The sequence below is a fragment of the Catharus ustulatus genome, chromosome 3 (genome assembly GCF_009819885.2).
Source record: "Catharus ustulatus isolate bCatUst1 chromosome 3, bCatUst1.pri.v2, whole genome shotgun sequence".
In the NCBI taxonomy this organism is placed as follows: domain Eukaryota; kingdom Metazoa; phylum Chordata; class Aves; order Passeriformes; family Turdidae; genus Catharus; species Catharus ustulatus.
The window spans coordinates 106,898,422-107,042,600 of record NC_046223.1 but is presented as its reverse complement, the minus strand read 5'-3'; the positions used below and the strand labels follow the sequence as shown (position 1 = coordinate 107,042,600).

Sequence of the window (144,179 nt, the reverse complement as noted above, 5' to 3'; positions counted from 1 at the left end):
TTCCCTCCATACTGGTTTTTCTCCGTGTTAAATGTCAGATAAGCTTGAGATGTCTTAGGAAGAAGTGGGAATAACTGGGGGTTTGCTTTGATTTCATGGTCAGCATTCAATACAGTATCTACTGATATTCTTAGAGGTTCTGAAAATGAAGTATGATTTCCTTTCCTCTGCTAGTATATTTTTGGTAGCTACTAAATTAACCTGTTTTTTTTTCTTAAATCTTATGTTTCAATTTTATTCTTTCAATGTGTTTTTCTATCATAAATCTCAAAAGTCCGAAAACCCACCCACCTCAGACAGTTGTCCAGAAGGTGATAAAGCATCACCTTATGTGAGATCACAGTATGTGCTCTCCTGCAACATCAGCTGAAAATAACTATAATCCATGATTATTCCTGGGCCCTGGTCAAAAGTGACTGCTTCAGTTTTGTGGTGTTCACTCAGGAAACATCAAAGAATATGTTATTCCTTTTCCATAAATGTTAAGCTATTTAGGAGAACTTATACTTCAAATGCATCTGCACTTCCTGTAGATATATATAATACCTCTGTCCCTGAATGGGATTTTTCCTGAAGATAATTGTTGACATTAATTTTCTAAAAGAGAATTATTTCTCCTGCATGAAGCAAGGGGAGAGGATGCATGAGTGATCACAGAGACATGTGAAGTAGCAAGTATGTATTTGGCAACAAAAATAATTCAAAATTAAAAAATATTTCTCCTGTGTTGTTTTGAGGGAGGGGTTTAGAGAAACAGATTCAAAGACAGAAAAATAAGGAAATGAGTAATTTATATTTATTTAGGGGGGATGATGAAAGGGATGATGTGCATTACTGTGGTGATCCGGCAGATCTGTTGAGTCATCTGTGTGGTACCGTGTTGAGTCACAGCGCATTGTTAGGTGGCACTGCAATCACAAAAAGACTTTCTGAGCAGAAGTGATTACGTAGGAAAAGCAACTAAACCCCCATTAGAATTCTGTCTGAGACAGAGTAAACTCAGCTTGTTTGCTCACTGTTTGGAGGAGCCTGCAGTGACTGACAGCCCTGGCACTTAGTGCAGCATTTGGGGTGCCTTGGGGCTCCCCTGCTGGGGATAACAGCACTGAAGGGAGCTCAGCTGCTCTGCTCACAGCCTGGAGTGTGTGCTGGGTGAAAGCTGCCCTCCTGGAAATCCCTCCTCTCCACACAGCACAGCACAGCCACAAGCAGCAGCTATGCTCACTTGTAGTAGGGAGTGAACAAAATACAGCAGCAGGACAATTTATGGTACGTGCTGTAACCCAATTTAATGCACATTGTCTACTGAAAAAAACAAGGACAATTTTTCTTTTGTTTATTATTAAATGTGGATTATGTGTTAACTGAGACGGTGGCATGAAGGCCAGGCACTGAATTTGGACTAATTTTCAGTGGGAAAGGAAGCACAGAGGAAAACTGTAGATATACCTGCATCTTTTTATCCAAGGAAGTCAATGATTCCTGCTGCATTAAATTACTCTCCTTTGAGCAAAGATTATGTAGAAGGTTAAGTAGATGTGTAGGTGTTGCCTCAACTTCTTTGACGGTAAATTTGAATTCTGGCAGTAAAATCTAGATAATTTACCTGGTCTAAGGACAAGACTTCCTGTCAATACTAAATTCAAGCCCCTTTGTCTGGATAAAGTAATAAATTATTTCAGTGGAGGCGGCACCTGATTCTTTAATGAAACAGGCCAATAGCATTGGGATTTTCTGTTCTTTGGTTTCAAAATAAATTTGTACAGGCTCTCAGAATAAAATCTTTAAAATCTTAACCATGATTCAGTGAGATCACAAAGCAAAAGGAGTTTTGTCTGAGTTAGAGTTTAGCATATATGTTTCTTCCCTATATTATATTAATTTCCATTTTTTTAATGTTTGGATTCACTGTTACCTTACTGCTGAACAGAATTACCCTAAAGGTTTGGCACATTGAGAAAAAAAGATAATTTGCTTTTTCTGGCTCCTCTACTCACTGAGCTCAGTTGCTATGGCAACCAAAATGTTACCACTTTCTTAACATCAGTTCTTTTGATTTCTGCAGTTTAAATAAAAAACCCAAACATATAAACTGTGTAAAAGAGTCTATAATTTCAAATATTTAGAACAACATTGTTCACTTTCATTAATAGTGACCATGCATAAGAATTTTCTTAATGTCTCCTAAGAGTCAAAGAAGTCTTTCTAGGGCTACTGATAGCTCAGTGAAACAAGTGTTTGTAGCTCACCACTGAACCTACAAGCTCACTTATAAGAGGACACTACAGACATTACAGTTGAAATAAATAATTGCTGTAGTTCTGACATCAGAAGATGCTATGCAGCACATCCCAGTTTGGCAAACAGGGAGTTTTTATTATTATTTTGATTGCACTTGGGAAATACAGGTAATGAGGCATTTTTGTGATAGGGTGACGTGATGCTCATTTTTTTAGATACAGCTTTTCCTGGCTGGGAAACTTTCAATTTGCTTCCAGCTGTTTTTCATACTACTGTAAAAACAAGATTCATTTCCTATTTGAAAAAACTTCCTTTTAGAAATAATAGACTATATAATCTTTCATTGAAAGAGAATAAAACATTTATTTTTTAGGTTAGAAAACAGAGGACTGTGTTGTTGTTGGAGATTTGTGTAAGATCTTGTAGATTTTTGAGGTCCAGGTAAAGTAAAAATTTAGAATGGGCATCATTCTACTCCCCTCTCTTAGTCACATGGAGAGTAAACCAAAGGATGATTCCATACCTGCATTCCCTGAACATGGTCTGGACAAAATTAGGTATTTTGATGTACTGCTGCATTGAACTGCATAGAATCATAAAATAATTTAAGTTGGAGAAGACCTTTAAGGTCATCAAGTCCGAGCATTACCCCAGCAGCACCAAGTCCTCCACTACACAACTTTTAAATACCTCCAGAGATGGTGGAACTCTCATTTCCCTGGGCACCCAGTTCCGATGCTTGATGACCCTTTCCATGAGGAATTTCTTCCCTAATATCCAGTCTAGCTCATGCTGGCAGAACTGGAGCCCATTTGCTTTCACCCTGCCAGCAGGCTGACTCCCACCTCACAGCCTTCTTTCAGGGAGTTGTATTGTGGTGAGGCACCCCTGGACTAAACACCCTGTCCTGGTTTGGAGGACAGGTGTCTGCTAAGAAAGGCAGGGGCCTCTCTTTGAAATGGAGAATGTAAAACTCCTCCCTTCAAATTATTATAATTTTGAAATCAAGGGGCTTTCAGGCAAAGATATGGGAATTAGGAATTAGAGTTCTTTTCTAGGGAAATTAAAATAGAAATACAGTACTACAAAGAAACAAACTCCAAACCCTGACAAAGTCAGAGTACAACCTGACACCCCGTCAGGCAGGATGTTGGCAGCAGTCCCATTCCATGGTGGCTGCATCCTCCTGCAGTGACAGATGTAGCTTAGTTGTAGCAGTGCTCCTGTAGAAGGTGCAGTTTCCCTCTGGAGCTCCAGTGGTGATGTGGAGAAATCCGGTTTTCCTCTGGAGTCCAGTGGAGAAAGGGGCTCCCTTAGTGTCCCAAAACCTCTGTTTTTATCTTGGTAAGAAATGTTGGGCTCTTCCCCCTGGCTGGAGCAACTCCCAATGGGATGCAGTAATTTTATCAGTCCCACAGTGGGACTCAATGGCCATTAGCAGAAAATGACTGGCTGGAGGAAGGATGGGTTGTGAAAAGATAAAGAACAATGCCCCACCTGGTTCCAATGGATACTGATAGAATAGATACTTTTGGTCACATCCTGTATTGCAACCCAAGACACACCCCCAGCTCCCACAGCTGCTCCTTTCACACTTGTGCTCCATTGCCCTTCTCTGGACATGCTCCATCCCCTCAATACTCTTCTTGTCATGAGGAGCCCAAAACTGAGCACAAGATTCAAGGCGCAGCCTCAGCAGTGCCGAGTACAGGGGCACTGTCAGTCCCTGCTCAGCCCTGGTCCTGCTGAACACACTATTCCTGATACAAGGAATGGCTGACACAAGGGAGTTCTCAAACCAATTCCCCGTGAATTTTTACACTTAAAATGAATGGGAAACCGAGGAAGTTATCTGCCCACAGGGGTTGAAATTGCTCTGCTAGAGAAATATCCATGAGATACGGCTTTTAAAAAACAAAAGAGTTTTGTGTTTTGAAATGTGTAGCCCAAAAATGGTGATGATTTGGCAGAACTGCAAAGGTTGCTCCATGTCTTTCAGTTCTCATTCTGAAAGATAAGGAACAATTTCAGGATGAACTTCAGGCCAAGCAGCTCTAGGTGACTTTTTAACTGTATTGCAGTAAATTGGATTCAAGTCTAAAGCTACACTATATGGATCAAGGGCACAGTTGAACACACACAATTATCCATACTGCTTAATTTTCACCCAGTTTCTCAGTTTTGGCCTTTGAATGGTTTCCTCTACTGTGTTTTAATCACAGCAGTCACAAAGAACATAACTACTCCTTTGATGTTACACTCCTCTTCACTCATCTTTCCTGATGTCTTCTTTCTGCCTCCTATACATGGTTTCTCAAGCTGAAGGCTGTGATATTTAGTGAACAGCCTCCCTGCAACCTTTTCATTTTTATGCACCACAGCCACCTCTTTTTCTGCAGACTAGATCAATCTCAGGGAGATTATACTGCTGTCAGGAAGCCCTCAGCTTTTGCCTCACATTGCTCTAGCGTGAGGCTACATATTGAAGACCAGATGAGCTTGTCATTTCATTTCACCCATTCAATATAGCAAAAAAGAATTTTGCTTGAGGAAAAGGTGATTCCAATAGAACCCTATGAAGTTTGTAGGACACAGACCCTCTTCTTTGTGATCTAGTTAAAGACAAAGGTCCTTCTTGAGTACAAGGGACCAAGAATTCATTTAGTGTATAGCCAAAAACAATCTGCAAATGTTATAAAGTCCTGTAGGCAACATTTGGTAAAGCAATGGAAAAAATGGAGAAATACAGATAAGATTTCTGAGTTCTGATCCTCTCTCTCACTCAGACAATGATGTGGCTTAGCCTGTCACAAAGTAATTACTTCTCTTTCATCTAAAACTTTGGAGAAACTTGAAAGCCTTTTATTCATTTTTTTGATTAAAAACTTATCAAATATTTTGATATCAGTGATGTTTTTAAAAATACAAAACTACATAAACTTACCAAATTTTTCTCCCCAGCAAAGATGAATAAACACTTAGTGCCTGGTTTGGAATGGATGATACAAATAATAAATTTCAAAAGAAACTTCAAATTTGAAAAAGTACTTTAAAATAAATCACACATTTACTCAAGAGCTGCATTCTAGATAATAATGTAGGTCTGCTCTTAGTAATGGCTTCATGGTAGTTGGACTTTTCTGTTTTTGTTTTAGTTTGTTTTTTGTTTGTGGGGTTTTTTTTTGTTTCTCTAATATAAATCTTTCACTGCTAAGGGGAAGAAATCTAAGCATTAATAATCTCAGCTATGTATTTAAGGAAAAAAAACCCTAAAAAATAGAGAAAGAGTAATGAGAAGATTTGTTCAAGGATCACTTCCAATGTGATTAAAAGAAAAATCAGGATGTAATCAGAAGGGAAAACAGCACTTAATTTAGAGATATTTATTCTGTAAGGTAAGATTCTTCTATCTTTCACTGTCTCACAGCATTCCTAATGCCTTAATTTTCCCATTTGGCTTTATCATTGTGTTCTTTTCATTTGAAAAGTAGAAGTTAGAAAGAAAAAATTACATTCCTGCAACCTCTCAGAGAATTTTTGGCTGCATCTCCTGAAGTCATGTGTGATCTTTGTTTATGTGAGTGGCTCAATTGCTGTTTTTAATGTGTCCATGTGGATGTGGAAGCATTGCCAAAGTGGATATCTGTTACCAGATCTGACAGTAAATTTTGCATTCTTGGTTACTTCGGGTGACTGCACCTGGATATGAAATAAATCCAGAAATCTGGGGCAAGCCAGGATGGTCAGGGGAGCACAAACACACAGTTAAAATGGTGCTGAAGTCAGAGGATGCCAATGGGGTGGTCAGGAAAGGCTGTGATGGATGATCCCCAAGATATGTAACTGATGGTGCTGTTAGTTAGCTGTTTTGCTGTACTGAGATTAATATGAAGTGTCTTTACATTTCTTACCAGAAGGGGTCCTGGGAAGAGGGAGTGTATATCTACAGTCAGATTTCTGGTACAGAACATTGCCTTTTGTTTTATTTTCTTTTGTGGGGTGGGATTGTTTTTTTTCCTCTTCTTCCTTTTACATTTTCTGTTTCACAGCTTCTGTTAGTCCAGCACTTCCTCCTCTAGAAGAGTTCTTCAGCCTTTTGGATGTTTCTCCTACTTCTGGTTGATTTGTGTAAGGGCAGCATTTTAATAATGGTTGATAGTGAAATTCAATACTAAAGACAAAATGAGGCCGTGGAAATAAGTTAGCCAGATGTCTGACCTCCAGAGCACCTGTCAAGTGAAGGGTTTTGGGGTTTATTTTTCTGTTTTGCTGCATGAGAAAGGTTTTAATTTGTGATGAAAGTGCTGAAAGAAATGGGAAAATTTAATCTTATCTTCTCCAGTGGTAAACATAATTGGGAGTTGGCCCCTGTTATAATAAGGAAATTACCATTTCTGTCACTTTGTCCAGATCTGAGCACGAAATAAGCAATGGAGCAGAGCAGCAAGACCACAGAGGTTCAGGCACAGCCCTGGAAGGCTGGTTTGGCACAGGAAGACAGAATATGGACTGTTCTTTTGCCACAGGACAAAGTGGGCACAGCAGCAAAACCCAAGCCGTGGGCACAAGCACAAAGCAAGAACACATTTAAGTGAAGAATGGGTTGAGTTGCCAGAGGGGTGGATTCTCTTCCCATGCACTTGGTCTTACCTGCTTGCACATCAGTTCTTTGTCCTTGCCTTTCTATTGACTGCATGTGATGAGTTTATTGTTAATTTTATTTTAAAATATCTGCAAAATTATGTGATTTTTAATTTTGTGATCTGCACATTTGTTATCACTTTTGAAATTATCATTAGTTTACTCATGGAAATAACTTCATTTCTCCACAATTTTTTTCCTAAGTGTTTATGAAATAGAAATAAATTAAATACTCCTGTGAGCTAATGAAAGAGGGAAAACGATGCAAAACCAAAGCTGCTGACATTAGGAAATACAGTTTGTCAGGAAATTTTGGGACAGTTTGGTTTCTGTGCCAACCTGTGCTTTTTTCCTGTTTTTATAGATTAGAATTTGATCTAAGAACAGCTGACTGGGCACTGGCTATTTACTTTTTAATTATGCACACCCCTTGGCATGAAAATAGAACTGCTCATTGAATAGCTCACACATGGCTTTTCTCCCTTTTACCCATAAGATATTCACAAAAGCATTTAACCTAGTCCTATTTCTTCCAAATCTGAAGCACTCTGCAAAAGCCTGGTTTCACAATCAGGAATTGCAGAATAATTCTCAATTCCCATCCCTGAGCTAGAATGTCAGAAGTTCTAAACCAGGATTTTCTCTTTAGATTGATGATTACACGAGGCAGGAGGTAGCTGGGGAAATCTGACCAGTCATTGTCTGAATTAAATTACTTACATGTGGACTGAACTCTGTCAGTTAAAAGATTTTTTTTGCTGTAGCTCTTTTTTGTTTTGTTTCGTTTGTGGTTTTGGTATTTTTGTTTGTTTTTGGGTGTGTATTGACATTACAACCCATGATTAGAAAGTTAGTTATAAATGATAGAAAAAAATGTCACAACAAAAGAAATAAAAATCAAGGTAAGAAGGTCTCTGAGTTAAATGTGTTGCATAGGTCTGACTTTTAGAAGACTGGGGGAGCATTCACTGTTCTCCACAGTGCACAGAGGTAACAGTGATGTGAAATTAGAGAACATTCTGTTGAACTTGTATCACATTGGTGACTTATTTGTATGAGAGTTCCCATCCAAATGAACAGGACACATCTGAAATTACCTGTTACCAGTATTTAATAACAGTACTTGAGGTTTGACCTGAGCTTTTTTTTCCTTCCTTCTAAAGCAATCAGCTCTTACCCAGATTTCATTCAGAGCATGATCCTTTGAAAGTAGTGATGCCAAATGCCTTCTCCTGTTCCCCTTTTAAACCATGGCTACAGAGTACATGAGCATTTGTATAAGCTATTACACAAATACAACCAGGACATTTCAATTTAAATGCATATAATACATTTGGTTATATGACAAGAATTGATGGGGTTGCAGCTGTCAATAAAGCCATTAGCTTCAGGGAAATTACTCACTGAAGCAGGATGTGTTTTGGATTCCACAGAGGAAGGGAAGATATGAGCCACTTGTTTTTCACTGAAACAGCCCTCCTGATACCATTCCCTAAGCTGCTCATATTAAGCTTGTGTTTTGAAGCACATCAAAGCTGCAGGGCTTCTTTGAGGAAAGCACATGCTGAGGTTCAACAAACTATACTACACTTAATAATGTGGTTTAAGTTTTGAACTATATACCAGATATATGAAATCATACAAAATCTTTTTATTTTCCTAATGACAGACTGTGCTCCCACAACTATGCAGTGATATTTTTGCCTTTGGTCCAAACATGGTGTTTTTCTTATTTCTTTAACATAATTAGATGCTAGTCAATATAAGAAATATTCGTAGATTTGAGTCTGTTGGTTTTGGAGAGGAGCACAAAATCTCTTGTTTCACTTGGAAACTAAAGAATATTTATATACAGAGGCCCATCCTATTCCCTTCTCAGCTTTGATTAATTTATTTACATATTACCTTGCAGGTTATCCCTGAGTGGGTCTCCAACATGAGGAGCTGTTGCAAATACTAATCCTCTGTTGTGCTCTACCCTGTGCTGATGGATCTGACTTCCACACATGACATTGTGGCCCAAATTCTTCTCCATAAAGGTCTGGGCATAGCACGTGGCTCACCTTGGAGCTCCATGTGGAACAGGATCACTGCTGAGCAGCACTAGCAGGAACCAGACTGAGGGCACTGCTGTCACATTTTGAGTTTTATCAGGTAGCATTTTGGATTTGGTTGTAAAGCTGCACAATCTCATTAAACTTCTTCCTGTGATACAACATGGGACAACAATGCTCCTTCCTTGCCACAGGGGGAAAAGGAAACTGGAACATTAATTAGTGCCTGGGAGTATGTTTGCATCGTGGTCGATGCATAAGCAGCAAACTTTACCATGTCACTACATAAGATCATTACAATATAGTGACAAACCTTCTGTACCTATAAATACTAAAACAATATTTGTTGTAACACAGCTCCTCCTAGGCAGAAGCAGAGAATTTGTATGTTTGGGGATACTTCCAGAAACTTCCAGTATTGTGAAGGGAAAAAGGAGTTCTGTAAAGATGAAATAAAAAATTAATAAAACCACTCCAACTTATTACTGTTGCTGCTATGGAAACTGAACAAAGAACAATAACTACTTGCCAATTTCTTCTGGCTCCTACAGTGAATAAGCCTAAAATACTGACATTTCAAGGACAAAAATTGCTGTCAATAACTAAATATTTTGCTATTCTGGGATTTACCAGCACATTACCTTGAAGGTGTTTAGTTTCTAAATCTTTGTGAAATTCTTTTCTTTTCCTGAAGTACAAGACATTATGTGATGCATGTTGTTATGGAAAGGCAAATAATTTTTAGATGGGGAAATCAATTAAAGGGTCAATCTAGTCCTGAAATTCAGAATGTATTCACTACATGTTATTTATATTTATGAAGGACAATGTTTCTATAAAAAGAAGAAACGTGAAATTTGCAGGTGTGCCAAGCCCTGCACAGCACCTGAGAGCTTATAAGGAATGAAATGTCCTTGTTTAGATGTTTATTGACACTCAGTTATAATATGCTCAGTGCATCTCTATCTCTATAAGAGACTTCTGCTGAGACTCCCTTCTTCTGGCTCACAGGTGGTTTTTCTCTGTACAGGAGAAGCAGCCAAAGCTTTCTGCCCAATAATAACGTAAGGTTTACAATATATTTTTAATATATTCTGCAGTTTGGACTTCATCTGAAAATGAAGGTGCAGTTATTTTAGGGCACAGAATAAGACTTTCAGTATGCTTTCACCATGTTTTCTCACTTCAAAAACAATTACTGAATCCTAAACTTATTGGAATGAAATGGCAGCATTCATTGTTTGGCTTGGCAAAAATTTTTACTTGTTACAATTTAGAATAGCATAGGCAAAAATAACTACAGGAAAGTTTGTATCTGCGGGAGAAAAGTAAGTAATATCTAGACTCTTCTGGCAAGTACAAGGTGAGAGAATTCACTTCTGTTCTCCTTTGCCTAGATTTACAGTTTGTATTCTTGTTGAAAAACATCTCTTCAGTGAGAGATGGACATTCTTTTATTCGAGTTCCTCAAAATATTCTCCATCTTCATCTTTCTCAGTCTGTGTTTAAAGCATATGGTATTGTTCCAGGAAATTCTCTCTGCCAGGTGTTAATTTGAGTATCCTATATGCAACAAAAAGAGATACAATTTAAATATCTTTCAACTATAATTTATCCTATGACATCTCAGTGACAGGAATATTCTTGATGAGGGTTGGAGGGAAAAAGAAAAGTGATGGGACAGAATGGGTGCTGAAGGTCTTTCAAACCTGAACTCCAAGATGGGATCCACCTCGGGGTGATGAGGGAGTTGGCAGATGAGCTTGCAAAGCCTCTCTCCATCATTTACCAGCAGTCCTGGGTCACTGGGGAGGTTCCAGACAACTGGAAGCTGGCCAATGTGACACCCATTCATAAAAAGGGTGGGAAGGAGGATCCTGGTAACTATAGGCCAGTTAGCCTGACCTCAGTACCTGGTGAGGTTATGGAACAGTTTATAGTGAGCAGCATCCCACAGCACTTAGAGGATGGCCAGGGTATCAGACCCAGCCAGCATGGGTTTAGGAGGGGTAGGTCGTGTTTGACCAACTTGATCTCCTTTTATGACCAGGTGACCCGCCTGGTGGATGCAGGAAAGGCTGTGGATGTTGTGTACCTGGACTCCAGCAAGGCCTTTGACACGGTCTCCCACAGCATTCCCTGGAAAAGCTGCAGCCCATGGCTTGAACAGGAGCAGAACTGGCTGGATGGGTTAAGAACTGGCTGAATGGCAGGGCCCAGAGAGTGGTGGTGTATCCAGCTGGTGAACAGTCTGGGGCCAGTCCTGTTTAATATCTTTATTGATGACATGGATGAGAGCATTGAGTCTTTCATCAGTAAATTTGCAGATGACACTAAGCTGGGAGCCTTGTGTCAATCTATTGGAAGGCAGGAGGGCTCTGCAGAGACCTGAAATGGTTGGATGGATGGGCAGAGTAAGGGATGAGGTTTAGTAAGTCCAAGTGCCAAGTCCTGCATTCTGGCCACAATAACCCCCTGCAATGCTATGGGCTGGGGACGGTGTGGCTGGACAGTGCCCAGCAGAAAGGGACCTGGGGATACTGTTTGACAGCTGACTGAACATGAGCCAGCAGTGTGCCCTGGTGGCCAAGAAGGCCAATGGCCCCTGGCCTGGATCAGGAATAGTGTGGCCAGCAGGAGCAGGGAGGTCATTCTGCCCCTCTGCTCAGCACTGGTGAGGCCACACCTTGAGTGCTGTGTCCAGTTCTGGCCCCTCAGGTCAGGGAGGATGTGGAGACGTTTGAGCGTGTCCAGAGGAGGCAACAAGGCTGGGGAGGGGCTGGGAACACAAACCCTGTGAGGAACAGCTGAGGGATCTGGGGCTGTTCAGCCTGGAGAGGAGACTCAGGAGTGACCTTATCACTCTCTACAGCTCCCTGAAAGGTGGCTGTGCTCAGGTGGGGTTGGTTCTTTCTCCAGGCAGCACTGACAGAATAAGAGGACACAGCCTTAAGTTGTACCAAGGGAAATTTAGGTTGGATATTAGGAACAAGTTTTTCACAGAAAGAGTGATAAAGTACTGGAATGGTCTGCCCAGGGAGGTGGTGGAGTCACCATCCCTGGCTGCGTTTAAAAACAGACAGGATGCGGCACTCAGTGCCATGGTTTAGCTGAGGTGTTAGGGCATGGGTTGGACTCTATGATCTTGAAAGTTTCTTCCAATCTAGTGATTCCATGTGTGATTCTGTGTCACCCCTTAATAATGAACTCTAAGAAATTTTACACAGTTTTCCAATACCATTTCTTAAGGATCTTTTCAAGTAGAATGAATGTTAATGGAAATCACGGATAGGGAAGGCCACTAAATGTCAGCAACATTCTCTAGAAAGAGTCAGTGACTTTCCTATAGTATAATTTCTAAATGGTTTTGCAAGTGCACTTCTATGATAATGGGTGTGATAATCTGGAGAAGGAGATGCTATCATTCAGAATACTTGCAGCTATAAATACCAAAACCCTCAAACTTAACACCTAAATTCCCCAAACATTTCCAATTCATTTAGGTTCTTTCCTACAGAAGAGTTTCATAAATTCATTTCAGCCATTTACAAGAGCCACTGGAATTTCTAATATGTCCTTTAATGCAAAGCTATCTTGAATATAATATAATATAATCACAATGCAGCATCACCAGTTGTTACTCTGTGTTTTTGTTGCATACTTCTTTTTAAGACAGACAACTTTAAAACATTTTCTTGTCAAAACTGCATAATTCTGGAAATCCCTTGCTGTTACAGCTTAAAGCAGAAGATTCTGCTTTGAATTAGAAGGAGTTTCCAGTTGTATTTTTCTTCATCATTTCCCCAGTATAGCAGTGAATGCAAATGACATTTCTGCCTGGGGCTTTTCAGTCTGCAATCCACTTATGACACAAACCTGCCTCTCATTTGTCACTCTCTGTCTATAGACAGTAGTCAGTCCTTCAAATGTGGAAATTTAAATTAGCTATAAAATCTTAGAATTATAACATTGCAGAGCTGCTAAAGTAGGTGGGGAAAACAATTAATTTAAAGTACAGAATAATTTTCTTATTGTTTTAATATAACTGCAAAGTATCCATCACGTATAAAGTTGTATTTTAAACAAATTTGTTTGTATAGCTTGTCTTTGTCTTGTATTTGTTAGTTAATTCAATTCAATCATTTTGACAAGATGAAAGTAATAGTGGATTTAGTACACTGAATAAAGATACTTTCTTGTCTTTGCTCCAATAAATAGAGCTACTTTCAAAATTTCTGATAATTTATTTACAAGTTAAATAACAAAGCTAGAAAATTAGGAGTTAGGAAATATTTGCATCTCAGATCACACGAGTTTTGCTATAGCATGAGTGGAGAATAGATAAACTCTGCAATCCTAAATATAGGTCTATTGCATTGTAGCAGCTCACTTCAACACTTACAATATAACAGGTGGATTTTTGGCTGCAGGAAGCTGAAGGGTGAAATGCTTGTTATTTATAGCAAAGCCAAGGTTACACACTGCATTTTTAGATGTTTGCAGAATAAAGACATCAGGAATGTTCATCTGCAGGAAGTTATTTCCCTTACACCAAAATTCCTTTCAAAACATGTCATAGCTTGAAGTGAAGTCACAGCTTACACTGGTAAAGTTGTGTTATTGAAGGAATCATTTTAGGACAGACTTCATGGTCTGTAAAATTGGTTCAAGACTATGTCAACATATTACACAGGTCGGTGTCAGCAATTTTTAATGCATTTGGAATTTGATGCATATCCTACATACACACACAAAAATAGGATTTGTACACTATAATATCCTGGAAGGGTCATTTCTTCTCTCCAAACCAGAAGTAATAACAAATGAAGCAGTAATGACACTTTCAATTAGAAGTGTTCAAAAGTTTAAGTGTCACTCCCATCTGCTGGATGACCCCTCCTTCCCTCTGAAGCAGATATAGTGGCACCATGGAGGAAAAACTTTAACAGAGGTCTTAAAAGGGTCAATAAAAAATCAGGGAGTTTTGCATAAATGTTTTATTTTTATTCTTCTGCAGAGAATGGACAATACACATAATTCTAGGGTTTTTTTCTGACAAAAACATAGTTGGCCATAGTTGCTTCTGTGCTGGTAAACTGAGCAGGGAATAGACCTAAGCCATGTCATTATTCCAGTTCTTAAACCAGTAGGATCCATGGTTGGATCTCACTCCAGCTCACTAATGCTTCCAGACCATGCCTGGATGTGCTGCAAGGTCAGCACCTGCCAGGACCATGAGCAACAGAAAGTTTGGGTTTGAAGTCTCTGTTTTGTGGAAATAAAGAAGACCAGCTGTAAGGATGCAGATTGCATCACGATCACAAATGTGCCTGATCTATTTCATTTGCACAGATGTTGCAAATGAGAGGAGAGGGAAAACCTACTCCTGGAAATGTTTTTGTAGAAGAATAATATTTGCTAGGTGAAAATTATACTTCTGTGAGAAGACTTGCAAATATTTCATTAACAGCAATCACGTTTTGTATTACATTAAACTGAATCACTAGATCAGCTTCTGCTTTCATGCCACATTCCCTCACTGCTGCCTGAAAGAAATCAGGAATATTTGAGCTACTTGCTAGTGGGATCAGAAAAATACATTTGGTCTTCTGTTTGTGTATAAAGCTAAAAAAGAAGAATGGCAGTATGGTTATGTTTGCTGCTAGAAGATTGATTTGTCACATCAAATAGGTAAGAAAAAAGGGGCATCAAGGACAAAAGGACATTGCTGTGTTTAAGTAATTATCTGTTTATCTCTTGTGTTTTGTTTTGCTTGCTTGCTTGGTTTTTATTAGCTCTTCCTAGGTACTAATCTTTCAGCTCTACTTCTTTTTTCCTTTTTATTTTCTCCTACCTGTTGATTTTTCCTTTATCATTTGGAGGGAAGTTGTGAAATTGTTGGTTTCTTATTGGCAAGCATGAAAGCTTGGTATTTTATCATCAGTATTCACTGCACCATTCAGATAAGAATTCACTCTGAATATAACCCTGTGTGAGGAGATTTACTGCAAATTACTGCTCTCTGTGCAGGGTTACAAATGCCAATAAGATGCTGGAGGCTCAGAGATCGTGCTCAGCCAACACGCAAGGGTCAGCTAGATAAGCAAAAGGCAGATTGCTTTCCATCACACTGATAATTTCTATTTCATTTGGCATTTTGTCCCTGCTTAATTATATACTTTATCTAAATCAAGTAGAATCTGACAAACTTTTTCATTAAGATTTTTGCATTTAAATAAAAAATAATTAAAATCATTTCTATGCAAAAGAGTGGAAAATTTTGAGTTTGTATTGAACAGATCATGCTAATGCAAGCAGCCACATGAAAAGATGTTTCTAAATTGTCTTTTCTTTCTCTCAAAGTGGAAATAGTCACAGTGTCAGCACATTTCACTTGCAGATTCCTCACTCAGATCTTGGTGTTTTTCAATAGTATTCATCTCCAAAAAGGATCAAAGTGGTGAATAACCATCCATTTCCTGTCTCTAAGCTCCTAGAGCCTGCAGTTGTATTAGATTTGCTTCCACTGACTCCCCTTTTCCTGAGTACATCAGACCCTGCATATGTCAAACATTGACACAAATTATCATGTGGAGAATAAACACATTTGGGTACTATAGCCCTTTAATCACAGACATTTGCTGTTTTGTGGATGAGATGATTTCCCAGGGCTGTGGTGGAGATGGTGCAGTGGGGAAGAGAAGCCAGTTGGGTGGGCATGGGTACACAAACCCTTTGTTCCTTGTGTGGTCCTGCTGGGAGCCTTGGTGGTGGGCACAGGCTCCTGCTGGGAGGCTTCCATGGGCTCTCCACGAGTCCCCCAGATGGAGAGATGATCCTCAAGCCTGGAGCATGGCTAGGGGACTTCCCTTCCTAGAGCTGTTTTTCAGACACTTGGTTATCCCAATACCCCAACACACTTGAGTGTCCTTTTCTTTAGTACTGGCTAAAGGAAACCTTGCTGATGATCAGATAATTTCAGTTTTGATTTGCTGCTGGTTTCTGGTTTGCTTCACTATTGCTGGCACCCATAATATGCTTGTTCTGGACACTGTAAGTGGGACTTCTTAAACATCTACAAGTTGTTTTGCCAATTTGGCTACTTCCTCTGTCACAGCAAAACTACCCTGCTGCCTGAGACAGGGGGATGATCATGTTCTCAATCTCAACTATTAGACCTCTGGTTTATGAAGAATCTGACTGGAATTCAACATATAAATATATTTTATCCTGTTGTAGGAGATCCAGAAAATCAGTCTGGACTATAATAACCTGTGTTCTTTTAGTCTGCACTTGACCTTCAGATTCTAATGCCTTAAGTAGAGAAATTTGTAACCAAGGAAACATGAATTATTTCCCTTATTATTCAGTAAATTTGACATGAGCTACAGAAAGCATCCATCCATTAGCACTCTAAAACTAGAATGTTGTCCTACTTCCTTTCCTATAATTTCTTTCTGTCTTTGATAAATGACTTATAGCTTCAATGTCAGATATCATGGATATACAGACCATAGTAGAAGAAATAAAAAGAAAAAAGCAATTATGCTGCTTGACATAGATGAAGAAAGATTTATGATTTCTCTTTCCTCTGTAGACAAAATGTTTCTTGCAGGACTACAGTACATTACCAGCAGTTCCCTCTGAAAAGGGTTGTGATGGGAGAGGGTGGTGGTTGTGTCAAAGATCCCAGATTGTTATGATTATCTCTGGTTTTAATTGACAGTTTTGACACCTTTCAGACAGAGCTAATTCTGAGAAAGTGCTGATAAGAATCGTGATAATGTTATGATTAATGCATATAATCAGGACTAGAAAGACCAAAGTTAATACTGTAGGTTGGCTACAGAATTCTCTGCTCTGTTTAAAAATGTTCAAGATTTCCTAAGCTTAGTTAGACCCCAACCAGGCTGAGAATTGGTAAAAATATGAACATGGCTTTTTAGTGAAAGAGAGAAGGTGATTAGAAATAATCAGTTGATGCCAAATTAACTCTTTGGCTTCTGCTGCAGAAATAAAAATAACATCCTGCATGACTTTTAAAGATAATACTGAAATTTTTATTCTTTGGGATTATATTTTCAGTGTTTCTTCTTTCTCTGTCCGCAGCCAGCTGAAGTGTAGCAAATAAACAAACATGCACAAACCAGAAGAGTTTCCCATGTTGTTGTGTATGCAGATTTGTTGCAGGCAGGAGTCATCTTACCTAAAAGCTTGCAGGGAAACCTTTCTATAAAATTTCTTCACAATTTGAGTTGAAAATCAAGTTGTCAAATTGTGAAGGTAAAAACAGCAATGAAATTGTTCAGGACCTTTTACTATAAGTACACAATTTATAATCTGTCATAGAACCAAAACAATTGGTGATTGGGGATAGAGAAGGAAATTTGACTTAGTGTGCATAGAAATTAAGATTAGTTCAAAGCCTTCAGGTGTACCTACATCAGATTGGCAGAATGATATAATTTATGAACTGTTAATTAAATCTCCCTTCTCTATGCCATTATAAATACCTTTCTTTATCCAGACAACCAAGCCATAATTGTCTGATCACTGTATATGGCATACTGATGGAAAACGAGACTCAACTCAAAACTTGGCAAATATGACAATAAAAGACAACCACAGGCAGAATACTTGTGAACTATTCAGAAATAAAATTGAACATACAATCAATAAACAGTCCTTGCATTTTCTGTAATCATGTAATGAAAATTATAAATATACTGAGTGCAACCTCTGCCAGTTTGCCAGTGACACTGACACCAGGCTGTGTGGTGTGATCGACCACCTCTGCAAACCTCTTGAAGTTGAATCAACAAGGCCAAGTGCAAGGTTCTGCACCTGGCTCAGGGCAATCCAAGCACAAGAACAGCCTGGATGGAGAATAGATTGAGAACAACCCTGGGGAAAAGGACTTGGGAGTGTTTGTGGAAAAAAGCCTGGACACATGCACTGGCATCCTAGAAACCCAACCACTTCTTGGGCTGTATTAGAAGATAATGGTTCAGATTAGATAATGGGGGGAAAAAAATCACTGGGAGACGGGTTAGACACTGGAATAAGCTGCCCAGGGAGATGGTGGAGTCCCCATCTCTGGAGTGTTCAAGAGGTGTCTGGATGAGACATTTGGGGACATGGTTTAGGGGTGATTGTGCTGGTGCTGCGTTGATGGTGGGACTAAATTATCTTGACTATCTCTTCCAGCCTCAATGAGTCCACACTGTGACCAGTGGGTCAAGGCTCTCATGAGCCCTCACCTGGAGTACTGTGACCTGCTCTGGAGTTCTCAGCATAACAAGGACATGGATCTGTTGGAGCAAGTCCAGACGAGGTCACAAAGATGCTCAGAAGGCTTGAGCACATCTCCTATGAAAACAGGCTGAGAGAGTTGGGGTTGTTCAGACTGGAGAAAAAAAGGCTTCTGGAAGACCTTGTGGCACCTTTCAGTATCTAAAGGGGCTTCTAAAGAGCTGGAGAGGGACTTTTAAAAAGGACGTGTAGCGATAGGATAAGGGGAAATGGGTTCAAACTGAAAGAGGGCAGGTTTCCATCAGATATAAGGAATAAATTCTTCATTATGGGGTTGATCAGACCAGGCTACACAGAGAAGTTTTGAATTCCTCATCCCTGGCAGTGTTTCAAAACCAAGCTTTGAGCAACCTGGTCTAGTGGAAGGTGTTCCTGCCCATGGCAGGGGATGGAACTATATGGTCTTTACTGTCCCTTTAAAGCAAATCTATTTGGCAGTTTTATGATTCTACATTCAAAGTATTTTATTAAGGTAGAACCACTTATGGTAGTTGCTATAATAATATTAATCCCTTGATTCTATCTGGCTGATAAAGTTATGAAAGGTAGGGTTTTTTGTTTGAGAATAACTTTAAAACTGAAAAAAAAAAGCAAATTATTGTTACTATATTATGATTGATCTAATGACAATTAAATGACAATTAGCTTTGCCCAGCATATAGAAGCTATATCTGTGGCATTCAGGTCTATATACTATAATGTAAGCAATCTCTTTCATAAAATGAGTTGTGCAAGGATGCATTTCTCATCACTTGATCCATAAAAGGAAAATACTTCCATTAAACAGCTTTGAGCTCTAGCAGCTCCAGATAAAAAATTTAGTACTCTTAGAACAAAGTTGGGTTTTTTCTATGCATTCTCATCATCTGGTCCATAACTTTTAGTATACATAACATTATTGGACTCCATTAAAAGAAGCATTAAATTCGGGCAGCAGAATATTTTAACAGTTAACATGCAGAAGAACATTGTAAAAAGTTAGATTTTTGTGCCTCTGTAAATGCTTGCTAAATCTTGATTTTCTTATTTGCTTGAGTAAATAAATTTTAAATGTTCTGAGAGTTCAGACAGCTAGGATGATTCCTTTTTGCTGTCGTATTCTGTATTTGCATAGCACCTCTCCTCTAAAGGGGCTACATGTGGCAGGTAAGTATTGCTTATGTTTCTGCCTTTCCTTTACCCTTCAGCCATATCATCATCTTGGCCTCTATTTCTTGTTGTCTACTATGTTACACTCTAGTCACCATTATGGAAGACCTAATGCTGATGGAAATGCTTTCTACTATTTATCAACAGATAATAAGAATGAAATGGGAAAGGATAATTACTAAATGTCAGAAAAGGGGACAGGTGAAAGAATTCTATAGCTCTGATATTACTGACGTTACATTTTTGTGAAAAAAATAAGAAAACTCAAATTATTTTTCTCCACAATATTCACTGGTTCCAGTGCTATCACAATTTCTTTTTTAATAAAAAACAAGTTAACACCTTAAAGTAATCAGATAATTAATTCTGGGAAAAGTACATGGGATAGAAGGGAGAGCTTTTGTCTATAGTACAAAACTTTTATCACATCTATACAACATTGCCATCCATCACACCAATTTCACTTGATTCTCTGTGCATTTACAGTAAATTCACGAATACAAGCCGCACTGAGTATAAGCCGCATCTCTGGGTGTTGGCAAATATTTCGGTTTTTGTCCATAGATAAGCCGCACATGAATATAAGCCGCTCTGTCGTTCGCAGCGAGGACCCGCGTGCAATTAGTAACAGAACCGCGGGAGGGCAGGGTTTACTGGCTGAGCTAAGGCTGTGCAGGCTCAGCCCGCTAGGGGCTGCTGACGGGGCCAGGTGGCCCAGCCCGGTGCTGCCGCTCGGGGTCGGCCGCCGCTGCCACTGGGCTCGGTCACCCCGGGTCGGCACTGCCCTGCGGTGGCAGGCAGGGACGGAGCTTCCCCCGCTCCTACGGCAGCGGCGGCGGGCGGGGACGGAGCTTTCCCGAGCCCGTGGCGCCGGCGGCGGGCGCGGACAAAGCACCCCGCCCCCCCCCGGGCCGCGGCAATGGCTGCGCACACTTCCCACCCCCCCCCGGGCCGCGGCAATGGCGGCGCGGGGCTCCCACCGGCTCTCGGAGCCGCGGCAATGGCGGCACCCCCCCCCCCCTCCTCCCCTGGGCTGCAGCAGAGGAGGGAAGAAGAGAGCTCTCCCGCCTCTCTCCCCGCCCCCCGTGCTGCCTGCAGGGAGCCAGGGCAACACGGTAACACTGTAACAATTGCGAAATGCCGGCTTTTACTGGCCGGTGCTTGGCTCGGCACTCTGGCTGGCACGTCTGGGGTTGTAAATGTCAGAAAATTATTAATATATTAGCCGCACCCGACTATTAGCCGCACTTCCGGGTTTCCACCAAAATTTTTGTCAAATTGCTGAGGCTTGTATTCGTGAAATTACTGTAATTGGATTTTTTTTTTTTTTACTTCTATCTCTTGCTGTGCTGGTTTGGATGCCCATCAAAACCACTCTATCACTGCCCTCCTCACCTGGGCAGGAGAGACAAAATATAACAAAAGGTCCATGGTTGAGAAAAGGGCAGGGAGAGATCACTCCCCAGTGACTGTCATGGGTAGAACAAACTCACCCTGGGGAAATTAGTTTAACTTACTACCAATCAAAAGCAGAACAGGATAACAAGAATTAAAAAAAATCTTTAAACATCTTTCTCTTACCCCTCCCTTCCTCTCTGGCTCAACTTTATTCGCAGTTCTTTATTCCTCCCCTCCCATGGCTCTGGGAGGAGTGGAATGGGGGTTATGGTCAGTTCATCACCTGTTGTTTCTCTTGTTGCTGCCCTCTCAGGGAGATGAGTCCTTCCTCTGCTGCAGCATGGGGTCCCTCCCACAGCACACAGACTTCCAAGACCTTCCCAACATGAGACCTTCCCATGGGCTGCAGTTCTTTGTGAGCAGTCCCTAGAGTGGAACCTCCCAAGGGATGCAGTCCCTCAGGAGCAGCCTGCTCCAGCGTGGGTCCCCCATGGGGTCACAAGTGCTGCCAGCAAACCTGCTCCAGTGTGGGCTCCTCTCTGCACAGCTCCTGCCAGGAGCCTGTTCCAGGACAGGCTTCCCACGGGGTCACAGCCTCCTGCAGGCACCCCCCAGCTCCCCTGTGTGCTCCTCCCTGGCTGCAGGTGGATCTCTGCTCCCCTGTGTGCTCCTCCCTGGCTGCAGGTGGATCTCTGCTCCCCTCTCTGCTCCTCCCTGGCTGCAGGTGGATCTCTGCTCCCCTCTCTGCTCCTCCCTGGCTGCAGGTGGATCTCTGCTCCCCTGTGTGCTCTTCCCTGGCTGCAGGGGCTCAGCTGCCTCTCCCTGGGCTGCACCAGGGCTGCAGGGGAATCTCTGCTCTGGTACCTGGAACATCTCCTGCCCCTCCTGCACTGACCCTGGTTCTGCAGGGCTGCTGCTGTCATGTGTTCTCATCCCACTCTACTCTTCTCTGCCCACAATTACTTCTGCCCAATAACTTTATTTTTCCTTTGTAAATATTGCAGAGCTGTTGCCTCCATAGCTGATTGGCCTGGCCTTGGCCAGCAGTGGGTCCATCTTGACCTTGGCTCTGTTGGATGTGAGGAAGCTTCTGGCAGCTTCCCAGAGAAGCCCTTCCTATTGGACTCTCTGCTATGAGAACACTGCCACATGAGTCCAGAACACTTGCTCTCTACCCAAACAGAGAGACAACAGACAATTCAGTTGTCTGGACCAAACATTCCTGTCTATCTGAGTTAGCCTGGAGAAGCCTCCAGCTGCTACTGCAGAACGGTGTGAGACTTGCCAAGACATGTGTTGCATTTGTCACCACCATGCAGGTGTTTGGACAGAGTGGGACATCCCAAATCATGTGTTTAGGGGTCTGAATTGAGACCACACATATGCACATTTTCAGACTATAACTCATCCTCTTTGTTTGTATCAGGTAGCTCACAAAGTGCATTAGGAGGAGGTACCTACCCTTTCCCTGCTTTTAGCAGAGAGACGTCAGGGATTTCATTCAGCTGGTTTCTGTGGCTATGCTTGCCACTAAATATGTGCTCATCATAACTGACAAAAATGGAAAAATTTATTCAAGCATAATATTTCATAATATCAACTTCGAAAATTGAACCCAAATTAGAAGCCCCACCACCACCCAATCTTCTCCCCAAAAGTGTCAGTAGATGTTAAGGTTATCCTCCCATTGTGAAACCAGGAAAAAGCCATTGGAGATTAACTAGGAACAATGACATATGGAAAGTCTTTAAAAAGAGGACTGGAATACTTTTTGTGTTGCTATTGTCAGATATGTCAACATAGAAGATAATGAACTTTCGGGGAAGAATCCTCTATTGGGTATTTTTGCAAATGTGCTAATAAACCACACAAAATGGTATCTTCCATGAAAAACTGAAGCTGGCTCTGAAATCCAAATAAATAAATATTTCAAAATTTTAAAAGTTAGACAGAATTTTATTTCTTCCTCCAGTTTAGGCCTTTTTCTTTTAAAATTTGCAATAATATGTTGGCCACTAGTATACAATATCCTTCCATTCTTTCCTGACTGATCTGTTCAGGTTTGTACAAACACACCTCAGGAAGTGTCTGATTTCTCAGGGACCTGTCCTAAGCCCCACCCTGCAGAGCTGGTCAGGTGCCCCATCACTGTGGCTGCATCCACAGAAGCTCCAGAGTTAGGCAAGCATCCAGTACAGTAACTGAAGGTAAATCCTATGATTGTTCTTCTAGATAAAAGATGCAAAAGATTTTTGAAAATTCATTATTATACTGAATCCAAAGCAATTACTCAGACAGCTAATAATCCATTGCCTATTAGTACAACATGTCTTTTTCAAGCATCTGGATGTGGGTGTTAAATCCCAAACAGCTGTTAGTGATTCCCTGCTGTATTGCTGTATTTTTATTATTGTAATCCATGTATCTCATGAATATTAGAAGCATTTTAACACATAGAGTTACCAAGCAACTGCTCAAGATAGCTTTATTATATGCACATGTCTTGCATGCCTCATGAGGCTGCTCTGTGAACAGAATTATCAAAGCACAGGAACAGAAGTCTAAGCTGGAGAGAGAGACCAGCTAAAGGAGACAGCAATTTTAGAGGATTAATTCTATGAAACTCACTCTATTTAATAAACATCAAAGACTCAAGGAGCACAGAGGCTGTTAACTTTCTACAGCTCCAGGCTTCACACTCTGACATGTGAGGCTGTCTGCAAGCTTCTTGCCACAAACAGGATTTTAAAGACTTAAGTCTTGGCCCTAGAATTATACTTGTGTAGAGCATATTCTCAAACATGCAACCTTTGCAAACCTAATAATAAATGAGCAGCTCAGTATGACAGCATGTGGTAGTAGTGCTCCTACAATGCAGTGTCAGTATTCATCATTTTAGTCTAGTTTTTGCACCCTTTAGTTGCACCTCATCATATTTTTAGGCCTTTTGTCCAGTATCAAGAGAGCTCAGACCTCAAATCTTTTATAAAAGCCAGATATTTCATGTAATCACATGATTTCTCAAAGCTGCAATGCTTGGAAGAAAGCAACTACATATTTATTTTATATATTGGTCAGCACACTTTGATTATAGTAAGATTCTAAGAAATTGTCATGCCATGGTGTTTTTAGTAAACTGGAATTTATATACACATTAATGCTTAAACTGTAACAAATATACTATTTAATTAGAGATATAAGGAGAAGATGGTAATAATGTTCCCTTCCAGAAAATTGAGTATTTCTGAGAATGGTGACACCAAACAAGACTAGAGCATAAAAAAGTGAATATATGAGATATGAAGTGTTCATTGAAAGGCTTTTGGGTTTAAGGCTGAGAGCTTTATAATGAAATATTATTTTGTTAAAAGTCTGAAAAATACAAGCTGTTTTTCTTTCCTTCTTTACTTCTAACTCCAAGTGTGCTATGGCATTGTAGAATGAATTTTCTGTTGGTTTTTTTTTTTCTAGCAGTAACACCCACAAGAGGATCTGCAGGAGTTAGCACATCTCCTGCAGAGCTTGTGTTCAGAAAAAATTAAGAAATCTTTCTGGATAGCAGCTGACATGGAATAGAGCTATTTGTCTTTTCCCTGTAACCTTGAGAACTCCAGCTTCCAGGAACACAGCTTACTGCTATGCTAACAGCTTTAAGGTTTACCGACAGGCAGTTCTCTTAGGCTTTGCTGCTTGCTGTGGGAGCAAAATAAATGCATTTACTGGCTACTATGCTTGGAGTCATATCGAAGTTCAGAACAAGCACCAGTGTCTGATCTACAAGTTGGATAAACTATTTCTGTATAAATAAGAGTTTTCATGCAGAAATGCTTTCACATAGCTAATCAAATGGGATGAAAACATGCTGAAAAGCTGTAGCATCCATATTTCTCGTTAAAAGGATGCTCACCTTAAAGAAAGTTAAAAGCTCTACAGGATAACTTGAAAAAAATATTTGTATGTTATTATCAGGGCAAATATGATAGTTTTTCCAAAGTATACTTCTGGGTCAAATTGATTTCAGATTACAGTAATTTCACGATTATAAGCCGAACCATTTTGACTAAAATTTTGGTCTGAACCCGAAGTGTGGCTTATAATCAGGTGCGGCTTATATATGGACAAAGAATGAAAAGTTGCTGTTTTAGTTTGGAGGACAGGTGTCTGCTGAGAAAGGCAGGAGCTTCTCTTTGAAATGGAGGATGTAAACCCCCCTCCCTCCAAATTATTATAGTTTTGAAATCAAGGGGATTTCAGGCAAAGATATGGGAATTGAGAATAACAGTTCTTTTCTAGAGAAATTAAAATAGAAATACAGTACTACAAAGAAACAAACTCCAAACCCTGACAAAGTCAGAGTACAACCTGACACCCTGTCAGGCAGGGTGTTGGCAGCAGTCCCATTAAATGGTGGCTGCATCCTCCTGCAGTGACAGATGTGATTCAGTTGGAGCAGTGCTCCTGTACAAGGTGCAGTTTCCCTCTGGAGGTCCAGTGGTGATGTGGAGAAATCCGGTTTTCCTCTGGAGTCCAGTGGAGAAAGGGGCTCCCTTAGTGTCCCAAAACCTCTGTTTTTATCTTGGTAAGAAATGTTGGGCTCTTCCCCCTGGCTGGAGCAACTTCCAGTGGGATGCAGTAATTTTATCAGTCACACAGTGGGACTCAATGGCCATTAGCAGAAAATGACTCATGGAGGAAGGATGGGTTGTGAAAAGATAAAGAACAATGCCCCACCTGGTTTCAATGGAACATCTCCCATGGAGATAAGGATCACTGCCCCCACCCTCAACAGATGGTGATAGAATAGATACCTTTTATCACACTCTGTATTGTAACATGCGGCTTATAATCAGGTGCGACTTATAATCGTGAAATTACTGTGGAATGTGAATCCACATTCCTGAGCAAGTCTCATACCAGCACTGAAGTAGAGGCTGCCATAAATTGCCACAGGGAAAGGGAGCACTGAAGAAAGGATGGGATGACTTTCTGTCCCACACCTAAAACCACAGTGGGAACCATAGCAATAGTTGAGCATGAGACTACAGCATGTTTCATATGACATAAAGAACATGATAAATCTGGTCAACTCACACTGGGAGATTTCGATTTTTAAGTGGTTTATCACAACATGTGAACCCTAGTTTTATGTTCAAGGACACAAAGAAGATTTGCTTATGGGATAACTTATTTGATCCACTGGCCGCACAATTTCAGATATTAACATCTGCTTTCTTCCACCAATCAGCTCTAAAGTTAAACCTGCAGCTGTGTTTTAGAAAGCATTAACCCCTCAACACTATCTGGAAGACTCACCTTTTTTAGTAAATAGGTCCACTGAGTTTTGAAGATGGACTATCAAAAGACAGCACTACAATGGCACAAAGCATTATAATGGACATGCTGTTTCAGGCATCTTCTCTGGAAATACACTCACCAGCCTTTTCCCACTCATCTGAGGAATTATGCAGGACAATAAAGATAATTTAAACTTTGTTTCTTCAGACTGCTCTATTTTAGCTGCAGAAGGAACATGGCATTGTTGATAGAATATGTGTCTACCTAAACTGCTTTTTTGTGTAATACCTGGAAAAAGAAACCAGCTTTGTATTTCCTTTTGCATAATACATTAACACCCTGTCACCTATAAATACTGAGACTCAACCTCCTGTCAGATTCCATTTGTATTTCTATTCAATATTTTCTTCCCCTCCTTTCAGCACACTCTTTGACACTCTTTGCCTTTTTACTGGCTTCTTGGGAGCTTGTCTGCACATTAAATTAATTTAGAAACTACTTTAGAATATTTCTGGTTTTGGATCTTACTTTTAGGTTGATTTAATATCTAAAGTAATCTAAATAGGTGATAAAATACCCTAATGAAGATTTCTAAATACATTGGTATTCAGGAAAAAACACTGCAGATTACAATAATTTTCTACCTTAATCCAAAATAACATTTTATTTCTGCTCTTGAAATAAAGTCTGTTGCTACTGAGTCTCTCCCTAATGAAGTGAGACTAAGATTGATGTTGAAAACATAGTTAAATGAATAATATAATATAATATAGTTTGTAATTGTAACATAGTTCTACCATAGCAGTCTTTTTAAATTCTACTTTATTTGATATAGTTCCTGGAAGATAGACAGTGAATAACTTTTAACTTCATTAATATTGTCTGTTTAACTGATTATGTTGCATCTATTTGTTTTATTTCTCATCACTTTGAGCCACTAACATGTGGGTCCCTACATCATTCCATTGGCTATGGATGGAATCTGGAGGGTTTGAATAAGGAAAATTTGTCTCTCAATTTCTGACTTCTTTATGCAGGCTGCCTCATTTGGACACCTTCTCAGTCCTGCTGGATTGATCTCATTATTGCGATATTGAATCCGCAACTGCCTCCTCTTCATTCTTGTCCTCTTCCCTCTTCGTGGTGTCTCTAGATGTCTGCACTGCAGAACAAGAAATGTTCTGGGAGGGACACTCAGGACTGAGACGCTTTTCCTACACTCAGCACTGTTATTTTCCCTGCCTGTTTCTGGAAATCTCCAATCATATGTCTCCAAGACAAATCTTAGGGCAATCTTGGAGGGCAGTTTACCTGCTAGGGGGGAATGTCATTAAATCTACTCATTTTCCAAATGCAAGCATCCCTAACTCCCACTCATGCTGAGGCAGCAGGCAGGTTGCATCATACCTGGAGTAAAACTACAAAAATGTTGTTTCTGGACCGTAAGGTCATCAAATGTGGACATGTGGCTCAGTGTTGGGCTATATGGTCACATGCAGTCTGTCACAGAGGGAACTAGATCAGGACTGGGGGTTGTTTTAAATAATGAGATTAATTTACTCATTATTCTTACTCCCTTGCCATCACCACCCCCCGCTCCCCAAAACAAAGAAAAATTTTATTATTATCCACTTCTACCAGTGAAACACTTAGAATTGGCCTTAAAGAGACAGATAATTGCCTCAGTGCAATTATATAAATTGTGGATACTAGTCCTGGAAATCTTAATGTTTCTTTTTGTTTGAAAAGTACATATGTGCTTGTATGAATATATTGCAACTGAGAAAAGCCACTGCTTAGCAAATAAAAACATATTGTCAATGGAAAATTTGTCAAAATCCCAATTTTCTACAGGCTCTTACAATGGCACATTTTTCTAGCAGCTTTTTTATGTCACCAGTGCACTTGCTGAGAGTAGACAGATTCTGGGGGTTTACACAGGTTAAATTACCTTATGACATTGTATGATTGCTTTGGAACACAGCAATATATCTACTGTAGCCAGTGCTTGGGTCCCAGGCACTAGCAACATTATTTAAAGCAAGGAGCTGTCATGAAGATTCTGCACTCACTCTTTGCCCCAATACAATTCAAGAGGATACAGCTGCTTCATGCTTCCAAATATTTTAGCAAAAGGAATCACATTTTTTGTTACACACTTTTTATTCTGCTTCTGCTATTTACATAGTTAGGATACAGACCAAAATAAAGATTTCTTGCATTTAAAATTTAATGAGATCTGAGCTCCCATTGAAGGGAGAGGGTTCAGAAGCTGTAGTTTTATTATCAATAACTTTGGGCATCTGCCCCTGATCTTTCTCTGGGCCTGGGATTATAAAAATTATTTTCTGCATTGATGGAGGAGGAAAAGAAGAAGAGAAACAAATGTCAACACGGTGATGTGTTTAAAGGTCAGAATTAAACATGAAGTTAGAACTGCCATGGGAGAGGAGAGCAGTGCACTAAAAAGGGAATGACCATCCCTGAGGAAGTGTCCTGGCAGTTCTGCACCAGGGTAACAGCCAGGAGTTTTCACTGTTCTTGCCAGCAAGGACACAGCTCCCTCCACAGTGGCATCAGGGACAGTGGAAAGCCAGTCTCTGTCCTCCACATGGACTGCACAGCTCTGACCAGCTGCCAGTGGCTCTGCTCTGTCCCTTAGGCATGGAGATGTCACAGCTCCAGCCTCCTGAAAATCTGCTAGGCAGTTTACAAGCCATTGTCAGATCCCATTGACAACAGACCCCAAGGTTCTTCTTTCTTGTACAAAAACAAAACAAATATCTAATATATCCCTGATTTTACTTTATAATATTAAATATGACTGGAAACAAGTCACTTGTAAATATGGACAACATTTGATTTTATTTTTATTTTAATCAATATCTCAAGGCATATTCCCAGGGATTTTTGTTAATACTGACTTTAGGCAATTAACAGATGTGAATCTTCTGCCAATGTTAATTAAGGTAGTATAGTGAACAATCTGTACTAGAACTAGATCTCTAAAGGATGTGCAAAAATTCTCCTTAAAAATCTGGTGCTTTTCCACAGCAGTTAACAATCCTTTCCACTCATGTTATGATGAAGCCTATAGGAATTTGTGGGAATTTCAAAGCAGTCTGGAACCCAGAGGAAACCATCGAGGAGCTTGCAGAAGACCTGTCAAGAACTAGTCAATGTTCCCTCTCACCCACCCACCAGCTAAAACTAATTATGAACAAATATCAGTGAAATTATAATATTTGTTGCAGGATGATAAATCACAAAAGAAACAAACAAACAAAAAAAACCCAAACCAAACAAAAAAGCTCTGAAATAAACAAATTTTTAAAAAACAACCAAACAAAAAAATCCCCACAACCACCAAAAAAAACCCCCATAAAATCCACCAAAGTAGCTGTTAGTGTCAGCGAAACATAAACAACTGTTGCTTCTTCCTCTCTTTCTTTTTCTCCTTCTTTTTCGTCTTCTTTTACTTCTTCTTCTTCCTCTTCTTCTTCTTCTTCTTCTTTTTCTTTTCTTCTTCTCTTTCTTTTTCTTCCTTAATACATTTCATTTTGTTTGTTCTGAGCACCATCTGCTGGATGTTGCCAGCTTGCACCAATATCCCTCCCTGGAGTGAGAACAGGTTATTCACACACACAAGCTGAGTGAGCAGATCGTGCTCCCAGATACAAAGACACCACCTTTTATACAAATATCCTCCCAATCCTCATAAAACATAGGCAATGACATAAGTTTTATCATTTATTTTTAAACATGAGAAGCGCTCTGTAGGTCATGGATTGCATCAGTTTGGAAGTGCTAAAATAAATCAGTGGTCAGTGGTACAGCTGAGTGCTCCTGGATCAGGCACTAATCTGCTCTTACCTCCAGACAAGCAGAGTGTGCCTGGAGAAAGACAAGCTCTGATCCTAATTATCAGACTCACATTTACTTGGTGCTAGAAGGTGTAAAAAGAGAGGTTTAACCTTCTGCTTTTGTTTTAGGTTTACTACCCTGCCTTGAGACCCAATCTGATGTGTTTGCTCCTTAGAAAATCCCAACTGATTTTCTCCAAAATGTCTGGTGTCATTGACTCTAGGACCTCCCCATTAGAGCCTATTAGACTTGTATAAGGAAAACACAATCTCATCTCATTCTGTAATCCTTAAGACACTTACTTTAGGAGCCTTTCAAACTATGTGCATGTAAGCTGTGACATTAAAGAGTTCACACTGGTTTTATTAGTTGCTGCTTAAATTTTTCACACTAATTTTGCAACCATTAGGAGATTTTAGCAGGCATTCATTCAAATCTTGGGAAAAAATAGCAATATTATAAATTGTTATCTGTGCTGAGTCACTATCACATAATTATTATCTGTGTGAAGCTGATACAGTTATGGAGAGAACTGTACCAAATACTTTTGAGCAGAAAAGTATCCTTGGCTGAGCTATACCTTGAAGAGGTAATGAGATAAATAAGGAACCCTCTCTGCCAGAATTGTCTTTTATTTTTTGCCACAAACCCGCCGATTTCTCCCTGAAATGCAAGGCAAAATGGAGATGTTGCTAAGAGCAAAAGCAAAACTAACTAGTGCAGAGAGGAGCAAAATAGAATCACATTTGAGAGGGATTCTATCCATGTGCCCTAAAATGCAAGCCACTTACTCTATAAAGAACACACATCAAACTGAAACCACTTCAGGACAATTTCCACTTGTTATTCTTCCTTTGGTAGCACAAGATATATAAGTCAAATTGATTAAAACATCTACAGTGTTTACAATTTTAAAAAATCCTTCTACTTTTGATTTATTGTGAATATATGAAGAATATAGGAGTCTAGATAACAGTTTGTGTCTGCAAAGGGTAGATCAAGAACCATCATTGTGAATGCTAAAATACTCCCACCTCATAATTTCCTCAGAGACTTTCTTTTCTGAAATGAAAAAGATTATGAAAAGGTTTGTTTTTTTTTTCCCTTCCTTAGTCCCAGTGTGATTGCTCTAGCATTCCAGAAGATAATATTCAGGAGTTTATTAGCAAAGAAATAGATTGCTGGGGGACAAAAAAAAAAAGTGAGAAATCATTTTATGCCATCATCAAAAGATGAAATCAACAGCACTATTGTTAACAATTTACTCCAGATGGCACAGCACTATTGCCACTGTGATCCAATTGAAGCAGAAACAAAAATATTTAAGATTGATGGAAAGATGGAGGGAGCTGTTGTTGTTCTTATTGCCTGAGAATGTTGTTGCAATGTCTGATAACATTAAAACCCATTACTGAGGTTAAATCAGGGAGTTGCGCCATAACAGAGGCTGAAATGGGTCTTTGGAAGTCAGGTATCCAACTCCCCACTCGCAGTAGAGCTGGTTGCAAAGCTGAATCCAACTTTGAAACCATAAGGTGGTCAGGGCTTTGTCAAGCCAAACTTTGTGTCTAAGGATCAAGATCCCACAGACTCACTGGGAAACCCATTCCAGCGATTTATCACCCTCATTATAGTAATTGGCTTTGTCTTACTTCTTAATTGGGGTTTTAACTGTCTGCAGCTTGTGCCCATTTCCCCCAGCACTGGAGGCTGTGCACCTCTAAGAGGAATCTCACTACACTGTTGGAGAAAAAGCAGTTTGTTTGCTCTTCTGTAAGCTGGACAAACCATCTCTCTACAATCGTCCCCATGTCACATGTGCCAGTCCCCCAATCATCTTGATGGCCCTCTGCCACACCCAGCTCAATTATCAGTGGCTTATTTGTACTGAGAAGCACAAAATTGGATGTAGTACTTTCAAAGCAGTCTTAAAACTGCTACACTGAACAGACAGCAGCAATCACATCCCTCTTCCTGTGCCTGCAGTCTTACTAGTACAGTCCTTGGTGTTCTTAGGCTTCACTGCAACACGTACAAACCAGTTGCATATAAATCAAACACTTCTGGGTATTGTGTTGCCCTAATATAATTGTAATGTTGTTGTGTTGGACTGTAAGTGAATTTCCAGAGAAAATGTGTCATTAACTGCAGTTGTTATTTAATTAATAAACACATAATGTAAGCCATGTTATCTATTTTTAAAGATAATATCTTAATGAAGTTCTGTAAGCTGGAGAATCCCTCCTATGAGCTGTGCAACAAAATACCATGTGGGGAGACACAGCAAATGCAACTGCAGCAGAAGCACACACCCCTTTGCCCTGCTGCAGTCAGTTTTATCCAACACTAATGAAGCTTTGCAGAACTCCTACAGAGCAGATAATTATTACATTATGCAGAGGGGAGGAACTGAAGCATAAATAAGCAACTGAACTAATTTTGAAGTCCGCAGTTATGGCCTAAATGACCTCTTAGTGAGTGGGAGTTTTAGGAATGATTTAATTAGAGGAGAACTGGGTCAAGGCTAAATGCTTTTGAAAATCTCAAGCTACCTTTTCTAACTCAAGGTCGAGCAGAGAACAGAAGTCAAAGTCTCCCCTCCTAATCCTTTAATTTATTTATGCATATCATACCCATAAACAGTGAATCAGATTCCTCCTACCCAGGTTCTAACATTCCCATTGGGAGTATCACAGAGTAAAAAAGGGGGAAAACTGGTTAGTTTAACAGTTTTGGGAAATAAAAGCAGTCAGATAGATAGTGGATGGATGTAATAATATATAGGTTTTTTTAAAACCATTTTTTAAACCATAAATTCAGATATTTAGTGTTTATGCACAATACATTGGTATCTAGAACATCCCAAATAAATTATATCCCATGAACACCATTTTTATCAACCTGTCAAGCTACCTTCTCAAAAACATACTTTCACAGTGTGATAAGATATTTTGCTTACCTTCAAACCCTGAAATGTCTTTTAGAAGATGTAAGGACTTTTTCTTTCTATTTAATGATATGAAATTTTTTTAAAGTGAAATAAAAGATTTCAAAAATGTTCCTGGGTGAACGGGGAGATTTTCTTTTATTGTTTACTTGGACAACATTTCAAGAATAATCTTAAAGACCTTAAAATTAGGGGTGTTTATTGTATCACAACAAAAATTGACACTCTTTAAAATGTCAACTCTATAATGTAATAGAACAGAAAAATCAGGAAATAACTATACAAGTGATGAGTGCCACAAGATGGCACTGCTTCATGCCATCAGCTCGATTCTAAGTGTCCTAAAACTACAAATAGATTAACAGAGATGATAAAATAAAAACAGTAAAAGATACATGTATAGGCTTATAAATATAAAATTAATATTCATAAATGAAAAAAAATTTTAAAATTGGCTAAATAGCAGATTCCACAGAAATAGGGTAGAACTCATTCAGCAATACACATTTGCCTCAATGTTATCCAGAGGTGGAGAGGGCCTGGAAGTACAGAACTCATTAAGATTGTCCAGTAGTAAAGCTTTCATTGTGAGACTTAAGATTCAGGAAATATTTGTCCCCACAGCATTCCTCAACCATCTTCTTTCCTTTGAAATATAAAATTCATCTGCACTGGTTTCTCTGGTCAGAAAAAAGTATTTTGCAGAAGAAAGGGGTTCTGTAGTATGGGCACTTCCACTTTAGTGCAGAGTGTGTGTATTAACATCAGCCTAGGAAGAATTGAACCCAAGCTTCCCAGAACAGCAGTGTGACACAAACCACTGTGTTTTGATCACAGAGAACAGGAATTTGTTTCAAGTTGGGAGAAAGGTGGATCAAAAGAACTTCTTGGGCACACCCAATACATTCAGTTTGGTATTGTTGGTTGAAACTTAAGACACCTGATGCTTATTCAGACCTAAAAAGTTGTGTCTCTTCTATGAGTGGGTTGCTCCATTAAGCTCACGCAGCTTTATTACCCACATTCCTTCATGAATGTCTTACCTGGCAGGTCTTGTCCTAGACCTTCTTTACATTTCTCAGGGAACACTGTGTTCCCAAAGGCCAATGGAAGAAGGCATTCCTTCCCACTGACTTCACTGAGAAAATGTAGGCCATTAAATCTTTGCCTGGTTAGCAGTTTTGAGTTCTATGTAGAAGTCCTGCTGGGGAGCATGTCACCCAATTAATGCACAGCCTGTCTTCATGTCAATACAGGGCAGGGAAACTTTCTCTCTTATGGGAGTATGTAAATTTGAAATATTTTTCAGGTATGTCTTAGAAAAACATGCCTGGGACATTTGACTGAGTTCTGAGTTGAAATTTGTCACAAGTAGAGCTGTGTCTTCAAATAAAGCCAAAGATAAAATTAAAATCTATGCTGAATTTAAAGGGATGTCTGAAATGCTTTCCTTTATGGATTATTTAAATATTACCCATATTTTTTTCTATCTGTGTATTTGGAAAGAAAATATTTAGCTACGGAATGTTCATGGCTGTGTACAACAAAATTACCTCAAGTATGAAACATCAAAATTATGAACATTGATAGAAGCCTTTCTAAAAAATATTAATTTTCCATTCTAAAACATTTCCCAGCCCTTTATTAATTGTAGAATAATTTAGGTTGGAAAAGACCTTAAGGTTGATTTCAACCATCAACCCAGAACTGCCAAGTCCAGCACAGACCATGTCCCTAAGCACCACATCCACATGCCCGCAGGGACGGTGACTCACTTCCCCATCCCAACGTTTGACAACTCTTCTCGTGAATAGATTTTTCCTAATACCCAATCTAAACCTACCCTGGTGCAACCTGAGGCCATTTCCTGTCATTCTGTTGCTAGTTTCTAGGGAAAAGAGATAGACACCCACACTGCTGCCCACCATGGTGGAGTGCACTGGCATAGTCATCCTTGAAAAGCTATCACTTCATTGATCAAAGGTCCTTTCACTCTGCTGTTGGGAAAAAAGATTTTCAGGCATTATTTTAGTAGCCTTCATGGAGAAGGAAAGCAGCAGAAAAAAATGGGGGGAGTAGCATCAGGGATTTGGGATACTTTAATCTATTCAAGGCAGGAAATGTATAATAAGTGTGAATCTTGGCAAAAGGTTTCTCAGCTCAGATCTTTCTGGGTTTGCTGGGAAGGGAGGAGAGACAGGAGGGGGGTAAAACAGACTCAGTGTCTGGAGGATTGGCTCAGGACCCTGAAATATGTGTTTGTAGAGAGTTCCCGTTCTGCAGATAGTCCAGCCTTGTCATGTCTCTAAGCAACAAGATCTATAAAATGCTCTTGCAGTAACAGAGAGTAAATTGCCTCAAACGTGCATAAATTTTAAGCCAGATCGGAATCTTTATTTAGTGATTATTTTCTTGTCACAGTAAGTAGGGCAATACATATTGTCATGGCTTTGCAACCTTCATAAAGCTTATTATTCTTCAATATTCATATAATGTCCAGAAATTATTTCTATTCAGAGTTCTGAGTAATGCTGAAAATTTTGGGCAATGCTCTTTACCTGAAAAATTCATCTCTTGTTATTTTTCAGAGGATAGTGCTGAGAATATAGAAATCTCTGGATTATGGAATATTCATTTGTGTTATACCTTTATGTAAAAACACACATTTTTTCCAGTGCTTGTGATCTAAATGACTTGAAACATTTACATGAATAGTAATAAATGCAGACTCAAAATCTAGAAATAAATTGAGATGAATTATGAAAAAAAATCATAATTCCATAATGTATTGCCACATGCAAATATGAAGTATGTTACCTCTATTCCATGTATATTTATATATTTACATAATTATAATTATTTTTTATAAAAAATGTCACAAATTAGATTTAAACCTTTCTGGTAATTCACATCATTCATTAAAAACCGTACAAGAAATGAAATAATATTTTAAAATGGAAAAACCAATGTTTTGAAGTTTAGGAATAAACCAGTATTTATGGGACTTGAAAATTGCACTTTTCTTTCTTTTTTATGCCTGCATTAAGGCAACATTTCAATATGACCGAATAGGTCTACTATAATTAATTGAATTTTACAGCACAGAAACAGCATTCTATACAACAGAATAAAATGAAGATAATAAAAGCTCAAATGCCATATTAAAAGGCATTAATTTGGCCATCATGATAAATTTGGTGCTATTGAAGATGTGGGAGTTTTATTTATTCATTAAATATGCCAGGGTAGGTGTATAACAACAGCATTCTGACTGGGAACATTTGAGGTTAATGTGTGATCAATACAATTTGCTATATAACTCTATGTAGATACAAATTAGCTCGGTTGGACAGGAACCTGGAGAGGGCTCAGTGTCTGCACCTCCCTTGATAAAGTCTCTTTCATTGATAGCATCCTCTGGACTGGGTAGTCTTGTCAGACAATAACAAACACCAGGCACACGTACAGACTCCTGCAGGTAGAAACATAAGCATAGGAACTGAATTCCATCCTGGATGCATTCCTGGCAGACCATTAGAGAGCTGATGTGATTGTCCATGCCTTGACTTCCAGGATTGTTAGATATGTGTTAATGTTGACTTGGCACCTACCTGCCACTGCAGAATGACCCGGATCACCTTTGTATTTGACATTTCTCTTCAAGGCTTCCAAATATGCAAGGCACCCCAAAAAGAAGTGGGTATTTAGGTGTGAGCAAGTGAACAGAGAATATTTGAGTTTTGGTATCGCTTTACAGCACAAAAATGGCTCAGCAACCAACCAACATTTATAATTTTCCTGGCACCAAGTAGCTTTAGCATCTTTTTTTCCCTCCTTTCCTTTGTGGAATGTCTTACATAGTCTGGTCTCTGTTTTCTGATAGTTTAAATGGCATTCATCTGTCTTATTTTAAACATTTTTATATGATCTGATCTCGTAGAATAATTTTCTAGTCAAGGAGGCTATGACACATTTTTAGACTACAATTAAACGTGTCCTAAAGTACGTGGTGAAAATAGGTCAGCTGAATCACATACCCATTTCTCCTGATTGTTTATACAGCATGGCTAACTCAGGTGTGCACATCTAAAGTCAGGTCAGATGAATCATGCAATGTGGTATCCCTCAAGGACAGACTTGGAGGGAGGAGCTGCATTCCTTCCAAAGTGACTTGTTACCACAGTGTTGTCAGAAGTCAGAAAGATTAATTCTACTTGCATATTTGTATGATGTATTGTTGCCATTTTGCATGTTATTGTTTGTGAGTCTCAACAAGAGAAAAGTTTCACCGTGGGAAAATAGGTATATCATCATCAATATTCAACTGAGCATTTTAAAATTATTTGGTTAAAAAAGAAGCAGATAATCATGCTTTCACAGCATTAGTCTCAAACATATGGCACAAAATTTGTTGGCTCTATGTCTTTCTGTCATTCTGAGCACAGGAGAACAGCAAGCATTTTATGCAGCACAAGGGGGACCAGATAGACAATGACTTACTACGCCTAGCAGTGCAAGGTCCCTGCCTCACATAAATTAATCATTAAAAGAGACTTGAATTTACACAGCTGGTTTATACCAGAATAATTATTATTATCATGTGATTATTTTGTTCTGGTGCTAGGAGTCCTAGACCTAAATTTACTCTGTCCTCTAAACAAAGATTGAGAGTTGAATGAGGCCTTGCTGGGATGAATATTTTAGCAGGTGCTTTGTTCAGCATAGAATAATCCTCTTCACTTTTGATCCAATTCATCAAATCTGCCTCTAGGCAAATACAGTTCCTAGTGAAACTGGATTGTACACAGATCAGTGAAATTATGGAGGTTAGAAATAACTGGCAGAATCTAAAAGTTCAGCAAACAGGAGCAGAAGAAAGAGTAGAAAGCAGGGATAAAGGGGATGAGGGAGCTTCGCTGTCAAACTGGCTTTAAGGTCAAGAAAACATCACGTTTGCTGCCAGGCAATGAATTACTGCATATGGCCATGACATGTGCATATGCAAGTTGCTAAAGCTCAAGGGGCTGAACGACCACGAAAGGACAGGAAAGGTGAAAATACCTTCCTGATGAAATTGAGGTCCAAGAAATCCTAAAAGAAGGAAAAGACATGGAGGACTAAACCTGAACATCCTTCAGTGGCAGTCCTGAGGAACTGCCCGAGTTCAGATTTGTGCCAGCTCTTTGGCAGCATGGAGATGTAATACTGAAGGAGGTACACACATATCCTCAGCCAGAGGACTGTGGGGCATCTATAAGTTAGCCAGAAGAAGGATGAGAGAAATCCTTATAATCTAAATATTACATAAATGCTACACTAATTAGTATTTACACGAAAACTGTGTTTTCCAAGCCTTTATGGCAGTATTGTTTACCTTTGCTCACCTGCCTTGTTAATAAGAACTCTGCTGACTTTAGCAACTCCCAGCTGGATGACCTGGCTCCACATCCCCAAAGCCTGGATCCTGCAAGAATTGAACACCACAGTAATGGATTAAAGTTATGTTTAACACCTTGCTATTTCATGTGAATGGAAAACTGAGAGACCCAGAAAGAAAATGCTTCATAGACAGGAAAAAGATAGCAAAAAATAACCTGTGGTTTGCAGTAGTTGGGGAGATGTGAGTCTTCATTACAAGCAATGTTATGTGCCTTAGGAACTCTTTTTGGCTCTACTTTTAAAGCACATTAATGAATATTGTAACATGGCACTTTTTGTTGCACTTCCATGCATTCTATATTATCTATAACTATTGTGTCTCTGGGAAAGTTACGAATATTTAAGTTATTTCACTGTCTTGAATTTCACATCCTAGCTTTTTCACAAAACTAAAAAAAGAACAAAGAGAAAGAAGCTTTAGACATGTATTCAAATGAAAGATAGTATCTATAAAAAAGATCATCTTGAAATAAGCCAGTAGACCTCCCAGGAATGTTCTATTACAAATATTGTCACAGTTGGAATGAATACCTCCTGCAGCCTAAGCCTACTACCATAACTGGTCTGACTCTGTTACAAGGCATCCCAACAGGAAAAAAAAAAAAAAAGAAAAGGAAAAGAAAATGAAAAAATAAAACCCAAGCAACATTTTAACGACGTGCGATGACTCTTAAGGGCTGTCCTCATTGACTGACACAAACATCTAATGTTCTTACTGTCACTTTCTACAATCAGCACTTTAGCATGTGCAGTAATTTTTTTATATTTTTTTTAAGGAGATCCTATTTCACTAGATCTTTTGTCAGGGTTTTTTAGGACTGGCTGCACAGAAGCTGCCAAGACCTGTATTTGCCAGTTCTTTGAACAGTTAAGCCTTCTCTCAAGTGACCTCTCTGGTCACAGTTGGGCCACCAGCCCCACACTTTGTTCCTTTTCTTTTAGCATGCTTATAAAACAAGAGTAACTGCAAGTGTGTATCTATAAAGAAGAAAAGCTATACAAGGTTTGATCAAGAACCAGCCTGTACCTTTACAACTGCCTACAAACATTTGACTTGTGACAGACCTCACATTACATTCGAATATCTGCAGTGCCACATATGGATCTCTGAGGCAAACAGTGATGAAATGCTCCTGCAGGCATTTGCAGGTCTGACAGAAATACTGGCCTCTAATGAAGATTCAGAACAGACACGTACAAAAGCCAGCCACTGGATTTTTAAGTACAGTAATTTCACGATTATAAGCCGCACCATTTTGACTAAAATTTTGGTCCGAACCCAAAGTGTGGCTTATAATCAGGTGCGGCTTATATATGGACAAAGAATGAAAAGTTGCTGTTTTAGTTTGGAGGACAGGTGCCTGCTGAGAAAGGCAGGAACTTCTCTTTGAAATGGAGAATGTAAACCCTCTCTCTCCAAATTATTATAATTTGGAAATTAAGGGGCTTTCAGGCAAAAATATGGAAATTAGGAATAACAGTTCTTTTCTAGGGAAATCAAAATAGAAATACAGTACTACAAAGAAACAAACTCCAAACCCTGACAAAGTCAGAGTACAACCTGACACCCCGTCAGGCAGGGTGTTGGTAGCAGTCCCATTAAATGGTGGCTGCATCCTCCTGCAGTGACAGATGTGATTCAGTTGGAGCAGTGCTCCTGTACAAGGTGCAGTTTCCTTCCAGAGGTCCAGTGGTGATGTGGAGAAATCCGGTTTTCCTCTGGAGTCCAGTGGAGAAAGGGGCTCCCTTAGTGTCCCAAAACCTCTGTTTTTATCTTGGTAAGAAATGTTGGGCTCTTTCCCCTGGCTGGAGCAACTCCCAATGGGATGCAGTAATTTTATCAGTCCCACAGTGGGACTCAATGGCCATTAGCAGAAAATGACTCCCTGGAGGAAGGATGGGGTGTGAAAAGATAAAGAACAATGCCCTGCCTGGTTTCAATGGATGGCCCATTAGCAGAATATCTGCCGTTGAGATAAGGATCACTGTCCCCACCCTCAACAGATGGTGATAGAATAGATAGATTTTATCACACTCTGTATTGTAACGTGCAGCTTACAATCAGGTGCGGCTTATATATGGACAAAAAACCAAAAAGTTGCTGAAACCCACAAGTGCGGCTTATACTCAGTGCGGCTTATAATCGTGAAATTACTGTAACTGTTACGAAATATTATTACTACTTTCTGACATAACAAGTGGGAAGACAGAAGTTTGGAACCTTGCTTTTCTCAGAAAACTTTTTGCTTCAGCCTTGCATTTAATTCCATAAAAATTCATGTTTCTTGCAGAAATATAAAATATTTCTAATGAATAATGATAACAGGACTGTATTTTGCTGGCCTTGGCCACGTGGCATCGTGGTAGGGGCTGTGACTGCCCTGTTCCCCCATCCTGGGCTCGGCACTGGGGAGCGGGGCTGGCAGAGCAAGGGCACCCTCAGTGCTCCCCAAACCACTCCCTGTCCTGCACCCTGCTGCTCTGTGACCCCTCCCGAGGTGCTTTCTGCAGAAAATTAATGGAAGAAGCTCAGTGTGCCATGTCCTTGGCAGGGGACTTCCAAGGGCAGCTTTGCTCCCAGGAGAGGCTGGGCTGGCAGGCAGAGCTCTGCTCCCACCCTCAGTGGGCACCAGGAAGGTGTTGGCAGCTTGTGCTCATCACCAGGCTGAAGCAGAGAGCCTATTCCTGATTCCTAGAATGGGCTTCATTTGTGAAGAGAGGGTGTCGATGCTTGCTCTAAAATTATAGTAATTTTAAGGAAAGGTTTAAACCAAGATCGTAGGAAGAAAAACTGATGAAATATTGAAGTATCTGTGAAATAAAGTGGAGATTTTGAGAACTACTTTCCAGATTAAGATGCCTAATTTCAGCCTCAGCCACAAATACCACAACTTGCACTCATCACTACAGGCATCACCTATATGTTTTGAGGTAACAGCTGCTACAGGAAAAAAAAAGTCTATAATCACAATAGAATTTTGTGAAATACATTGTGAAATGTTTTCTTTTTTTTTTTTCCTTCATAGGACATATGACTGCTATAGCTCTGTCAATTATCCCAGCCCTTTATTGCTGTTCTTAGCAACTTATCCAGGCCACAAGAGCCATTATGACTTGCTGAGATGCACATAGCACAGCACAGTACTAATGCTCCAGCTGTGAATGGGAAATCAGGGATGGAGTCACATTTTTCCTTACTGCATGCAGGTAGTAATTAAAGCTACTAGAGATTTTCTTCACTGTATTCTCTCATGGGTCTCTGAAGTTCCACTCCCAAACTTTATTAAAATACAGTCTGTGCAATGTTTTTCTCTGCAAGGTATAAAGTCCCCTTGAGAACAATTGTTTGAGAAGTGATGGGCTTTTGTTGTGCTTTAAAGTAGTTCTAATATTTCTGTATATACAGGAACACACGTCACTGTACACATGCAAGCACTTTGTTTGCACTTTGGGTTTTATCAGCCTACACTAACATAAACATGCCCCTGACAGTTATGGGACTATGCAGATGCAGTATTATAACATTTTAAGACTTCAAAGAGGAATTCTCACTATTAGAGGGTTTTTGGGGTTCTATTATATGCACGAGAAATGGTTACAGCCAGAAGGAATCAGAATGCTTGGGTTTATTTAAGAAAATCTAATTTATATTGCTGCTTATTTTCAGCTCTTGCTTCACAACTTCATGCTTCATGTTTTTTACATAAAATCTCCTCTTAGTTTATTTTTGACTTTTCTAAACACTACAAACTAAAAGTTCAGTGCCAACTAACTTTGCCTTCTATCAATTTTTTCAATAACAAGAGCGTGTGCACATGTGTTTCCTGCTCGAAGTGAGATTCATATTTACAGGATATGGAAAGTTAGCATCACAAAAGTAATGACTGTGTAGAAGGAAACTCACTTTCGTTAGCAGGCATCCTATTTACTCTACTGTCACCTCCCATGATATGTCACATACCATTTCAGACACCAAAGTACTTTTAGTGAAAACTTCCTGTACAGAAAATGGAAACTTAAAAAAAAAAAAAAGAAAAAAAAAAGCTGAGTTTACCCTGGGAAAAAAGCTATCAGATTATCAGTGATATTGATATCTTTCCCCAGGTATACCCACCCAGCTTCTACTGAGCCCACTGACCACATACGAACTTGATCCCAGAAGATTATGAAGAATTACTTGGTGTAATTTTTTAAAAGCCCAGTTTTTTTTTTTTGTTTTTTTTTTTTTTAAATCCACTGCATTCTACTCACTGAGAGGACTGCCTCTGTTGTCTTCAAAATACTTTTTCCAAAACCTTTCAATTATGACTGAAGCTTAATTTTTCTGGCAGCAGCTGAGGAAGGATTCCTGGAGAGAGGAATAACATCCAGTGGGATTTGACAATGGTCCTCAGCAGCTATCTATAGGATTACTGAGGGATAAAGAAGGACAGCAGCAAGTTTGCATTCATAAATCGTCCTAAAATGGACCCAGAGCCCCAGCCACTGTGTTGGAAACACCACATTCAAACCAGTGGCTGGATTCACAATGGGGTCACGGTTACTCTGCCTACAGATGGGCACCACAAGCACTAAGAAATTAAAGGGGAATAATTTTCCATGCACTTAACTCTCCTATAAATACTCTCCACTTAAAAACTGGGCTCCATGGGATAGCAACTGAAAGCACTGAAATTAATACAAAACCAGGAGAAATTCTCATGAACTGGTGTAAAGGCTACTTTTGCTCACATTTTTTAGGGTTTCTAGAAAACAATAAGAAAATAACTATTAATTTGAGTGTTGCAAGAAGTGGCAAGCTTTGCATCTTTGTTTTGACAATGAAAGTTTTGGATGCTGATTTCACCCCAGAATCACCTGGAACCATTCTTTTGCAAGGGCTATAACACTAAAATTTAAAAGCATGTAATTTACCCACATGATAAATTATATTCTGTGAAGCAAGATTTGACCATAAGTCAGCTCATATGAATGACTGAATTTAGAATCATGGCATAATATTCTTCTCTGCTCTGTGATGCATGAATTTAATTTTGCACAGTGATATGGATCACTGAAAATGACCATTTGCAGGGTTATGGGAGAGCTTGCCACTGATTAGAAACCATTGAGTGCACCTGAATTTAGGAAGAAAAAGACTGAGAATCAGTATAAAGATCCGAAGTTCTAGCTCTGAGAGAAAAGAATGTGTGAATGGTTCACTAGTTACTAAAATAGATCGAGTGTTACAACAGCAAGAGCCTGTAGACGTTACTTGTGTAATAAAAAGTATGGGTGGTAGCAAATTATATTGCTGTGAAGAGCAGATGAGGAGAGACGCCTACTGAAACCCGATGCTGCCTTTGAACTTTAAAATTTTGACTTAATAAGCTTTGCAGTGGCGCTGCTTAGCAAAGAGCTGTCACGAAGGGCAGAGTTGTTTCACAGCAGAGTTGCTTTATTAAAAATCCTCAGCATTTCCATAAAGTCCTGATTCAGAAGCAGAAGGAGGAGTTACACTGAACTTGACTGCTGACCTGACAGTGAGAATGGAGCTATTGTGCCCAGGACTGAATATGCATTTCTGTGCTTCTCCCGAGCTTCACAGGGCAGAACCCTCCAAGGGAGAGGAACCCTTTAGAGATCTGAAAGCTGATACTGCCAGCTGCTGAAACCCTGAAACAGACCCTAAACTCTGTAGGTTTCATAGCCATTAAGAGGTTAAAATACAACTTTTAACCTTCTCCCTTTTTTTTCCCCTCTGTTTGCTGTAGGATAACCAATGGATGGCAAGCCATGTGCAGCAGTGTGGCCCATGGCGTCATCTGTGTGCTATTCAGCAAACTGCAAGCTAGATGTGCTCAATTAATAGTGAAGATTGTCAGGAAAGCAGAGCTGGAAATGCTTATTTGGTACTGCATGAATTGAACCTGCTTGTTTGAATAAAATACTAATTACCTCACTGACTCTTTTGCATTAAGCCTTCTCTTTATGCTGCGCTTTACTTGGTGGGAAGGAGTTAGTACAATTCAGCACAAAATGTGATACAAACTAATGCTTGGGAAGGAAAAGCTCTAATGGCACATTAAGTGTTGTCAATTGCATGGCTTTCTCTATTATTGCTGAGCTTTCAGGATAAAGAAAATACCATCTGTAATCATTGGCTGCACAAATAAAACACACAGAAAGGAAATTCATTCCCTCATCTGGAACCTCAGAAAAAGGCAGGGCTCTTTTCTGCTCTGCATGTGTTACTAGGAAGACTAGCATGCAACCAAATCACATTTTTTCCCCAGATTTTAACTGAATTTCAAACTCTGTGATGCAGATATATCTGCTTGTGACTTGATCTAGTATTGAAGACAAGAAAAGCTATTTTACTTGACTTCTTCTGTGCCATCCTTGAGACATAGAGGCTGTCTTCCCTAGGAAATTTTTTAATCCTTTTTCAATCTTCATCTGTGATCTTCTTTTGTCTTCATCTTTATGGAAGCTGTGGTGCAGTTAAGCATTTTCCTGTTAAGGCTGCACAGAGACAGAGCTCTTGGTTCTAACAGCTCCTTCTAAAAATGATACCAGCAGCAGTAACCATTTATTTTTAGCAAAGACATGCAGAAAATACACTGAAAGACTTAGAGAATATGCTTCATCCCATTTTTATGTTTCATTTGTTTTATGCAAAATTACTATAATTTCACACGTAAAAGGCACACCCATTTGACTAAAATTTTGGTCCAAACCCGGAAGTGCGCCTTATACCCCAAAGCACCTCATATATGGACAAAGCTGGGAAATTTGCCAACCTGGAAGTGTGAGCCCTCAGCCGAGCCAAGCCCGCCCGGCCCCAAGCCAAGCCAGTAAACCCCGCAATCTCGCGATTCTGTTGCTAATTGGTTACTTTGTTGCACACGGCTCCTCACTGCAAAAAAAAAAAGTGCGCCTTATATGTCGGTGTGCTTTATATATGGACAAAGTTTGGAAATTTGCCGACACCCAGAAGTGCGCCTTATACTCCGTTGTGCCTTATACTCGTGAAATTACTGTAATTGTTCTATAATTCTGTGTTCAGTTTCTCCCCTAACAACTGGATGTACAGAATTTTTGTCAAATGAGAAATAGTTTTCTACTGCCACCTATTAATGAGCCGGAAAAGACTGTTTGCATAACCTGCTGTCTGAAAAATATTTTGTTTTGCAATGAAGTGACAAACTGAAATCACTCCTTGAGGCAGAACTGCAGGATGCCTAACGACTGCAAGAAGCAATGCCAATGCAACAAGATCCTCTGAGTTCCTGCCACCAGTGGTGAGAAGCTCCTCTTCCTAGAATGAAAGCTCAAGGCAACATCATCATGGAAGATGGCTTTGTGGGCATTGGGATGAATGGATCTCCAAAGATAAAAGATGGGGGATGAGATTAGGAAAGGTGCTATTATTGGGTAAACAGAAGAAAGTGAGATGGCATAAGATATTTGTTTTTTAATCGTAGGATTTGATGGGAAAAATGAGGCAAAGATTTACTGTCTATTGCTTATCTCTACTAGATGGTAACTAATACTAGCTTTCTAAGGCCCTTGAGAAGGTTATCAAGAAGACCTATCCCTTCTGCATTCCTGGAAGTATTCAAGGTCAAGTTGTATGGAGCCCTGAGCAACATGGCCTTGTGAAATGAGATTATTTTAAGGTTTCTTCCAAAACAAATCACACTGTGCTTGATTCTAAGAGAGGGACAGGCCCTCCTGACTGGTGCATGGCAGCTGGAGCAGTTTAAACACATGTATGCTGAAAAGAGAAGTTCAGACTGGTTGTAAGGCAGTGTCCTCAACACGAGGACACTCATGAGCAGAGCAGCTTTCACACAGAGGCTGTGCAGTTTAGTTTTTGAGGGTTTTCAAGATCCAACTGAATAAACACCAGAGCAACATAGTCTGATCGCAAAGTTGACCCTACTTGGAACAGGATGTTGCACTAGAAACTCCCTCAGGTCTCTTCCAACAGGAATTATTTCATGATTTCTTGAGCCTATGATTTTTCATTTTTTTTGTAGACACAGGTATTTTTCCACACATATAAATGAACCTTCCATTTATCCTTATAATTGACTCAGAATTAACTACTGTTCATTATAAACATATCTGACAGCTGACTATTGACTTTCCATAATTACTGCTGTATTTATCCTTCAGATTAGAGATATTTTATTTAATTTACATATAGATTCAGTCCTTGCAAGAAGAGATGTAAGATTATTTAGAGAACTCAGAACATGTTCAACTACTAATTCAGATGCCAGAAAAGGCCAAAATAGTTTACTAAGAATAAACATATTTACTCTTTTTTTAAATAGTTTTAACATCATCTAGCCAAAGGATAGATATATGAGCTATAATTATTCTAATTCTAATAAAGAACAGAAAAAAGAAATAATGCACTTTTGGGAAGTCAGGAAAGCATTATCTCAATGTTCCTAACACTTCTATTATTGTGCTGTTTGTATTACATGCTAGACAAATGATAGCCTAGGCTTGGAATGTCTAAATTGTAGAGGGCTTAAATTGTTTTCATGTTGGCACCATTTCAAGTGGAATCTAACAGTACTGATACACTTACATTTTCTTTGAATTTTTGCACTAATTTTTAAAGAGGTAGCATTCTTGATTCTTCAGATTTTAGTTGAAAAAAATAATTATAGGAATGTGACGATTTTTTTTGTCAAAAGACATGTAAGACAGCTTTAAACTTATCTTCCTTGTTCTCAGATAAATAAAAAAAAAGAAATAGGAGAGGCCAATCTCCTACTGGTTTGTATGTAGAGTAGATGTTCTACATTTTGTGAAACATGAACAAAGAGGAAAAAGGGCCCTGCAGAAAGAAACTCACTAGATTTATACCAAGTGATTTTTACACATCCTGATATAGCAAAGAACAGACAAATCCAAGTGACTTTGATAAAAGTTATTGCATGTCATTTATTTGCTATAGCAGAAGAACCAAATAATTGCAGGAGAACTCAGTTTTTAACTCCTTGAGTTTGCTGGGCACTAAGCAGATGCCCACTCCAGGAACAAGCACTCTATCTCTCGCCACTTTTTGCTAGAGGCTGTCACATCTACTCATATCTTCTTCTAGAGCTGACAGGTGAGCACATCTTAATATGGTTCAGTCAAAGTGAAGTGACCCAGGAGACAATGACTACAGTAATTTCATGATTACAAGCCGCACCAATTATAAGCCGCACTTCCTGGGTGTCGGCAACGTTTCATTTTTCCTCCATATATAAGCCACACCGGATTGTAAGCCGTACTTTCGTTTGCAGTGAGGATCCACATGCAACTTTCACAGAGTTGCCAATTAATAACAGAATCGCGGGAACGCGGGGTTTACTGGCTCGGGGCTGTGCAGGCTCGGCCCGGCTTCCCCCGCCGCGGAGCTGCCCCGGCCCGGCACGGCTCTCCCCTCTCCCGCCGGCCCCGGTACGGCTTCCCCACGGCCGCTGGGGGCGGCCCTGGCCCTGCTCGGGGCAGAGCAGGCTCGGCTCGGCTTGGGGCTGCTGCATGCTCGCATTTCCGGTTGGCAAATTTCTGAACCATTTTTCATATATAAGCCACTCCGGAATACAAGCCGCACTTCCAGGTTTGGACCAAAATTTTAGTCAAAACGGTGGGGCTTATAAATGTGAAATTACTGTACTTAAACTGTTTAATCTAACCTGTCTCATTTTGGCTACAATAGCAAATCATCCCAGCAAATCTCTGGGGACAATAAACAGGGGCAAGCTGTGAGTGGTGATATGGTGGTACCAACACAGCTGAGAAGATGACATCCATTCACACCTTAGTGCTCCTGCAAAGGAAGGTCTGGGTCCTGCAAACCCTTTCCAAATAGTTTATGCAAGACAGGGCATTAGATCATATTTGGTTCGAAATATTCTTTAAAAAATGGTGCTGCACACATAAAGCATTCACTAAAAACAGTATTTAAAGCTGCAAAGTTTAGATTTTAGGAACTAAGAAATATCAGAATCAAGATTTTCATGTACATTTCCCATGCCCATAGTTGGGCACCTATCCTTCTTCCCAGCTGAAAAGCAGAGGCTAGAGAAATAGGTTTATAAACAACGGTCATTAATATATATGGTTTTTGAAAAGTTGTGTCCACACTGATATAATATGGGAAATTCAAAACCTGGCTTTTCCTATTACAAAAGACAGGAATCTGATTTAGCAACCCAGCTGTTACTTCAAAACACTTGTGTAATTTCCTATAACAACTGCTCATCACTTCATATATCTTCAAATTGGAGTCCTGGCCTTTTAAATTACCTGCAAAGATTTCAGCTCAGTTGAGGTTCAGTGGCTGCCATGTAGCAATGGGGCAGAATTAGATGGCTGAAATTTCCATTTTCATCAGCTCTGACCTCCCCTAATTTGAAAGAGACCGCTCTGCTCAAAGAAAGCTCTACTGCTTATTTCCTGAAGCATGTTCCAAATATAGTGTTGGTCAGCAGCTATATGAATGTAAATTGAAAGAAGGGTCCTAGGCCACCTGAAAACTTCAGTGGCTCAGGATTGCTTCAGAAACAGTTCTCTTGCTGCATGTAAATTTAACTCTGATACAAGCACAGGAAAAGTGACTGAGGACCATTTCAGTTGTCAAATTTGAATTTATTCTGGGTATAACTGAGTCCTACTGGCCAGTAGAGGAAAATAATTTTAGGAGTAGAACAATAGCTATCATGTTCACTGAGGAGTAGTTGTAGGGTTGTGGTTCAGCTTACCAGTCATGCTGCTAGAAAAAAGCTTCTTTTATTGTTGCTGCTTTGAAAGGAACTACAGAGTATTCAGACTCCATGATTTTCATCCAGGCTGAGAGCTCTTGAGGAACACAAATTACAAAAAACAGGAAAGAATAATCAACTTTTATAAATGTTCTCCACTTATAGGGTATTATACATGGTACATTTCTACAAAGAAGTTTTGTCCCTGATGAACTCCATAGATCTTACCAAAATTTTTTAAAATATGTTTTGTAATACTAGAATATACCAAAGATACACAGGTTTCTATAAACTGCCTCCTATAGCAAATGTAAAAAAAAACCTGACACATAACCACCAAAACCAGAAGACAGCTCTCTGAAAAATGTCCTTTCAATGACATTCACACATGATATGATAACACATATATATAGCACTTCATGTTGCTGTAGATTCTGTGTTGGCTTCTCAAGCTTTCAAGTCAGCATTCCTAGGTGTGGGAATGTTGGGAGCCTTTGCTTCTCTCCTTCTCTCCATAAGTTCTGTGTGAGTTTGGTGAAAAACACAGGATTTTTCAACACAGAAAATAACAGAGAAGAAGCAGGGCTGTGGTTTGGGATAATCATGACTTCATGGGGCACAGGTTGGGTTGCTGCTTGCTTTCCATCTTTGAGTATAAAAATATTTGAATCGTGCCAGATACGCACTTAAGCTGGTTAAACACACTGAAGAAAATGTCTAACAGTTTATTTTTAAAAAATCTAACTCACATAAATTCCTAATCATCTATCTATAGCTCTGAATGATGGAAGTTATCCATCTTGTAGTCTCGTGATTCCTGCAGTATTGGTTACCTCATTTGCATAAAATGAATAGAATAAATTGTTACGAATCCAAAAATATACGGTTGCCAGGATACATCTTGCTCGATGCAAATGAAAATGGGTTTGTGCCGACCAGCTTAAAGTAGTTTGGAACTTAGACATTTTCTTATTAACATTAATAGTGATAAATGAAACATTACATATCCAGTGAGCTATTGAAATTATTAATATTTGTTTGGCAAAAGGAATGTTACTTCAAGCAAATCTGAACTAACGGTTGTACAATGAAATCCTACTAAAATACCCTGAGGTTTTACTGTAAGAAGCAGTATTGAGTGAATATTCCATCCTTGCTTCTTTATAAACTTTTGAATTTAAATGCTAAGTTTCTTGTTAATTATTTTTATGATTTTCAGTGCTACATCCTTAACAACAAGCATCTATCAGTGTATAGAAACATTAATTTTATGCTTTGTCCATGTATAATATGTGGGTAAAGTAGCTATAGCTGACAACCATATCCAAAAAAATGCCCTAGGATCTAACCACATTTCCATACAATGACACAGACAAACTCTTATTTAATTTATATTATTCTGACTTGCTAAAAATGACAAAAATATGATTTATTTTTATTTTAAGCATTATATTTCATAAATCTCAATTTATTTAGGCTGTACACATGTATATCAATATTTTTAAAGTCTGTACCAAAAGTTAAACTATATCACTTTTTTGAGTAAATTTGTTTAATTTGCCCTCAATGCCTAATGAAGAAAATTAATGGATAAAATAATTACATTTTTATTGTTTGCCATTCGAGTTGCATATATGTCTTTAAAGGGAATTATAAATCCTACATATTGACTTCCAAACAGGTAGACAAACAGGATCAGATTTCCAGCTGTGTTCACATGAGACTCCAGTGTTTTAGGTGAGTGGTGTAGCTGCTCTAATCTGCCATGGCTGGTTCCTTGCCAGAAAAGGGCTGGCTGCCCGTGCCTCTGCCAGTATCATGTGCCAGTTGATACAAGAGAGAAACTGCCTACTACAGTCAAGGTTCAGTGTGCTCTGAGGGAAAAAAAAAAAGCTCTTCATGCTGAGGATACCTGAGAAATTGAGATGAGGAAGTTTTCTCTACCCCCTTACTAATGATTGGTTCCACAGCAGCACTTTTCTTTCTTAGGGAACAATTTCAGACACAAATCAGAGTTGTCAAATTATAGATCAGCTCCCTCCTCTGTTCTTCTGATTTGTTGTGTATTGGAAGCTACTGGTTTCACTCTTAATTTTCATTCACATAACTAAAAAAGAAGATTATGTCCCTAAATTATAAAATAGGACTGAGGTTCCTTTTCAAAAGGTGCCATTACAAACAATGTGTACTGTGAATTATACAAGTGATGACAGGATCATACTGAATATTCATATAATTTACTTCATAGAATATATAATTATCCTTTTTTTCTGTATTAACCACAAAAATAAAGGGCTTCCAGACTGAGGAAATGATTAAGAGGCTGATGGAATGGACACTGAAATTAAAGACCCTCTCCTTTGAATTTGGTAATTTCTGAACAGAGTTCTAAACCTTTCTTTCCCTGAAAATGCTCTAACCTGTTTCCTTTCAGACTGCATAGAGATAAAATGAGCATTAAGGAAGATTTCCTTTTGTTCTACAAATAAATTCCCATATGTAATACTGGAGAAAAGTGCTAGATAAAGACATTAGTTCTGCTTAGCAAGTTAAACATCAAAAGCTGAAAACTCAGGCGCCCATCTGTTCTGAGACTGCTGGTTGCATCCAGGTGATTTTGAATGCAGTGCTGCATAAAGCCATGAGTTTCAAGACTTGCAAGGCACCATACTTTACAAAAGACTAAGCAACACTCTTCCAGGTAGATAAAAATGCAGGTATTTTCAATTATTGCAGATGACTCTATGAATGATTCCTGTTTAAAAAAAGAATCTATGTCACCATTCAAATTTCAGCAGATGCTTTAAGGCCAGCACCTAAAAAAATCCAGAGATTGCTGCTATGCTGCTATGTCTCAGTTGAGCCATGGCAACTGGTTGTGTATACATTGTCATAACCATGAAATAAAATGTGCTAAAATCCCCTCAGATTTCACATTGCAAATAGATTTGGATGGGATTCGGTGTGAGATTCAGACTCCTGAGTTTTAGATGTCTGTCAGCAGGTGTCTTTAGCTAAGTGACTTAAATTTCCACTGCAGTGATGACAGATTCACTTAGGTAGCAATGGGCATTCTGACCTACATCTATCTACAGGTTACACAACCTACAAGTGCTTCTGGAAGACCAGAAAATAAGGCAAGATACTCAAGGGTAACTTCAAAATTTCTGGATGTTTGTGCTTATCCTACCCATGAATCAGGACTGGGGTAGCTTGAGGCTGTGATAACCAGACTCATACTGGCTGGCCCATTGCACTGCTCACCAGAGAACTGATTTTAGGTGCCTACCTGCTTCTTGTGATGTGTGAAACTACTTCATGAAAGCACCTGATTCAGACTTCAGTACTGCCTGTAATGGGAGATTACACACCTAAATAATGTCTAAGAAATGGAGGTGTCTGTATACCCAAATTTAGAGGCACAATTTGCCAGTGTAAATGCAAGCACATCCTTTCGCCTGAGAAAGTTTAGGGTGCTTGAGGTATCAGGATGGGGCTGGTAGAGACAATTTTATGGTATCCTGAATCTCTTCAAAGAAAAAAACTGGGTGATGTGTGAGATCACTCACAGAGTCTAAGTGATAAGAAATTACTTTACTGAGGAATCTGGTCCCTACCCAGTGTGCTGCAAACTGAATTTGTCTCACACAAGCACTAAGATAACAGTTTCACACAGACAGTTGTGGCTTGGCTACCATGCCAGTATGCAGCTAAATAATTGTTTCCTGGTCTCTAACGTCATTGTCCGAAGCTGAGAATCTATCACTCGCCTGCCATTTCCCCTACAGGCTGATCAACCTCAGTCTTACAGTAGTATGTGACACTCACTATATGTAGATGTTCTACAGTTCATTTCATCAATATCTAGCAGTCCCTTTATTTTGGCAGGATTTAAAAGTTGGCTTTTTCTAACTCCCAAATATTACCTGTATGCAGAACAAAAATATTCTTCTGGCTAAGTCCTTGATGTATTCAGAGCAGACAACTCGAGAGCATGCATAGCTTGCAGTCATAGAGTCAGGATATTTCCAAAAGATAGCTACCTATTCTTTTATAAAAGCATCCAGTTCAAGACACAACCATTATAAAGCAGTCAGAATGCATGCCCCAGAAAAATAATTAAAAGGGGACATTACGTTGCTAGCTGGGAATCTGAGGTTGAGTTCTTTCTCCTGGTTCAAGTTTTTCATGTGACTGTTCTTCCTGCTTGGAAGTGCAGCAATGCTATTTACTTCTTTTAAAAGGTACTTGGAGACTTGTGGGTAAAAAATGCAAGCCAGCAGCTCAGTGTTCTACTAAGCTGGGTGCTGTGAGGGTAGCTATACTAAATGTGCTACAGCATCAGACACACAGCCTTTTAATAGACTAAGTATGTCACTTGAATTATTTTCTAGCTAGACAATTTGGAAATTTCATACCAAAAAAAGAACAATTCAAGGACATCTGGACCCAGCCTGGATAAAGGGAAGAAGTTAAATCATGACAGTGATGCTGCTCTGGAGTCCTTGCTCGGAGGGAGTCACAGGTCAGAGGGTCAAGGCAGCAGCAGGCCCAGCATGCTCACAGCTCCACCAAACCACTCCACTTCAGAGTGCTCCAAAACTTATTCATGAGAATCACACCTCTCTGAGCACACAGCTCTCCTCAACACATTTGCCCGGGGCAGAACGCAGCTGTGAACTCTCAGGTTCACTGGCACACAGCTGTGATGGCTTTGTGGTCAGCATCACAGCTTCTAACATTTAAAGAGCTCAGCAAGCAAAGCTCTTTGAACAAATGAGCAGGTATTTCTGTGCTGTACTTCTAATATTGTCACTTGTAGGTTTTTTGTTTTGTTTTTCTTTTCTTGCTCTCACTGTAAATGACGCACAGACTGACTAGCTTTTGGGAAAGGGGGGAACCAAGTGCCGCACAGCCATTCTGGCGACTTTAACCTCATTTAACCCTCAGCGCAGCAAGAGGAAGTACAAAGTATTTTCACGAGCTGTGAATGGGCTCAGATCTGTTTTTGACGTCTTGAGGAAGCGCTGCCTTCTGCAAAGCCAAAAATACAAAAAAAAATGTATGTGAAGTCCCGAACTCCAGGGTTTACACACAGCGTCCCGTCCCGCTTCCCCCACCCCAAAAGAGAGGCCAGGGAGGGAGGGGGATGGGATCCCTGCGGGACGGGGAGGGTTTGGGTCAGCGCCGATGTCCCCGGGCGGGGCGCAGCTCGGGTGACAGTCACACGCCCCCCGATTGCTGAGCAGACAGCCCAGCGCCACGACCAGCCGGCCGGGGAGCCGGGGGTGTCCGGGTACGGTCTGCATGGGGTGGGGGACCCATCGCCATCCCCATCGCAGGCGCCCGGCCCCGCGGCGCGGGAGGCGGGTCCGGGGAGCCGCGCCCGGGGCGGCCGCCGGCGGGAGCCGCACGCAGCCACCGCGGGGCGGGGCGGGGCGGCTCTGCCAGCGACGCGCTGGGCCGGGCGGGCTGGGCCGCGCCGCAGCGCCGGCGGCTGATTCGGAGGCAGCGGCGGGGGATGGACGAGGCTACCTGCGGCGGCCAGCGGCGACGGGCGGCCCAGGTAAGAGCGGGGAGGCACGGCGGGGCCGGGGGCTGCGCGGGGTGGGGGCCGAGCCGCCTCTGCCGCTCCTTCTCGCGGCGCCCCCGCATCGCGGCGGGGCGGGGACGGCGCGCTGCAGCCCCGGAGTTTCCCCGCTCCCCTCGCCCTCCGAGCCTCCGCAGCCGCCTTTGTGCCCGCTCCGCGGCCCCGGGTCACCCTCCCCGCGGTGCCCCTGCCCCTCGCTCCGCGGGGACCCGGAGGGACACAGCCAACTGTTGCCCGGGGAGCGCCGGCCCCGGAGCGCTGCCAGCAGCCCCGGGCGGTGAGCGCCGGCGGCTGCGTGCGCCCCCAGCCCCGCTTGGAGAGGCATCGGGTGCGCGGCGAGCCCGAGCGGAGGCTCCCCATTGGCCTCGCCCAGCCGCGGAGAGGCTTCCCCGGCCATGGGCTCTCCGGGTGGAAGCTCCGGGTTTTCGCTGCCGTCCGTGGGTGCCGCAGGGACGGGCAGCGCGGTGCGGGAGGGCTGTGCCCGCGGCAGGGCCCGGAGCCGGCCCGGGCTGTCGGTCAGACCGCGCGCCCCGTGCCCGCCCGGGCTGAGTGCGGCGGGGGAGCGGGCGGAGGGACATTGGGCACCAAACTTTGGTTATACCCAAAACTTTCTGTTCCAGCTGCTGGTGATTGCTGGATGCGGGGTGCTGTAAGCGTGGTGTTTCGAGAGAGCTGTACCTAGACAGGAGATGAAAGGCGGGCTCTGTAGTGCTGGATTCACCTCGTTTAAATCGCTGTCCATGTTGGGAGGTGTTACAGCCAACAGATAGCGCGCCTGCATCTATTCTGCCTATTATTATTTTTCTCCTAATTTGATCCCGAGACCGTTTGGTTTTGTTTATTTTTATCTGGGTTCTGTTCTGCTAAGGTCTCAGTAATGCATTGTGCCGCTGTGTAAAATCGAATGCTCCGTAATTCGCTGGCAGCACAGAGGCTCTTAGCTGCACAGGCTTTCAGTGGTGCTGCTGCTAACTTGCCGAGGGTGGTGATGTGAGTTGATTTCCAGCCTGTTCCTGGTCTCTAATTGCCACTCAGACCATCTTTACACTCTGTTTTTGTTACTAGTTCTGAAGTCAGTTTATGTGTGTTTGGGAAAAGAGTAGGTTAAGGGGGACAGAGATTGCTTTGCTTTGCTTCTTCTGTTTTGACTCTCTGCAATGCCATAAAAAAATTAAAATTACTTTGGCAGTTAGCTCTTGGGGTGGGGGGAGAGGTTTAGAATGAAATGCTGTCGTGACACGAGGTTGCATTGTGGACAAAGATTTTCATGTGGTCAGCACAGCTCTACAAAAATACCCCAACTCCTATTACACAGGGAAGAACTGAGCTGATACTTCCTTTTTCTCTGTTATGGTAACTTTTGTATTTCATATAACATATAGGAAGACTGTTACATCAGCAATGTAGTTTTTAAAAAGTAATTAAAAAAAATAAACCTTGTTATTTCTCACATTTAAATCTCCTTTCTGCTCTTCTGTAATACCTCCCCTCCCCCATCTCACCAGGCCCAAATTAAAAACTAATTATAAAGTCCTACTACTTGCTATGGTAGACTTTAAAAAAAACGTTTTAATGAAACTAAATTACAGATTATGGGAACATCATGAAAGGTTTTACTTAAGTTTATAAAAAGCATTAAATAGCAACTAAGAGTAAAGTTTTAAGAATTTTATTCTTCAACTTAAGCTGCTGTAATGTAGTTTAACTGCTGGTCTTTAAAGTTTACTTGATGTAAACTATGGCAAGTATAAGCAAGGCTTTCTGAGTTACTTTAATGGTTTCTCGAATACTCTGCAGTATTTTACTGTATTCTGGTCTGTACTTATTCAATCTGCTCCTGTGCTGCTTTTGCAGTGAGGCTTTTTTTCTCCCATGAACTTCTGCTCTTTATTAAAAACTGAAAATAAACAAACCACAATGCTTAAAAAGACAGTGTATGCCAGTAATTAGAATAAAATCCTCTTGATTAAGTCAGAAAGGAAAAATGGTGATTATCTTGGATACTATTGCATAGTTACTGTCATCAGATGTCGTTTTGCCATGACAGTGAATTTTACAGTGCTGAGAAGATAATTCATTGTTAGTGTGCTTGGCTTGTACTCACGACATCATTTTTTACACTGTTTTGTCAGGCTGAAATATCTTGTCCTCAGCAGTATGGCAGCCTTACAAAGACATTGAGGATTTGCATGTGCAGTATGTTGCAGATTTCCATGTTGTGTGATACACAAAACGATCTCAAATACTAGATGTTATTTAAATGAATAACAGTTCCTGAACTTTAACAGAAATAATACTTTGTAGGTGTACAGATACTATAAGTAAGACCTTTTGATCATAATTTTTTATCTACTTCCAAATGCCATTCTAATTAGAGTTTTTGGAGAAACTGTAAAATATTCATTGTGGAATTACTGGCATTCTTTAGCACTAGATGTATATTACATGCAGTAGCACATGAACTTAATCATCCAGTTCACATTTTGTACAAACCAGAAAAATGCTATTCCATATCCAAATCCTGTATATGATCCAGACATCATTAAGTTCTCTGGTTAAAATCCCTGGAGACAAACAGGATATTTTACTGGGACCTACAACGTCAGTGGATAGGGATGTATGAATACTAACAATATATGTTCATTTCAAGCCGCCAAACCTCTTAATGTTTCCTCTGTGCTGAATTCAGTATGTATTTGGATCCATTTCAATATTATCAATCATTCTTTTAGCAGTGCTTTCTACTCATGTTATCTAGGAATGCAAAACAGTAACACTATATCAGAGAAAACAGTTTGAGGGGCATGAATTAAAATATTTAATATATGGGGCAGTTTGAGAGCTGCAAAAAATGCAGTCATAAATTTGAATTTTGTTGTTTAAATTAAAATTGTAATAGAAACTGCTCTGCACTCGTGTGAATGATGGTAAGAGCAACCTGAATGATTTGAACTGTACAGGTCTTAATTGTTATGAAGTACCAGGAATTTGCCATTGTTCTACTTAGATGAAATTCCAATTCTTGCTTCCAATTAAAATGAAAAACATGTCTTAATTTCCATCTCTACATACTGCTCAATACAAGTTCTTGATTTAAACCAGTAGCAGTAGTTGATCCTACAGAAGAAATAACAGTAATAGGTATAGGGCAAGAACCTCTTAGGACTAATGTGACCCAATGCAGCGCTGACACACAAGTGCTTGAAAGATTTTTATTTAGTCTTGTGGGTTTAAAATGTTTAGAAATTATGCCAACATGAAAATGCCAACCATGGGATTTAGTTAAACATCACTCAGCGTTGCCTTAACTCAGGAATGGTTACTTTGGCATGCTAACAGCTGCAATACTCTTGTCTAATTTATGAACTTCCCATAGATTAGGAAACCAGTGCTCTGAGGGACTTCTTTGTGCATATTCCCTTTTTTTTTTTTTTTTCTTCTGTCCATGACTGTACTTCTGTGGTGCTTTTCATCATGGACAGGTTGACAGATTTTAACAATATGGTTTGGATGACCATCGGTGCGGAAGGTGAAGCACCAGAAGTGCAAAAGTGCATAAGTCCTAGTCTTATTTTGGGTAAATCTGTGTGAGGAATTTATGATGTTTATAATGTATGAAATGTTAGTTTTGAAGGTTCCAGTAGCAGTACAGCTTGTGGTGTTAAGTGTGCCTATCATAAGTGCTAGTCTGCTTTGGTTCAAGTCTTGGGTTAATATATGTGATTCAGGAACATGTGTTCCTCTGGCCTGGTGAAGAGCATCCATAACATCCATTCAGCATGGGAGTTGCCATGTCTGCAGTATGGTGTGGAGCATGCTGGAATCTTGAGTTTGATCCCATTTGTCTGTGATGGGCTCGTGATGACAGAGTGCAAGTTCGCACAATATAAAAAACACTGTGGAAGTGGCTTGGTGTTTTTAAGGGAACGTGTAGACTTAAACTGACATTTTAGATAAAAGTCATTCTGTACTGCCCTGTATCTCTCTGATACACATAGGTTTAACTTAAAATTTAAATAGTTGTTAGAAGCTTTCTTATATATAATTTATGGGATTTGGGCATGGCGGGGAATTCTCTCTGCCCTATTACTGCCTGAATTCATAAATTATTTGAGTGGCCTATTTTGCAATTAGATGCCTCCAAGCTGAGGTTGATGGTCCTAAAACCCATGTCTGAAAGCACACTTTTCTACGTTTTTTACTGTGAATAAAGTGAGATGCACAGGGCTTCTGTTCTGCACCCACCCATAGCTGTTACCACTGAGACTTCTGGAGAGGGGAATCTCCTGCCTCACTGCCTTTGGCATCCAGAGATGGGAATATTCCCTCAGGACTAGAAAAGCTTGTTTTGGTAAGAAATAAGTGTAAGCTATTTACTCAAACTTGAGTAGGAGCATTTGCAATGATTTATGGTGCATTAGTTGCATCCCATATTCATTAAGTGTGACTCTGTCCTTTTCAGCTTTAAGTACCTTGAGCTCACATCACCCTCTTCCCAAGAGAGTGAAACAAGCAGAGTGTCATAAGCTGTCCTTTATTTCACCTGCAACCTTTGGAAAAAACCAAAACAAAACAGTAATTAGGCCAGGGGCCTAGACTCCTGCCCTGTTATTAAGGGCTTCAGGTGAGGGAAATCTGGTTTCTATAGATGTTTCATTCTTTCATCCAGTAAATATTTTTCCATTTCATAATTTCTGCAGGAGTAGTCTTAGGACAGACAATGGCCTGTGGTTTAGGGCAGTACCCTGGTGTGCAGAGATGTGGTTGGAAAGCAATCTCTCAACCTGAAAAGAGCCTACCACCCTCTTCTACTTCCTCTGTGGATGCTTTCCTGGTGCTTTTATATAGCTCAGTGATGCTTCAGGGCACGCTCCTGCCCTCTCATTCGAAACTTCAAAATTGTATGACTCCCTCAGGAGCTTGTGAAAGGAATGACACTGTATCTTGCTTCTAGAGAGGCCTGAGGGTTTTGCAACCCTTTTTAATAACATAGGTACCTCTTGAGCTTCCAGGAATAGATGACAACAGTTTAAGGTACAGCCTTGACAACTCTCTTACCTGTTAGGTTAGGTGGCTTCCTGCTTGCTATCCCAGTTATCTTACTTTCTCTTACATACCTGAATTTGTTGCAGCCATGCTCAGAATTCTCCTGTGAGTCTAATTTGGGTTTCTAGACCTATATGGATTAGTAAATCTAAGAAGAGCATGAAGGCCAGACTTTGGCAAGATTGAGGACTTATGGAGAAAGTCTTTCTTTTGGTTTTAGGACGCGGTTTGAGTCTGGTTTGATTCAGTTGTCCAGTGTTAGTGTTTTGTCCTGGATGAGATGTTTTGCAATAACTGTTGCATCTGTACTTGGCTAGCAGGCAAAAGGAGGTCAGAAGACCCATGGCCTGCATAGACCCATGTCCTGGAGCACCTACTGGGGTATTTCAAAACAGCTCAGTAGTGTTTGCCTCTGTAACTGAATGAGCCCAGTAGTATCCTAAGACTGTTGTTGCCTAAGCTGTATGTGGTTATTCTGAGAAGTGGGAGGAAAGGGTTGTTTTCATGTTTTTCAAAGATATTTCAAAGCAATCATGCTTTCTGTTTTATTTTCTTTACTGTGAGTGTATTTAATACCTAGGTTGATCATTATAATTTTCATTTTGCAGCTGCCTCAGATAAAATCTGGAAGGTTAGCTTGAGTTAATGGCTTTCTGGGAAGAGGGGCAAAAGCTCATCTTCTGGTTTCTCTCGTGCATGTTAATAATGGTGTGGAGATGTGGGGCAAAAATTCATTACTGTTTTTAGCTGGTATCAAAATGCTGAGTGATGGTGCCACTTAGACAGCAGAATTGGTTTTAGAGAAGAAGGAAAATTCTCTCTGGTAACTGATCCTTATGATTCTATCTCCAGTAAATTGATTCCAGAATTGTGTTTAAATAGATTCCATGGGAGACATACCATAGTATTTATTTGTTGTGGGTGATCTACTGGTCCTAATTTTTCAGAGGGGATTGCTATAATACTATGGGAACTCGGGAGGGAAGCAATGGCAAGGGGAAAATTCTATAATTCTGAATTCTACAAAATTCTATATTTCTCAGAGTTGTTGAGATCTGTTTAGAGAAGGCTAGGTTGTTAAATTTGTTATGTTTTATTTCCAGGAACAGCCTAATTTTGTCTCAGTTGTACTTTCTCCCACCCACATACACACAGTCTGACTCCCTGTACTGTATCACTCTGTAATTGCAGTATTTTGCTTCAAGGATCATCTGTAGGCAGTTGGCAACTTCTCCAAATACAGATTTCATGATGGACACTGGCATCTTTAGAGCTTCTGGAAATAAGTCTGTAATCCTCTCCCTAATAATTTATGGTGGCAGAGGAAATGGATTTTTGTAATTGTTTTCTGTATTTTTTATATTATTAAAGCATAAAAGCCCTGTAGGACTGACTGGAACACTTCCCTCGCCCTCTCACAAGGCTGTGCTGCAGCAGGGCTCTGTAATACTAATTACTGCTGGGATGGTTTTGCTGTTCCAGATGAGCTCATGATGGGGGTGCTGGAAAAAGTCTCCCTCAAAATGTGTTTATGCTCTGTATCCATTACAGCTAGTGTTATTATAGTGCAATACTTAGGTCTTTGGGGTTTGTGTTTTTAGTGTGAAGGTGTTAAAAAATCCAATTAGAATTTTTTATCAGTGTCTCTTGTATTCAACAGGAAAACAGAAAATATTTCCTGATCTTGAAGTATTTTGGGACTGTGTTGCCTGTAGAACTGATTTGTATTTCTATAACTAGATAATCCTACTACTTTAGTTATTTTATTTTTCCCCCAAAAGACAAGGAAAGAACATACATATTAGAGGTCGTGGATGTATAGATAATATGTTTGTCCAGTTTTAAACTGTGAGACAGAAAATGATTGGACTCTGACTACTTATGCCTTTGTTTTACAGAGGTTTTGATTCATTAAGGCACAGACAGTATCATGTTGTCCTTTACTGAACTAAAAGTAAAACTGCCAAAAAAATCCCCTTTTGTTCTGCTGCTGAGGAACACTGTGGGCTGCCAAATCCTGACAGTCTGAGTCACCACAATTGTAATAAAGTGTTTGTACTTTGGCAGTTGCTGTTATTCAGTGTCTTCTAATTTATTCATAAGGCAAAGGGACACCTACGGGTTTAAAATACTACTTTTTAAAGAAATAGTCCATGTTTATAAAGAAATAGCATTTGTCAATAGAGAATTAAATACACTGTGGTAACACTTAAAAGCTTCTAAGGAGTAAATAGTTAATCTTTAACAATAAGAAATATACTTATATACGTATATTTAACAAATTCTGTGTTTTGTGCAAGAGCAATGCGAGACTTCAAAAAATGATGGGATTATTTTAAACTCCTTAGTGAACTCTGGTGTTTTGGCTATCTGATCTGACCTGATAATGATCTGATAACCAGGGAGACTGCTTCCTTCCTAAAAAAAAAAAAATCCCAAAAAAGCCAACAAAATTTTTTTAAGGATGGGGCCTCTGACCCTGGAAATGCTTATCTACATTTTAGCTTTGAAGTGTGGGCTATGACCCAGCAAGCACAGCTCATGTAATTGAATTCAGTTGTTTTCAGCATCACTTCCAAACAAAGTAGTCAAGGTTTAGTAGCCAAATTAAGTTGTAATAGTCAAATAAAAGTCAGAATGAGCACGCATAAAGAGCTGCAGGGAGGCGGGGTGGCTCTGACTCAGTGGTGGTACCTGTGAGGCTGACAGGTGTGTTCCAGGCTCACAGCAGGTGCTCTGCTCCTGACCATGTGCATACTGAGGTGCTCTGGCTGATGGATCCTGCTGCCTGGGCTTGGGTGGGAGATGGGAGTACTTACAAGTTCTTGATCCCATCACCTGTGCATGGAGAGGAGGTGGGTTTCTTTATAATTTCTCAGTACTGTAGCTGTTTATGTGAGTTCTCATATTGTCTAGTATCAGTTATTGAGGCAGAAACAATGATTCCTTTCTTTCCATTGATAAAATAACAATAAGGCTTTTATTCTTGATACATAGGGAATTTTGTGTGTCATTTACCTTTCCCTAACATTGAGCTAATGGAATTTACACAATTCTCTCTCTCAAAAAAAGCACCAAATTTGCTAAACTGGATTATTAATAACTCCCCGACTCCATCCTGTAGAGCTGCCAATGAAAAGGACTGAGGTGGGTGTGGGTGGTAGGCACTGGGCAGAGTGAAACATATGGAAATTCTTGCAGCAGAAAGTACTATAATTTTAATTGCTGCTCAGTGTCATACTATCACTACAGCTGTTTCCCAAAGAAGAGGTTTGCCTGCCATTGGCAGGACATTCATAAAGGAAGGAGATGGTAGATAAGCAAATGCAAATATATTACGTGCCTTCTATCCTTTGGTTTTTAATACATGCTGTGATGACGAGTTCAGCATGAAACACTCAGTGACATGTAATTATATATGCATTAAGTGGAAGTGGATTCATAGTGTTCCTCTCTGAGAGTACCTATCCATAATGCACCGAGGCAGGGATGCGAGAGGGGCAGCACAGCCCTGAGCTGCTTAATTCATGTGGCACTGCAGTCCTGCTCGGCTGCCGACTTCCTTTCTCCTTTTTTTTTTGCCCATAAAAGGAGAAAAGTGCTGCCATATGACTCGCTTGAGAGAGAATCACAAGATGAGGTTGGGGCCGGAGGGAGGGGGCCACGGGGGGAAGTTATTCAGGTAGCTTTGTTTCTTGTACATGATAGAAAACATTCTGCTCTCTGTGTTTATTGCAATCAAACATTTCATTCTTATAGCAACTTCTTTTTCTTTTTTTTTTTTTTTTTTTTTCTTTCTGCATGGATGAGAGATTCTGAAGGGAAGGGATATAAATGAGTTTGGAAGGAGATAACTTCAGTTCTTAGGGATTAGGCTGTCCTCCAAAACTGCAGACACTTTCCTGCTGGTTGTTAGGGAATGACTGTATGTGGTATTCTCCCATCTTGTGCCAGTGACTGTAGGTAGGCATGCCTGAATTCATTGCCTAATTTTGCACTGTTAAAAAGCTTCATCTCCAGCTTTTCCAGAAAGCAGACTAATTGGGTGATTCTCTGAAGATTTGCTCAGAGATCAAATCTGGACGACTCTGTGCCTTTTCACAAAGTCCTTGAGCTCTCTTACTCTGCACTCTCACAGTGACTCTCAGTGTACAATAAAGCAAGAGTTGCCTGACTTCCTTTGTCATATTCTGACAAAAAGCACAGCCCTCTCACTGATGAGGGTCACAGTCTCTTCCACAGAGTGAAGGCAATTAGCAGCTCTAAATGAGTTCCACTCAGTTTCTGGCATGGGCTACTAGGTAGTGTGTGATGGGCTCCTGATTCTGCATCAGAGTGCACAGCTAGGACCAGGATGGTCAGCTCCAGCCATGCTGCCAGCTAAAGACCTGTGTGTGTGTTCAAAGCCATCTCTGAGTCGATGATTCACAGTATTGATCAGTTTGGGTTTAGTCAGCCTTGTGTGTTCCCTTTATTTACTGATGCTGTGAAGCGATTTGACATGGGGGCATACAAATCAGCTGTCCCTCCTCTTGCTCACTCCAACACAAGATGTTTTAGAAATCACAGCAAAATGGATGTCTCTGTGCAAACCAGACTTTTTTCTTTAAAAACTACAAAAAATTGAGATCTTCAACCCAAATGTTTACTTTCATATGAAATGAAGCATTTTGTTAAGGAGTCAAAAGGGAGCTGGAGAAAATTAAGGCCTTAGTAATTAACAGTCATGTCCTATATATCCTAGCATCACCCTTTTCTAATGTCACTGTAGGTATCCTGGGAACAGAGCAAGAAGACCATACTAATTATGGATCTAAAGTAATTTTTTTTTCTCCTAGCTGTTGTTTGGGGTTTTTTTTGCATCAGACTTAGGATGTAGGCCAAGATCTGTGAAAAACAGATGTCTGTCTCATGCCTGCAGTGTGATAATCATTGGGATTTAATAAATTTGTTACTTCACGTATGTGGGTGGCTTTTTATTGTGTTGTAGACTTTTGGTTGTTTTTCCTGAAAAATCTGACAGTTTTATGGTTTATTGGAATGATGGTCTTTAGTTGAGTGTTGATGTAATTGTTGAGATATATTTGTCATCTTTTCATCTCTTTGGAAGTCTGAAATTGTACCTGCGGTTCAAAGCACGACAGTTAAAGTATTCATGGGTAAATCAGAGTGTGGGAGTTCATCTGGGACTATTAGGTTAGAGCAGATGGTTATTAGGTAGATTATTAGGTGGACTCACTGGACCAGATTGGCAGCTGGTATTGCAACAGTTCTAAATGGGTGCTCAAGGTTTTACAGAGTAATAAGCAGTTTTGTCAATACTGAGGTGGGTTTACCCTGGTTGGGTGGCAGGTGCCCACCAAAGCTGTTCTGTCACTGCTCTCCTCGACTGGCAGGGACCAGAAAACATAATGAAAAGCTTGTGGGTTGAAATAAGGGCAGAGACAGATCCCTCACCAGTGACTGTCATGGGCAAAACAGACTCCACTTGGAGAAATTAGTTTAACTTATTACGGATCATATCAGAATAGGATAATGAGAAATAAACCCAAACCTTAAAAACAACTTCTTCCCACCCCACTCTTCTTCCTGTGCTCAGTTTCACTGTCAAATTCTCTGCTTCTTTCCCTCAAACAACAGAGGGGGACAGAGAATGGAGGTTGCAGTCAGCTCAGCCCACCTCTGCCACTCCCTCCTCACATTCTTCTTCTTCTCCACCATGGGGTCCCTCCCACAGGACACAGTTCTTCATAAACTTTTCTAATGTGAGTCCTTCCCATGGCCTGCAGTTTTTCATGAAGTGCTCCAATGTGAATCCTCCCAAGGGATGCAGTTCCTCAGGAGCAGCCTGCTCCAGCGTGGGTCCCCCATGGGGTCACAAGTGCTGCCAGCAAACCTGCTCCAGTGTGGGCTCCTCTCGGCACAGCTCCTGCCAGGAGCCTGTTCCAGGACAGGCTTCCCACGGGGTCACAGCCTCCTGCAGGCACCCCCCAGCTCCCCTGTGTGCTCCTCCCTGGCTGCAGGTGGATCTCTGCTCCCCTCTCTGCTCCTCCCTGGGCTGCAGGTGGATCTCTGCTCCCCTCTCTGCTCCTCCCTGGCTGCAGGGGCTCAGCTGCCTCTCCCTGGGCTGCACTAGGGCTGCAGGGGAATCTCTGCTCCAGCACCTGGAACATCTCCTGCCCCTCCTGCACTGACCCTGTGTCTGCAGGGCTGCTGTGCTCAAGCACTCACTTTCTCTTTGGCTGCTCTTCTGCAGCAGTTTTTTTCCTCCTGCTTAACTCAGTTATCCTAGAGATGCTGCCACCATTACTGATGGGGTTGACCTTGGCCATTGGCAAGTTGAATGATCCTGTCCTGTTCCCCTTCACTGCCCTCTCCATGACCAAAACCTTGCCACAGAAACCCAATACACAGTACCATTGCACTTAAGACTCCAAAGTAAGGAGTTGGCACTGAAGATGATCTGTAGGTCAGCAATTGTGAAAGGGTTGTGTTTGGGTTTTTTCGGTGCCCTATGACACTGCTTAATCACATCTATACAGAGTTTTACACACAGTAATTCTTGCCAAGTACAATATTTACATTCATATTTGCACTATGGTAGTTGTGTTTTCCTTTGGAAAGTTTTATGTGCCTCTCTTGTCTTTACAAGAACTTCTTGCTTGTGCTCCTTTCTGTGCAAAATAAGGGTAAATGTTTTCAATTCAGGTTTGCATGAATTATTTTAAAGTAATTAATTTGGGGTTTCTGACTTACACAAAAGAAACAAATTTGTGAACACATATATAACTTCGTGAATTATTGAAGAAACACCACAGATTTGTTCCTAAAATGCCGATCTTGTATGATGAATTTCTTTCTTGCCCATCACACCGATGTGGGTGAAGTTTGAAGCAGAATCTCAGCTCTGCATTGGAATGCAGTTGATAGAGCTATGCCCATTTTATACCAGGAGACAATCAGGGCAAGTGTTCTACTGGCAGCAGTCCAGGCTTGCCAAAATTAAGAAATCAGATGCTCATCTTCAGTCCATCTGAACACATGAAAAGCTCCAAAACCTAGAGAGTGCAAATTTTCATGTGTGCTGCATATAGTACTCATGGGAATACAAATGCTCAGATGCTATATGATTACGTGGTTCTGTTCCCCTGATTTGAAACCAGCAGACACCTGGGCAAGGGTGACCTGTTAATTCTGAAATTAATTTTGCTGGTTATGGAATTGGCTTCTAAAAATTCTGTTCTCCAGAAACAACTGGGTACTGTATTTGTGATGTGTGTTCATAGTAGGAACTAAATAAGGAGTGGGTATGGCATGCGACTCTACTGTTACATTTTTAGTCCTGCTCATGACACAGTTTTGTTCTGTGCCAACTTACACTCTCCCAGATAATGCCCAAGCATAGTTCTGGGGTTAGGAGAGACAATGGACTCTTTCCAAAAGGCTGTTTGGATCTGGCTGGGCTATATGGAGGAATAGGATTTTAGTTTTCCAGCTACAAACTGTAATGTATTTGCTGGTTTCAAGCCCAGAACGTGGCTGTGTGCCCTGGCCTGTTTTATTTTCTGACATATAGGTGGCCACAGATCTTGCTTTCCAGGAAGCTGGGATTTAGCAGCTTCTTTGGGAAGGCAGTGGCAGCATTGTCATAGTATGCTTAGGAAGGTAGAAGAGAAATTCTTTCAAGCCTGGAAGTGAGAAGCTTTCTGGAAAGCAGGAAAAATGAGCCAGAGCAACTTAAAATCATGGAATAATTGAGTTTCATATTTCTTTCATAAGACAAGCCCCAGAGAATACACAAGTATAATCAGCCATTTTGAAAACATTAACTTAAAATAAATATATATTTGAAGAATTATGGCCTGGCATTTTAAATCAAAATGAATAAACTGAGTGTTAAACAGATGGCATCTACAATGTCCTCAACCCAAGAATGTATATCCTGGGAACAGAGTAAAATTTATCCATGACCTAAGCTTTGCTTTCTTAAGATAAAGGAGCAGCGCTAGTACAAACCTGAGTTGGCATCATCCTTAGCTTTTCTTTGGGGAATCCTTGTCTTAAGCATATGTCTCAGCCCTCTTCTGATTGTCTGTTTGCCTCCTGTCTGCGAGGTGCAAGTCTAACCTTATATTTAGCAAAAACTGTAGGGTGTGAAGTTTTGTGTGTGGGTGTTTTTTTTTCTTTAAGCAGTGTTAAAGCTATTAGCATCCTAATGACTTAACAGTGTCTGGTCCAACAGACAACTCAGGGGTTGACTCTAGTCCATGGAGCACAGCCATCTGTCTCACCACCTCGCTGCTGCAGGATGTGAGGAATAGCTGGTGGGATGGCATAGGCTTCTTGGTGACCTTGTTGTGTGTTCCTCCACCTGGAAGTGGTCCAGCGATCAGAGAGTGACCTCCCTGTCCCCACACAGAGTGCCATTCCTGGGCTGGGAATTCCTGCAGTTTGTGCTTTGAGGGTTGTGTGGGGAGAGAATCAAAGCTCAGGTCGGGTTGCTCTAAGGATGAACTGCCCTGAATTACCTGAATTGCCATTGACATCTCGCATTTTTCTGTGTAAATTTAAATAGTACCAGCTTGGTAGCAGAGGTTTTAATGAGTCTGTGCTTTTTCAGTTTATGCTTTGGTAAGTGTGTTCAGCTGCTGCTCCTTTTTTGGTTTTGTATTTTAAATCAGAATAAAATTCATTGTGATTTTGGAACTTGTACTTTCTACTTCTTGAGTAAAGTGAACATGAAATAATGTTGTAGTTGCATATTTAGGATAGAGAGTTTGGCCTCTGATGCACACTTAATCTCATTTAACTCTTCTCTTTTGCCTTTGAACATTATGTAGTCCCTTCTGTAATGCAGCTTCACTTAACTCCTTATTTCCAAATAGAATTAATTCAGCATCTCTGCTATTTATGCTTTGTTGAATACTGATGGTGCAGCCTTAATTATTTCTTACACAGCAGGAAACTTTCAAAATAGCAGCTGTGTTTTTCCTTAAGTCAAATTGGTTGTGAACTACGACTGCTCAAATCCCTGGGTGGATAATAAGCTTTAGTCCCAGCAGGTCCCCCAGACTACTACACCAAGGGAACTGAACTGACTGCCATGTTTCATTGTATAAATGCATTTTAAAAGAGATAAATTGACTTTCTGGAGCTTCCCAAAATAGTAAAAGAGAACTCTTCTGTGTTAATACATGATGGTTTGGCTCCTTTAGAGCAGCATTAAGGTTTTTACTAAAGTTTCCAGAGTGCCTTATTTATTTCAGTCCATTTTTCTCAGGCTGGTATTTAAGAAATGATCACTTTCCTTTTTTTCTGACTTGCAAATTATCCCAAGAGCAAGAACTATTCATAAATACATTTCTTCACCCTGTGGTTAAATCAGTGTTATCAGTGTTGTAAGAACTTGATACTTAGTTATTTTCTGAACTCATTAAAACTTTCCTATGGAAAACTCTGATACCGATCTTGGGATGTTTATCTCCACTTTTAAAGGAATATTTTAAAGATACCAAACTGGAAACTCTGAACTTTTCAGAGTAGTTTATCCTCTTTCCTGGGCATGATGTTGGCATTCCCACTTGATGGCACCTCTCTCAATCCTAATGTGATACTTGTCTTGCAACCCATTCCATGCAGTTATTGCTCACAAACAATAAATACTTTCTGGCATCTGTTTGTAGTCTTTTTTTAATGCTCATTTCATACCTGCTAATCACATTAGCCATGAAAATTCCACTGGTGGTTTTTTACATCCCATTTGATTTTGTGTTATACTGAATGAAATTTAGATATCTGAAATAATTTTTAATAAAGTTTAAAAAACAGACTTCCAGAATGTTGTGTGTATTTTATTAAAAATCTAATTTAGTCCTAGTTACTACTTAAGTTGTGCTGAGGGATAGCTATTCTGTATAAGTTGCAAAGGTTTTATGATTTTATAATTCATCTGAACAGGAGGTTCTCCTTGAAAGTTCCTGGGGTTTTCTTTCCAAAATTAAGTTTATTTCTATGTAAATGTAATCAGTGATGGAATTCCAGAGTTTTTCAGTCCTGTTCTTATGTTGTTGTTGTTGCTGTTGGGTCAAGAGGGAAGGGGACATGTTTTCTTCCATCTTCATGCAGTAAATGCTCTACTGTAATGGTATTTAGAGCTGGTTTTTGCAGCCTTGTAACACTGGAGGGTCAGGAATTGTCTCACTCCATCATTGCTCTGTGGGAAGGGTTGGGTGTCTGGGTTCTGTGAGGTGCTGCCAGTCCTTTTCCCATGCTGAGGAGTTCTTTCAACAGTCCTTCACTACCCTCTTGTGCACTAGTGTCAGATTAATTGACCTTTGGCTCTGGGAGTAATGCACGGTAGAAGACACCTTGCAGAGTACTCTTTGCTTTTGAAAAAAGGGAAGTTATTATCTATTGAAGGCATTTAAATAACTTTTCTATGTTTTACTCATTAATTGAAACAGTTTCATTAATAATAATCCTTCTAAATAAATTTTAAAATCCACAGATTGCAGACTCTGTCTAAGTATTGGGAAGTCTCTGGATCGTTTTCAACAAGGTAAGAGTCAATTGTGGTACTTTCAGACTTGCACAGAACGCTGTGGAGCAGATTTGAACATCACCAGTGATAAATGAGCACAGCCCCCATTGAATACCATGCTTCATGCAGTTTTACTGTTGCACCTCACTGACGCTTTGAGGATGCTATCTGGGCATAATATTCTCGCCTTGAGGCTTTTATTTGTTTGCTTTTCTTATTATAGAGCAACAATTGAGAATTCTTCTTCCCATGTACTTTTTTCATTTACTCCACTGTTTGTTTTGAATCTTTTCACTGTTATTGTTCTGGTCTGTCTAAACCCTTGGGACAGAATTGGCTTAGGCAGAGAGCAGGATTTGTTCACATCCCTTTTGAAGTCCTGGTTCTGTGATTTTTATGGGTCTTCTCCTGCCATTTTTTTTCCCAGATCTTGACTGAGTTCCCATCAAACTGTCTGAAATATAAGTTTCGAATACCATGCATTGCTACAGAACTTGGAGAGAATTTCCAGCCAGCAGCAAAATAAAGCAATGCTAAATTAAAAAAAAAAAAAAAAAAAAAAAAGCTTTTCCCCTAGAGAAAGGGAGTTCCCTGACTTGACCAGCTACTAATTGGTAGAAAGATTTATTTGCGCAGAGGAGCTATTCCTAATTAGTTCCCTGTGTGGGTGTTCTACTTGGGAAATTAGTGTTACGTTTTGATATAATTTAATCTGCTTTTATAATGAATTGTCACAATTTGCAGTAAGGAATTTATTTTTAGTTGAAAAACATCTGCATTGCCCCACATGAGTTTCAAGAGATAATTCCTCTTTAGGCAGCAATCAAGGTTACTATTTTGAAGTTAAATGAATAAAAGTCCATAATTAGATTAAAACCAGTTTTAGTCACATATTTATAAATACAGCTGCAGAAACACAACCGTGTGTTTTTCAAGGCCAAAACTTAATTAAGCTGAATTAAGCTGATTTATAAACTGGATAGCTTGACCTCTGAGGTTGTGAGGATAGTGAAACTGAGTATTTGGTAAAAGTGTTTGTGGAGTTATATTAGAATTATTGAGGTTATGGCTGAAATTGAAGTTCACTTCCAAGCTTTTCTGTAAGTGGCTTTATTTTCATTGTTACCTTCACCTTTGTTCTGGGAGCAAGCTTGGATCTCTCTTAAATTGTTTTATTTAGAAAGTTGAAAAAATAACATTAAAAAAGCTGTCCATGTAGAACCTTATGAAGGACCTGGTCCCCTAGTTTTTTTTAGTGCCCCCCTCCCAACACTCAGAAAATGAACACTATTGGGTATTTAAATTACGTTCTTTATTTCAGTAGCTTCAAAAGATTGGGAAATTAGTTTATGAACTTAGAACTACTTTAACTGGACTTTTTTCAATATAAATATTGTTTTAAATAAACATAACCTTTATACCAAATTGCTCAATGTTTTGGAAATGTATTCCCATTTCCGTGATTTCATTATTATATCTTTTAATTCTTAATATAATGCATGCTATTACCAGTGCACATTATTTTCCTTTGGCTGTATCAGTCTTGGCAACAGCTCATTATAAAATCCAAGTTAAATTTAATCTATTCAGCAGAATTATGTGGGATAAAATTTAGTTTGAATACCTGATCATTTCAACCCAGCTGCATTTTTTTAATGGTATTACTACAAACATTTTTAGATGTTACAAATTTCGTTTGAATAAAATAACTTCCATTTCTCATGGAAATTTCTTTCTTAAACTAGAAAGTTTCACTGCAAAATTAAGCAAAGCTGACCCCAAGTGTAATCTTGAATGTTTTTCATGACAGACAGGCGATTGAATGTTTAGCATCACCTCTTTGGATTTTTGAATGTGAATTGGAACCACTTTATTTCTAGGTAAGATGTAACTGTGTTTGTTTAAAGTACCCTCTTCCTTTTATATGTGAACTGTGGGAAAGCTAGAATGCAGTATGTTGGACTTTGCTTTCTGCAGTGTTTTTATGTATTTATTGAATGAGTCCAATGTTGTTTGAGATTTTAAGTGCTAACAATTGATTTGTCTTAAATGTCTATGATCCCTGAGAGAAACCACACCAACCACTCTGTATGGTCAGTATATGTACCAGACTTAATTTTGTGATAAGGTGTATGGTTGTTCTATGAGCTCATTGCCGTCTAGAGGGGTAGGTGAGTGCTGTCTGCCCCTCCTCTTGCATTAACAGCTTCACTCAGCAGGATGTGGTGATTTAGGGAATTTGCTGCTGAAAATCTGTGGGATTGCAAAGGCTTCCTGGAGGATTACTCTTCTGTCAGGCTTAGACTGTTTAGACTTCTGCATCAGCTCACTGCAGATTCACACAAGTACTGATATCAGTGCAAGGGAATCAGTGCCAGTACTTGCAGCAACAAATTTTTACTGACTTTAAACTTCTTATTTCTCTCTGCTCCAGGAAAAGGTTTGATACATGAGAAGGACTATGATGGGGTTGTGAACAGCTGCAGACTTCTATAGCTGAGGGGGAAGCAGAGGGTGATAAAGATTAAGCAGAAGGTTTTGACCTGTGGATGTAATTAAAAGAAAATTTGTCAGTGAAAACAAACTACTTCTTAATGAAGCACTAGAGGTTGTGCCAGTCTGGCCTCTTGTGTTTTCTACAAAGATTATAGGGACCAGAAGAGGCATCTCTGTCATGCAGCCAAGTTGTGGTCAGCACTGCGCTGGGGCTGCAGGGTTGAGAGTCACAGACATCAGTTTTGCCTGTGACCCAAACAGTGCTGTTTGCCAGCCCTTCCTGGATTCCTGGGAAGCGTGAAGCAGACAGGACATTTCACCTGGAGCACTTGCAGCATGTAACACCTCAAATCTGAAAGGCAGTAGTGTCTTAAAGTATAGTAAGACTGCGAGATGGTAGCTTTGGTCCAGTGGTTTCTCGGAGAGATGGAAGCCATTGAGTGTGGAAAGGAATCCTTAAGGTAACTCTGCTTTAGTAACAGTGAATGCTGTCATTAGTTCAGCTTACTGTGAGAGGCATCCAACAAGTAGTGCTGTGGGCAAAAGACCACCAAACCTTCCATTTATTGCAGGTGAAAACAAGCCAAACATGGCAGCAGCCTGACCGGGTTTCTCTCAAAGCCGGTTCGTGATGCCCAGGTGGAGTCAGGGAAGTCTGTCAGAATAAAGGTGTTTGCTGGTCGTGTGGAGGTTTGTTCAAAAGAAATAAAGCTACCTGCAGAGGTGGAAGGTGTAGAGATTTTTTACTTTTAGGTCGTAAAGGATGTGGAACCAGTGTAGCTGAAAGACAGTGATATTGCTGTTTCATTTCATTGGATGGGTGAACAAACCCAGGTCCAAGGGAAGAGGTGGGTGGGAGGGGTGACAGGAGAGACTTAGGATGAAAGGCTGTAGTCAGATCTTTGACAAGTTCTGCAGGACAGAAAATTATTCTCTGTGTTTTGAACTACTGATGTGAAGGACTGTAAGGACTGTATACACAACAAACAAAGCTATTTTTAGGTTTTACTTTCTCCGTTGGTTTCTTCCAACATTCTATTCGGTTACAGTCATATGGGAGTTGAAATAGGAATTACCTACATGACATACCTATTAAATTTTATAATAGCATTTCAACTAAAATTAGTGGCCCAGGGTGGTCCTTCTGAGCCAGAGAGGAGAGAATCTCAAAAATGGGTGTTCAGCATGGGCTTGCCCACTCCAGTGGCTGGGACTGAGATGAGTTGAAGGGGTGTCTTAGAGACAGGACAAGTGGAATGAAAAGGAAGAATAAAAGGAAAAATAGTAGGACTGGAGATGAATGCTCTTAACGTGACAGAAGAAACAGGAAAGGGGGAGGAAAATAAAGGGAGTGTAATGAGGAAATAAAAATTTGTTGAATTATGGACTATTTAATATTTATGCTATAGAAAGTTAATACTACTACAGCGTGGTTCACTGTTTTTATTAAGTTCATTGGTAGAAAATAATAAATTGGTAGGAATTATACCTGTAAGAAAAATAGTTAGCATTATTTTTACCTGATATATTTTTGAAGTCCTAACTGTTGGCTGTTAGAGACCTTTTGCAATTAAATTTTTTTTTTCAAAATGAAAACCTTAAATAAAACATTAAATATAACTTTTTTAATCTTAAAGATTGATTTTTTTCAGACTGACCAAATAGAAGCTGCAGAAGCACATGAAGATTTTTTTTGTGTAATACGAAAGGTTCTGAAAATCAAAACTTAATATAAAAGTGACAAGCCAGTAATAAATTTGAAATACTAAGGCAGCAGAAGCAATTTTTTGTGCTCTTAGATGTGAGCAGTTTGAGCTGTGCTGGGTACTTTGCATGATAAGGTCTTCATTTCTGTCAGTGCAAAGAGGAAAACTGAATCTTGTTGACTGTTTTTTAAACAGCCAGTATTCCTTACAACTTTTGATAAGTGTGACATGAATAACTGCTTTAGTTCTCCAGAGTTTGAATGTCCTTATCAGATTATATAATAGCAAACTGTTTTCAGAAGTGTTTGTACCACTATGTATGTGGTGATTTATTATTGTTGTTTTTTTAAATGACCTTGGGAGCAGAAGAATATGGGGTGGGAAGAGAGTAAACTAGTTTTCATTTTCGATTTCCTGAATACATTGGAAAGTTTCTTAATTAAATAATATAATAGACAGTTGGAAGATGAACTACGATGGTTATATTCAGGTGTTCACATGGTATGTTCTTAAAATAGTAACTGCTTGACAAGAATTAGGCATCATTTTTTACCAAATGTAATGTGAACTGTTTCAGATGAAGTTAGCAATGCAGGGAGACCAAGATGAAACATTTAACCTAATCCAGACAATTAAGTTGAATGTCTGAAGTAGACTTCACTAACTACTTAAGGATTGATGTAGAGTGCCAGAATTCATATCTAAAGCCAAATCTCTGGAGTGAATTTGTACTTCACATACAAATGTGTCCTTAGTTTACCCTAGGCCATGATAACTTGCTAACTTCTCAGGTATCTTGATAAAACGAGGAGCACCGTGGTTGTAGAATTTCAGTGTGCATTTCAGACTTTTTTTTAAAGAAAGTAATTAAAAGTTTATAAATGAGATGATAACATTTCACACCTGTTGCTGTGCAGTTTTTGAGACTTTTTATCTCACAGAGTATCTTGTACGGGCGTGTTCTCTACGGTTAGGAGGAGTACCACCAAGTAATGAAGTTTTTAACACAGACCTGTAGTTAATTCATTGCCAGGTTTTTTTACAGATACAATGCATAAATGTATTTCAGGGAGAACTGTGAGGACAAGTACTGTGGTAATTATAGGGGTTGCCTTGTATTGTTGGCCAGATGTGTTTTCCCAAGAACTGGGCACACTCTCAATCTGGAATTCAGCTTGATGCCAGATTTTGGTTTGTAGTGCTAGACTGTGACTCAGAGCCTAAAATTAAAAGGCTTTTCCTGAGTTTCACATCCTCAAAGAAGGGTGGTTTTCCAGCAGGTGTTAATGATGAGGTGTCTGCTAATTTACAGACACCTCAATGAAACTTCATCAAGTTTTTTGAAATTAAGGGTATAATTTTTCAAAAGTAGGAAAAGATACTAACTCAGTGACTTCTTCTGGAACAAGGACTCTAATTTATCACCCACAGGAAAAAATAAGACCTTGAATTATCTCTATTTTAATAAAAAAAGTCTTTAAAATGTATTTTTCTTTCATAAAAAAATTGCAAGCCCTTTTTTTTGCAACGTTCACCTTCATTAACACAACTTGCTGACTTCCTTCCTCAGCTGCAGTTCTTCCTACACTCAGAGGTCAGAAAAGAGCAAGATCAACAAGCCACACATCTGGCTGTCTCTCTTTCCAACTGGAACAAAGAAGCAATTTTTTAATGGCTTTTTGAGTTAATTGTAAACAATTTGGTTTTGGAGTCGCTGACTTGCAGCAAATGTTTGTCGTAGGCGGATGTAGGGAGAAAGGACTATGTCCTAATGCAATTCCTCTGTGGCCAGTGAGGAGAAAAAAATCACTTAGAAAAAAAAAAAAGAAAAGGAATGTCTTACTCCTTGTAGTATTGAAGTATGCTGAGAATTTTGAGTGCATATATAGGATATTTCACAAACTTTAAATATATGTTTTGATGAGGCATAGAGTCAGAAATACTTGCTCATTTAATTTTTCTGTAATCTTTTATACAGCAATACTGATTTTTCCACCCCCTTTATTCTCATGAGCTGTTTATGTATGAACAAACTGACACTGATAAAAGACCAGCCACAAACACTGGGAATAGGGAGAAACTATTTTAAATGAGAGTTCTGTTCTAATACTTTTCTCTGGTGTTTATATTGTTCCTAAAAGTATTTTTCCAGTAAACAGTTTTTAGAACCCTATATTTACAGTTACTAACCCTAAATTAATATTTTGAAGACAAACCCTTAAAGAACAAGTGAAGTGTAGTAGTTTTCTTACTTTCTCAGCTGTTGTAATCTCATATTCTCTAGAATCAGGTAGCATCAGTATATCTAAATTATTTGAATTATCTCTTTTTTTTTCCCCACAGTGTTTTATGTAATATAAATGTTTGGTGTAACTTTTATATTTTCACACTTCACGACGGGCTTGTTGATTTGCAGCACTTCTGAAATCCTAACTACTTTTAAAATACCTTGCTGTAGTTTTATGTGTCTTAATTTGAACTCACTTTGCTCCCATATTTTGGTTGCTTTATTTGATAGGTTTGTCATGATGGTTTTATTTCTAATCTGACCATCCTGCTAAATATTTGCAAATGTCTTGATCTGAAAAGTAAAGTGCTAATGCTGTTTGGAATTATGCCAAAGTTTTTACAAAATTGAATAAAATGAATCATTCAAAGGAAATGTTTTCCATCAATTTATAGGAGGTAAAGTGTTCTGTGTTATGATTATTTTTTGTCAAAATTAGGTGTTTGGGTTGCTAATGCCACTTAGTGGATATCTGCCTTAACTGCAGCCTGTTCCAAAGCCAAATCAGGTGCCACACAGCTCTCTTGATTTATATATTGGAGTTTTTTCCTCCGGCCTAGAATGTGTTGACCATAGCATGTTTTCAAGAAACTTTATTATCAGGTGCATTTTAAGAAGCTTATTATAGCTAGTTCAGATTTTTTATTAAATTTATTAAAATGTAGGAATTATTTATTACAGAATTTTGAACTTAGAGGAAATTAAGGATATTGTTTGCATATTTAATTTGATTTGAAGCATTAAACAACAGTCTTGGTCACTTTACACTGATTCTTTAGGTTAATGAAATATTAATTGATAGTAAGGTGATAATTTTGGTGGTTTAGGCAATACTTTGCTTTAGCTTTTGAAACTTCAAATAACCAGTGAGAGCAGGGTGCTGGTAATGCCCAGATTGGGTGTTTGATCCCTACATGAGCCATTCACTTCAGAGTTGGACTCGATGATCCTCGTGGGTCCCTTCCCACTCTGATTGTTCCGTGATTCTGTAATTCTCCTTTGGAATACCTGAAAGATGAGATAGACACCAAATGCCTGTTCTACCACTGTCATTGAAAGTTACCATTTCCTGAGTGCATTTTTTTAATAAAGGTTCTTTTTTGCTAAGTACTTTGGATGGTAGTAGTAATAAATTGGTGTATTTGATACAAAATGTAAATGTATAAAAAAAAGCATCTTTTAATCTGATACCAATACATATACACTTATATAATCTATAGTGTATTTTTTTCTAATATTAGTGTTTCAGAAAAAAATCTAGTTTATACAAAAAGAATATCGTTCTTTTTGCAGTTTAAAGGCTTTTTTTATAGAAAAGACTTTTTGCACTTTTGAAATGTGTATTGATTTAGGTCTTTCAGTTTCTTTTTAGTCCATAAACTCTGTTCTTTGAACTTTTTTTTTTACTTCTGTATATTTCCATTATTTTCCATCAACCCATATAATTTTCAATCACTACGTATTTTTTACCTAATCTCTCAGGCTTTTCTGAAGTTTTCATTTATGCTGTTTTTATTAGTAAATCAGTTGAATAATTTGCAACTAAAATAAATTTATTAAATGAATTGGCTCATAGGAAAATAAACCAAAATTCAGTTTCCAGGCATGTTTTAGTGCTGTATTACAGGCTGATTAAATTAATGATGAAGATTGAAAGACAACACAAAGACTTTTGGTGACATATGTAACAATATTTTTTAGAAAATTTCTTATCTTTTATTTGTTTACAATGAAATTAGGAATAATTGCATGGTTTTATCTGCCTTCTGCCATCCTCAGAGAACTCACATCATCTTAAGTCATGAGCTAAGAGGATCCTGAACTGTAGGACTCTTTTTTAATGCAGCTGAGATCACCCAGGCATTCCCCCTGCTCATAGACAGCTTTCAGTCACCAAACAGAAAGCTTTGGTTAAGTAAATGTGTTTTATCTTTTGATTTTGTTACAGTTATGATTTGGATGTATCTAACTTTTTTTTCTGCAATAAGCAGCCAGTTCTGAGTTCTTGGTTAAGCAAGCTCATTTGCAAGTCCCTTTGTACATGCACATGGTGGGTGTTTGCATGTCTAGATTTTACAAAATTTAAGTTTTTCAACATCTCCTATTTAAATAGTTGTTTATAATTGGAAATTTTCTTAGAAACTAATGGATGGTGCCTTTTCAAGGGTGTGTTTATTTTAGATGTGACTTCTGTCACCTCTAAGTGTGATGGCAAGTTAGTTACAAGTGAAAATGAAACAAGGTTATGCAAAAGTAAAATTGTAAATTTTGCTCTAAACCTAAATGTGGTATGTTTTGTATCATTCCTAGTTGTAGAAGGCATGATTTGCCTTTGAAATGCAATTCAGCAAAGGCAGTTATAAAGTCTCTCATAAGAAATATTGCTTCCTTCCATTTTTGGTAGCAGGTAGCTGGCATTTCAAAATTAAGAGATCTCATCCTGTGTATCGCTTTTGGTCAGACTACAAAACCATTTCTTCATTCTCAACTTCTAACATGGATTCAAAAGAAAAAATGTTAATCCATACTTCTTGAAAAGCTGTAAATAAACCCAGTGTTTCTGTACAGATTGGACTGGTGGATGCCAGGCAGGAATGCCCTGCTGAGAGCCCTCACCAGCCTCGGGATCTCACTGTGCTGAGCCTGGGCAGCCCCCATGGGCTCTGCAACCACTGGAAATTGAAACCAGCGGAAATTACACTTCTGATAGTTTCAGATGCAGTCACAGATACTCTTAAGCTAAATTCTGAGTTCCAGCAGGAAGAAAAGGAAATCAATATGATTTGGTTTCTGATATTGGTATTAGTTCTGAAATGTGGTTATTATAATGGTGTCTGGGTTAGTTTGGGTTTTGTTAGAGCTGTAAGAGTGGAAGAGGTCATGCACTGGAGCTGGAGCCCATGCAGGAATGCTGGCTGGTCGTGCACGAGGCAACTTGTCATTGTTGGGCTGATTTCGACTGGGTTGAGAGCTCCATGGCCTTTATTTGGGTGGGCAGGTCAGCTATGGAGACGGTCAGGGAACTGGAGCACCTCATTTGTAAGGAAAGGCTGAGGGAGCTGGGGCTGTTTAGCCTGAACAGGAGAAAAAGGAGAGTACACCCCATCAGTGTGCGTGAAAAGGGAGCCCAGCAGTAGGACAAGAGGCAAGGGCAGAATCTGATGCGCAGGAAATTTCACATGAATGTGAGGAAGAACTCTGACTGGGAGCAAATTGCCCAGGAGGGGCTGTGGATTGCTTGGAAGGGCTGTGGATTGCCCAGGAGAGGCTGTGGATTGCTCTGAGGAGCTGTGGATTGCCCATGGTGTGGCTGTGGATTGCCCAGGAGAGGCTGTGGATTGCTCTGAGGAGCTGTGGATTGCCCCCGGGGGCCGTGGATTGCCCAGGGAGTTATGGATTGCCCAGGGAGGACTGTGGATTGCTCGGAATGGCTGTGGAGTGCCTGGAGAACCCGTGGATCGCCCGGAGGGGCTGTGGATTGCCCACGGGGGCTGTGGATTGCCCGGGGGTGCTGTGGATTGCTTGGAAGGGCTGTGGATTGCCTTGAGGGTCTGCAGATCACCCACAGGGATGTGGATTACCCTGAGGGGCTGTGGATTGCCCTGAGGGTCGCCCGGAGGAGCTGTGGATTGCCCGGAGGGGCTGTGGATTGCCCACGGGGGCTGTGGATCGTCCGGAGGGGCTGTGGATTGCCCGGAGGAGCTGTGGATTGCTCGGAGGGGCTGTGGCTCACCCCCGGGGGCCGTGGGTTGCTCTCCCTCGCTAGAGCTGTTCCAAAGCCTGGGGCGGTGCAGTGGCGGCCGTGCGGCAGCAGGGGGCGCTCCCACGCCGTCCCGCCCGCGCGCTCCGCTTTCCGTGGATCGTGGAAAATGGATAATGGATAGTAGATAATGGTTAATAGTAATGGTTGATAGATAATGGTTAATAGATAATGGTCGTGGACAGTGAGCCTCTGCAGGCCTGTGCGCCTCCCAGGGTGCGGAACCAGCTGGCATAAATGGGTCTGGGACTGGCTGCCATCCGCACTGGTCAGTCAGCAATACATACATACCTACATATAGCGTATAAAGTCACTACCGTGCATTAATTTTATTGCCTTAATAAAAAGTTACTGTGCAAATTTCATTACTACACTAGGAATGGCTTCCAGGAGTGATTGGAATTAATTACTACAGAGCCTTCCAGGGTCAGTACATGCTTTCAATTTTCATTTACACTTACAAGAAATCTAATTTTTAATTAAAAGGATGGTTTTAATTCTGCACCATCCATAGCAGTCCATCCCTGTTTGTAATTTTAGGCAAATGACAGAATTGTTAATGTGCCCAAAAAAGTTGCAGTGGTTTTAGCAGCTCAAGTTGAGGCACAAGGCTTGTTTGCCAATCAGTGTAAGTAAAACACATTATTTGAAAATAGATTTACTAGGGAATATGCTTCTTAAAGTATTAGGCACAATGCAAAATTAAGAATCTCTTTGTGTTTGCATCATTAAAAGGGCTAACGTGCTTGTCTATTAACACAATTTCCAAGGCAGGCTGTTTTGCAGAAAGATGCCACACAGCCATTCTGTCCTGTATGTTTTAATTAATTGAATCTTTAATTTGAAAGTATGTGCACTAACAAAATAATATCATAAGGATTAAGAAAGAAAATTGCATGGAATTAATTAAGAAAAAAGGAGGATTTCTATTGAAATTTATACTTTTAAGTAACTCCTGCACACTTACAGGTTTGGAGAAAACCTTTTATTGTTCAATATTCTGTCTCCTCATCCCTTAACTTGACTGTGAGAGCAGTCATTGAAAAATTCTGCAGTTCAAGAACTTTCTAACCTGTCTTATGTTTAATTTATAGTCCACTATAATGATTAAATTTTTTTCCTCGATTTTTCTGCTTACCAGTCTATCTACATTTGTGGGATTGATTTGGTTTTATAGTTGAGTGGAATAATTTACATTTGTATTTATGAAATGTCTGCTGAACATAGTATTTCCAGTTTATTAACATATTTTTAATTATGATCCTATTTTCCAGAATATTTTAATTCCCTTCTAGCTTAGTGCATATTTTAAAAGGGTGTTTTCTTCTTCTCTGCCTGTCACTAATTAAAAGTATTGAACAAAACCAGATCTATTACAACAGATACTGTTTAAAAATACCATTGTCTTTTTTTTTTTTTTTGCCAGTAAACTGCTGATAGCTACTTTTTTATATTTTCAGTGTTCTAATAAATGTATGGTAACAAGTAGCATTTTCTCTTTCCTCATTTCTAGTGCTTTGTCAAAGCTCCCTCTATTTTTTTTTTATCAATTCTACCCTATGCTTATACAGGTGTACTGATTTTCTGAGCCTCCTCACTCTTGTCCAACAGTATAACCTATTGTGTATTTTCTTTTCTGCTAAGTTTCCTGCACTCCCTTATCCCTAAATCGACTTTGCAAGATACTTGTCCTTCCAAATACCTGAGATTACTGAAAGTGCTTTTGTGAAATCAGTTTAATTTGCTTTTTTGTCCTTGTTTAGTGACCTGCTATATTTTTAATTTCTCCTGTTTCCATCACTATATTCAGTTAATTTTCCCCATAACTACCATAAAAGGCAATAATAGTCTCTCAAAAGAACATTTATTACTCCAGAAACCCATAGAGATGCATGGCTAATTAATCCTTCTGAAGCTTCTTGCCCCATTTTGTTACTACTATGTCTCCATAGTTCAGCAGAACTTTCTTAGACATTTCACTGGGTTATGTGGTCTCTCAAGCTGCTGTTTTGGGATGTTACCTGTTGTTTCTTTTTTTCCCTCACCCAGACACACATAGAAATTATTCTTTTACCTTTTTCTGAAATTTTAAATATATTTTAAAAGTATACAACATCCTCCAGTTTTATTTACACTGGTTTTTGACTATTACTTTTTTCTAGTGGACCTTTTGCTATTTCCATCAGCAGCCCTGTAACAACCTTGCAATAGATCAGCAAGTATTGTTATTTTTGTAACAAGTTATTAAATAAGACCACGATGACAAATTTTTAAACTAAAAACAACCAGTCCCTAGAAAGATCCACATTTCATCTTTAATTCCTCAAATCTTGAGACGTTGGTAAATATTGCCAGCCATAGCTGTCTTAATTCCGTTAATGTCAATATCTTTGAGTTAATTGTCTGTTTCGTATTTTAAGATGTTCTTTAACTTCTTTCCCCTTTCATAGGAAGCCATACTTGTAAAGACTGCTTCTGATGCATATCTTAAAAATTATTACCGTCCAAACCATAAATACAAAATGGCAAAATGCATTATATCCTACATACTGACACATTCAGAGCAGATCACTAGGAAATATGCACTAAGAAATCCAGTCCCTGTAGGATTTATGTTTGACTCACTGAGATTAGATGTGCTGTTTTGGCATTTATGTATTAAAACAAGAAGAAAAATAGAAGGCTAGCATGCAAAGACTTACTCCTGTTATCAACTGTCATAAGAAATAACTGGAAAATAAAATCACCCAGAGGAAAGTTATGCCATAGTGGCCCAGAGAACTAGAATAATAATGATTTTCATCTTGTGTTTTAGACACTTGCATTGGATTTTGTGTGCATATAATAAAAATATTCTGTGTGACATAGTGAGAAGACTGAATGATCAAGTCAGTTACAGGCAGACATGACCAGGAAGATATTTTTTCCTGATTTTTCACACAAAAGTCCTATTTCTGATCTTTATCTAATCTAGCATAGATTTTTCACTCATTATATGCACAAATATTGCAGCCAGATACCTTCTCAAATGTTCAAATCATTAGATCTCTAAAACTGAGTGTGTTCTAAGATGGTTTATTTCTTTTCCCACAATGAATTTGGTGGAAGATGATGAGGACAAGAAAACTTTTAAGAGGAAGATGGTAGTGTGGCTGTCTTACAAGATTTTGGAAGAACTAAGTCAAACCCCACTTGGAACAAAATAGAGTGGTTTTATTTTGAAGGAAGAAACATTCAAACTAACCAAACCTGTCCTGTATTTTTAAAGGCGCTTTCTTACTGTGGAAATTGAGGCTGCATTTGTTGTGTACAGAAGAATTGTGTCCCTGGTTTATGTAAAGCATCTGTGCAGGCAATGCCATATTCAGACTACTCTATGCTCAGGCAGAAGGATCAGTTTAGCAGTACTTTCTTAAATTCAAATACAGTTTTACTCTAATTACTTAACTGGATTCCATTCTGCATTTTTGTTGGTATTTTTTGTTTGTCTGGTTTGTGTTTTGCTTTGTTTTTTATTATAACCTATGAATTAAAATCCAGATATTTTGGATGCCTGGTTTTCATTCTTTCATGATGGCTGCTCTGACATTATATACTCTAAAAATATACAGCAGTTCTGCTCAAAGTAAATTCAGGTGTGAGGATTGACATACAGAAAAATCCCCTTGCTGGATAAGTTTTAGGTTCATCTAAGGTAATTTTTTCTTTTTTTACCTTTTAATTGTAGAGAAACCACAAGCCAACCTCTGTAATCCTTGGGGCTACAGGTACTGTTGGCCAACTCTTTAAACATTTTATGATTACTGAAAAACATATTTGTCATTACAACCTATTTATTAATTCCCTTTGACTTGCATCACTTTTTTGTAAGTTTTAATTGTGTCCTGCAATCTGCATATCAGTTAACAGCAAAAGCTCTTGGCTAGAAGTGTTCCTTGACTAGAAATTTTAATAAAATGGTTGTTCAAAGAGGGAATGGTTTTTTTATCTTCAGTTACTTTCACCTTGAGCAACTTTCTTCTCTTATTCCACTTTGCACTTTTTTATAGCTATTTTTTGGCTTTGAATTTTGTTGGGGTTTCTTTTTGTCTGTTTATAGTTCACCTGCCTAAGGAATGTGTGGTGCTGATTTTTCTTTAACTTGTATATAGGTTGCCATTTGGTGCACTTTATGTGTGTTATTTCTAAATGAAAACCTTATAAATCCAGTGTTTAGAGGCCGGCATTGGGGATAATTTCTTTTTTCTGAAAAATGAATATAGCTTGCTTGGGGAATACTGTACATACTTCATTATGGAATATCTTTGGAGGTTTTGTGCAATTATCACCTCAACACAAATATATGACTATTTTTACTTGTTTCAATACATTTTTAAACTAATTTCTAGAATAAAGTCCATAGAGAAAAAATACCATTTTTGAAAACTAACTGTATTTGCACAACTGAGAGGCTATTACATATCAGTTTTTATATTTTTCTTCCTCAATACAATTGCTGTTTATAAGATTTAAACAACAGTAAAACAGCTGAAGATAGTAATACTACCATATCTATGCAATTATTCTCAACTATAAGAAAATTGAAGAGATTACTAAAAAGAAACCTACTGTGGAATTTGATGGGAAGAAGTAATAGAAATACAGAATCCTTAAGTTGGAAAAGATCCCCAGGTTCATTGAGTCCATCTCTTGACCTGGTCCTGCCAAATCCACCCTGTCCCTAAGCATGACATCTAAAAGTCTTTTAAGTACCTCCAGAGATGGTGACTCTTCCCCAGGCAGTTTGTGCCAGTGCTTGACTGCCCTCTCAGGGAAGAAATTTTTCCTGATACCCAATCTAAATCTCCCTGGTGCAACTTGAGGCCATTTCCTTTAGTCTTATGGCTCTATACCATTTCCTTGGTCCTGCTGGAACCATTAATTTCTGACACAGCCAGGTTCCCATTGGCCTTCTTGGCCACCTGGGCACACTCTACTCATGTTCAGCTGCTGCTGACCAGCACCCCCAGCTCCTTTTGCTCTTGGCCACTTTGCAGCCACTCTTCCCCAGCTGTAGCACTGCAGGGGTTGTTGTGAGCCAAGGGCAGGACCCAGCACTTGGCCTTGTTGAACATCATTGTCCTCAGCATCAGTGCAGCCAGTCCAGATCCCTCTGCAGAGCCTCCTGCCCTCCAGCAGATCAACACTCCTGCCCAACTTGGTCATTTGTGCAGTGACTGAGAGTGCACTTGATCACATAATCACTGAGGTTGAAAAAGAGCTCAAGATTTTTGAGTCCAACCTTTGATTGAACGCCATCACGGCAACTCGTGCCAAGTGCCATGTCCGGTTGTTTCTTGAACACTTCTGGAGTGGTGACTCCACCACCTTCCTGGACAGTCTGTTCCTGTGTTTAACCACTCTTTCCATGAAGAAATCTTTCCTGGTGTCCAACCTGAGCCTCCACTAGTGCAGCTTGAGGCCATTTCCTCTCATCCTAGCACCTAGGCCTGGGAGAAGAGCCCCAACCCCACCTGGCTGCAGCCTCCTTTCAGGTGGTTCTGGAGTGTTAAGGTCTCTCCTGGGCCTCCTTTTCTCCAGGCCAAACACCCCTGGCTCCCTCAACCACTCACAGACTTGTGTCCCAGACCCTTCCCCAGCTCCACTGCCTTCTCTGGACATGCTCTAGCACCTCAATGCCTTCCTTGTAGTGAGAGGTTCAGAACTGGACACAGCACTTGAGGTGTGGCCTCATGACTACATCTCCCCTTGTTCAGATCACTGGTAAATATATTAACTGGGACTGGTCCCAGTACTGAGCCCTGGGGAACACCACTGGTGTCCAGCCACTGCTTGGATCTAACTCCATTCACCAACACAGTTTTCTACCTTTGTACCTGTCTAGGCCATGAGCAGCCAGTTTCCACAAGATAATGTCTTGAATCTTGCACCTCTGCTGTTTCCTTACAAGCACTTCAACAAACTGTATGAGTGGATATCACAGTGATTTGGAATCATGCTTTTGATCTGAGAGATCTTGAGTTTGTACAGATGCTGGTATATTTTTGAAACCAAAATTAGTTATTCATTCAGTAAGGTGGATTCCAGTGCTTTAATGATGCTGATGTGCTCAGTACATTTCCCTCAGACTGTGGACTGGATGCCTCCTGTCTCTCCCCACTTAGGTGTGCCACTAGAAGTTATCATTCTGAATCATCCACTAGCACTGCTGAGCTTGGGTGCCTCTGTTTCTCCTGAAACTCCCGGTGGAGCTGCTCACGAAAACACAACACAAGCCCTGCTTTCGTTAGGATGATCTAAATGAGGTTAAGCAGTAGGTATTTGCTGATACAGCTCATTTTGACAAAAGCCTTTCAGACCATGTTTATGTGAGCAGACAGATTTAGGAAATAGTATCTGGCAAAGGAGCCCTGATGAGCTGCAGAGGCTTGATCTGGTGAATGTGTCCTTTTTCACTAACACAAGGTTTTAAAGCTTTGTCTCTCTTACATCTTCAGTGTACTGCAGTGCTGCTGATGGTGTTGTATTGGTACTGATTAAATTAGTCCTGTAAGAAAAGAAATCAGGCAATACTTCTCTAGCAATTTTTGTAGTACTGTTGGTCTTACTTGAAAGTGGTACAAAACTTCACACTTGAAAATTGTGAATTGTTAAAACAATGTGTTTTACTAAAGATTTTAAAATTTCAAAACCAATATTTTAAAGAAGCATTGAATAGCATGATGTTCAGTGTTCAGTTAGCAACACCCAGTTTGGGAACGCTTACTAAATTTTTTTAAGTGGATTTAAGTATATAAGAAATAGATTTCAGTATACTTTCAGTATATGTGTGTAAAATCCATGGCAGATTTGTAGGGTTGAATTCCAATTTGTTTTGTGGGAATAGTATTTTATATATCACAATTCAGAAATAAACTGATTGCTTTAGCAAGGTCAAAGGAATTTATTTTCCCAGACAAGGTATACCTCTAGAATGTTAAAACTAAATCAGTGGAATTTTAGGAACACAGTTACTTGTTGGAAAACCAGACTGTGATATTTTGTTCAAAGCCCAAATTTTAAAACATGTTACTGGATAATGGTAAATAAAATGCAAAATGCTAAATGTACCTTCCTGTTCATTGCTGTGTTATAGTTAATATTTATGTCTGTGTGTCACTAATTAAATGTTAAGCATCAAAAATAAAGCAATGAGCTTTAAAATGTCAACTCTAGCTTAAAAAGTATTTTCTATATACTTATGTAATATCTTAGGGTAAGCTTTAGTGGTTTGGAAAACAATAGGGAAAAATAAAATGCAAACATCTTTGTTAACATCATAATTTTAAAAGTATAGTTAAAAGTTGGAATTTTAAGGGATTTAGACACTAAAGAGAAGCTACTAACATTTAGTGGTGCAGCATCAGCAATATTTTTATATGTGCATTGAGTCTCAGTTGAACATTTAACCTGATTTTACAGTAAGTAAAATAAAATGCTTTCTGGTTTAATGAAATAGGATTTTATGTTCCTACGTTAAACCTTTATGATTTGCTTCTTTGCATCAGCTGTTATTTGCATTTCTCTTGCAACCACTGTATATATATATATATATTGACCTGCTCAGAACGTGTGCTGTTAGTTACTTTGAAATCTCATTAAAATTATCCTGGAGGTGATTTTCAGTTCCTAAGGTTTAGAATATGTTATCAGAGTTTTTGCGGAAAGACAGTTGGAAAGAGCCAAGTACTGGGAAGCAGCAGACTATGCAGAATAAAATAATTCAGTGTGAGGCAAAGATCTGTGTTTATTAGCACTTCCTTTAAGATGAAGGTTGGCCTTTTAATTTTCAATTAAAAACTTAATATTAAATGATGAGTTACACTTGAAAGTGAGAGTTTCTTGGAACCAGATGTTGCTTTTAGTTTTGCTTTTTAGGAAACAGTAAAGGAATTATATAAAAAATAATTAGAACATGTTTAGCAGCTGCCTGAACCATATTATCTGGATGCTGATCTTGAATATGACTATTTTTGGGGGTTGAAAATTTGCTTTAAAAATAGTGGTGTCAAACCAGAGCCTTCAGGATCACTGGAAAATGCCACCTGCATGAACATGTGTATAAGTTTGTGGTAGGCTTCTGTTCCATACTTGTGACCTGAATAGCTGGACCAGTTTCTACACAGTGGTTGAAGGAGAGGGAATAAAGTGAAAAACAAGCCAGGAAATGTTACAAAAGTTCCGGAACAAAACTCAGAAATCTCCCAAGCCGAGATGTGCTGTACTTGTTTAAGAAGGATCAGAGGCAGAGCTTGGGCACATGACCTCAAGCTACTCAATGCAAATGAGGGAGCATATCCTCAGGTTTTTGGCACAAAGGGTTCCTCACTGTTCGAAGCATGCTATCAGCTAAACCAGTTCTGGATGCAGTGCAAGCTTTGGCAGCAGAAGAAATGCTTGGGTACTCTCTGAAGATTGAAGGCGATGAGGTAAGATATGGCTTAAAAAGAGTTGAAAGTGAAGAATCCAAGCTGAGTCAGTCATTTCAATTGTGATAGTGTAATTTTTTTTTCAAGGTTATGAAAAGGAAAATAAGTGTGTGCACTTTATTGTGTTTCTCCTCGCTGATGCTGATAAAATGTATTATACCAGTATGATGAAAATATTAAATTATTGAACATATAAGTTGTAACACTGTATAAAATCTATTTTGCTCTGTTTCCATGTTTTTCCCTTTTTAGGCTAATCAGAAAGTCAAACTCAGTTTACAAGGTGCCGATCTTGTTCTGAAAGTAAAAGTGTAAATATTTTTCCTACATGGAATGAATATAACTTTATGAATAATGGGAAATATTTCTTTATGTTTCAATTTTGTATATGCAAGATGTTGCTATTTACAAAGGGCTTGACAGTCTGCTCACTGGATTTGTTCTGGAGAGAAAATTTTGAAGAAGTATTTAATGCAAAACAAAATCATTTATTTAGCAAAAGCCTTGCTTACATGAAGTTGCATGTTCTAAACAGATAATTGATTAAATTTATATCATTTTATGGTATGAATGTGGCTGCTTTGAAATCTCCAAGCCTCACATTACTTTCCTAGGTTTTCCTGATGTAGAAATAAATCCTTTATATGCACATAGAAATTTGAGTTGATGTTACTTTTCCTACTGTAATACTTGTGGGAAAACTTGAAAAAAGCTTTGTCTCTTCATGTGGAGTATCAGCCATGTACATGCTTAGAATAATTTTTGGTGGTCTGATTTCTTAAGTGGGAAAAGAGTTAAAGTGAATCACAGATGAACATCAGATGTGAGCCCCAAGAGCCGTGGTTTAGAGTAATGAGACTATTTCTCTTTGAGGCAAAAATCAGTTTTCAATCTGTGTTTTAAATCTAAAATTACATTTTTCTACATCCCTCCAGGCAGATCCCTTTATCCTGATGTATGCTTTTCATGGTTTAATTTTTCTGTCTTCTGAGAAAAAGTTTGACCAAGAAAGCTCTACTTCTACACAGTTTTAGAATAACTTATCTTCCTAAAGACCGTACTGGCAAAAAACCTTTCTTCAAATCTCTTTCCTTTTTATCTTCCATAGAGACTTGCTTTTTTGAGAACTGGTCACTTTTTCTTTTGGGAGTTGTTCGTAACTTGAAATGCAAAGAATTCCAAGATCATAAAAGATAGGAATAGCAGATAAAAAGAGAGAGTTCAAGCCTCCCTTTTTACTCGCTCTTTTTTTAATGCATGCATACACTTTTAAAAGCTAAAAAGCTTTTTAACTGTTCTTTTTGATAGAATTTTATAGATTTTATATAAAATCTTTTTTATATATCTTGTATAGATTTTATATAAAATCTTACTGACTAGAAACAACTAGATTTTTTTTTTTTGTACAGAGAGTTATTTTCTTAAAATGACATGGATTTTTGCTGAAGATCTAAGACAAGTGTTAAGATGTCAGTTTTTACTTTGAAATGGTATTCAGTAATCTGGAGTCCAGCAATTTAGAGAATTTACAAATAAAGATATAGCTCTGAGTTTATTTCTCTTGCTAAGTAAATAAACTCATAAATATCTTATTATATACTGGGATGTTATTCTGATTATGAAATTCCAATTTGTTGAACAGAATTATTTCTGTGTTTATCTGAGGTCTTTCTCTTTCTGCATAAATACTACAGAAATGACCATCAAAATGTTTCTCATGGTCCAGAACTTGCCAAAATATTGAATGTATGATGCAGACTGTGTCAAGCTCTTAGCTGTAGAATTCTGAGTTTACGTGTATAACTGTTTATGATTTTGTTGCATTTACTAGGTTTGCTGGGATGGGTAATCTTCTTAAGGTCCTTACCAGGGAAATTGAAAACTATCCACATTTTTTCCTGGATTTTGAAAGTAAGTTCAAACAACTACAAGAAAATGAGAGAATCTTTTCCGTGACTTAGCAGCAAACTGAGGAAAAACTTTTAAAATCTGATTGCTTACACTGTGTATTTTCCAGCACAACCAATCTGTCCTCTAAAATCATTTGTTCACTCAGGACTCCTTTTCTCTTCCTTTTCTATTTTTCAGGAACCAAATGGGAAATCTTTTAAAAGTTCTCACTTGCACAGAGCTTGATCAGGGGCCAAATTTTTTCCTTGACTTTGAAAGTGAGCAAAGCTTCTTGCCTGGCTTGCCTTCTTTGCTTATTATTTCCTAATAAACTGCATGTGCTTATGCATCATAAAGCAATTCAAAAGGGATTTGCAAACAAATTAAATTACACTTCAGGAGAATATTGCTTTCTGATATACAAAATTACTTCATCCTGAACAGAGAAAGGGGCAGAGAGGTAGATATGCAAGTAAAACCTTATCTTGAAATAAATTCAAAACATTTATGGCCATTGTTAAACTTACATATGAAAAAACTCAACCTCAACTTTCTTTAACAAATCAGGGTTTAAAAAAATTATGATTCTTCCTTGAATGGAAATACATGTTGGAAATAAAAAGCTGGGGGGAAGAAATGCAGTGGAGATGGAACTATTTTTTTGTTTGGTTTGGTGATGATTTAGCTGGGTTTATAGTTTCTAGAAAGTGGTGAAATGGTCAAAGTGTGTGTGCTTGAGTGCATCTCTCTTAATTGCATGGTTATCAGTTGCAGAACAGTGTTTCCCATTCCAGTTTTCTTGTCACATCTATAGTTGATCCAAAGCTGTTTTCACTTTTCCTGACTACAGTTTCCCTGCATGTACTTCTAGACACTGTCACCAAGTCTTTTAATATGGGTTTAATCTGTCTTCACTACATACATGAAATGCATTTTATTTGAAATACTAACAGTGTGTGATGGGATGTTTTCTCTCTTCATACCTCTATTAAAAAAAAAATAAGCCAACCAAAAAGTTTTGAGAAAATCCAGTGTTCTTAAAATACTTTTCTTTTGTAGCATGGTTTAAAAGAGCATTTCAGGTGATTAGACACATATTTTGTCATCTTGAAATAGTTTTGTTCTTTAATCATTTACTTCTAGATTATTTTCTGAAAGAAGTAACTGACATGCTGTGAGTAGGTATGTCTGTGTACGCTCAGAAGCACTGCTTCAAAAAGTCATTTAAATGCACATTTAAATCTGATTAAATTGTTCAAATATGCTTTCTTAGATGAGAGCTAGAATGTTTGACTGGAACTGTGCACATCCTTAATCTTCTCATCTAGAGCTTAATTACCTCATTATGAAAAATCAGTTTTGAATTATGGAAACAAGGGTAATTGTTTTGTTTGGGTTTAGGAGAAGCCATGTATCCCTTCTTCTCTGTCTATATAATTTGAAAATTTTACTGTCATCCCAGGATGTCAAACCTCTAGCCAGACCACCACTTAATTTTTTTCTACCAAACTTTTGAGGACCTTGGCCGTCCTCTGTGGCTATGCCAAGCTATTGGGAAAGCTTTCAGCTGCTCTGAGCTTACAGGTTTAATCAGCCCCATTGTGTTCTTGTTGACAAGAAAGTGTTCCTGACCCAGGCTGCAGGCTTGGCAGGAAACAGGTGCTCTGGCAGTGGGGAGCCTTGGTAGAGGTGGTGGTGAGAGAGGGAAATAGCGGATTTGTTGCCTTGGCAGTGAAGGTTGTTTTTCTTTGCAAAAGCTTGTGGCCAAGAGCTGAGTGAAATACCCTGTCCCATGGGAGGTGCCAGTGGTTAGGGCTCACTAGTCAGGCACGCCTATCTGGAGAGGAACAAAACTGCCATCTCCAAATTTCAGGGAATTTCATTCTTGTAAGTGAAAGTTTACAAGTATTTCTCACATAATACAGTCCCAGAGGTTTTTAGTAGCACAAAAATTGTATTGGCTCAAAGGGATGTGACTAAAAAAAGGGCTGTGGTTTTGTGCTTTGGTCTCCCATATCTGCCCATCAGGCAGTGGAAAAGGACACTGAGAGAGGGACATGGGTCACAATCTGGTCTGGGCTTGCTGGACATGTGGCTTTCTGTCAGTTCAAGCCTATGGGTAAACATGTGGTCACTACAGTTGACCACCTGGAGGATGACAGGTATGCTGAGCTGATGTGTTTACTGTGTTCATTATTTACATCAGCATCTTGCTTTTTAGTTTCTGTGGGCTTTTTCATTACAAAAAAAAAGTAGAAAAAGAAAGTTTGACATCATCTCCTTTCCTGTACTTTCATGCAGGTGTCCACATTGTCAGTTACAATTCTTTTTGACACCTAACAATATTCTTCAATCCAAATCGGAAATCAAGTTTCATAACTCCATGGTCATACTTGAAAAAACATGAATCCAGCATTAATTTCAGTTAATGCTGTATAGCAAAAGCAGTTCTGCTTGCTCCCCAGTACTCATTTGAGAGTTGGGCAGTTGCACTGTGTCTGGTGGAGAATAACATTCTCCATGCAGGTGGAAAGGCCTTTTCTTTGAGGGGTACTGCAGACTTAATGCATTCAACCAAATTATTCTCTTTTAGGGTGTACTGAATGGCTTAAATAAAGAAAAATAATTTCATCCTTCTTAGAAAGTGGACCTTATTACTGTTTTACACTTGGATCTTTATGGGAGTATCTTTAATCAAGCTGCTACCCCTTGGATTTGATTATATACCACTTACTTTACCTTAATTCCTTCTTAACTCTCAGCTTGAAAATAGTGTTAGGAAAAATGAGTGTCTGGCAAGTCTTGAGAGTCTGTGGATTTCAGGATTTCACCGCAAATTCTCCTGAAATGGATTTTATCAGTTCAAGAACTGTTTTGTACTTTAAATGTTGACCTTATTTAAATTAGTTGCAGATAAATGAGGTTTTGGGTATTTGAGCTCTTTCTGTACCATCTTAAAATTGCTCGTTTTTGCAGAAAATCTGTTGTCAAATCACTGCTGCCTTTTTCAGGCAAAGTAAACAAATAATTCCACATGAATTCTTGGAAATAATTTGAAAGTTGAGGCAACCATTTATTTGAATCTAAAAGACTAAAGCTTTTATATATTATTCAGTGTCCTTAAATGACACCTACAGTCCCATCCTCTCCTCAAATACTATTGTAAGACGTTTCTAATGTTAATGTGAGCAGATTTTTTGGGTTTTTTTAATGTTAACTAGGAGAATTTCTCTTGATCCTTGTTAAATCTCTCTCATCCCCTCCAGAAATCTTATTTTCTAGGATTCTCCCACATCCCCAGAAAGACTCATGAAATTTTCAGTTATTATTCATGTAGGATTTAAGGGGTCTATTATTAGAACATATCTGGCAGCAGAGCAACTGCCCACTTTTCACATAATAGGCTATTAATTAATACCCTTGTTGAACAGGCAGCAAGGCTGGGGAGATAATCTGGGTCCAGCCAATGGGAGGTTACACTCGATTCTTGAGCTGTGGAGTGCCCTGGGCCAGAAACTGCAGCTCAGTCAGAAAGGTGCTGTGTGTCCATCCCCATCCACCACAGAGCTGAAGCTGGGCACTGATGTCCCTGCACAGCACCCTGCCTGGAGCCGCTATTAACAATTCAGTGAGCTTCACTTTATTCTAGCTAGCTTAGAAAGAATGAAATGTATGGAACATAGCAGGTTCTGGTACCCTTTAAAGTACATTACTTGCTGTAGTTATAATGCCTTTTCTCATTTTTAAGTTTTAATTTTGTCCCAGATTGGCATGGAAAAAATAATTGTCATGGTGACAAATCTGAAATAGGACTTCCACATTATGCAGTTAAATATGTGTACTGCTCTCTCACTTGCTGGCTGATGGAATTATTTGCCACGTTCAGCAATGGGCATGACAAGAAAAGCTGAAAGCAGAGCCCTGTGAATGCTCTTGTTTAACTCATTTCCTTTTGCTATGTTGTCAAGGCCAGAAGGGCATGATATTTTTATGAGAAATATGATTCTACATTCACTGAAATGGAAGAACTAACCAGCCTCAATGGGAATCTTCTTAATTACCCAGGGGTGGAATAAAGTTCTCAGCTTTTGGTCTGCATTTCAGATTCAGAAAGGTCGTGTGCATTGGAAGTGTTTATTTTAGTACTGTTCTTAGTACTCTTCATAGCACTGTTCTTTCTTCATTAAAATGTATTACTGAGATATTGTTACACTTCATTTGGTATTGGTAAAGGCATCACATCCTTTCTGTATTTAGTCTTGTCCTATACCTAATGTTTGACCTACCTAGAAGTTTCTATTTTTTTTCCTAATTTGGTGAAAGATGAAGTAGATACCTTATGTTGTTAGGAAGGTTTTCTGAAACAAATGACAGGTATTTTGCTAAGACAGTAATGATGACCCCACTTGTATGCCCCACCATTCACCTGAAGTGCTTACTGCATCCGCAAATGAACTGCAGTGAGTCCAGGTTTACTCTTGTTCTTTGTGAAGTCTGAAGTTCCATCCAAAGCATGGCATAGACCATGTGTACATGTGAAAGAGAGCATGTTCATGGAATGGATGAATTACCATGTCCTGGTTATTTCTGATGGACCCAGTGGAAGTGTATTTATCTCCAGAGCTAAAATTTTCAAATTTTGCTAGTAGAATCTGTATGTGGGAGATTTAAGCCTCATCTGACTCTTGCATTAATTCAATACAGGATTCATGTAGTTGTTTGGTTTAGGGTTCACATTAGAAACATTTGTCCAAAAGGAGGTAGAAAGGTTCTCTATTTTGTCTTATTAAAGACAGAATGCTATGATTGTTAATCATGAGCATTCTGAAAACAGCCTTGAAATGCAGTGAGTCTGGCCATTATGGTAACTCATTACTGAGAGAGCTTACATTCAGCATGGGTTAGTCAGTGGCACTGGTTTCATTTAGAAATGGGCTCAGGTTCCTGAAGCACGTGGTGGTTCTCTGGTGGTGTGGGGATAAGAGGTGAACACGGGCAACCAGTGATTCCACACTGTGATTCAGGGCTGGCATTTCTTAATTCAGAGCAGAGAAACAGGCTTTGATTTTTTTGGAATAGCAAGCCAGTTTTAAAAGTCAAAATCTGTCATGAAGAAGTCTCAGTTCCTTTCAGTTGTTGTTGCTATTATTGTTATTGTTGTTAATAGTAAGATGAAATTGTTTTCAAAGTGATCCATTATGGTTATTTTAGCTAACCATTTTTGGCAGGATCTTCTTGTAAAATCCCTTTTGAAACATGGTCATGGTCTTACCAGAACATCTGTTTGCTTAGCTTCTATTTCATAAATAAATGCATGTTTGTTTGGTTTTTTTTTTTTAAAAAAAAAAGCCTGAATCATCCTCCCTACCTTTCTTCTTAAGCTAAAAACTTCCAACATGAATAGAAACTGCTTCTGCAAATGCAAGCTAAGCCTGTTGCTCTGGAGCCTTTGCAGCCCTCTTCCTTCCCTTTCTTTCCCTCTTTCACACACCTACCTGCCTCTTGCTCCTACTTCCCCAGGTGCTGGGATACTACAGAAAGCTCAATGAAATTCCAATATTGCTCCTTCCACCAACTTCCAAAAGATGAATTAGGAAATTTTTAAAAATGCTTACAATAAAGGGTGTTACTAAAGGCCTTTTTGAAGTCACAAAGTGTTGGGCAGTCTATAACATTTGCAACCCCCCTTAAGCACTAGTGCTTTTAAAGCAAATAAATTGTAAAAATTAACATAGAAGTACCTTGTAACCAACAAGGTTAAACAAGATGCTTCAGGTGTCCTGCACATGCAAATTTTGCATTTGTAAACTACACTAACAAGTTATTTATTCTGTTTTATGTTAGTATTCACTGAAATGTTATTTTCATTAACTTATTTAACTATTAAAATGCCAATACTGATTTTTATGTGACTCCTACCTTTCCATGCTCTGTTTTTGTATGGTATGTAACTGTTTCTCAGGATCACTGTTTTCTTCATTGAAGTCATGAGGGTTTTCTGTTTTACTTCTTTATCACAAGATGGCAAACCCCTTTTGGTGTGTACCTGAGATATCTTGCAGCTTGAGGAAAGAACCAGTCTGGAACACTGTAAATTTAATATGACTGATGGGTCAGTTCAGCAGCATGTCCCAGATGGCATTTTCCTGTGGGGACAGTTTTTCCCTTCAGTGCTCCTTTCTCTCACTTTTTGAAGGATAGTGGAATTTTTTAGTTACATGAAATACTTTGGCTATAAAACCCATCTAAACAAGCCCAGTTTATGGAGGTTTTTTTCACTTTTTAAATAAGAGAAAGGGAAACTTGCAGAATAAAAGGGAAGTCCAGTCAGTATTATGTGCCCTGTCTCATGGGACTGATGGTGCCATAGGAATATGAGAAGGGTTTTAAGTAGGAGTTGCTTTGAAGCTACAGACCTGTAAATCTCAGTCATTTGTGTCCTGTTCATGCAAGGTCTGTAGATAACTTAAAAGATTTAAACAAATTATCTGAACCTGAAACATCATGGAGGGAATGGCCCTTTTCCATAGACTTCAGTGTGAACCACGTCAATTATTTCTAATGGGCACTTGGTAAATGAATCCCATACTGATACATGGGTAGAAAATTCTGACAGTTTTCTTAAGGAGAGTGAGATGACTAAATAGAAAAAGTATTGTTAGTGTTTCTTGTCTATTATTGTAGAGATGAATACAGTAGCTGTTTTGAACTGAACTTACTGCTTTTATCAGACAAGAAGTCTTTAAGTTCTAAGATTCAACTTCAAGGTAATTTTTTTCTATCATAAAAGTTAGCATTCCATCTTTACAAACTAATACAAATCCAAGGGAAAAAAACAGTTGTGTCTCTGTAGAAATCTGCTGGGACAATGTCATTGTTCCTTCACATATAGATTGCAATCCCATATATAGGTCACCTAGTCTTTGGTCAGTGCCTGTCATCTTTATGCTTAAAAGCAAAAAAAGACAGCAGATCTCTACCTTGTTTAATGTGTCAATGTTCTGGGGATAACATCACTCTAGTGTCACACTGCTGTGTAAAATCCCATAGAAGGATTTTTGAATAGGAAAATTGATCTACTTTCAAATATCATTTCTCTCAACAATAGAGGTCTACAGGTCACTCACACCCTGAAAACTGATTACTGACAGAGCTGGATTTATTTTAGTGGCAGGAATGATCCCTGACATACTTGAGAAAAAAATATATTTTTAATAGTACTGTATTTGTGTTTTACAAAAGAAGAAATAAATTACCCTGGTTAAGGAAGCCTGGAGGAAAGTCAAAGTGGAGCAATATCCCACTGCTCCATCCATTGAAAGGCCTGATTTTTTCCCCAAGCTGCAAGGAAAGTGAGCAATTCTTTGTAATTGAGCCATGGAGCTCATAAAAGAGAGGGACTGATGCATTATCCTATTTTCTAATAACATTGCTTTATGATACTGCTGCTCTTTAAAATGCTGCGTTTTGAGAAGAGGCATTATGAGCCAGAGCATACAAAACCTGTACTGTTTTTCCTTCCTTGCTATAAAAAGCAGAAGCTTGGATGTCAGCAGAATGGCAGTATAATTGTATATTTGGAAAAAAAACTATATCAGAATGGAGTTACACATAGTCAAGCTGGATGTGGTATTGTTAAGTAGAACTGAGTAATCTTGCCATTTGCACTACAGCTTCCTTTTGACTTTGTGCATTTTGCTTTTCTCTCTCTTAGATGCACAGCCCACAGATGGAGAAAGGGAGGTCTGGAACCAGATCAGTGCAGTTTTACAGGACTCAGAAAGCATGCTTGCAGACCTTCAGGCTTACAAAGGAGCTGGACAAGAAATTAGAGATGTATGTTTGTTAATGACAGTTCTTTGGAAGCAATCAGGCAAAACTCGATGTGTTCCTTGCTTCTGTTCTCTCTCTTCATCCAAGCACATTCTGTGAACTCAAGTGAAAATCTCCTTGAAATGTATTTATAAAATACAACTTATGTATAACATTCACTATAAAGCTCTAATTTAAAATCATTAAATGATGGCTGTTGGAACTTCTTGCAGGTTTTCTGTTAGTAATTAGTTACTATTTTTCACTTCAAGAAATACCATTTCATATACCTTGTTTCATGTATCTCATGGCAGAAGTCAAATTTGAGGACATGGAAGAAGTACTACTCAGGTGTCAGAAATACATGATACAGATAGTTGTTCTTTTCTGTAAGTAGAATAATGAACCACAGTAAATTATACCTTCTGATCCACTTTAGATGCATCTTATTTTGTGAAACTGGTCCAGAAGTATACTATTGGACTGTGACTTAATATTTTTCTCAGGTGACCAAAACTTTTCCTGCATCAGGTTTGCAGATACGCTTTGAGTGAGTTGTTGCTTACTTAAAAACCTCAACATGTTGAAGTTTTCAAAAGCATTAAAAACCAGAAAAAAGGCTACTTTTGCAGCAGTAGTCACAGCAAATGTTTTACCTGATGCTTGTACAATAGTTTTACTCCCAAAAGAATATGCTAGAACATATTTCTATGTGTCAGTGATTCACTGTAATGATTTTAAAACGGTATGTTGCAGAGGGAGAGGGAAGGTAAAAAACATTGTATTTTTTGGAATCCTATGCAATGTTATTTCTCAAAACTCTTCTATGTTTTACAATACTTTTTAAAATAATGTAGAAAATTCCAAACCACATCTTGCTTGCTATTTATTTATCACAGGTCTTTACAGTAATATTTTCATTTCAGGCAATACAAAATCCCAATGATATCCAGCTGCAAGAAAAAGCTTGGAATTCAGTCTGTCCCCTGGTTGTAAGGCTAAAGCGCTTTTATGAGTTTTCACTCAGATTAGGTGAGCCCTGTTTTAGTACATCTGTTGTATAGGTTTTTTATATATAATGAAAGGTGAAGCTTTGTCTTTCCGCAAACTTTTGAAGTTTTAGAGTTAATATTATTTCTGTTTGATATCAATGGACCTTTAACTGCAATTGCATTTATCAAGGCATCTCTTTAATCTTAATTTTATAGTTTGTTAGTTTGTCTATGTTACCTAAATAGCATACAATCAAAAAACATGATAAAACTACAGAGTTTTTCTCTGTTTCCTGCCATGTTTCTGCACTTCACTGGTCCATGTTGGACTAATTAATTTTTTTGTAATTTGGATCCTTTGGAGTTTTAAAAGGAATGTAAGCCAGTAATTTTGAGACTTTAAAATCTCAAAAAGCTGGGATAATGGGGAAAGTGTATCAATAACTCTCTCACAGGGTGGAAATCCAATGTTGGATGTGTTGTACACTGACTTTGTTATCCTAACAAACACAAAAGGTGATGTAATTACTCTTTGAATTAGGACTCTGGAATGCAAATATAAGTGTGAAGTGAGAGGGCTTCTAGCACAAGGGGATTCTTTTACAACATCCTCTAACTATGCCTTTCACCTTTTGAGTTATGCTAGTAATTACAGGCACAGTAACTGAGTTATATTGCTATTGGTACCTAAGAGTACACTTTCAGTAACAGAGATGCTAGAATAATCTCTATACTGAGCCGATGGCAAATTGAGGAAGATGGAAGTGTTGAATTTCTGAATACAAGAAAAATGCTTCCTCTAGAATTTTTGTTAGGGATCCTAGATAAAGGGTGACAAAAATGGAAAATAATTAATTGATACAAAATGGAGAGAAAATGGCAGAGCCTGAAGAGGCAGGTGTCTTTAATTAGTGCTTCTCACTTCAGATAAGTAAGAAAAAGCACTTTTGTTAGGGCTTGGCATGTTTGGAGGGTTTCTTCCCTTCTAATGCAGTATTTTTAGATACATAGTTAAAACTTTGTGTGGACTGATTACAAAATGTGCTTCTGATTTTTATCCAGAGAAAGCCCTGCAGAGTTTACTGGAATCCTTGACGTGCCCTCCCTACACACCAACTCAGCACTTGGAACGGGAACAGGCTCTAGCAAAAGAGTTTGCAGAAATCTTACATTTTACTCTTCGTTTTGATGAACTTAAGGTTAATAAAGTCTTTCAATACATGTTGATTTTTGCTGTGTATATTGAACCAAAGCTGATTATTTCCTGTTTCTCTTCCTGGAAGATGAGAAATCCAGCCATTCAGAATGACTTCAGTTATTACAGGCGGACAATAAGTCGCAACAGGATAAACAACATGCATGTAAGTAAATAAACTCTGCTGTACTGCACACAGGGAGGTATTTATTTATCAGGATACATTTATGGTAAAGTTTTTGCTTTTAATTCAGTGTCTGTCATGCTCCCTCCTTCACAACGAGTTAATCAGCAATCTGGATGAAGTGATTAGAGAGGACTATTCAAGCAACAATCTACTTGCTGACATGAACTGTATCTTTTTCTTGCTGCTGCCAAGATTTTTACTGGCTGTCTTTTCTCCTGTTTTCATCAGCTAGACATTGAGAATGAAGTGAACAATGAAATGGCCAATAGGATGTCCCTGTTCTATGCAGAGGCCACACCAATGCTGAAAACCCTCAGTAATGCAACGACACACTTTGTATCAGAAGTATGTTAAGGGGGAGAAGGGTTTAACACAGACATTCTTGATTTTAATTTTACAAGATAGTTTTACTGAACACTGCCTTTTTCTTACTTTTCCAGAACAAAACATTACCAATTGAAAATACAACAGACTGTCTAAGTACTATGGCCAGTGTATGTAAAGTCATGCTGGAAACACCGTAAGTTTTATCTTCAGTCTGGGAGGGTTTTTATGACAGAACTTACATTTTAATTAGCCATCTGAAATAACATGTTTTTTTCCAAATTCCTATATCTTTGCCTTAAGTTACCTCTTTTTGTCTACAAAGCATGACCTGGTATTAGAAAGCCTTGCCTCCTGTTCTAACCACCTTATGATATCTTTCATGAATCAGTGTCGAGTTCTGTTGGGAAGAGCTTACATGGTCAACCTGTGTATCAACAAAATGTTAAAATACGAGTGTAATAATTTTATGTACTCACAGGCTTGAGTGTCTGTCTCATCTAACCAGGGCCAAAGGCCGACTGCTGCCTCCTGCTTGGTCATGCTGCTCAGTTATTAGCACACAGAGGGCAAGATTCTGGGTCTTCCAAGCAATACTTTAGCAAATACACAGGGACTATTTCAAGGATCATTTAAGGAGATCTTTTTTTGGATGCAGCCATGTTATTCTAGATATGAAACAAATCAACTGTATGAATTTTCATTCATATAAATGTATTCAGCTGTACAATTGTGTTCGTGTCTGCTAGGGTAGATAAAATAGCCAGCAGGGTTCTTTTATTACTATTATTTTGCTATGCATTTAGCTGAGTGTATCTTAGGTTATGTCTCTTTGACTAGAAAACACATATAAGATAGAGTCAAGATAGTCTTTCTGCCTATGAGTCATTTGTTCATGGTGCCATGTAAAGGGTAGAATTCCTGAGTTTTTTGTATATTCATGAAAATTCTGGAGAAGTGTCTGTAGGGGTGGGACTCCTCTCACAATCCTGAGACATCATAGAAGTGGTAATTGAAAAGTAGCTTTATGAGTCAGCTCTTTTTTTAGCAAAAGTAGAGAAAAAAGTTGAGTCATCTAGAAGATTATCTTATATTTAATTCTAATTGTGGGATAATCAAGCATTTTCATATCAAAATTTCTGTAACCTTTTAGTTTGTTTATGTTACAATGCTGTGGAAGAATAAAAGTTGAAGTTATTGTAGACTTGAGAGGTACTACAATAGAGAGAGAGAGAGCACAATGGCTATTGCAGTCCACCTTGGTGAAGCCCTGATCTTCCCAGCTGCTGAACTTAGATCTCACTTAACTATTCCAAAGTAGAAATTTAAGCAAAAACATTAGCTTTCCTTTGGGATCCCAACATGTTGTGTTTCTGAGATTAAACTGAAGTATGATATATCTACATCATATTTAATGACGTTTTCTGTGAAGCCATCATTACATACATTTTGTGGATCTCAACTGTGCATGGATATGACAAGAGGTTTACATCTATCAACTCTTTGACCTTTAATTCTTGTAAATTGGCACAGGCTTACGGAATTCACAGATATTCAAAGTCAGTAAGACTTTGAATGTGCATCTACAACCTTAAAATATAGCTTTGGTTCAGATTTCAGTTTTAAAATTTGTCTAGTAAAAGGTCTGGCATGTTTCTCTCTTTTATTCTGTTTTCCAGAGAGTACAGGAGTAGATTCACCAGTGAAGAGACCCTTATGTTCTGCATGCGAGTAATGGTGGGAGTTATTATTCTGTACGATCACGTTCATCCTGTGGGAGCTTTCTCAAAGACATCAAAGATTGATGTAAGAGAGGCCTTTCTTTGGTACTCTGTAGGTTTGAGAATACTAGTCTGCAGCTCTTTTTCAGCGTAAGCTTACAACGTGGTATAAATAATTTTAATTGCTTTTGAAAAGCAAAATTTAGAATTTGTCTTCACCTGTGCACTTTAATACATCAGTTTGTTTGAAAATAAAATAAGGACCAGCTTTTTTTTCTTTTTATTTTCTTCCAGACACAGATAAAAATTTTTCATTGTTAGCTCTGCTTTCTTGACAACTGTATAGTTAGGCTAAAATAATTTAGTACAACAACTAACCTAGGAATATGTTCCATAGTCATAATTTTTTTTAAATCATGTAATTTATCAATGCTGAAATGCTCGTTTTTCACAGTAATTCTCTTGTAAATAAGTAGATATTCAATGTTGTCTCTCCTTTGTCTGAGATCTAAAGTTGCAGAACTGTAATTACTATGTTGTAATGTTGGTAATGATCCCTCAGTTTTATCTTTGGCATGGCCAGTCACAGAGAAATCAATTTTATTTTTCCATTTGAGAAATTGCAAGCACTCATGGAGAAAATACTCTTTGGTTTTTTTACTTGTTTTTACAAACCTAAATCTCATGCACCATTTCTTTCAGCAGAAATAAGTTGTTATGAATGAAAAATATGCTAAGTGTTTCCCTTTACAAGAGATCCTTTTTAAAAAGAAAAAAACATATATCATTGCTCTCTGTGTCACTAGCATTTTATATCTGCAGATACCAGAATTTTGCCACATCTCCTCTTTGACTCTACAGAGGGAAAGATTTGGCACAGAGGTGAATAGATTTGCTCAAGGTCATGAAACAGAGAGAACCTGGGACTTGAATGCAGATTTCTTGACTGCTAGTTCAGTCTCTTGCCTATAGAGGCAACACAAATGAAATTCCGATGGAACCAAATATACATTGCAGAAGCACTTTGCTTCTCACATTTATCCTAAAGCCCTGAAATCTTACAGGAAAGTTAGCAAGATGTAAATGGGAGGCAGAAGATGTATGAAAAACATTTTAAAAAATAATATATGGTCCCAAATCTTGATTTCTGTAATTCGTTCAGTGATTTTTTTGTCATTCAAAAAATTTCCCAATATTTCAGATGATGAGTTTGTTTTACTGTGGTGAACAATATTTTCTCTAAACTATTCACTTCAGCCATTCAAGCCATTTCAAGAGAATTTCAGAGACAGTCGAGTTTATTACCCTTTCCTTACTCTTTCAAGACTGGAGTCTGTATTTCAACCTATTCATTGCAGTCGCCTAGCTTAGACATCAGCCTTGGTTTGAAAGACAAGTGTCTGCCAAGGAAGGCGGGAACTCCCTTGGAATGGAGAGCATGACCCCTCCCTCCAAATTATGATGATTTTGAAATCAGGGGGCTTTTAGGCAAAGATACGGGAAAAGGAATAACAGTTCTTTACTAGTATGTATGTGTATAAAAAGGCAAACAAGCAACAACAAACAAAAAGAAAAACCGCAGAAAACCCAATGAACAGTCTGTTCCTGTTTCCCTTGGTGCAGTTCCAGACACAGCCAGCAGGGGCGCTGCGGGCTCACGGCCGGGCAGGGCAGGTGCGATGATTCCTCCACGCCTGCAGGGGGCGCTGTGGGGCGAGGAGCATGTGGTGATGGCAGCTGGGCCCACACGGGCAGGGATGGAGGAAGGGCCTTGGTTCTAAAAACCCCTGGGGCAGTCAATCCCAGTGCCCAGATGGGCAGGAATGGAGGAGAGGCCTTGGTTCTAAAAACCCCTGGGGTAGTGCTGATCCCAGTGCCCAGATAGGAAGGGATGGGAGAGAGGCTTTGGTTCACAAACTGTGGGGCAGCCGATCCCGGTGCCCCAGCAGGACTCTCAGGAGCAGGAAGCTGGAATGGCAGGAATGAGCAAAAATCCTGGGGTGGTGGAGGAGTTGTATTAGAAGCTCTGCATCTGTAGTTGGAACCACGGGGTGTCCTGACAGGCAGGGAGTGCGGGGCTACAGCACAGCTGAAAAATCTGAGCAGTGGAAGAGACACAGGAGCAGCAGCAGCAGGCCCCGAACAGGACAGGGAAAGGCAGGCTTGGGATTGCAGGGTTTTCCCTGAGGCACCCCAGCAGGTGGTGAACAGTCCCTGTTTGGTGAGATGGGTGTTAATAAAAGCCCAGTGCAGCAGTCACTCTTCGAGCAGAGCTCCACTGACGGTAGGAAGGCAGCAGGAGATGGAACCGTGCAATGATGACAAATTCTCCCCACAGCGACTGCAGCCTCTCTTCCCTCTGAATGCTGAGAGCACAGGAGAGCTAGGAGCTGCACCCAGCCCCCTTTTCACTGCCCATTTCTCTGGTCTTCCTTCCCAGAGAAACCCCCAGGTAAAAAGAGAGAGTGACCAGCTGCTCTCCTCCCATGAGCTGTGGCTACTACTTTTGTCTCTCTTGTGTGCATGGTCCTTATTGTCTCCTAGCCACACACACAGGAAGGAGAAAAATTCCCTGAGAGATAAAAATAGAAGGAGGAATCCTAACCCTCAATATTATCCTACTTGTTTTAGATATGCTGATTCTAACAAAAATGGTTTGTAAAAGAATTGTTAAAATTTTTATCCCCTTTGACTTGATCTAGTCTGATCAGATCTGCTAGGGCGTGTAAACCTGTACTGAGTGATGGGCTCATAGACTTGAGTTTCTTCAACTTAGGAAGAATAACTGTGTCACTTCAAGTTAGGTAGTGCTAGCCTGAGAATCTCATCTGATCTGTTACTTGCAAAGCTAGTTACATTTCCCAGGTAGAAATGAGCCAACTGAGCACTGAGCAGTGTTTGTTGGGCAAGTCCCTGTTGAGGATGCTGAGCTGTATTTCCTGATTCATTTTTGCTGGCACATAAATGGAACCTGACTTGTAATTTAAGTATTTCATCATCTGCTCCCTTAATAAGGCAGAGGTGCTCTTCAGCTGCAAAAGAAAATTCTGACATGTAGATTTTGCACTCCAGTGTGACTTGGAAAATTGAAGACACCCAGACGGGTCTTTATCTGTCCTTTTGAATAAGATGGAATTAATCTAGGTTAATTTCTGGATAGCTACATTCGATGCCTTCAGAGCAGTGGGAAGAAATAAGTACTATTGGGACATAATTTATTGCATATGAAGATGTATTCTGAATAGGTTAGAAGAATTCTTTGTTTTTCTCTGTTGACTAGCTAGGGAGTTTGTACAATGGGTCAAATGAATTCTACTCCTGCTTTCTCTGCTTCATTTCCCCTTTTGTAAATTGGACAGAGTTTAAGCCTGTTTTTTACAGTCTCTACAAAGATGTTTGTTCAGCATGGTGTTAAAATCAACACCATGGACTTCATAGATTAAATTTTTAACCACTGTTATGAAATAAATAATAAGTTGTCACTGGTTAGGTTTACAATTAAAAACAGAATGCTTCCTTGTATACAAATATAAAAATAAAAGTCAAAGTTGAAACATCTCTTCTTAGAGTTGCTAACATCAATGACACAGAACTCCCAAAAATCTCTTTTTTCAGCTTACATCAGATGGTTTTGATTTTTGTATTTTTTACTTGGAATTAAAAAAACAGTGTACAACTTAAAATATAGACACTTGATACGTAATTTACTCCCTACAAACACTTACTAAAGTAGATATTTTCTCCAATGATAAGTTTTTAAACTCTGAGGTAATTTTTGGTAAGTTGTAAGGTTTTTATTGTGTCATGTAAAGCAGCATTAGCACTCAGTAAGAAAAGAAACCTGCCTGTATACTGTGAATTTTTTCCATGTTTTCAGCTAGTGCAATTCATATATTGTTGTTCAATAGTGGCATGCTTCTGTTCCCAGATGAAGGGATGCATAAAAGTTTTAAAGGAACAGCCACCTGACTCTGTGGAAGGACTTCTGAATGCTCTCAGGTATGTGTGATTCAGCCTTAGAAAATTCCTTTTTGTTTTTCTCCCAATCTCTTTAAGATTCTTCACTTTAGAACATTGATTTAATGAGATTATCCTCTCAGGTTTACCTTCAGCACCTGGGGTTTTTTTAATATCAATTTCTTCCCATTTCATTTCAGTTGAATAAACAATAACTATTAATATTGTAAACAGTATATCCTGGCTAAAATTTGCTCTATAAAACACCTCAGCATCTAGAACATTTTAGAAGTGAAAGGTAAGATTTCTGTTTATCAAACCCTAAGTACTTCTCCCTTTCCATCTCAATAAGCCTTTTTTTTTTTTTTTAATCTGGCTAAATTATAGAGCTTCAAGAAAGCAGTCCTAAATTCCAGTGCTGTTTATGGTGCTGTCTTGGGAAGGAAGGCACACAGGAGTCTGATGCTTCTCTGAAGCTGTTTTGAGTTCTCTAGCTGTTGAATACTTGGATAGAGGGAGAACTACAGTGCCACATTTGCTTATCATGTCTTTTGAATTAAAGTTGATATGGAGTTAAATCCTACAGGTATCAAGTATGTTGCAAGCTTATGTTATATTCAGTCTCCCTATTAGCATAAACAGTGGAGAATGCTTGAGTTTAAATGCAAAAAAACCCCCACATTAAAGCTTTTCAGTCCTCTCAGAATGTTTAAGAAAACTGCTTAAAGTAATAGGTTATGCCAAAATTGAGTCTAGATTCCTAAGTGATTTTAGTGTTTACCATATTTCTTACTTTTTTTCATAATTTTGCTTCTTTTGAGGCTTTTAAGTAGCAGAAATGAGAGATAATTTGGACCCAAGATCATGACAATGTCATAGACAAATACCAAACAGGATTTAGTCACAGTTCTCCATCTTCTAGTGAGGGATAATTTATTGCAGAGGGTATTTAGAAGATAAAGAGCACCAGATTCTTACCAGTTAAATTCCAGTGATCAGTAGAGGAACATGTAAATTCCTCCTTTGTGTAACTGAACTGTGCTGATTTTAAAAACAGACTCAAGTGTTCAGACTTTGTCTATCTCTGTTCTTTTTATAAATTATTGTTTTAACTTGTAATTTCTAGGTTCACTACAAAACACCTGAATGATGAATCTACTTCAAAACAAATTCGAGCTATGCTGCAGTAGTATCCAGAGACAAGTAGATGTTTGTATTGATCACAGAAGATGTGTATGTTTACATAATTTAATACAGTTTGATGTTAATACTTGTGTGTATTTACATAACCATTTTCTTCACATTGCTAAAATATATGAATCTGTTCATAACCTGACTGACTTTATATAGTGCAACCTAAGTTTTTATTCTAGCCTTTATCTTTTGACTTTTAAATACTTTTTTACTTAGATACTTCAGTTATGACAGTTTATCTGTGCATTTTAATCCTTAAACACCTTCTCTATCAGAGAAGTAAGTAGTAGTGAAGACAAAATGGAAATCAAACTGAAATGTCAAAGGTACCAGAGAAAAGGAATTTTAAAGAAGAAGAAAATAAATATAAGAGAAAGCAAAATTCATTTGGTATGTTTTAGAGAACATGTGCACAGTTTTTTGGTCACTTCTAGGATCTTGTCAAACTAGAATGAATAGGAGAATACCTGAATGTTCATCAGTCTCATAAATGCATTGTCTTTCCTGTAATAAGTGGAGATCCACCTAATTTTTAGGGTTATGTGCTGTCTGGCATCCAAAAATGTATTTCAAACACGTAATTTTACCTTTTTACTGAAGTATAACCTATGCCTTTCAACAACTGAGGAAATCAACATCCTTTCTCAGATGCAGTATAAATAAACAGAAAATATACTTAAAGATCATTGATAGATTTTTAAAACTCTGTATAATTTCATTAAACTTAGAAAGGAAAGGGAAAATACTAATGTCTTGACTTAACTGGAAAAGTTTTGTCAGTGTAAATATATCACAGTGAACTTTAAGTACCAGACAGCTCTAGCCAGTAAGTAAATTTTGGCTCATTTAAACTAGTACACTCTTCTATAGCAGACTTCCCTGGTGTCAAATCAGCCTCATCAGACTAGGGATGGTTTAAATTTAAGAGCTGATCTGTTCTCAGGAACACCATTAAGTTCCTGATACTGTTATTCATTAGATGGTTCAACACAGAAATATTTATCAGCTGACTGCTCTTCACTGGCTTTTGAGATGTGACTGATACTGCAAGAAGTTAAGTTCCTTGCTGAGTTGTTTGTTCTTTCTTTCTGGTAAATTTTCCAGTTAATGGAACAGAAATACTTTGCCAAAAGCGCTCATGCTCTGTAAAGTGTGTCTCCTGGGTGGTCTGCAGTTGCTGTACATATTCTTGCAGAGATCACGTTCTGAAAATGTGTTTGATTTTGTGTACTTTGCTTGCATGTATGTGTGGAAACTCCAGTGCTTGTGCACAGATTCAGATTTGTATTCGCTTATTTCCATATAGATAAATCAGGGTTTGTGTGCTTTCACTGGAATTTTCATGCACATCTCTTCGAAAAACGTTACCTTAAGACTTTGAAGATGCATTTGGTCTGCTGGAACTCGGCTGCAGTGTGACATACTGTGTCATTGAACTCAGTCCTTAAACAGTATTAATGTGACAAGTTCTCTTGGAAGAGGCATTAACTTGAGAGCTTATATCTGAGCAGAGCAACCCCTGTGAGGTTTCTCAGACCTGGTCAGAACTCACAGGTGCCTCTGTCAATGCATGTCCTGATACTGGACAGCACACAGCTCCAGCATTTGTGTCACCCCTCTGCAGGTGTGGCAGCAGCTGGTTGCTATGTTGTTGTCAGGGAGAGAGACCTCACTCACATTAGATCTTTTCCTTTTTCTGAAAGCAATGACCACACTTTTTTCACAGTAGTAAATCCACTGTTTACAGACTCCATTTTTAATGGGGAGACATTTAAAAATGTATGTTAAGGAAAATCCTGCTTTGTTCATAGTTTCTTCCGGTTAGGTAAATTAGGTGGATGACAGGCCATTCTGTTGAGCTTTGGTAACTGAAGTTAATATATGCTTACCTGCAATTTTTTGTCGAACAATGAAGTCTTATCTTTAAGTAGCTCAGAGGAGAAGCTATTTGTCACTTGTATAATAAAAATGTAAACCTTAAAACATTCTGTGAGTTGTCATGTGCTGTTTGCTGAAGTCACCGGATTTCTTTGCCTGCTTTGATGTTTTTGTACAGAAGTTTGTTTCAAATAATAAAAAATTTGGTACAGTAAGTTTTGGGACTCCCTATATTTAGTGACAACATAAACAGGTTGAGAAATACCTCATTTAAAGGTTTGGATCGTATAGTAGGCTCACCTTTATGTGTCCAGTTTGTAATTTATTTTAAAAACACTTCTTTCACTTGTATGCTATAACAGTATAACCTCACATCACTTAAAAAATTTTGGGGTTTTTGCTGACATATATTAATTATCATTTATTTTTCATCATCTCCAAGGGAAATTGTTGAGGGCATGAATCCCTTCTCTTTTATATCTTCACATTAGTCATCCTGACCTATGGGGGGCCATCTCAGGTTGTGTTTATAATCAATAAGGTCACCAGAGGATTATTCATTTAATTGTAAGATAAATTCAGATGAAAAGCTTTTGGAAGAAGAGCTGTATAGACTAATGGTCAAAGTTATTGATCTCCATTTTGTCAGTGCTTCTTCTTATTTTGTCTCATCGTTATGTAAGAGTACATGTTTGTGGTATGATAAATATTTAAGCCTCATAATGACAGCACTTCAGAATCTCCATAAATGAGTATGAATAGTTTGATTCAGAAGAACCCTAAAAATTTTGTGGTGGATGGAAATACTATTTTAGGGTTGTATGAATTTGAAAGACTAAGATTTGTCACTTTGAACAATGGAATGTATTTGAAATGTAATTTATGACTTCTGAGCTTTCTGCTGCTACTAAGTGGCTGTCATGAAAGCTTCTGAGATTGCATTTAACTGGTCTCTGGTAGACCACATCACTCAGATAAATGATCTTATGATTTCCATGTCTACTAAAATTTACAAACCAACAAGAAGTTCTCTCTGTGTTGCTTTCTCTGTTGTATTTCAGCTAAATCTGAACTGGAAGTAAGGCATAAATGTATGAAAATACTTGCATTCTTACATTTATTCTGAATTAATCAATGTAGGACATCAATTCTTTGTCTGAAATGATCTGTCCTCCCCCTCCCCCATTTGTTTCTCGAGCAGTTTAGTGTAATCAATATATTCCTATGACAATACAGTGTCAATTCAGTAGATTCCCATTTGGGAAATGGTGCATCACTTCTTCATGCCACATCTGAACCAAAGCAGTACAGATGTCTAATTCTCTTTCTGTCAAGGTCCCTCTGAATGGCAGCACAACCATCTGGTGTATCAACAGCTCTGCCCAGTCTTGTATCAGCTACAAAATTCCTGAGGGTGCCTTCTGCCCCACCCTCTGGATTCATTTATGAAGGTGTTAAATAGTATTGATCCCAGTACCAGCCACAGGGGAGCACCACTAGTTGCTGTCCTCAAGATGGATTTTGTGCTGCTGATGACATCCGCTTTGAGCTTAGAGTGCAGCCAGTTCTCAGTATACCCCACTGCCAGTTTGTCTCATCCAGAGCTCACCAGTTTGCCTATGAGGAAGTTACAGTGCCAGAAGCCTTGCTAAAGTCAAGATCAACAAGACATTGGCCAGCTCACTCCACCTTTCTGGTGCATCCCAGCAGGTCCCACTGATTGTGTAGGTGCAGCTTGTTTAAGTGTTCCCACCCTGATCCCTGATGTGTCCAGAGCTGTCTTTCTTGCTCCAGACTTTCTGGTTTTGGGGACCTGGGATTCCTGAAGGCAAATCCTTTAACCATTAAAAGACAGGCAAAGTGGACACTAAATTCCTTGATCTTTTCTGAATTCTCTGTCACAGGTCCCATAGCCCATTTAGCAGCAGGCAGATGTTTTCCATGGCTTTCCTGTTGCTTCTAATATACCTATAGAATCCCTTTTTTATTGATCTTCATGTATTTCACCAAATCTCACTTCAGAAGGGCCTTTGCTTTCCTAAGTGCAACCCTGCTTGGTTTCATGTTTGTCAGGAAGAACCTTTCTTGAGCTTGGAGGAGGTGGTCCTTGAAAGTAAGCCAGCTCTCCTGGACAGATCTCTCTGGGGCTGTATTCCATGCAATGCTTCCAACCAGATTCCTGAACAAGCTAAATTAAAAGTCCCAAGTTAAATCTTTTTTGTAAATCATCTTGTGTTTGTGTTGTCAGAAATATGCTTTTAATGTTTTTAGACTGTTAGAAGTATGTTGTTCTGTGAACATCAAAATTCAAGAAATACAAAATCTTGCATATCCAAAAGTTTGCTTTTAGTTCCAAATAGTTAGAAGAGGTGGGGTTTTGGTTCTTGTTCTTTGAAATGTAGGACACTAATTAATGTTTCCTTGCCTCAGATGAATTCTCACATCCAAAATTACAGAATCTATTACTTCGTACTGTGAAGCAAGCTAGGTAACAGTCAAGTGAGCAGGCTGAAGCAGTGATATGAATTTGAATTGCCAGTAGGAAAATAAAACCCAGTTTTGATTAAAAAGCCAGTATAGCAAACTAGTATTTTAATTTAGCAGTCTGTAATGCTTCCTGCTGCAGACTAATAAAGGTGAATTCCTGACTGCCACATAATCCAGATTCAGCAAACACAGAAAATTTTCATATATTTGAGTCAAATATAACTCAATGGACTTCAGTAGTGCTGTTTCAGATTGACACAGGTGTAAACAATGCCCTTTGTCTTTTCTCAGTCGTAGCCTTTGACCCAGGTTGCTTATTACTGAGTAAATTGAGTCTTCTTGTGAGGATCAATAGCGTAACATGATAATCTTGCACAGATCTCCTGTGCTTGACTGCTTTGAAAATAAAAATAAAATGAACAATGTAGTAGGTGTTCTAGAAAAGAAGTATATAATTAAAATACAGGCCAACCAAGTACTATTCCCTAGTTTCAGAGGAAGAAACATCATTATTTTCTAACACATTAATTTAATTTGCGGTTGAGCTGGAATTAATATAACTCTCTTGTCTTGGGTATTTTGGCTGTTGACAATTAAATATGTAGACTTGAGTATTAAGAACTTGACATACCTCTTGACATTTTAAAATTGCTCCCAGAACTTAAAGGTTAGAATATTTGTATGTGGCTTGGATCAAAGTGGTATTGCAGCTTGTGATAATTATTGTTCTGTGAGGATCCATTTCATGTAAGATGGAGATTATTTTGTTTTCTTTTTATTTGGTTTTGGTTTTGTTTGGGGGATCTTTTGTATTGCATACGAGGCTGTGGTTAACTAAAAGCACTTTCACTATTAAACTTAGGCTTAAATAAAGTGCAGCACCAGAGCTCAAAAGCTCTTTAATAGAAACCTTCCCAAACAAGGCGCCTTACAGAGGAGTTGAATTAGGTTTCTTAGATGAACTTACTGAACAGGTAAATATGGTCCTAGTTGCTGAGATACTGAATATATCAATAAAAGATTGAGGAAGGTATTACATCTCTATGGTAATTTTTAGCTTGGGGAAAAAAGTTGTGGTATATTGCCAATCTAATTAAAGAATTTAAATTTTGTGGAGATTTTTTGTTGTATATCAAATTATATGAACATATTTGTTCTGATTAATTTTTAATTTCCCATATTCAGGTATACATTCATAATAACATGTATGATACTTATACAATAAGAGATTTTTTGTAATCACTGACTTAGCCACTGTTTGCAGCTGTGTTTTGTAACTACAGAGTGAATGCCACATTTGTTTTACACAGCCTGTCAGATTGACATTTGCTTTATTAAATTTGAAGCTTAAGATTCCTTGTGTTCAGTGGTTTAAGTTTCACATTGAGACCCACTGTTCTGATTATATGTTGTGCAATTATAATTAATTTGGGATACACAGATAAGACCTTTTTTTTTCCCTTTACTGTCATTTGCTATATAATTGACCAGAGTATAAAATAATACAAGGTTAGGTTAAATAGAATCAGCAAAAGCAAATGTGTGCTACGTGAAAAATACTTTAAATTATTTTGCTGAAAAATATTACTTCTGAGACAAGATTACTTTTCAAACAAGTAACAGTATTTTTGTATTTTGTTTTCTTCAAATAGAAGCTGGGGGTTTGCTGTTGCAGATATTGCCTTAGTATGTGAGTAGTTTAAATCAAGAGGTGCAGTGTAACTGAGGTGAGGAAAGACAACAATTTTGTTAGGGCTTGACACAGGTGCCCAAGACACTGATCGCTGCTCATATTGGAAAGTTAGAGATTCCTCAGTTGTTTTCATACTGATTAAATTAGAAGGGAAAAAAAAGTCTTTTGTCTTTGACCCTAAGCACAATTTGAAATGCCATACTTAATAAAAATTAGTCAATCTAACAAGCAAACACTGTTGATTTTAGCTTTGAAAGGCACAGGCTTTAATTTAATTCAGATTGTTTTCATGCCAAGTACTAGTGGGGCCATTACCACGTGAAACAAAAGGCCCAGGAAACAGCAGAGATTTGGCCTTACCCAAGTCAGCCTGGGGTTTTGTGTGTGTGTCCTGGGGCTTTCATTCAGTTGTATCACAACAGTATTGGAAACTTCTGCTGGAAGAATTCTGGTGCATCTTCTATTGACTTTATGAGTCAAAAAGCATAAAAATGAAGGATAACATTCTAGACTTGGCAGTATCAGGTCATTTACCTCCCTGATCTGAAAAGCAATATGAAGCTAATTCATGGTCATAATACTGATATCAGAGCTCTTAAAATGCACCTTCTCGCCTTCTTTTTAGTGGCAGTAATTTTTTTTTCTTTAAATTCTCTTTTCAAAATTAGAAAATGTATTTTGGCTCCATTTGAAGTAGATCAATTCTTCCACAGCTTTGCTTATATGGATATATTAACCTGATACACTGTTTGAAGCACAGAATTTTTTATCCTGCCTGACACAAGTATCTTGAAAATACAGGTGACAGGTGTTACAAACTTATTCATGTGACATTTCAAGGCAGAGCACTTGGAACAGCCATAGGTTTAAACACTTGAGGTAGCAAATTATGCCATATGTGCATAACTCCAAAGACTGTGGTGAGAAAGACTCTAAAGATCCTTGTTCTTTGTGTTAGACTAAATTGTCCTCAGAAATCTTAGTGGTTTGAGTTGGAAGGGACATTAAATTTCATCCAGTTCTGACTGCCCTGCAGTGGACAGGGACACCTCCTGCTAGACCACGTTGCTCAAGAGCCCTATCCAACCTGGCCCTGAACACTTCCAGGGATGGGCCATCCACAAATTCTTTGGACAACCTGTTCCAGTGCCTCACCACCATCACATTAAAGGATTTCTTCCTAATATCAAAACTAAGCCTACTCTCAGTTTGAAGCCATTCTCACCTGTCCTGTCACTTCAGGCTGTTGTAAAAAGTCCTTCTCCATCTATTTTGGTGGTTCCCTTCAGGTGCTGGAAGGACCCATTTAGGTCATCCCAGAGCCTTCTCTTTTCCAGGCTGAGCAATCACAACTCTCTCAGCCAGTCCTCACAAGAGAGGTGTTCCATCCCTCACATCATCTTGGTGGCCTCCTCTGGACTCACTCCAACAGCTCCATGTCCTTCCTGTGCTGGGACCCAGAGCTGGATACAGACTGGTGGAGTCTCAGCAGAGCAGAGCAGAGGGGCAGAATCCCCTCCATCCCCTGCTGCCCACGCTGCTTTGGACACAGCCCAGGGCACTTTTGGCTTTCTGGGCTGCAAGGACACATGGCTGGGTCATGTCCAGCCTCTCACCCACAGCACCCCCAAGTCCTTCTCAGCCAGGCTGCTCTGGATCTGTTCATCCCCCAGCCTGGATTCACACCTGCCCTGACCCTGGTGCAGCACCAGCACTTCATCTTGTTGAACCTCATGAGTTTCATGGGCCCCAGTCTCTGTCTCTCTACTGTTGCCTGTGAAGATCCTGGGTTATTACCTTGGATGAAATACCAGCTCTTACAGTCATCTTCAGGAGAGACAACAAAGCATCTAAGTGTTCTCAGTATCTGAAAGGTTTTGCTTTGAGCAGTAGCTGTTGCTATCCTGTTCTGAGATTTCTGCGACAGCAAGAGGGAGGCAACACAAGCAGCATTATAAAATAAATGGCATGGTTTTCATCCTAATTTAGTTTATCTTTGAGGATCTGATTCAAAGTCTGTTTGAGTCATTAGCCTTCAAATTGCCAAACTGAAAATAAACCTGAAAAAGGCCAAGCAAAACTTCTTCACTCTTACAAGTTGTAGCTTTTCTTCATGTGTGCTTATAAATCATCTTCTCTGTCTAGTAGCACTCAGCTACCTGACAGCATCACCAGCAATGCTAATTTCCTCAATAGGGTTCAGCAGTTCAGCCTTACTGGGTTACTAAGAACTCCTTTGACTTACTCTCTCTGGTCTCTTCCATCTGTATCCACTTAGAATAAATGTCCTCTAAATACCACGTTTTAAGACATGTTACCTTACATTTGCCAAAACACGAGCTTTTTGCTCTGCTGCACTAGTGGAGTTACCCAGCATTTCTTTAGAAACGTCTGGGTGCAATTCTGCACTCATTGTATGTCTTAATTACAAGAATCTTAATTGTAATTACAAGTAATTTTTAATTCTAATTACAAATAATTGTTCAAATGGAACGATTCAACAGATACTCAAAGCATTTACATCAGCAACTATATGCAACAACTCATAAAATCAGAGCTTTTTTATCACAGAGATTCTGGAAAATGCAGCATTTACTAAAATAAAACTAAACAATAAATATAAATAATATTTATTTATATTATTATATTCTGGGAGTTTCCTTGCATTTTAAAATAAATATATTCCTCATTTTATGTCCATTACTGTGTTTGTTTTCTTTGAGATATAAGGAGGGTTTGCTGATAGAACAAGGTCTAAGTGTGTATTCTAGAGCCCACAGAGGTAAGATTTGCTCCTGAAACCACTCCAAAACTTTTCCTCATCTTAACAAAGAATAATAAACATTCAGCTCAGCTGGAGATCTCAACATCAGAACAAACCATTGTTCAATAACAACTTTCAAAAAAAATTGATATTTTCTATTGGAATCCACTGAAGAAATTTACAAACTACTGATGGAAAAAAAAATACAAAATAATTCAAATTTGAGCTTAAACTTGCATTCAGTAGAAAGACTGCATGAATCTTGTCTGACTTTGGACCAGGTTTAAGCTGACTTTCAATGATTACCTTTGTTTTGATCAGATCAGGTGCAGCTAAACATACAGCTCATTCCCAATTTTATTGTGATGGTATGAGTGAGAATTTTTTAAGTAAAATTGAGGAACTAGATTATTTAATTAGAGTGAAATTTATTTGTATTTTTCCTCAGTTAGACTTGATTACTATAAACATTCTGCTAACCATGGGCAAAGAACTCTCTACTGGCATAACCCCATTAATGTAAGTGTCAGAGACATAAAAACCAGCCTTTATCACACATGTGGTGTTACATGAAGCAAAGGCTTTCATGTGCTATTTATACATCATGAAATGCAAGACAGCATAGGGAAGGACAGAATTTGGCCCTGAGTTTAATCTTATTAGGCATTTATTTTTTCTGGGGTTTCATTGTGAGACAGATTTCTCCCTTATTACCAGTCCTACTCTGGCAACTTTTTTTCCTGTACTTACATTTCATTTTTTTTTTTATTTTACTTCTTCTCAGATCTGCTTTTGTCTTGTAGGGAAAGAAAACTAAAAGACTGGTCCGTTATCTCACATTTCAGTTAAGTCTAACATATATTTGCTTAGGGGTAAAAAAGGTTGAAGAAAAAAGGGAAATGTCAAAAATGAATAATAAATGGCATATAAACAGAAGCAGATTTTCTCTGATATGTTACCCCTGATAAACTTGATAATGTTTCCCAAATGTGTTGCCTTGGTTCAAATCCAGATCTACTGGTCAGGTTTTATGTGCTATTTTTAATTTTACTGCTTTAAAAACTTTACATCATCTTGTAGGAATTCCCTCCTACTGCATAGCTGTATCTAGTTATTTGTAGGTTAAAATTCATCTTAATATAGATTCATATAAAACATGTGTCACCACAGAGGCAGCAGAAAGGCAGATCTGGGTGGGTAAAACAAGCTGGATTTGCAGGGAAACTCTTTTTTCTTTTAATGAAATATGTTTTCCTTTGAGGTCACTCTGCTGTTTGATATTGTAGACTCCAGGGTCTTTCCATTCAGTAAACTTACCTTGCCCTTTAAACAGTGAAATCAGAACGTGAGAGGTGAATACAAACAACCAGGGACAGGGAGACCTGGAAGCATTTAAGATCCACAAAAGGCCTCTAGAACTAGGCAGTGAACTTGAGACATTGCAGAGCAGTTCAGCTTTTTGGAATGCTTAAAAACAGAGACTGTTTCCTATAAGCATTGACTTGGTAGAGGTACTCTACTTCTCCATTGATAGTGGAGATATTTATAGAGAAAGAAACTTTCTCAACATAAAGTATTAAAGATGTGGAAGCATTAAAATAAACGGAGAAAGGAAAGGAATTATGCTTTCAGTGGCACAATAGTGAGATGAGAAAACAGAGCCTTGGTAACAGAAGACCTTTGTAATGTTACTTGCTGCTCAGTCCATTAGCTAGTGTTCATTCACCATTATCCCACAAGCAAGTAGGAGATCTCACAGAATCACAGAATACTCGGGGGTGGAAGGGCCCCGCAAGGATCATCAAGTCCAACTCTAAAATGAATGGCTTATATGGGGATCAAACCCACAATATTGGCATTATTAACACCCTGCACTGACCAGCTGAGCTGATCTCATACACTGCAAATAATATCCTTAAATACTGATTCCATGCTTACCAGACTTAACTAATTGCAATATTTTAGAGTAGATTAGGCCTTATGAACTTCATTGTAAGGAATCTGATGAACTGGGTTAGCACAGACTGTAGTTACTTCCAAAGGGGAGGTGAGACGTGCCCTTAGAAATCAGGTAGGGGAGTGACAATAAGCCTGCACAGATAACAGACCATGCCAGACTACGTCAAGCAGTAGAGTTTCCTTAAGAGGAAGTAGCACAGAAGCAGCAGCAATACCAAGTTAATTTGCCTCCATGAGGCTTTTGATATTGCCCTACACAGATGGGCTGTAAGCAGCTGAAGCAATGTGGTCTAGATAAATCTGTCACAGGATAAATAACCGCCCTTTCTGGAATGCAGACACTCCAGCTGTAAAGGGCATAGGGTGAGGACTGAGAGCCTCTTCAGCCATGCTCCAGTCCCACCCTGTGCCCAAGAACCCACAAGGGTCTATGTACAGCTTGAGCCTTTGCTGTGACATTTGGGACAGGGATGTTTTGGAGGCAGAGGCAGAACAAGGGCATGGCTGTAGCCACCTCCTGCAAGTCAGCCCACTGGCCAGAGACTGCACATGTTCAGTTTATTAGCAGTGATGTGGCCTTTTTGTGTAGGCACTTTGGATCTAGGTAACTGTGGTTCAAGAGACAAAGCTGTTCGTGGGGGAAAAAAAATGGCTCATCCAACATGTTTTGTATTCCATTTTACCTTTTGTGTAGTTATTCCTTTAAACAAACACTAAAATCTGTTCATTTGTATTAAGGAAAATGTCCAATTAAGTGGGTAATTATTAAATTATGTTAAGTTATTAATTATTAAGCTACATTTATATAAAAATGTAGCCAACTGATGAAATACAACCACTCCCATGCAGTCTAAAATACAAAGCACTTAGATGTCATCTCTTGTACCCTGCTGGAACACCATAATTGATTTTAAATGCGAGAGTTTATCCTGACTGAACTTTGTGAATGTTAAGACAAAATACTAACATTCTAACCATAATATTTTTAAAGCTTCAGCAGAAATTAATGGATAAGATATCCTTGTGCAGGCTCTCACTAGGAAAGCCACCATTTTGCCTTTATTTACCAGTTCTTAGAACAGGAATAATTATGCAAGGCTAGATCATTTAATCAGTGGGTTAACAGGGCTTGCATGAATACCCTAGAGTCAGAGATTACATTTGTTTTTCTTCTTTTTTTAACTGCCCTTTAACTATGAGTGGTTTGTGAAAGCCATGAATTATAACTAATATAATCTGAGAAAGGTGAAGTGTAGCATAATTGAATATGGGTAAAATATTACTCTCACTCTCCTATTCCTGCTATATAATCTTAATCAGCAGATAGTCAAATAGGTAAGACTAGAACAAATTAAAATCTGATTGTTATAAGGCTGATTTAATAAGCATAAATGCTAAACAACAGCAAAATTTTGTGAACCACTCTTTATCTCACTTCCATCCGTGCTTGATCTTACCTGGGGATGAAAAGACTCCTCTTTTCAGTGTAAACTGTTGAGAACAATGTTTTGGCAGCAAACTAAAGTATTACACATTTGATGATCTCTTCCCTTTCTTTTGGGGGGGGGCGGGGCAGGTGGTTGGTTAGTTGGTTGGTTGGTTGGTTGGTTGGTTGGTTGGTTGGTTGGTTGGTTGGTTGGTTTTTTGGTTCTGTTTGGTTTTTTTCTTAAGATGGCTGTAGAGTAAAACAGGGGCATGTGAGTTACAGTGACGCTGGCTAAATGCTGAGCTGTGGAGTTCCCCAGCCTGTGGCTCACTTTGCTCAGCAGGCAGGGGTCTCAGGGTCTGCTCAGAGGAGCACTGTCCCTGGCCAGGGCTGCTCCTGCAGTGTGTTCCTGTGCTCTGCAGGTTGGTTTTCCTGTGAGAGGCAGGGATCTGAGCTCTGCTACATCCTGCAAAGAGGCCAAACTGGGAAGCAGAACACCACAGCAGTAAGAATATAAGGAGAAAAATGGGCTGTGTACAGGACTAGGGGAGAGGAAAGCAGCAAAAAACACAAAAAGGCCTCTGAGGGAGTTGGAAGAGAGAACAATACAGCTTTTTACAACCCACACTGCATGGAGAATGATGTGTGTGTGGCTCAGAACAAGGGTTTCCTTGCTCAGACGCCTGTGTAAACATGGCTGAGGAGCCCAAGTCACTTCTTTTGCATATTGTTTATCTTTTTATGTAATTTTATTAGTTTGAATCCCGTCAGAAGGCAATTCTGAAAAAAAAAAAGCCAACAACAAACCTTTCCTTTAATCTAAATGTTAGGAAAATAAATTATTATCCCTCTAGTAAAAGCCTAAGGAGAGAAATCTCATCTATTAGATACACATAATATTGCTCCATTCATAGTGGGAAGGTAACAAGGGCAGTGCAGTATAGAAATTATGTATGCCTTGTGTCCTGTTGAACCATAGAAGGGTGCAGGTACAGTTTTTGAGTGCCTGTCTAAAAAAGCAAATTTATATAAAGATAGAATGATATCTAGAGAAGGCAGCTCAGATCTCTGGTGAACTGAACCCTTCCACAATGTTCTCCCTGAGTAAGGTCTCCTTGAAAACTGAGGAGATATCAGTGTTTGGTTTAATTCTGGGTATATGACAATATACAATACACAATATACAATTCTGGATATGAAGCCACCTAACTATGTTATTTAGGTTGTGATTTTTGTTTGGGAGAGCAGATTTTTTGTTTGTTTTGTCTCCTGCCGTGTTTGAAAAGGAAGAAGCTGGAGGCTGTAGGTGCAACAGTTTTGTAGATCACAGGGATTACTGCAGGTGTTATGTGCAGGAGGCATTGGCAGCAGGTTTAGTATCAGCTCGCTGACTTGTGGGACAGCCTTCTCTCTGTTCTGCCCTACTACTTAATCAGAACCAAACTGGAAAGGCAACTCAAAACCCACATAGGTAACACAGAAGCTCAGGATCAAGATGGACCATTTAGATGTCACCATGGGCATTAAAAACAAAAAAAAATTCCAAGGGGGAATTGCAATCTTGTGAGCCACCTACAATGAACACCTGTAGTTCTTAAGTACAGTATTTACTCCTATCCTGTTTAATCCTATTTCCAGTGGATTTCTCACTTGTCATGATTTTGAACTCTGTTTCTGGTTTTCAGTGTTTATTGGGTGCAATTGCAAGGTGCCTTTACCAAGTCTGTGGCTGAAAGGACACGCTGTTCTGAGCCAGGTGTATCATATCTCTTTCCCATATACCATGGGTGTCAACTCCTGTATGAGTGTGTGTGAGAGAAAGCAGTGAAAACAGCACCAGTTTTCAATAGCAAGGTGTTCCTGAGCCTTTTTGTTGCATTCTCAGTCCTTCCTACATTGCTATTACCTACAAATGTGTTGGAAGTATTCTCTGGTCTATCTGCAATGACTTTTTTTCCTTGGGAGAAGAAATTGACACCCACAAATCTTTTGATACACACCTTCCTTCTGGCAGTGAACTACTGATTACTGATTATTTTTCATGGATTTTTTTGTTTCCTTTTTGGTTTTTTTTAATTTTTCTTTTTATAAACAGATTTGTCTACAACAATGCTCATGCTGATAATTTCGAATGATAAGTATTGTTTTGCACTTTCAGGGTACCCTTGGACAGGAGCTTTATATGTGCAGGGATGTTAAATAGAAAAAATGTGCCTGCCAACTGTGAGGAATATATTCCTTCATCTGTCTTCAAGGATGCTGTTTTTAATTTTTAGCAACTTTTTCTTCATATCAAAACCTCTCCCGATTTGGCACAAATCGGAATAGCTCAATTTAATGAGTATCTCTAATTAATCCAAGTACAGGATGTGAACTTACTAAGCACTGCATTTTGAGGCAAAATGGGGACAGTTTATGCTTGAACCCCATGGAGCTATGTTCTCTGTGTAGAAGTACAGGCTCCTATTTTTGGTCTTCAGTTATATAACTATATAAAAAAAAAGACAAAAATAGAAGACAGGGAAGATTACAGTGTGAGCTGAGGATAAAATGTAATTTTTACCCAATAGTCAACAGCACCTACAGAACTACCAACACTAGAAATGATGATGACTGGGACCCCTGGGCATCAGCAGCACCTTCATCAGTGCCAGGAAAGCTACACACACAGAACCTGCAGAATGGATTTAGCTGTACTAGTTATGTGCAAAGCATGGGGGATTTTGGGTGCATTGGTCTCTGAGGTCAGGTGGTAGGTGCTGCAGACTCAGAGTGTGCTCATACACTCTGCATTCTGCTTCTTGGACATGGTGAAATAAAGGATGGGTACGCCATGCTGACTTCCCAAACAGGAATAAAATTTCATCATCACATCCTCTTTCACCAGTCTCTGCCAGGGCAACAAATTCAGAAAGCTTTTTCATTCTCATGGAAAAAACCTGCAGTGCCACTCTTTTAAAGAGAGAGATTTATCTGACTCTGATGAAAATATTATTCAACTGTCAAAAAAATTAAACAAGTAATGTCGGGAGATGGGTAAGAGGTATGTGCAACTTCAAGAAAACAAATCTTTTACCTGACAAGATCCTGGTTTTGGAGGAAAGAGATCTTACACGTATGGGTGTGAGCCAAGCTGTGATCTTTGGCATGGTTTATTTGCAAGCATAGACATAGCCTGAGGTCATCAGACACATATTTCCCATTTCTTTAGTGTCCAATCTGCAGATCAAGTTGAAGAAATATGAGTTACATTTACCTCCTCTCCTCCATCAAATGAAATGTGTATGGTGGGGGTAGGAACTGTTGTGGTTTATTTTACATAGGCAGCAGCCCTAACCATGGCTGGATCTGAGATGAGGGAGAGTGACATGGCAGAGTTTGCATCCATATACAACAGGCCCTTGGTAATAATTAAACAACATATTTGTGTGTATCTGCCTTAATTTTTTAATTTATATCCAGGGGAATGGAGTTTTTGAAGCAGGTCTCTGCCCCATGTGGTGAAACTGTCTTGGAGCACACAAACTACTTTGCTCTGATAACAAACCATGTGCTGTGCTCCAAAAGTTTGCTTCAGAGCTCTAGTTTCTAATGAGCATTCATTTCCTGTCACCAGAATAGATCTGGCCTTATGCAAAACCTCCAAAATGTGCATACAGGGGACATCATGTCAACACCAGGAATTTTAAATCCATTACCATTTAACACTAGTCAGAGCTTTAATATGCACTTATTACAATGCTTTTCACCACTATCAACTGGACATGGTGGTAAAAGGCTCAACCTCTTCCCTGATCTCCCAGTAATCACTGGAAGATGCAACAGAAAATTATACCAAAAACTAGCAAAGCCCTGTTCCCTACAGCCAGGTCAACTCCTGCCTGTGAATGTCAGTGAGTAAAGCACACTGCTATAGAGCAGCTTACTTCCAAATCAATTTCATAAAGATGAACTTCCCTTTAAAATTCTTCTGTTGCAGTGTTGCGTAATAAAGTCCCAACATTCTAAAATTTAGTATTTCTAGGAAACCAGTCTGAACTTTTGCCCATGTCTAGAAGTGTGCTTCACTGGAGGCAATTTCACCCACCTGAGCTGGGATCCTGTTTAGGATGATCATCCCAAGGGGCCAAAACCCAAATTCTCTCTCCAATTTTTTCCATGTTCATCTTCTTGTTTCTAGCAGTTGCTTGTAATAATTTCCGAGTGTGGAAGCCTGATAGGGTGAAATAATAGAGAACCTTTTGCTGTCAGCAGCAACCAGAATGAATACTGCTTTATTAGCATTGTGCAGGATTATTTCTTGCCAAACTGTAAAGGCTTCCTTGGTAATATTTCTAAAAAAATCTTCTGGAAGTTTGTTTCATCATGACATACAGATGTTTTCCAAATTCTGTACTGTATAATTTCTGTCAGAACTATTTAACAGCTGATTATAATCTCATTAGGCAATCTCAGTAATCCAAACTATTATACCTGTATAGAAAATTGCTCATAGCAAAGGTTTTCATCAGTAAGAATGATAAGGAACAAGTTGGAGTTTCGACACATGGACAGGGACTGTACACAGAAGGATCAGGTACTATAATTTATGGAAGCATATTATCAGGGTGATTAAAAATAAATACTGTGACACAACTAATTTTTATCAGTGCAGGTAGTCAAATATAAATGGCATGATGTTATACCATATGGTAGCATTCCTCAGAAAATGAGATAAATGTTGCTCAATTCCCTGGTGTGAATAGTTTCATTAAAACCATGAGGAACACATGAATGACAAAGCAAGCGGGTTTTTAATTGCAATTTAATATTTTGACTATGCCCAGCAGTGCTTCTCTGAGTCATGGTGAAGAGAGGTATTCCCAGGGTTTCTGTTCAGCTCTATTCACTCATCTAAGTAAAATTCTTTGGACTGGATCCAGCAACTTTATACAAGTGCAAGTTCTTCCTTCTGGAAATGTCAAGATCATTTGTGATTTCAAATAAAATATTATGTGCTTGTGAGCAGTTGTGCTCCAGCACTCCAGCATTAAAGCTGGTATCAGGAATGCAGAAATCCAGCACCAGAAAGTGAACAAGTTAAAGGGGGTGTAGGAGGAACTCTAAGCTTCACCAGTGTCTCAAAACTATCCCTATTAGCTAATCACAGTAAAAGACAAATTGTTTAAACCGCTTATTAATTAAAGCCACTCTTGCTTTCTGCAAAGTATCACAGAAAATTATTCATAGACATCACCAGTTCATGCCTTAAACTGAGCACAGGAGAGTGTTTGCATCAACCAAATTCACTGAACAGCATGGAAACGCCAGTAATGGTTTGAGAACGAGCAGCCTAAAATCATCTATTGCAAATTATAGAAATAAAGGAATTAGGGTTTGTTTGTTTGGGTTTTTTTATGTAAATCCATACAGCTTGCAGCTGGTTTATTCAACAAGAGTAGCATTTAGTATACAATGCAAATCAGAATTTTTTGGAAGTCTCTCTAATATTGTATTGAATTCAATTTAAAAAAAAAATTAAAGTATCACTGCCTAAAATTACTTTACTGCACTGTTTTTAAATAGCCTGTTTATATGCTGGCAAAATCTAAATGAAATCTGACCATCAGCATTATGAAGTGTTTCATGAAATTAGCAAGAGCAGGTTTGTGTGTTTTGAGAGGTCAGGATATTGCCAGACTTAGGAGCTAGAAGTTGTTACCAGGTTTCATTTTTACCTTTGAAAGCTGGAGCAGCTGACCTCAACTTTCAATCTTGTTGCTTTTTCAGTCCATGTCACTGCTGTTCAGGACTGCTTTTTCTTTCAGTGTCCCAGTGTTACAGCCCATGCAGCAGCCTGCATTCCTCCCTGCTCACCTGGAGTTTGAGCGCGTGAGCTCTGCAGCACTGCAGGCTCAGAGACCTCTCTGCCCGTCACTTTTGCTGTTTCCCTGAAATATTGGTCTTGGTGTATTGACTGTTACTGGGTACATTGAACAACGTTTATCAGGAGCAAGTTCAGACCATTTCTCCTTGCTTCCCCAAGCTTCTTTTCTCTAAATCATCATCCACAGGTGCAACTACTCCACCCTATGTGCACATCGAAGATGAGCATTTAGTCCTCTCCCTAAAGCACAATTTCTCCCCTGCTAAATTAGCTGTACTCAATAACTTTGTTTGTAGGGGAAGCACACCCTTAAGCTGGTGCATTAAAAAGGCCATGAATGTGGTATTTCTAGACTTGTTTTAATGACAACACCTAGAAATATTCTCAGTTTTGTACACATAACTGTCCATTAAACTCAACTCTTTTTATTTTCCATTCTATCCTTATCCACTTCCAAGGCTAATTAATTACATTATCTCTTTTATAATATTTGTACTTGATCATTCACGACCCTGCTTGTCTCATTATTTGAAATATAATCGAAAGTGTGAAAAAATCCAGGTTAAACTGCAAGGTGGCTCCTGCTTTCTAATCAGAGATCTTTTTTAGCTTAGAAGTGGCACTACTGCTGTGCTAACAGAATTTTTTTAATTCAGGTTTTTTCCTTAGTATGAGTTTGAAGTACGTATTCAAGAGAACTTTAGATACTTCAGAGCATCAATAGGACTACAAAGATTATCGGGGGAGGGGACCATCTCTCTCAAAAGGAGCAGCTGAGGGAACTGGGATTATTCAACCTGGAGAAGACTGAGAGGAAGCTCATCAATGTCTGTAAATGCCTGAGGGAAGGGTGTCAAGACCAGATTTCCTTGGTGGTGGCGAGTAATTAGAGACAACTGATCCACAGGAAGTTCCACCTGAACATGAGGAAGAAATTCTTTACACATTGGAACAGATTGTCCAGAGATGCTGTGGATTTCCCTCACGGGAGGTATTCAAAGCTACCTGGGCACAACTCTGAATGATGTGCTCCAGGGAACCCTGCTTGAGCAGAGAAGTTGGAGGACATAACCTCCAATGGTCCCTTTCAGCCTTAACTATTCTGTGATTCTGTGATCTTAGTTTTGAGGGAAGTAATTGAATCACAGAGTTAAATGTTCTGTCACTGGGGAGCTAAACAAGCTGCTGTAGAGGTGTGGATGGTTACTCACATGGAAGCAACTAGACTGGAAAGTCTTGACCTGCCAAGGAGGTTAAATAGTTTCTGTCTTTTTGGACAAGAACCATATATAACGTGTGAAAGACTGGATTCTACTGTCCAGTGGAGGACGGATCAGGAAGAATCCAACTCTTGTTCTCCTGTTCACCTCCAAATGTCTCCCTCTGTGAGCCTTGAGAACACAGTCCATAACATTGGTGCATCTGATGGCAATTACAACCACAAAGCCCAAGAGTCCATAAGGGATGAGAAGGCATCCAGTGCCATCAGGGACTAAGTGTGAGGGGGTGATGGCAGCCAACAGCCAGGAACATGGGTCAGTAAAAGGTCCACAGGCTTGGGTGCCCTCATGGACATGGACAGTGTCACACATCCCAGCAGTGTCACCCCCAGCAGTGTCACCCCCAGCAGTGTCACCCCGGCCGTGTCCCTCCGCCCGCCGGAGCCTCGGGCTGTCGAGGGCAGGGATCGGTCTCTCCGTGCCGGGGAGCGCCGGGGCAGCCGTGTCGGATGCTGCTCATCCATCACCCGGCGGGGCCCTGCCCGGCATCCCGGGATGAAAGGGCCCCGCTTTGTCCATTGTCCCTCTCGCCGGCCGGGCCGGAGCTGCTCCCGCCCCGCAGCGCTGATGCGGGTCCCGGAGAGCCGGGGCTGCGGCCGGTCAGTGGGGGAGCCTTTGGGCAGATGTTCTGCTCTGCTCTGCTCTGCTCTGTTCTGCTCTGTTCTGTTCTGCTGTGTTCATTCCGTTCTGCTCTGCTCTGTTATGTTCTGTTCTGTTCATTCTGTTCTGCTCTGTTCTGTTCTGTTCATTCTGCTCTGCTCTGCTCTGCTCTGTTCTGTTCTGCTCTGCTCTGCTCTGCTCTGCTCTGCTCTGCTCTGTTCTGTTCTGCTCTGTTCTGTTCTGCTCTGCTCTGCTCTGCTCTGTTCTGTTCTGTTCTGTTCTGCTCTGCTCTGCTCTGTTCTGTTCTGTTCTGCTCTGCTCTGCTCTGCTCTGCTCTGCTCTGTTCTGTTCTGCTCTGCTCTGTTCTGTTCTGTTCTGCTCTGCTCTGTTCTGTTCTGTTCTGTTCTGTTCTGCTCTGCTCTGCTCTGTTCTGTTCTGTTCTGCTCTGCTCTGCTCTGCTCTGTTCTGTTCTGTTCTGCTCTGCTCTGCTCTGCTCTGCTCTGCTCTGCTCTGTTCTGCTCTGCTCTGCTCTGTTCTGTTGCCTTTTCCCATCATCGCAGGCTCCGGGTCCGGCTCGGCTATGCCCACACTCGATCTCTGACCATACGGACTCTGCAAAGCCGCGCACAGCTCTCTGAAAGCTTTTCCTTATCCATTAAGCACATAATGAATTTTTAAATTATCTATTCGACATGTACTAATAGAGTGTAAGGAGAGGTGTCTCAATGCTGAGCTATAGGGACAAGAGTGTGCATTTTCAGTTCTGCAAGGAACACTTTGTCCCAGAAACAATCTGAATATGGACTACCTGTTCTGGAAGCACCAAGAGTGGTGATGAGTGATGTCCCCCAGCCATGTGTCCTTGCAACCCAGAAAGCCAAAAATGCCCTGGGCTGTGCCCAAAGCAGCGTGGGCAGCAGGGGAGGGAGGGGATTCTGCCCCTCTGCTCTGCTCTGCTCAGACCCCACCTGCAGGGCTGCATCCAGCTCTGGGTCCCAGCACAGGAAGGACATGGAGCTGTTGGAGTCCATCATCACCAAGATGATTTGAGGTATGGAGCACGTCTCTTGGGAGGACAGGCTGAGAGCATTGGATTGTTCAGTGTGGAGAGAAAACCTTGATACAGCCTTTCTATACATAACAGGGGCTGATGAGAAAGGCAAGCTAGAAGGATGAGGATGGTGGAACAATGAAACAGGTTATCCAGAGCGATTGTAGATGGGGCATCCCTGGGAACATCCAAGGTCCTGTTGGACAGGGCTCTGAGCTGATCTAGTGGAAGAAGATGCCTCTTTGCAGGGGTATTGGACAGGATTGCCTTTAAAGATGCCTTCCAACCCAAACTATTCAATGATACCAAGAGGAAGAGCTCAGTACTGTGGATACAGTCAGCTCATGCTGGTTGACCTGGGAGCCCAAGGACAGGGCTTTGTCTCCTTCGTGCTCCCAGGATTCCTGTCTCCAAGGAGCTCACATGAAGAGGAGAAAGTGAGGCTGCAAGAGGTCCATTGATACAACCATGTACAAAAAGTGAAGGCTGTTTGCAAAATTCATGCCTCTTTGTAAGGTCTTGAACTATATTGCATGGAAAAGCATAATTTTTTCAGAGGGCTAAGAGTTTTTGAAATAAAGTACAATCAACATTGCTCCTGCATATCACCAGTATGGTTGGTAAGTGGAGTTTAAATGCTATGAAAAGAAAGAAAAGTCTTTTTCACACTAACATTAGCTTCTTCTTATCATTTTGTCCCAGTAATGGCCAAAGGAGTTCTTGGTTGGTGATTCTGTGGATTGGTTTAGGTTTCTTTCTCTGAAAACCTGATACCTTTGACATTCCACTTTCTGGAGCGTTTCCAGTGACTTTGCACCAAATTCACTTTACGACATGCTTTTTGAAATCACACTTAGAATTTCCATTTAGAAACTGTTGTAAAAATCAGATTTTAGTGGGAAACGATCAATAAGGTTGACAGAATGCAAGTAATGCATACGTAATAAGGGAATATGATGCATTTCCAATCAGTTTTTACAAGAACTCGGGAAGAATGGACTTGCAAAGAGACTTGTACACTGTACATTTTCTCAGTGCAACTAACCTAATCAAAGGTAATTTTTGTCATTAGTGCAAGGTTTGGGTGCACAGGTGTCACAAACACATGTGCTGTACTCGGTGAGATTTTGCTTCTCTAGGGCCATAAGAAGACTCCATTCCCTTAGAACAGTGAGGATGAATCGCAGCTGAAAAATACCAAAATAAGAACAAATATGAACAGTTTCAAGTCTCGTTGAAGTGCCACCCTTGAAATGTACTTCAGGGAAGGAATTTTGAAAGCAAGGATACAGTATTTCTTACACTTGGTGGCCCATAGAAACTTCTCCTCTCCTAGCATTTGTGTTCATAAACTTTTGATGATGACTGTAGGGTAGCATATTTTCCTCCTTAGCAATACCATTTTAGGAGTGTTCAGTAGCTTCTGCCCCTCTGAGATTGTACAAAATGCCGATTATCTAGTAGCATTTGCACTCCCTGCTCCCAGCTGGCTGGTGTTATGTAAAATCAAAATATTTCTTGTGGATAGACTCCACATGCCATTTTTTACAGTACTGGGGAGGAAAAACAAAAAAAAAGCACCCCAACAAGTCTAAGTCATCCCCCAAACCCAGAAAAGCCACTTTTCAAGACTTTTTTGTGCGCATAAACTTGATATTGTTTAAAAGCTTTGTTGTGCTACATATTGAATAGGACAGACTGAGAAACAAGATCTTTTGGTGTGGTATACAAGCTCCTTGGGTGGAGGCACAGCTTAGGAACAGAGCCACTCAAAGTAGTGCTCAGCATTTACTGAGGCTGCTCTCTTGACAGCTGAAGGATGTCTTTTTTAACTCAGGTGATATTTCCTAGTGCTCTTTCCACGAATCTGACAATTGACATTGCATTTCAGAAGTGCTTGAACAACTTTGATGAACCTGACTCCCGATTTCCCTGTATCCCCTGTGACCAGAGTTTCACGGCTTAGTGCCTGCCAGCTGAGTGTCAGTAGCTCACATTTTGTACATTTAGCTTGTAGCAAATGTGGTTAGCAGGAGTCACAGCAGACCTCGGTGGAAAGGTAATACTTGTGTGTTATCCTTGGTGGCAGCAATGGGCTGTGATTAAGAGCACAGGAGCTGCTGTGGCTCAGCTGATGCAAGGTAACTTGTTATTATTCAATAACTTGATCATGTCTCACAGCCCTCTGTTTTCTTTAGCTCCTTTAAAAAGTCTTAGGCAGGGATTGTACCTTCTACCTTGGACAGGTATGATTTTCCCAGGAGCTTAAGCCTGCAGTAGCTGGAGGGTGTTCTGCCCTTGAGATTTTACTGTGAATCACATCTAAGTAAGAAAAAAAATTCAAATCCTACCCTGGCCTATGGCTGCTGCAGTAAATCTGTAAAAATCACTCCTGCTGAGCTGTATGGATCCACACAGACCTGTGCAGAATGTAAATCACATAATCCTGAGAAAACTGCCAGGGCTGCATAGGAGAGAAACTGCAGCATGCACAGAATATGTAAGAGTGTGGAAAGGCAGGCTCTTCCCCCCACAGGTGATTTGTGAGAGTTAACATTTGGGTTGTGAGATATTTAAGCAATGCCTTCTCCTCCCTCAGATTGTTTGGCTAGAGGGGAAGACACAAGCAGCCCCTTGAAGCATAAAACCTCTGGGCTGGGGGGAAGGCAGGGGAGCAGGCGAAAATAAGTTTTACGAAGTGGATTTTTAAAAACAGGCAATTAAACTCAGGATATTATACACCTTCTGTCAGCTAAAGTGGATTTTTATGGATATCAGCTCATGGTGCTTGACTGGAGATATGCCAGGAATGCTGGATAGGTCAGCTGGGGGATGAACTGACATGTCCTACAGCAGTGAGATATGATGCAAGAGCAATACCACCATTAAAACATGTGTTAGGGTATGTCAGGACAGAAAATTATCAACACCTCCTACTTTTGATTGTCCTCAGTCTGCACTCAGTGCAGCAGTGAGTGAACCATGAGATGTTATTTTGGTGACTCCATACACTGTGAGACAAAATCCAGAGATAAAGATTTTCAGGTTTGCTTTACGGCCTTTCCAATAAGGAGTCATCTATTTTTCAATAAGATAAGAATTATTGCCAATCCTTTGAGTTATAACAAATGTCTGAAATATACCTTAGCTAATTTAGCATTAATAGGAAGATAATTACAGAGCCAATACACACCTATTGATTGCTGCAATTGTATTTACTGACCTTCGTCATCTATCTATCTACTCTTACATGCACACAGTCTGCCAGATCTTTCAATTCCTTTTTTAGTCTTAGAGAGGGACCCATATTATGGATATTGTTAAGGTTATTAGGTATTAGGGTTAGAAGGATTTCTGCATACAGGAAACCAATTTCAGTTGTTTAGAAGTTTTCCTATTTTCTCAGGTTTTTTTGTGGTTTTTTTTTTTTTTTTAAATCCAAGAGTTTGTCTTGTATCGAATTCAGTGCAAATGCACAGAAGTTTTTATCCAAAATTCTTCATCTATTTCTGAAAACTAATATATGAGTTTTAAGAAAGGTATATGTTTTTATAGATGTTACAGAGAGGTGATTTACTTTAAGTAATAGAGTTACCCACATGCCACAAGACTTTAAATATGGAAGAGGGGATTGTGTTTTTCACATCTTGGTCTTCATCTTCCCGCAGCAGCACAACATGTCACCACATTCTCCCTGTAAAGTCATTCCTTTTCTCAGTTCATTGTCTGCACTTTTACAGGCTCACATGTTCTCAGGCCAAGGCCTTTTTTGTGCAATATATTTCAGATGTGGGAGCTTGGAGAGAGACCTCCCAAAGGCCCAGCCCAGGAAGCTGGTTTGATATTTGACCTCTGCTTCTCTGTCCAGCCTCTGCTCCTCACATCCTGCTCACAATTTCCTCCCAGTCTTCTGCCACAAGCTGTTTTATTATTATTATTATTATTATTATTAATATGGTGGTGGTGGTGGTGTTTTGTTGTTTGGTTTTTTTCACAGAAACAGTGTCAAGTTCAAATATTCCTAAAGCTTTGCTGTTTGTGAAATTTATTTGTGAACTTTATTTGTGGACTCTATTCCTTTTCCCTACATTTTTCTCCTCAGTTTTCCTGGGATCTTTTCCTTTTCTGAGGCACATTTAACTCTGTATGCTTCTACATTCCTGTAGTGCCATGCTAAAACTGCAGCCTTTTCCCTATAGGGGACTAAAAATGTTAGAAAGAATGTTGAAGCTCCTTGAAATTTCACCTGCACACCTGCACAAGGGTGAGGCTCCATTTTCTTCCTCAGGGCTCACTCACACCTCATGACCTCATTCAAAATCCTCACTCAGGTAAAACTCCCCTTGAAATCAATGGCTACAGAGACTAATTAAGAACTTCTGGACTGGAACCAGGCATCTTGTTGGAAGCTAATTAGGGATGACTCAAATTTCATTGTCTACAGCAAATAAAATAGGCATTTTTGGGTTTTCTTTTCTGCTCTTCTGAGAAAGCTGAGAATGGCTGCAGAAAAAATGTTTCTGTTGATGTTGTGCTTCATGCATAGCTGTATGTAGGTGGCTTCTCTTTGTGACTGCTCAACACTGCTCAAAACTTCTTGCTAAAAGAAAGAAACAAATGATAACAAAACTTTCAAAAGGTGCTAACATTCACAGCATTCTTTCAATGGCTGTGTCTGAGTATGTATAACAGTATACAGTTCCTGTAGACACAAGAATTCCGGTTGGGTTGAGATTATTATTTAAGAAAATACGTTCTCTAGTAACAACAAAATAAACTAGTTTGTACTCAGGGTGATGTTGTAGAAGCCTGAGTGCTGATGCCAGGCAAGCTGGCTTGAGTATTTACACTGCAGTCTGAGATATGTAGTTTGTGTGAGAAATTTTCAATGAACACACCAAAACACTAATAATTGTCATTTATAACTATTTTTTTCTCAATGACCTGTAGAATTTAATTCATGCTGACATTCATGGACAGCAGCTTTCAAAAAACAAGCATGGAATAGTAGGATTTTTGTGCAACATATTTCAGATGTGGTAATCTTTCTGTGACTCCATTTCTTTCCTTGACCAAGTGGGGGTGTTCTTGGCATATTTCTCAAGAATGCAATCCACAAATATATGACAATTCTCTGCTGCCACCTGAGAAGGGTTGGTTTCAGTCTGTGTTCCAGCTCTGACAGCAACCAGATCACCACTTTGACTGGATCTCAGAAATAGTCTTATTCTGAGAGTCCTGTTATAACAAAATCCACAGCTATAGTTCTGGAGCAATGCATTATAATTAACATAATCATTGGACACAATGTGAAATAATTGCCGTGACAAAAATGTTCTGTTTAATGTTTAAATCTCTAGCTGAGGGAAGGTTTAGGGGGAGGGAAAAAAGTTTTTGTTTTGCTGGTTTTTGAATAATGGAACAAAATAAGAATTCTGAAAATAGTTTCCTGTAGTCTATAAAAAGTTAGCCTTTTTTCTGAACTCAGTTTTTTATCCCATCTCTGTGGGTGACTAAGTAGCTCTGGAATTATATTAACCTTGACTTAATGTTTACATGGGTGTATGTAGACTTTTATGCTTTTTTACCATTATACTTAGAAAGGAGTTGCAGTCTGCAAGGACCCTGTTAGACAGGGTGAAAAATGGTACAAGATTTCAATTCACAAAGAAAGGCTGTGACCAAGTCAGGAAATGAAGCCAGGGTAGTGCCAAATATAACACCATCTTTTCTATTTTCTTGTCACTCTTTAATGATTACTAAAAATAAGAGTTAAGTAAGTAGCTCAAAAAACTGATCCACTTGTCCCATTGCCAACAAGAACTGAGCATGAAGAAAATTCATTTTAATTTTGCAGACCTTTACATTAGAGCTGTTGACTTTCTCTTAAAGGTGACTTCTGCTTCCCAAAAAGGAAAGTGCTGTCATCTGAAATATCTGCTCCATGGTCACAAAAGTGGGATAACCAGCAATCAACAGTCATGCCCATCATCATCATATAAGGTGAGAACTCAGCTTACAGGGACCACGAAAATGTGATGTGGAAGTAATGAAGAGGATAACAATGTGGATGGAAGGAATTGCTATTTTCTTTTACCAACAGGAGCTGTAGCTTTTCCAAATAAAGCATAAAGTTAGAAATCATGTTTCCTTTGTCCCACACAGTGCTCTACCTACAAGCCTGGACTGACTCTCAAGCTGAAAGGTGTGTCTTCAAGAACACATCTGTACTCACTGTCATCTCAGCAGCCATCACCTCCTTGACACAGGCATGTTTCAGCTTTTGTTATTTAAATCACAAGCCAGCATCACCCAAGAGGGAATATCCCAGGCCCATGAGATGGTCCCTGCAGTAAGCAGTGGGAGATTACACTCCACTTGCACATATAAGGAACCTGTGCACATGGGTCTGCCATACTGTCCATCTACATCCCAAAAACTCTGAGTCATTTAACTACTTTCAACCCAGGATAGCAGAAGTTGGCAGGAATTAAATATCCAGTTTTATAGGAACAGGTGGCTGAGCAGGAAAAAGAGGTGTCATTAGTGGTCCAATCAAGTCCGACCTCCTCTGATCACAAGGCTCAGTGTGTGCTCTCCACCCACTGGAGAATTCACACAGAAGACAACTATTATGACTGCCCCAACCACAGGAAGAGTTTTAATTGGTACTCACACCAAAGAATCCAACCACAAGGCACAAATCCATTAAAAACCCCAAGCTTCATTAGATCTGTTGCAGATGGAGCTGATTGTCTCTCCAGGAACCACCCTTTACTTTATTTGTGGCAATTTCATCAGACTTTTCATGTTCCATTTCATTTGAGCTAATCTCTCTCCATCACAGCTGGCCTGCTGAGCTCTGAGGAACAGATGTATGTGGTCCCTGACTGCTGCTTGGCAAACCTGGCTTGTGCCATTTCAGTGCTGAGCGATTCTGCCACATCTGCTCCCTCTCTGATCTTTGAGCTATCACAGAGCAGCTGTGGAGCAGTGATGGTTTAACAGAGAGTCCTCTTATATTTACAGGGGAAAAAAATGCCTGAAACTCCATTATTTGTCTTCTTTTTCCAAAAAGACCACCTCCAGTATCCCAATGTATGCTAATGGAGACAGTGAGCTGGTTTTGGAGCATATGTATTTGATCCCTAAACTAAATCCAGTTGTCTGAGCAAGCTTGGTATGACCTCCTTTTATCAATAATGTGTTTTTTCCCGTCTCTATAAACTGCAGATTTTCCTCTCTGTGTGAATTACTTAAAGGATTGCTGTCTACAGAGAAAGGCAGGCACCTCTGCAGACAGACATTCATGCCAGCTGTTTTTAGGACATGTTACAGGCACTCATCACAGTGCCTATGTAAATTACTAATGTGCAGGAGGGGCCTTTCTTGATGAGTAGCTTTGATTGGGTATCTAAACTTGAATGTGGTTTAAAATGTTGCAAAATATTATTCAACATATATGGACTATAACCTTTCCATACATAATGCAAAGGAGAACATAATTTCCAATTGAGAAAGGAGGTTTGAAAGTTAAGTGATTTTTTTCGTGACAGCCCAATCCTCATTTGAAATAAACTGGCATCAGCAGCCATCAAAATCAATAAGATCTTGTAATAAAACAGCAGCTAAGGATGTGGACTTAACAGTATTTTATTTTCACTAGGTAGAAAATCCTAGGGAGGCAGCTGTGGTCTTGAGAAGAGCCAAGCAAAGCCATACTTTCTCTATGCCCATCTCTATCAGAAGGGAAGAAATGCTGACACAAAAAAGTGTCCACTCAAATGGACAAGAGGCCAGTGAAGTCAGTCTGCTTCCACCCCAGATGGGAGCTCCACATTCTCTTTGCCACGAGTGGACAAGATACAATTCCCCATGATGACAATGGACTCATAGAGGTGCTAGCTACCCCCTCATGTTTAATTTGTAGAGCTCTTTACCTATGGAAGAAGGAAAACCCTTAAAATGTCATCCTTAGGTTCAAATCAGATGAGCTACTTTAACTACCAGATTCTTAAAGTTATCTAAATGCTCAGGCCCCTTATACAGGTTACAAGGTAAAACAACAATCAATGTTTTTCCAAAATTACATCTAACCCTCGTGATATCTAATCCATCCTTTACATCTCCAATTATAATAAATCCTATTTTATATTAACATATAAGGCTTTTTTATTCAGATTACTTTCCTAAACATTATTAAAATAATGAATCTCTTTATCCATTTTTAATGTAAAATTCTGCAGTATATTGGAAGTATATGACAGTACCACTCTAGATTTTAAGACAGGCAAGAGGAGAACAGCTGTAACTTACTGAGATAGCTGAGAAATTTCAGAAAATTGCCTATCCCCAAACAAGTTTGGCTGCAGATTAATATATTTTTGCCTTGGAAAAAAGGCACTGCAATATGCAAAAGCCTCCATCACATTTTTATGTCATCCAAGGGCAATGGCACATAGGGCTTTAACAGAATTTAGGGAAAACATCATTAGAATTTTCTAAAATATTTCACTCGAGGTTCTAGAAGTCCTTGATTAATGTTAGATCTGAAAGGTTTGGTGACTAGAGTAGAACATATTCCATTATGTGTGATGCAGGATATTCTTTCATAAAATCAGCTAAATGGAAAGATGGGACCACAGTAGCCCTATTACCTTTCAAGATTTTGAAACCTTAGGATACCAGAATTTCTTACTTTAACATCTTCATGTGAATTCAGGAAAGAAATGGCCACTACTGACAGATGTGCACATTCCTGGCGAGGTGCCAGCTGTTCCTGTTCCGTGGCAGTGCTGGAACCAAGCCAAGGAATCAGCAGTTTTGGCTTCCATGTGGAAAAAATTCTTCCCAAGGAGTTCCTATGTGATGGGGGTTTAATGTGATCCAGGATGTTTCTTAGGTCTGCAAGTATTTTCTGTGTGGTGAAAGGAAGCGCTCTGAAGAGGAAGACCCTCAAACCTGGCAGTCAGGGAGGTTTTGGAGGTAACCCTAGCCCTGCTCTGGCGTGCTGCCCCTCCCTGCACGCAGGGAAACTGTTCAGTTAATGATATCCATAACTGGGGACTTCAGAGAGCTGTGAGAAATGCAGCTGATTGATTGCTTTTCTCAGGCATCGCTTGCTCTGTTTTTCAAGTGCAGACCAGCTGCTGGAAGATGTTACATCAGTTCTTGCTGTAAGGCACAGCTCTCAGTCTGAGGCGCCGCTTCAGCCTTTGCTGGGAACAGTTCCCCCCAAACTGAAACCTTGGACACTGTGCAGGGGCATTTGATTAATTTTCTTTTTGTATTTTAAGCAATATCTGTTAGCATTCAAATGACTCTCTGCTTCCTGCAATGCTCCCAAAGATAAGAGTGGTTCAAGAATGTACGTTTGTGGTAATGAAACCGTCCTGAAAGTGCAATGTCAGGAAATGTATGGTTCTCAACCCCTTTTTCCCCTTCTCTTTTTTTTTCCCTTCTCTTTTTTCCCCCTTCTCTTTTTTTCCCCTCTTTCCAACTACTTGTCTATTTATAGAAATACACCTCACCATTTAGTTCAGAGCAGTGACATGGAGAAGCAGATATTTAGAGGAAGTCCATTCTCTTGACAAAAACATCCATTACCTTTATCACCAGTGGAGACCAAAAAAAGAATCAATTACAATACTTCACTTGGGAATGACTAATTGAATTGTGAAACACACTGACACTCTGAAGTCACCGTGGTGAGCTAAATACTGGCACTTGTAAAAGGCAGGAAATGTAGATAAGATGCTGATTCAATTGATTTGAGGCTAGAATGCATTTTCAGTTTGTGTTGATGCTCTAAGCTTGTCTAATTTCCACCAAGTCTTATTAATCAAGGGTCAGGGAATTAGCTCAGAAGAAAGAACTGCAGAGGATTTGCACCTACTTGGTGAAATTAGCCCTGAGTGCTAAATACACCTCATCCCATGCTGCAGTCAGAGATCAGCTGTCAGCTCTGTGTTTAATCACAGAACCATTTAAATTAGTCATTTGGCTGGCTCTAGTGGTGCATCCATCTCATGTCCTTTGCCACCATCCTCCTCCACACTTGCTAGCACCTTCACATCCTGCAGGTGAAGGCAGAGAAAAGAGGCAGAGGGTGTTGCTGGGGGGCCTCAGCTGGATGTGCTCAGAGTCCTGCTGCTGTTCAGCTGTGTCTCGTATTAATGTACATTGAAAAACTGGACACTGGAACTTCATCACCTGTGATGTTAAATTCTTAGGAAGATCCTTGGCACAACTTTAGCCAGAGCCATCCTCCCTATCCCAAATGCCTCAGAAGTGTTTATCACAGGGCAAATACCAGCTCCAGGAGGCACTCTGTGTTAATGGCTTCCATTTGGGTGCTCATGCTGGGTGCAATGTTCTCAGTTCTGGTTTTACTTTGTCCTTTGACCTCAGTGGCAGAGAATGATACGGCTCAAATTTAATTTACTGATGCAAACATTGTTTCCATGCTGTAATAAATAACTGTTCAAAATAAAGTGTTGAAACTCAGGAAAACTAGCAAAAAAAAAAAAAAAGAAGGAAAAAAAAGACTTTTTTTTAATATATATACTGCAAAAATAATCAAAGAATACGTTAATAAAAATTAATTCAAATATAAAAAGCTGCAGATAGATATAATATAATTACTATGCTTGCTTAGTAGCAAGCATGTGGTTCATTATTGAAGGAGACTTCCATGTGCTCAGGGGATCCTCTCTTTCCCATTTCCCTGAGCTCCAGGAAGGAAGAAGGGGTGACCTTCCTGCCCTGGTGGAATCCACCCTACAGACACATCCAAATCTAAAGGTAGCTTTTATTTCTAGGGCTTTCTGAAAAGCTTCTGAAGAGGAAAATGCTTTGGTCTTTGCAATGTCCTAGGGGCCTGATCCAAACCCTTTGCAAGCAAAGAGAATTGCTGAGTTTGCTACAGAAGGTCAAATCTCAGCCATTGAAATAAATGCTGTCATCCACTTGATCCACTGAAATTAGGATTTAAGTTCATTTTTCTTCAATTCATCATATTGAAGAATTCTATCTCCGTATCTCTCAGCTTTAACACTTTGAAATAACAATAGTTCAGCAACATGCTTCAGTGTAGCCAATGCTTCTTTTACCTACAAAGGAAATAAAAGAACATTCTATAGGTATACTTAATTTAAACTGGTCTCTAATTTACTTTTTTCTAATATATTTGGTTTAAACACTTGAAGGGTTGTTCTTGTTTACAAGATGAAATGTTAGATTCTCTAGATTCTTTCCCTGAAATCGACTCAATCTCCTCTGTATCTAAAGGATTTGTGATTCATCATGGTGTCAGGAAGGAATGTTTCTGTTAGAACTGATCAGGTTATTCACTACAGCAGAAGAAAAAATTCAGGAAAGAAATGTGTGTTTATGACCTGTGAACTGAAGAATAGAAGCTTTGAAGGGTAGAAAGTAGGAGACTGTGTCTACTACTAAGCTCAAGGTGGAGGCAAAGGGAAGGGAGAAGGAGAGGTAAAAAAGGTAATCTACTGCATATTTTTAGTCCATATTTACATTGCAAGATGCTTTGATGCCAGACATCTCATGAGAAATGGTGTTTTAGGTACATTTTACCAGTGTGGAATAACTGGCACAAGCACCTTTCCATTTTCAGGCAGTACCAAGGTGTAATTTTACATTAAATAGAGTGCACATGGGCTCACTGGATGACATGATTCTGTTGAGTGGGACTTGGTGCTATTTCTGTGTCAAACACTGCTGGAGACAGAAGTATCCATAATTTAGATGGACAAATATCAAATACTTGCCTATGGACAGACAACAGCAAGCTAGCAGGACTGGAGGTTAAACTTGATTTTCTAACTCTTTTCTAACTCTTAAACCCATGTCCTGCTTGGTCAATGATAAAAGGCAGATGTGTAAAACAAAACAAAAATTGCAACAAAATCCCCTCTCTCTCTTCCCTTCCCTTCCCTTCCCTTCCCTTCCCTTCCCTTCCCTTCCCTTCCCTTCCCTTCCCTTCCCTTCCCTTCCCTTCCCTTCCCTTCCCTTCCCTTCCCTTCCCTTCCCTTCCCTTCCCTTCCCTTCCCTTCCCTTCCCTTCCCTTCCCTTCCCTTCCCTTCCCTTCCCTTCCCTTCCCTTCCCTTCCCTTCCCTTCCATCTCTAGTGGCTAAAGGTAAAGCTTTTATTAAAACATTACTTCCTAGCTAAACTGCTTAAACCTCATCAAAATAACTTTGAATCAATGAAGATACAATTTTGTGTCAGGTCAGGTGATTTTTGATCAGTTATTTCTACTTGTGAATAAGATTCAATGAGTTTATTAATATAGAGACAAAGCTAAGAGTCCAAAATGTAGCTTCAGGAAAAGAGCTTAAAGAACACAGACTTGCTAAATAGAGATGCCAGGTCATTTCTGTGTTCAAACACAGCAATTCTGTGTTTAAGAAACAGGTTTTCACATATGGTGTGGATGCCTGAATGAACATGTCCCAGAGGTCTTGAAATCCAATAAGATTAGGAAATTGTGATGTCATCCTGAAACATCAGATTTTTTTACAAGGGAGTTCTCTAAGTCTGTACAAGAACAAATACACATTTTTTCAGTTATGCCACATGCAAAAAAAGACACTCACTCCAATATCATTGCCAAGGGTTTACACCACATATTTCCAGTGCACCTGTTACACGAATAAAAATTGCACTGCCAACTGAAATTGCATCTGACCATGTCCACATTCTGCAGTAAAAGCTGGCTTGCAACTGCAAAGTGAAACAGTAGAGCCTGAGGATGGGACTGAAGAAATGCTTACACAGGCCCTCACTTTTCCCATGTTTTCAATTAAGTAGAGGATGAGATTCTTAGATGAACTTAATTTTGTGAAAAAGGCAGTCATGAGTATAGATGTGCTGTGGGAAAATGAGTCTGGCCAAAGAACTGGAACGAGATGGACAGGAATGCAAGCTGTAATTCTTGCAAAGTCCTTTGGCAATATCTGGTTAGGTTTATGACAATACAAGAATGATATTTGACACAGTGAAATCTTTTTTTTTGTTCTCTTCCTGTAAATTTTTACACTAGCATCAATTTCCTGAAAAATTGCTTTTAGTAATCCCTTATGGGAATTATACCCATGTTGCTGTCAATATATTTTACATTGTCCTTAAATGATGACAAGTGTGCAAAGACCCCAACAACTGGTTAGAGCCTTGACAACTGCAAAACAAAGATGTTCTGTGCTGGCCTAAGCTTGAGAGAATGAGAGAAGTGCTGGAGCCAACCACATACTTTGGGAGTTTTCCAGCTCTGTCAGAAAACCCTTTTTTTTTTCTTGTTTGGCAACAAATGGCACTAATGAGAACAATGAATTTCAATAATTAGGTTAAGAGGCTTAAACAAACAACCTAACTAGAACAATGAGAGATGAAGATGGGAATATAGATTATTGTGACCTTATTGTGATTGTAGACTGATGCAAGTTTAGTTAGATGGTTGGCATTTATATTTTTCATTTCATCACAAGTTTCATTCCAGACCTGCCCAGTTCTCTATCTGCTGTTTGGGTTTAGGAGTAAAAAAGCTGCATAACAGAACTAAAAAAAGTAAATCTGAGAGATGCTAGGGGGTGAATTGACTGCACAGGAAGAACATTCCTTGTTCAGCCAAAAAACATCTGTAGTTTTTTTCAGAAAGGAAGCTCAGTCCATGAGTTAATGTCTCATAAGTTTTTGGAGAATAGGGTTCAAACCCCTCCTCTTCTGCTCATTTTTTTGATCTTGAACAATTCACTTGAAGTTTCCTATTAGCTAAAAATGGCATTTAAATATGGAAACAATTCTGTCTTGCAGGAGTGTTGCAAAGCTTATGACATGCTCAGATAATGAGCTGCATGTACTCTTCATTTAAGCACCTTACAAATAACTGTAATATTTTGCAAATTACCCCACTCATTGGATTTGGCTAAAGCCTGAAGCCTTTGCATGCAGGCTGATGTTTTTGATGTTCTTTCACTTTTCAATGGCTCTTTACCTGTGAAGTTGCTATATGTTTTCTAAATTTGCCCTTTTTTTAGCTGTATAGTCAGTCATGGCAAACATGTTTGCAAAGAGAGTTCATGTTTAGGACAATTAGTAGAGAAATGAGGAGGCACACTTCACTGGAATGGAAACAACATTTTAGTCTTCAGGACAGCAACTGATGTAATCATAAAAGTCAGTTTTGCTGACAAATTTCTTCAGGAACAAGTGAAGCTTCTTTCTACGCTTTCAAGCTTTCATAGTGGTGTAACAGGATGTGTTAATAGATGAATAAAGGTAAGACTTGTGTTGGACTGGAAACATGCTGCTTAAAAATCACTGATTGCAATATTTAAGGTGAAGAATATATATCTCAAATATTATTTAGTATTTACTTCAGAAGGGCTCAATTTATAAAGGCAAAACCAGTTTGACAGTGAGGAGGGATTGGATTGGAAATTTAGGCTGATAATGCATTTTGTTTTCAAACATATTTGCTACATACCTGAACCTTCTAATAATGTACATCCAAGTCTCTCAATTGATTATAAATAAAACTTGATTACATTAAGAAGTAAGACAGCAGCTAGGAAAAAAATGCAAACATTATGATATTCAACATGTAACTTGCATGCTAAAAATACTGAAAAAAATGTGAGAAACTAATACTATGGAGGAAAAATATTAGCATGATAAAATGTAGATTTGTAATGTATGCTGGTATAAAAGTGTATCTGAAGATAGAGCGGTGTTGGAAAATAGTGTCATGATGCTGGAAACAAATCATCAAATTCTTTTTAAAAGACATAGAATAGTTAAAATCCAGAGAGCTGGATTCCTAGAAATAAAATATATATCCTATACTTCTACCATATAAGAAGAACAAATTTCTTTCTGGCTTGTCATGGTCTGAGGAAA

General features: G+C 39.3%; 1 protein-coding gene across 7 annotated transcripts; it reads left to right on the top strand.

Annotated features, from left to right (window-relative positions):
• The first annotated feature begins 54,559 nt into the window (after window positions 1-54,559).
• Window positions 54,560-110,247, top strand: CYRIA (CYFIP related Rac1 interactor A). Of its 7 annotated transcripts, none has more exons than XM_033053814.2 (13): window positions 54,560-54,660; window positions 70,238-70,288; window positions 72,081-72,150; window positions 91,076-91,155; window positions 98,592-98,713; window positions 99,616-99,721; window positions 100,744-100,880; window positions 100,965-101,042; window positions 101,292-101,408; window positions 101,504-101,583; window positions 103,067-103,193; window positions 107,037-107,107; window positions 108,192-110,247. In XM_033053814.2, exons 4-13 carry the CDS (start codon window positions 91,083-91,085, stop codon window positions 108,253-108,255), a joined length of 975 nt encoding a protein of 324 aa, XP_032909705.1. In that variant the 5' UTR covers window positions 54,560-54,660; window positions 70,238-70,288; window positions 72,081-72,150; window positions 91,076-91,082; the 3' UTR covers window positions 108,256-110,247. The 7 variants fall into 7 exon arrangements, with proteins under 7 accessions (XP_032909705.1, XP_032909707.1, XP_032909709.1 ...); XM_033053816.2 differs by lacking the exon at window positions 91,076-91,155 and adding an exon at window positions 90,819-90,898; XM_033053818.2 differs by lacking the exon at window positions 91,076-91,155.
• Window positions 110,248-144,179: the final 33,932 nt, after the last annotated feature.

What these genes read in the sequence shown, in the direction of transcription:
- CYRIA (XM_033053811.2), top strand. An exon ending in CTGGACAAGAAATTAGAGAT is followed by an intron (nt 98,714 to 99,615) that starts GTATGTTTGTTA and finishes TTTTCATTTCAG; the next exon opens with GCAATACAAAATCCCAATGA. An exon ending in GGACTTCTGAATGCTCTCAG is followed by an intron (nt 107,108 to 108,191) that starts GTATGTGTGATT and finishes TGTAATTTCTAG; the next exon opens with GTTCACTACAAAACACCTGA.